This window comes from Hypomesus nipponensis, chromosome 7 (assembly GCF_054491055.1).
Source record: "Hypomesus nipponensis isolate SF chromosome 7, ASM5449105v1, whole genome shotgun sequence".
NCBI classification, from domain to species: Eukaryota; Metazoa; Chordata; class Actinopteri; order Osmeriformes; family Osmeridae; genus Hypomesus; species Hypomesus nipponensis.
The window spans coordinates 10,624,013-10,750,000 of NC_140367.1; the positions used below are offsets into that span (position 1 = coordinate 10,624,013).

A 125,988-nucleotide genomic window follows, 5' to 3' on the forward strand; every position below is an offset into this window, starting at 1 on the left:
TGAGACAATAAATCACTTCAGAGCAGTTATAACACCTCTCGTTGGTCGGTCAACAATTTTGGTTCAGAGATTAGAGGGATTATATTGGTCGGATTATTGCAAAAACGTAAACATTTAATTAAAAATGAGACGGATAAAGGATGATTACATATGGGACCAACCACACACAGCCTGACACCAGCCAGATAAGGAATTTAGGCCAAAGAGGGGGGAAAAGGCATCAATTAAAATAAGAATAAGCTTAGAAGCAAACAAATGGTTTTATACAACATGAAATTAAATCTCAATAAATCTCAGTCATAAATCACGGGTGGCCATAATTCCCTCTCTCTCTCTCTCTCTCTCTCTCTCTCACACACACACACACACACACACACACACACACAATAATTGTGTTTAAAAAACGCCACTGTGTGACTGGTGACACAAGAAAACAGAATTTGAATACATTTCATAAAACTCTGAGGGGAAATTCTAACATTACTATGTAATGTCCTACATTAGTATTACCAAGACAATTCTGCCTTGGTAATTCTATTTGGTGTGTGTAAGGGTTTATTATTATTATTAAGGTTGTATGAACGTGTAAGAGAAAAATCTATCTATCTATCTATCTATCTATCTCTCTCTCTCTCTCTCTCTCTCTCTCTCTCTCTTTCTCTCTCTCTCTCTGTATGTGTTTAATACAGATGCAGCACAGCCAGCAGATCCCTGCTCGCTGGCCCTTTGCCACTTCCTTCTAATCAGGTTTCTGGGAAAGTCGTTTTCATTTGCAAGTTCTTTCTGGGGAACTGGCTGTGGCTAGGTAATCCTGCAGCAAAATTCCTCCCTTCATCTTTGAACCTCCTTCAGCAGAGTAAGAAGACACCCTGTCCTAGGCTAATCAACAAGGCAACCCACTGTGGGGTGTGTTTGTGTGTGTGTGCTCACACGCATGGGCGCGCGCGCGAGCTAGAGGGAACTCGGAAGGTGCCTGGTGGGTTAGCGCATGATGTCAGTATGGCGACCAGTGCATGTGCCCGTGTGTTTACACGTGGGGTCTAAGCATGTTTGCCACTTGATGACTGTTTTCATGCGAGCGTTTGTGTTTGAGGTCAAGTGTGTGTATGTGCGTGTGAATATGTAACAGAGGCACGCACAGAGCGGTACTGAGAAGGCAGATGCTCTTCTGGGAAACAAGGCTCACAGCGGTGTGGGAGCAGAAAACAAGCTTTGAAGGCTAAAGAGGAATTCATTTACATCCACTCTGCACTGTGACACATAAAGCAGTCTCCCTCTCCGATTATACACTTTGTCTCCACGTGACAGTCACCAATAGGCTGCGCCTTCAGGTTACATAAACAGATTTTGAACCGAAAAAAAAGAACCCAGGCTTGAACGTTAAACAGCCTGTCTAAAGTCATATCAATCTATCATATTAGTCACCTCAATTTGAATGTGTGTGTGGTGTGTCTGTGTGAGCAGTTATTTTGTGCTCACGCCAAACACTTAAGGAGATTTTAAGATGTATTACAAACTATTTCTGCAAACTGCTCCACCCCTCCCCTCCCAATTCCAAGAATTCAGCCCTGCTCCGTGTGGCTCCTTGTGTTCAAGATGTAAAAATAGCCCACTGCATTGGGCAGATTAGAATGAATATCAGTACTTGGGGCCCGCTGACAATCTATTGCTACAGTAAACTGCACCAATTCCAGGAAACCACTTTTTGAATTAGTGTTTTTTTTTTTTAACCACCATGGATAAACAAACAGAGACAGGAGGTTGGGGGGGAGGGGGGCATGCATTATGAAAGTATTATAAACAATACACCAACAGAACCGCAGCCCAATAGATTATAACATGGCTCAGGGCTTAAATCCTGTCGAGCGAGCATGATTTAGTGTATGATTTGTAGAAGGAATCACAGTGGGAGCAGCATTATAAGGGCATGATATACTTGATGTACTATAGTGGGAATAACACAGGCTGACCGAGGGTCACTGAGGGCCACGTGGCTCCTTGGAGAATGCGTGTGGTTTTGAAGATATGGTCCTGGGGAGGAGCTGCAGGAGGAGGGTGTGCAGGGAATACCACAGACACACTACTCAGAAAGGAAGACTTGCAGGGTGACAGCATTTGGGTGTTGGCAGTTGTGGGCAGTTCTCACCGTAATGATAGGGTGTGGCTCTTCTACCTTAACACACAAACAAACCCCCCCCCCCCCCCCCAAAAAAAAAGAGAAGAGCAATTTTATGGAACCGACCGAAGATGGCTTCAACGGTTCTCATGGGATCGCGTTCTCTCCGCGAGTGTCTCTCCCACGCAGGCCGCACACGCTCCCTGCAGCCCCTCTCACCCCCCCCCCTCTTTCTCCTTCAGCATGGGTCTCGTGTACCGCTAGTCTAGCGAACGTGCACGACAGTCTACTGTTCCCCGAGCGGGATCCACTGGGGTGGGGTCGTGTCGGATCTTCCACCGAATGTGTCCTGAAAGCGCACAGGCATTATGACATTTGACTCGATTTGCGGTATTTCCCCGAATGACCTACACTGCAGGTCAGGTATCACCGTGGCCTTGGCATCAGATGACCACAAAAGGGCTTACACCCCAGGTGTGTGAGCTAAATGGCAAGCACGGCTTTCCAAGGGCCTAAGTCATGGAGTTAAGTGCTGATGGATTTAACCTCACTTCACCCTACTTCACTCCCAAACAGGCAGAGAGTGTGAGTGTGCAAGAGAGGAAGAGGGGTAAATGAGTGAAAGGAAACCACTAAAACAATCTTCCTAAGCAAGCTTGCTTTGGGGTGACATGGAAGTGTTTTTACGAAGAAAAAGACAAATAGGCTATGACAAACACAGGTGAAGTATGGTTCACCGTTCCAGCTTCTCCCTACTTTCCAGCTTTTCCGTGTTTCTAGGCCAACTCTATGAGGTGATGAAAACTAGAGATCCTTCCCCTGTGGCAATTTGTGCGAATGTGCCCTGTTGTGTGTGTCTGTTGATGACACAACAGTGACCCAATATTCTCAGAAGTCTGGGAAATGCATCGTGATTGAACATCACAGCTTTCCAGGAATTTGTATAGGGTTGGAATATGACACCTATTGTGAATCTACCAGCTGTATGACTCAAGATACACGGCAGGAGTACAAACTTAGGTCAAAGTACAAAGTACTTCGTGAAGTTTCCAGAAGTTTTATTGGAATCATCAAAGTGTCAAACTCTCAAAATATAGGCATCACTTAAGATAAAAACAAATATGAAAGGAAGACAGTAGGTTCTCAGGTAAAACAAGCAACTGTGCGCAATTTTTGGAGCCACACTGAAAGCTTCAGGTGTGGTGTTTGAAAACATTACAAACGTACTCGGATTCCATGACTGACCACCTTAAAAGTGTTTGCCGTCAGAGACGTAGTGACAGCCAGACAAAAAAAACAAGGGGATTTTACCCAGCAGCACAGGTATGTTGGAATGCCAGAAAGAGAGAAAGAAAAAAAGGACACCACACAAATAAACTGTCTCTCACACACCTTTATTGAACATATCATGTTCTCACTTTTTTTTTTTTTTTACATTTACATTACAAATACGTGGTTTCCAAAAAAGCACCTTCTCTCCAGGGCTTCTCAGTCTGTAAAAAAATGACAGTATCATAAATTCACACCTATTGACCTAGTGCAAATACCTGCATGGTCTGGTTGTAATCTCCTTAGCCCTGCTGCCACTGTCGTGAACTCTGTCTCTGCAGCAAGCAGGGTGGGGGCACCAAGACCTTACAGGCTCAGGGCAGGTTCGGATGGCTGCAGTCTAGAAAGGGGAAAATAGAACAGACCCAATTTCTCCATGGGTGGGGAGAGGGCGAAACGTGACCCTCTGGTATCTATTACTTACAAGAAGGAGAAGACCCCTAGTTATCCAGTGGTATATCAGGCAAAGGTTGGAGGGTGAGGGCAGGGGAACCCTATGACCTGCTGCCCCTCACTGGAACACCTCCTCCAGGGCAGAGGGGTGGATGTCTGCTGCCTGAAGGCTCTGGAGCAGCCGGGCCACGGTGGCGCTCCGGCCCTGGGACTGTCTCCACCGGACCAGACCCGACAGGACCTGCTCCTGCACGCTCAAGGGGTGGTCGGCACGGCAACGGTACAGGGCTCCCTCAGACAGGTCCAGGTCCCGGAGGACAGACTCCCACTGCGGACCAAGCCGAGACGCCAGGCGGGACAGCTGTCTGTCGGATGGAACGTTCCGGAGAACCTCCTCCGGTAAGGTCCAGTCAGCTGGAGGAGGAGGAGGATGAAGGTGTCAAGAAGGAATACAAAACAAAAAATAACAGAAAGACAGAGGAAGGGAGGGCGATGAGGGAATGTTTACAAAAAACATTCCATGCTGAGACATTGGTCCGTTTTGTGTTACATTGTGAAACTCTAGAATTCAGTGGCGACAAATTGAGACAAAAAAATTAGACCCAAAAAAACACTCCCAGTTGTTGTCAACAGAGTAGGATGTTGCAATCCCTCTGTGATGACGTCACAGTTTGTTTACTTATAGGTCTATGTGATATTGAGAGAATCTGTGTGTGTGTCTGTGAGGGAGAGAAAATACGCATGCGTGTGTAGGAGTCTGTTTATGAGCGTCAAACAAAAGCTGAAGGTCCGCGAGTGACCCTGAAATCTGTCAATCTCCCCCAATTTGGCCTGTGTGTCTGTTTGCATGACCATGAAATGGAGTGTGGTGGGTTTTCAGTGTTGTTTTTGGTTGTTGTTTTGCTTCTACCTTACAGTTTCCCACTCAGGCCTGGATGTATAACTGCAGCCGGCCAAGTACACTCCTCACCTCTGTTCCAGGAAGTCATCTATATCAGGGGTTCCCCAATCCTGGTCCTGGGGCCTCCCTGCCCTGCATGTTTTAGATGTTTCCCTGCTCCAACACACCTGATTCCAATGAATGGGTCGTTATCTAGTTATGCAGAAACCTGCTAACGACCATTCATTTGAATCAGGTGTGTTGGAACAGGGAAACATCGAAAACATGCAGGGCAAGGAGGCCCGAGGACCAGGATTGGGAACCCCTGATCTATATCATAAAGCGCAAACGACTCAGTTACATCACATCCCCTTCATCAAGCACGAGTCCGAAGATGGAGGGCAGTCCTATTCTGCGAAAAATGAAAGTAAGCAAGTGAATGTACACTGCATTCGAGTGCAAGTGTTCCATTTCAGCGCCAGACCCCGTAACGGGTCATCGGTGTGGCCTTCAGGAGGACTGGGTCAGGAGGAGAAGAGGCGACCAGGTTTGTGCTGCTGTGACATGCAGCGTTTGAAAATCTCTGGTGTTTGGGGACAGTCAGTAGTATGCTGTGTGTGTGTGTGTGTGTATAGTGGCAGGGTGATGGGGTGGGGGGACAAAGTCCAGCTCTGTGACTGTGTTCAGCTGGCGTGGAGGACCCAAGGGATCGTTGAGGTTGTTATCATCAGAGCGAATGAGGGAGGTCAGGGGGTTTAGGGCGTCATGGAGGCTGGGTGGGCAGAGAATGTGTGTGTGTGTGGGGGGGGGTTACTAGCACTGACATTTCCTCTGGCCTAACACCCTCCCCCCCCCCACAGAATTGGCACGCTTGCGAGTCAATCTGCCAATTCACCCTGACAATAAATGTGGATATGTCCGGTTTGCTGGAAATCTGTAGCCAAAGTCAATTGGTAAAAAACATCCTAAAATGTACTCTGAATAAACACAATTGTGAAATGTTGTTTGAAGTGGAGTGGATTGAACAAGAGTGGTTTCAAGAGTGTTCTCCGCTCAGAGTTTAATCCAGTTTCAAATCTCTTAATGCAATTATTGCCCCCTGACTCAATTGTACAATTAAAAATTGTCAATGTTTAATCGGCCTTTGTGAATACGAAAGCATGTATGAAATCAAAACAAGTAACCGTGGAAATGAACATAAGGTGAGGGATGTTATTGTCTAATTAAAAACATTGACCTGTTATTTACTATTTAATTATCTGCACCTACCCTAACCCACTAATCCTTCTCTTAATACCACCCAGCGATTCTCATCACTTCCCCAGCCTCCAAGGACCATTCCTCTCCCGCTATTCTGATCCTTCAGACCAGAGCAGATTACAGGGTCAAAGCTGGATGAAAAGGTTCAGGGTGTTTTAACTCGACTGTACCTCAAAATGTGTTTTGTTGTTGTTGCGTTTTAACACAGTGGTGACGAACAAACACACGTCATGTGAGGGAGAAGGTGACATGCATTGCTAAGTCAGTCACAACCCAAGCTGAATCTTTTCCATGAAGGCTTAAAGGGGAAAAAAAGAGATAACCTTAATAATCGCCTAAACACTTGGACACTGGGGCAAGAAGATCATGTGAGGTCAATGTCTGAGTTGAGATTGTCCCAAACAAACAAGCAGAATCTTGTCACAGGGAACTCATACAGCAGCTTGGTCCTGGGATAGGATGTGTATTGTGTATCAGGAGGTTAGGTCTGGGTACAGCCGCCATTCTAAAGAACAGACCTTTATTATTCTCTCTCATTACTGCCACTTCATTTATTACTTCATATAAACTCTTCCTGGTACTGACAGGCATGCAACCAAGTACAGGAGTTTCATTGTCATGAACACTAACAGAGACCGAGGCAGAGGCCACTGAGTACTCTAGGACCATGCCAGAACCATGGAAATGTGTTTTCGATTAAAAGATTAAAACTTTTTAAACATAAATCAAGAAATGAGTGTGGGCTGGGTCTGGTCTCTGGTTCTCAAAGAGGAATGGCAACAACAACAAAAAATTAGCTTTTAGATTTAGTAGAAGGATGCATGTCTGACTTTGGCTACCATTGCATTCCCTTAGAAAATTTGCATTAGCGCCAGTTAACATTTTCTGCCTTGCTTGGGTACAAAACACCCCCACGCAAATGTAATATTCAAAGAGTTTACTTTAATTCTGTAGTTTTTGTACTGTATTAACCGTTAAAATCACACATTAAATGTATGATTTTATTTAAAAATCCATCCTAAGGGCAGTAAGATTCGAGCTAAAACAAGCACATCATATCATTTAACCCATATGCTTGGCAGGAAAGAATCTGAAGCTTGTGTATTTAGAAAAACAGTTTGGTGTTGTAGCTCTGATGAGTTTTGGGGGATGGTTATGCTATGCTATGCTATCTCTAACTTTGATTTTCCAATGTGGCTGGAGAGGAGAAACATCTGCAGAAACGAGCTACATATTGGAAAACCCCCCAAAAGTACGTTCCCAACTATAGGGACTTTGACCTTTTGCAGCCATTTTAACAAGAAGACACTCCTCCTGCCAAGCTTCCTGGAAAGCGCTAAACGGCGGTGAGACTAAGGAGGGAGCCACCCTTTGGCAACGGCCGCCAAGGAAAACAAGCACAAAGTCCTGTCTGCTCCTGTATAAATTTATGACAGATAATTGGCAGGGCACACCTCTTCTCCCGGCTGTGGCAGCAGGGGAAGCCACAGGCCAGGGTCCAGTCAAGACGCAAGCTTTCAACTCTGCAATGATAAGAGACAGACGGCAGTCACATGCTCTCCTGACTGAGGTCTTCCACAGAGGAGATAATGAGCCATCTTCAAAATATATGGCTGCTGATAATCATTAGGTCTATGTCACCATGGAAACAAGGTTTTTGTTACATGAGAACCATGGCTTAGGCTAATCGGTATAGCCTGGCTGTATAGCAAAGCCCAACTACTTTCTGTTAGTTGCTAGCCAGTTGCCAGCAAAGCCAAGAAGCCAGTGACCTTTGTGCAGTAGGATTCAAGCTAATCACTTGACCCACAGATGCTTGGTGGGAAAGAACTTATGGAGAAAAGAAAGAAAGAATGAGCTCCATCATTGTTGCCAAGACAACGTGTTCTCTTTTGCCATCATGGGATCATGAGGGATACAAGAAAGACACAGACACACATAATAGAATTTGCCTAATTATTCTAAGATGTTTTATGAAAGGCTTTCCTTCACAGGCTAAATTCTACTTTTAAGTGAATCAGTCTTTTATGTCTCCAATCCAACTTCCTTAATTCTAGGACATTTGAATGAGCCTTTTCTTTGCTTCTTTTCTGCCAAAAATCTCCGGGGAAAGAGCCAGCAAATGGTTTTCATTAAATTTTTCCTAGAAAGGAGGATGTTGTGAGTACATGTCTGACCTCAGCGCCTGTATTGAGAATGGATGCTAGTTTAATGGTAAGTGGGTCTGAAACACAGTCTCTGTCTCTCTCATTCTCTCTCTCAGTCTGTCTCTCTCAGTCTGTCTCTCTCAGTCTGTCTCTCTCAGTCTGTCCGTCTCTGTCCGTCTCTGTCCGTCTCTGTCCGTCTCTGTCCGTCTCTGTCCGTCTCTGTCCGTCTCTGTCCGTTTCTGTCCGCACGCACACAGCACACACATAGTATATGTCGTGAGCTGTAACTTGCAGTTTTTATTCAGCTCCATTGTCTTGAAGAAAACGTGTTAAAGGGGTCATTGTATAGGGTATTTCACACTGTTCCTTAAAGGAGTCATTGACTGCAAGTTTTTTGTAGAATAACGACAGTTTGGTGGGTAAAATGGACATACAGTGAACCTCCAAGTCCCATTGACACCTCTTTCCTATACAAATCTCAGAATAAAAAAAATGTAGCTGTAAAACGGTCTGTTTCCAAAAAGGCTTCACCTTTTTTGGCTCTGGTCTGTACTTTTGTCACGCCCCAAAATGTAGATATCAGACACTAGTTAAGCTGTGCGCTGCTCTGTGTACTTCCACGGGAATTACAAAGAAAGTTTGGATGGAAGGAAGGATTTTAACACAAGCCGCTGTTGCTGAAAAGATGTGCTGTTCCGACCGTATGCTTATCACAAACACAAGTTGCAAGTATGATTTTGTCGCTAACAGTTATTACCAATGCTAACGTCTCCTGTATCTAGCATAGGTACAAAGCTAAATACCAATACACATCAACATACCTTACTTAGCAAATTACTCTAGCTAGTCTAGCTGTTAGTTGGCATTAGAAGGGAAGCTTACAAAAAAAATTGACAGAAATCGAATAGCAGTCTAGCCTATTGCGAAGAGGAGAGAGGCAGGCTACAGTCTAGGTGTTTTTGCTATCTACCGGTTCTTACATTCCTGGCAAATCAGCATTAATAAAAAACAGATGAGATAGCTAGCTAGTCTAGCTAAATTGACTTTTACTCATTGCTTTATCAGTGATTTAGAAGACCATACTGTTCAAACTAGCCAAGAACATTAAATGTATCAAACGAGCAAGCTTGTCTAAAGACACATTAGTACGCTTGCGCAGCTAGCCTAGAATACCGTATTTCTTAGATTAAATGCCGCCCTCAAATAAACGCAGCACCAAAATTGAACATTGTGTAATAAACGCCGCAGCATTAAATCGAAGAAATACGTATATTAATATTTCATTTTCCTGACTGTTTCATTCAAGTAAATAACCAGTGTTGTCATGTACATCTACAATTCACGATAAATGTAAGGTATACAAGGAATAGTGTGAATACCCTTTAAAATCAGTCAATAACCAATTTAAGGTCTCCAAATCAGTATGTAACATTGGTTGGGCTGAAAATGGCCGGGGTGATGTTCTATGCGCCCTGATGCACCCTGTGAAAGAAGCCCAAGGACACATCATTTTGGCAACCTTCAGATTACTAGCCCGATTCCCTAACTGCTCAGCCACCTGACTAATATCTTAGGGTTGTGATGAGCATACGGTCGGAACAGCACCTTTCTTTAGCGACAGCAGATTGGCAAATCCTGCTTTAAATGGTCCAAGGTTTTCAAAACTGTCTTTGGTGAAAAGGTTTGAGCAAATTAATAATTGAATGTCGGACTTCACAGGGATCTTCTTATAGACAAACATCAGCCATGCCTGATAAGTGTTTAGTTCCTTGGGAAGACTGTGAAAAGTGTCAGCATTCCCTGTACAGCCTGGAACACTGCATTTATGATTGTGGTTCATTTTCAATATCCCTGAAAAACTTCCTAACTTTCTTCTTAGTAATTCCCGTGGAAATACACAAAGCAGCGCGCAGCTAAACTAGTGTCTGAGATCTAAATTTTGGGGCGTCACAAAGGTACAGACAAGAGCCAAAAAAGGCGGAGCCACCAAACTGACGTCGGTTTGTTGGCTTTTTCAAAACTGACTGTTTTACAGCTACAATTTTTTATTGTGAGATTTGCATAGGAAAGAGGTGTCAATGGACTTTGAGGTTCACTGTATGTCCATTTTACTCACTGAACTGTCATTATTCAACTTTGACAAGGTAAACTCGGTTTTGCAGTCAATGACCCCTTTAAACATATTAACTGAAATACCCAGGCTGATTAGACTTTCAGGCACTGCCCTGTTGCATGCAGACGAATACATTGACTAAAGAATATAAGCCTCACTTGTTAAACTTATCTCATGTGCATTTGTGTCCAGATCTTGGAGTAGTTTGTCTTTAATCCAGATGAACTCCTCCTCCAGAGACTGCAAAAAAGTGTCAAAAGCTCGCGGGCCTCGGGTGGGGAGGATATCCAACAGCAACAGTGTCTTCTTCTTGTTTGTTATTTGGGCCTGTATCTCTTCTACGTGATTCTCTGTTAAAATATTTTCTTGATAAAGAAAATGGACGATATTGTCGCCAATTAAAAGCTGATTCGACAAGTCTAGGCGATGTTTTCTCAGCACTTCTTTATGTGTCTGATCCATGTTTATGAATCAAAATACTGATGGTGTATGATATTGAAAGAACAGCTTACTTTTCAATAGCCTTTTATTTTTGTTCTTGACCTTAGGACGTGGACTATTAGCCAAACCATTACACAATATGTCGTGTGTAAGCTGTCAACTATCATTCTTCGGTACTCGTTCAAGTAGTAGTAAAGTCGCTGGGAATCGTTCTTGAGTTTGTTTGCCGACAGTAACCTACGATCGTTTTTACATTTCGCCAAGGGTCTGCTCAAGTAATGTCCGTCGAGAAACGTTACTCCCCGGAACCATTATTGGGAGAATTTATAATACTCTTTTACAGGTCGTCACGAAATGTGTACATGCATATATTAATGCAAATGTTGAAAAAATATTAAAAGAAACGAGTGCAACACCAAATTTGCAATACAATTGCAAATTGAGCTTTTAACAAACACAAAAATCCTGTCTCAGAACACTATTTTTCTTCGACGTCAACCAAATGTTGTCGATTTTAACTTTCGTTTTTCATTGTCGTATTTACAGACAAAATTATGTGTTTGGTTTCTGAGTGGTAGGCTCGCAGAAAAGTGTTTAGTTGGAGTTGGAAAAGTTGACCTGCATGTGATAAGCTAGCAACATTAACATGTTAACCCTCTAACAGACCTGTATGCTATCTGATCTACTACTATGTCCCCTAAGCTCAATAGACAAGAAAATATTATGTAAAGCTGATAGGTCTACCTAAAACTCATATTTTTGCTCTAATATCATAGCATTAGTTAGCTAAAAGTTTGTAGGCTACTTTAACATGAAAGCTTATTGATAGTTGATCCCAACGCTGAAACAAAGCCAAAGGATGTGACCATGCCTAGGGTCACTCCTACATATGCATCATCCCACAATATTCAGAGTGTCTGATAGATTAGATACAATCACGATAACTCTGCCTGGCTCAACCGTCCTTTTGTCCAGGATGTTCATAAAAGCCTATAGTGTTAGGATACTGTATTTGACTCTCAAATGGGGATGAGGGGAAAGTAAACCAGTTTGACAGGACACAGGAAAGGTTGGAAATTACTGGCAAACACCCCACCCCAACACCCCCCTAAAGCCTCTTACAATACAACACAGACATACACTTTACTGTGGAAGTATGTGATGATATAACTTTTGCACTCAACACTGATCTCCATTAGAAAAAAGTGATCAGTGCAGACATACACTTTATTGCCTAAAGTATTCACTCAGCTATCCAAATCATTGAATTCAGGTGCACAAAGCAAGGGCCATAAAAACATGGATGAGCGAGGCTGGTGTGGAAGAACTGGCCTGCACAGAGTCCTGACCTCAACCCGATAGAACACCTTTGGGATGAATTAGAGCGGAGTCTGCAAGCCAGGCCTTCCCGTCCAACATCTGTCTGACCTCACAAAGGTACACTCCTAAACCTTGTGGAAAGCCTTCCTAGAAGGGTTGAGGCTGTTATAGCTGCAAAGGGTGGGCCAACATCATATTAAATCCTGTGGTTTAAGAATGGGATTACATTTACATTTAGTCATTTAGCAGACGCTCTTATCCAGAGCAACTTACAGTAAGTACAGTGACATTCCCCCTGAGGCAAGTAGGGTGAAGTGCCTTGCCCAAGGACACAACGTCATTTGGCACGTCCGGGAATCCAACCAACAACCTTCTGATTAATAGTCCGACTCCCTTACCGCTCAGCCATCTGATCCCCTTTTTGTCACTCACGTTCATATTCGTGTAGGCAGACAAGCGAATACTTTTGGCAATATAGTGTATCTTGTTGCCAGTAATTGTTAAATGGATAACCTTGCTTAAATAACATATACAAGCTTGTAATGGCTTTGAAATAGCTTAAACTCAACAAGCAAATGTTACTTCTCTACAAACAGTATCAGATTACTGTCTACAAACTTTCACTAAGCACCGCATGCTTCACCCTGTGAGTATTTGGCATGGCTATCGGCCCAATGCATCATGAAGCATAATAGTGTAGTGAAATGCATTGTTTCTTAATTTTGAGGCCTGCTTGCACTGATTAGGAGGAGATTATGGATCAGTTTTAGAAAAGACTGGATACTAGATCAGCTTTCTTAACCCAACACATGTGGATTATAAAAATCCCTATGTAGTTCCTATGTAGTAGAATGTTCAATGGACAGAAATTACTTGTAGTTGTCTAACTTTAGTTAATTGTGTCCTAATATGTGAAAAAGGGTGATATTTCATACATATGCTTTTAATGATGACATCAGACATGGTGTCCCAACTCAATTTCTATACAGCAATTTAAGATAGCTAGCATTCCTATCTTTTGACAGCCAATATTAGAATTGTTGTCATTTTCAGTGTCTGCATGTGGACATCGATCTCTATTGACTGACGATCGTGGTGATTCTCCTTGTAGAGTCTAGAATGTTTGGTATCACTGTGACTTCCTGGTATCAGCTCCTGTTGTACCATCTCCACCAGAGCATGGGTCTGTAGAGCAGCCATACAGTCACAGAGAAATATATTCATCAGTCAAACAGTAAAGTAAAGGAGTAGGTGAAGGGCAGTAGACCTCCTCAACAAAGCAGTTGATTGAGGTGCAAACAAGCTGTACATACCGTATTTGTTTGAATCGTAAATGGTTTGGTGATTAAGCATGTCATGTACATATGAAGTATAGACCACGTACAATGACGATGAGAGGTACCACATCAAGACATGACTGTACTGGCAGCTATATTGTTTGGAACTTAAAACAGCCTTTCGGAAGCCCATCCAAAACGGGTTCTTATCAAAACCTATAATTAGCGGAAGCGGGATTCTCAAAAGAAGAGCCTGTAAACAGAGAGCTGCAGTAAAGCATCACTGTAGTCCACATGTCCATTTTGAGGCCTGGCCAGAACAGTCTGCTGGAATGGTATGTGAAAAATGGTCCCCATCAACGTGACCTGGGGGCCTGGATCCATTCTCCACTGTTTTATATAATTCCACTTTAGCGTGTGTTGCACAAATCCACTCCAATATAAGATGGACTGTTTCCGTCTTGGTACTGCTTTACCATACCCTTTGGTAAGTAGAAAACTAAATGAACAGAGAGATTTTGAGTACAGTCTGATCCAAACTAATAGGATTTATTTTGTTACTTTTTTTTTAATCCGCATAGTAAAAATACACTTGTGATTAAGCACCATCTGAAGGATTTAATAGCACAATAAGTTTGTTTGTTTGTTGTTGAAACTGTTAACAAACACTGGGGCTTACTGGCAAATGAGAAACAATTTGCAGCAGGGACAACAAAGAATTATATTCAATTAATCACCTGCCTGAGTAAATAGGAGACTGGACAATTAGGGTCTTTCATGCTTTTGAATATGTGGTTTTTGGAGGAAACACCATAGGATACAATCATAATTAAAATACCCTCATCCAACTAGGCTGAAATTGAATTCACGAATCTCAAATGTGGCCTGTTTCATCACAGCCATAAGGCAGATGGCGAGGCCAAGTTTGACAAACCAAGTGTAAAAAACAAGTCTAGGTATACTGTACTGTACATGCATGTTCTGTTGATCAAAGAATCTATTATTTTTTTCTTTTGGCAAGTGTGACAGAAAAATCTATACATTGCTTGCACTTTCTCATCACCATAAATGGGGAAAAATAAAAACATATTTTCTATGATTAAAGTACAAAAGAAATGACATAATAGATTTGGAAAATAATTCACAACCAATGTAGACAGACACACCGACAGTCAGCCAGACACCCATGTTTCAGACATTAAAAGGCAGAGTCTGCATGACTGAAGCCGAACAAAAGAAACTCAACACAGGTTTCCGAGTGAAACACTGCAGGGAAAACACTTCGGCTTAAAAACATTTGCTCCCCTTTCGGAGATGACAAACACGACCCCTGACCCCGAACAACATCGAGTTCCAACCCGGAGCCCCAGCTCTTACACGCTTATCTACTTCCCCTCTCTTATATCTGTAACAAACAAGAGGTAGGATATAACATGAGAGAACACCTAAAACAGCATTACTGACCCCCGCCCCCCCTGCTTGTAATGTGTATTCTACCACAAGATCCATTTAGACCTAGGCTGAATCTAAAGGATTGGGGCTGGAGATTGGAGTTAAGTCCTTTGGGTACCATGCACGCCACGTTGCTGAACTGCACTCTGGTCCACTCAGTTGGTTGAGTGTAGTCGGTAGACTGGTCCTATCTTTAGCAGTCTCATACATTGTAAGAGTAGTCTGTCAGGTAGTCCTTGAGCCTGTTGGGCAACGGCAGCCCCTGCACTTGCCTGGTGGCCTTGTTGATGGCGACCCTACAGAGGTGCTGTAACGAGGGTGTGGCGGTGTACACCGGTTTGGTAAGGAGCAGCTGGACTGTGCCATTGACTGGTGCCAAGGGCTGCGACAAGCCCTTGTTGCTAGTCCTGGACAAGTGCACATAGTGCTCCACTAGATGGACAACGCTGTCAAACTGCTTGAGCTTTGGTTTAATCAGAACCACAGAGTCCAGTTTGAACTTGCCCTCCTTGAACACAATGCGCAGGTTGGTGGGTCCGGCGGAGGTCATGGCTGAGATGGTGAACAGGTAGTCCCTCTGGGAGCTGTCCCGCACCAGGAATGTGCCCTCTGTAGCGTCCTGGAGGATCTCTTTGGCTTCGTTGGCGGTTAAGCTTCCCCAGTACCAGCCTGAATAAGGTAAACACACACACACACTGCATCAGCCTCATTTAATGGTTTGAAGTCCCCACACATGATTTCCATTCATCAAGGGAGGTTATTTTTGCAGCCTTTTATTTATGAAACCAGCATTCCCTTTGCCGACCAACCCCTGTATTTTGGGTAGAGGGCCAGAGCTCCGGTGCTAGTTAGGGAATATACTGTGATAAGGTAGGGATAAAAACTTTTATTTTTGCTTTCTTTGTTTAGGTCGTGCCCATCCCCCTTTTCCCTGCACGTTTATTTGAACACTTAATAAACTGTTAAACAAGTTGGCCTTCCCTTGTTTTGCACCATGACTCCGTATCTCACTCATCCGGTCCTAAGGTTCTTGCGCGGAGTGGGGCATTGCGTTCTCTCTTTCGGGAGCGGTGCGAAAAAGTACATATCCTTTGGAACGCAAGCCAGTAAAACAATGAATGGTAAATTGAAATGTGTGAGAGCGCTGGCTGCAGTTCTACTGCAGCAGCTGTAGTCTGGTACTCTTTCTCCCTTCTCCCTCATAGTGGCCCCTTCACACCCTCACCCCAAAATGGATGACGCTTAGACGTCTCCACCTTTAACAGGAGAGAAAAAGTAAATCCTAACCCTATAGATGTAGTGGGATGTAGACTCATCTCCAAGGACACAAACGTTTTAGAGTATTATCAATGAGAATGTAGGAAATACACCAATGCCATGTAATTAGTGAAGATGACAGTCTGATCTTTAGAAACTAATTAAGACACATTTTGCAACATGGTTGCTATCTGAATTAGTGCTTCTGATAGCCTAATTTGGTCATCTTAAATTCCCCACATGCAAATTCTACACCTCCACATACATGGGGTCTGATTCTGCATTCTGACATTCAGCTTCAGAATATAAAGAAACTTACATTCATTTGCACTGTTACTCAGAAACACAATTCACCTCTGGTATAAAATGTCATGTAATTTGTCAAATTGATGGAATAAAAAAAAAAATCTCAACGCATGACAAAAAAATATGCGTGTAGCCTACATGATTAATAAGCATCTTCAATCAATTTAGGCTCAACATCCGCGTACAACAATTCAATAGTCAACATGATATGCTATATTGCACGCATTATTACAATTCTCAGTCTCAAACTTACAACACCGTTGGTTAAACATTTACACTACTTTGTTAAGACTTTAACTTCCTTCTCTGTCATTAATTTAATATGCATGCCAACTTTTATATCTCATTAGACGACCATTCTGGTCCCGTTTACGTAGGCCTACAGCCTTTTCTGTGTCACATGTTCTATCACGTGCTGTGAAAGTGAAACAAATAAGTTAACAATAAATAACATCCATACCTGTGTTTCTAAGATCTTTCATAGCTGAAGCAATTCGACTTTCGTCAGATTCTACAACTCCAGACTCGTTGTCGGATCGTCTCTCATTTTCAAGGGTTTCCGTTGATTCTGATGACTGGCAGGTCATTGGAGAACCGCCTAGCTTAACGCCAAAGACATCCGACAAAGGTTGATTTAAGTCCTTGAAGGACAGACACAGCTGCTCCAGTTTTTCACTGCAATGGCCAGTTTCGGCCCCCTTCACATTAAGTAACTGACCTGTAATACAAAAATATAAAATAAATGATAGGCTATTACAATTATAGCCTATGTTTTTCGTTATCATGTTTGACATTTGCATTGACATGTAAAGTAACCGATTAATAGGATACACAGATGATGTAAACTAATGTAGGCTAATTATGTAAGTTTATTAGACTGGAATGGAAATGCCTTTTTCAAATGGCAATTCAATGTGCAAAGAGGCAATGCAATCCGGAATTCCAATGGCTAAATATTTGTCAAATGGCAATTTGGTGTGCAAATGACAATGAAATCCTCAATTCAGTTTGAATTATTTTGAATAACATTTTTTATGAAAGCCTAATACATTGCATTTCATACGTTTTTTTGGCTATAGTTTTTTTTAACTGTTTATTCAAATGGAAATTCAATGTGGCAGCAAGACAGCGCCCCCAGTCTATTGCATTAACATAGGCTATACTTGTCACCATGCTCTTTTTGGTGCAAAATTCTAATGGAAATGCAATGTCAGTGACTCTTCAAGGTGTGGCTTCAGTTCTGTGACTTGGATAATATTGAACAGTTGGCTGGATCTAATTTAAATATATTTATATAAACTTTTATTTCCCCTAGTGTTAATTTTGGCTAATTTAATGTATATTGATACATGTATACTCTTAATTTGAAGTTTGTTTATTTTGTTTACTGTGTTTCTTGTAAATTCAATTAGTAGCTATTGGACATTGTTGTAACTGCTAATTATTATATTTATTTATTTAAATAAAAAATTAAACAGTTGGCATTTCACCTCAGCCACGCCGATTTTGTTGATAAGTTTGTTCGACATCGGCTGCACCGATTTGCAAGAGTTAGCGCTTGCGGGGGGGGGGGGGGGGGACGTTTTCTGCTTTCCCGTGCTGCGTTTATCTCAATCATATGACTTTAGATCAAATGTCTTTCTTATATAAGGTATTTAAATGATTGTGCTTGAAATCAATTAATCACGTTAATTAGACTAATGTTTTTTGTATTGATATAATATGTATTGTTTTTTTAGGATGACATTTTAACAGTCTGTCAAGGGTCTACAGATGAAAAATAGCTAATACTGGTACATATACAGTCATGTTTATTAATGTGCACTGCCCCTGTAATAAAATAAAATTCTAATTCCTCATGGCTGATCAAGCGCTGTTTACTCACTTTATCGCTGACAAACTGCATGGTTGCGACTTGTTTTCGCACAGTGGCGGTTCTAGACAAATTTTACTGGGGGGGGGGCAGTGTTTAATCAGAGGGGCACATTTTATAACAGAAACAAATGAGTTTTAAACATGAAATACTTTAATTTTGCTTGACATTAAAAATCATACAAACAGCTCTGGTTCTCCCTCTTCCAGTTCCTCAGCTCTCTCAATACCTTGATATGTTTCTCTCACTTTTTTATTTACTGGGGCAAAAAAGGCTGAAAGTCCTTTCCTCATTTCATGATGACTACTAGAAGAAGAAAAACAATGTAAAATAAATAAAAATATATTATTCAGTCAGCTCCGGGGCCATAGGGGGGGCCAGGGACAATTTCCAGGGGCACTAGCCCCTGTAGGCCCCCGTGTAGAATCGCCCCTGTTTTTTCATTAGAACTTGCACGAATCAGTACACTGAAGTTGGTCATTTTATGTCTTGAGTTATGTTAAACTCTCTAAATCTGCAGATTGATAATACTAACTAAACTTCCGTTAGTGTAGAGGCGGCCTAAAACACTTAATTAAACGATAGTATTGCAGTAAGTCTACAAAGGAAAATATTGAATTCAACAGATTGCATTTCCATTTATTTTTTTTGTGCCCCAAAAAGAGCGTGGTGAGAAGTAAATGATACTGCAATAGACGGGGGGCGCTGTTTGGCTGCCCCACATTGAATACCCGTTTGACAAACGCTTTGTCATTTAAATAAAGAGTCAAAAAACCTTGTCAATATGAAATGTAATGTAATAAGCTTTCATTCATAATAATTAAAATAATTCAAACAGAATTGAGCATTGCATTGCCATTTTCATATTGAATTAGCTTTTGACAACTGCTTTTTCATTTGAATTGCAGATTGCATTGCCACTTTGCACATTGAATTACTATTTGAAAAAGTTAATTCCATTTTAATAGCCTATAGAGTCTAATAAAGAGTCTAATAAACTTCCATAGGCTAACATGCACTATATGTAACAGTTTTGGTCGTCAACTAGGGCAAGGATGTGAGCGCAAAACTTGAGCGCACCGGAGCGGTGCGTATGCCGTTCTGTATGCATAGTAAGACGCCATTACACAAGAATGATATAGGCTATATATTCTTGCATATTGAACACGATGGCAAAATATAGTTCGTACGTTTATTAGCAACAACAAAAAAGAAATCTAGGTCTACACAAAAAAAAAATACCATGACATTAGTATTCATTTTGTGCTATCCGACAATAGATCTGAACGTTCTCAATTTGGGACTTGTTGTATCATAGAATACAGAATAGACTGCACGGCTAAAATGACAGCTACCATAATAACCACGTGTCTACGTAGTTGGATTTTCATTGTCAAACAGCGACAAATTGTATCCAATAAATAGGCTACTCTATCTTTTTTAAAGAAATTGTAGAGTAAAAAGTAAATAGTATTTCTTACCCCGTAAATGGACCGACGGCCAAGCAACTGCTCCGGTTTGCGCTTCCCTGACACCGATTTCAATGTAAACTAGCTTAAATTAACCCTTTCGTAAAACCACCAAACGAGTGATGGCACAGACATAATAACAACTTTCCCATCAACAGCTAAAACACTCGCTAGACTGTCTAGATGCATCAACGCGAGTTAGACAGGGCTTTCCTACGGCTTGTAAACTAATCCACAGGGTAAACAGCGTCCTTGAGCTGACATGTGCAATAGTTAGCTTAACGTCAGCTAGCTAATTAGATGGACTCCTTCCAAAGACACGTTCGTTTCTTGTAGTGTGCAAGACGATAATAAAATCAGTGGTAGGACTATACAAATCTATTTAATTCCGATAGATATCTACATACTTTGGCGTCATTAGCAATGCCTAGCTGGTTATAAAAGGGCAAAACAACATTGACATAACGACTAACTAAGACCACGATCCATGAAAGTCATACATATTACTGAGTAGCCTAACATCACACAACCTGTTAAAAGTCCGATGACGATTTGTTTTTCTTGGAGACTTGTATACACTGATGTTGTATGTGTTCCTGTTAGCCCCATATACTTCACTATCAATACTTCACTATCAATGCCACAAACACACATCTCAACACAAAAGGCCGATTTCCAAGAACTTTCCAGGAATTGTATCACGTGGTGTGGAAGCCATTTAAGGTGGCACTAACTAGATGAGACATAGGTCTATTCCGCTTTCCGTCTCTCTGTCCCCTGTCACACACACTTGGGTACACTGTTTCCTCTTTGTGTGTGGCATAAATGATATAATAGCCAACTTGTGATAAGCAAAGCCGAGGGAATTAGATGTAAGCTATTTGTTATTGTATAGCTGCGAAAAGTGAGCACTCAATAGGCCTACTTTTGTGTTAACAAAATAGTTTTACACATCCTATTAAAAAAGAACAATATCAATTTTAAACTCAGTTTAGTTCGACCTAAATAATGTTAACATTTGACTTACAATGCGTTTGGATGATGGAAATCATTTTCTTAGAAATCTATCAGAACAGAAGGGGGTAGGCTATACAGCGAAACGTGCCGTTGCGTGCGCGCTAGCAGATAACCAACGATGCAGCATCGATTCAACAGTGCCAAATGTATCAGAAGCAACCCAGTGATATGTCTATTCCAACGATTAAACTTCCATGCAATATCATTTGTAGGCTATGTGAAGATACAAACCTGGCCTATTATTACATCAAATAGCCTAAATAATCATGTTGTTATCATTAGAATACTATGGACGCTTCATCGGTATTCTAGTCTCATTGAAAAATTTGCTAGAATTGCCTGTTGCCTACCATTTTTAGACTGCTCAGTTCTCGACTCATGTGGGAAGGGTCGGTTGGTCGTGGGCCGGTCTGCGTTTCAAAGTCCCACTGCAGTCCAGACCTGCATGCGGGTATGGTCTTGACATTAATAACAGGTTATTCGCTGAAGGCCTATAAAAACACACCTCTAATTCGTTTAATCAGCTTTTAATACAATTTATTTTGGGAGCAACGGGCATTTGTTCGGAACACCCAATTACCGTGTATAAATCCATGTATAATCCGTGTATAAATTTAAGACAGAATTCAGATTAAAGGATTAGACGATTGTTTCGGCCGTAAAATAATCTAAACTAGTGAAGCAAAACACTTGACTTTTATCATTATTGGTGATTGATATTATTTATATTATTGGTTTTGATATCTGCAGAACGCTATATTGCAAAATATGCTGTTGTTGCACTGTGCCTTGTTGCTAAATACAATTCCGTTCTTTGACACGAATCCCATGCCTACTGTTGGAACTGCACAAGACCTCACACTGCAACATCACACCTCCTGTTAAAACTAAATAGATGAGAGGCACACAAGTCTGTTTCTCTCAGTGTCCCCCTCTCCATAGACACACGCAAACACATTTGCTCCACACACATTCACACGTCTGCAATTACAAGTCAGTCCCCAGTCATAACAAGTTGACGGGCTCCATCATGCGATCAAATAGCAGAAGTGCATTGAGGGAGGACTTGAGGAGCTCACCAACAGATGGCAGTAAAATGTACAGCGAACTCCTACACTGCCTAGTCAAACAGGAAAAACGTCAAAGAAGAAGACCCAAGCGCGAAAACAAAACAGTGTCTAAGCGCGCTGCTTTTGAACGGACAACGTCCGTGACCTATCTCATGAGCTCCGACTGCTTACATTTAGTAAAACTATTGTATACAGTTCCATAAACCTTGATTTTTTTATTTCTAATTTAAAGAAAACACACATGGTAAGTGTTTCTCTGTTTTCGCATGTACTGTAACTTGAATTCTCAGGGTTTTCAATGTCTGAATCATCCCGACCTACTCAGCTAGCTAAATGTCTCTACAACTAAGTTTTAGCTGGAGTACTGTTGTACGTTGTGCTTAACCCTAATACACAAGCTATGCTTACCCCCTCTAATGCACAACATGGGTCTAAAATGACAATTTCTGTGTTTCTTTGTTACATATTTTTAAATTAGTTTCAATTTATTTCATAATTTAATATTCTAATTATTCATTAAGTACCTTGTTTTTGAGTACCACAAATCATTATTTAAACGTTTGTCTTTCTTACTTTCAGAGCAAAAACGTTTTTGTGGTATTACATCAAATTTACAGACATGGGTCTAAAATGACCCATATGGATTGACTATGGAATTTGATAGGAACTTTGGATATTTGGAAAATATTTACCGTGGATAACTGTTCACCTGCCACACATATTACAGCTCAACATGCCTGCTTTAGGTTGGGAGATGTTCATCAGTGGAGAAGCATCGACAATCAGAAATTCATGGCCTCTATCAGTTTGACCCTTCTTGTATGGGAGGACCCAAGCCTAAATGTGGCCTTGCAGGAGAGTTTTTGGATCTAATTGCAAAATTGTTTAAATGTTTAAAGCCACAATGGGGCTAAAGAGATTTGAGGATATCCTCGGCTTCATAAAGTTTGATGATAAGAGCTCTTTTTGTAGCTGGGTGGTAGTTGCATTTTGTTTTCCACCCCACATCTTTCCATCACCTCTTCAATATACTTTTGGAGCTGTGACTTGGCCTTCATGCGCCTTTAATGTGGTAAGACAAGGTCCTTGCCTGGCTCCTTGATGTACTGCCCCTGGGTCACACCACCCAGGTAATGAGGGTGTTGGTGTAGAAGTTAGTGTAGGCATTGAGGGTGGCAACATCCAGCACATTGTGCCAGACACCTCTGTGTTCTCCACTTACATGAGTAGTAGTAGTGCAAACTGTCTGGTCTATTGTGTCCACTCCTGCTTTTCCTTTCTTACAGTACTGGATCACAACATTGTCATCCACTGCTTTGTCATCATGCATGGTGCTCAGAAGGACAACAGCCGTTCCCTTCTTCAGCACATAGCTCACCATAGTCACGTTGCCATTGAATCCAACTTGAATGGCAACATGACCATGAAAACATTTGGAACTTGGCATGTCCCTTCATTTGGATGTCTTTGTGGCTCGTATGTTCAGCTTGTTTCCCGCAATGTTCAGGTTTTTCTCAATAAGCTTTCCAGTCAGAGGGACACTGGAAGGGGTGAGCACTCAGTCTACCACATATGGGACCCTCACATCGCACATCCAGAATAATTCCACATTTTTGCAGGCTTGCTGGGCATGTATTGCGAACACTGCTTATCTCCGGTGACTACGTTACTGGGAATGAACCGTCTTCTGCAATTAGCCTGGAAACAGTCACACACATACCTGAATGCTGCTATGTGATGTGTTTCTTGTTACAAAGCCCTCTTCCTCTTGGCATCAGAAATCAAGCTGGTGATATCATCATATCTCTTTAGCCCCATGGTGGCTTCATACATTGGATTTTGCAACGAGATACAAAACGCTCCAAAATGGGCACATCTAGGCTCTTGTCCTCCCCTGTAAGGAGGGTCAAACTGATAGAGGCCATGAATTCCTGTTTGATGCTTCTCCACTCTTTCCCTTTTGCTGCTGCAGTCTCAAAGTTGTTGTATTTCAGGACCTCATCAATGATGTCACTTGTGAACATCTCCCAGCCTAAAAGCAGTTGTGTTGAGTTGTGATAATGTGCGACAGGTGAATAGTTATCCACAGTAAATATGTTCCAAGTTGTAAAAATTAACTAATATCAAAAATTCCTATAAAACTCCATAGGAATACATGTGGGTGATTTTTGACCCATGTCTGTAAACTGATGGTAGTAACACAAAAACAATGGTTTATAAAGTAAGAAAATAAAAATAAGCATTTGTGGCAATCAAAAACAAGATATTGAATACATACTTGCAATATTAAAATATTAAATGAGTTTATGAAAATAATGAAGTCTTACTGCATTATTTTCAAACATCGTTTTGAAGACAACTATGGACTCAGCGGAGACTCGATTCGCTCATCTTTTGCAACCCATCCGGGAGCTCACGAAGAACTGGGATGTTGACGTTGCTTCGGAGTTGGCTGATTATTTGGAAGAGGTAATGCGGATGGCTGGATACCATTTAGGTTTAGTCGTTATCTCGATATGGGCATATTCTGGAGGTACACTATGTTATCATGTTTGTATCATCACTTCCTGGTTCTTTTAGTTGGACGAGATGTGCATCACTTTCGACGGAGGCAAAACCACGCTTAATTTTGCAGAGGCAGCTCTTTTGATACAAGGGTCAACGTGTATCTACAGCAAGAAGGTAATTCAGTTGACTTAAGTCGGTCATTCAAGTCAACAACTTTCAAACATCCAGAGCAAGTCTCCATTATGTGGCATCATGGTGGCGAGGGATGTTGTGGTGCTAACCATATCTCACGTTCCAGGTGGAGCACCTGTATAACCTGGTGTATCAAACTCTGGACTACATTTCTGCCAGGAACAAAAAGTGAGTGATGGCCCTGTCACAGTACACTGGTGAGCTCAGCCTGTCTGTACAACGCGCCCCCCCATTCTGCATTCTGTCCTCCTTTCATTTGACGCTTCTTGCAGGAGAGAAAAGCAGGCAGCGTCCGGGGAGGAGGGCGGAGAAACTGGGGGAGCAGATGGCGATGACATGGACAATGCTGGGGTAAGCATAAGGGTGTGTGTGTGTGTGTGCCCATGAAACAGGGAACTAGCATTGAAAGTTAAGTTCTAAAGAAGTTGTTCCATTCTAAAAGTATCATCATCCTTGTACCGGCCCCCCGAGGCTGGGAAAGGGATGTTGTTTGGAGCGCAAGCAACGATCGTTTTGGAGACGCTCTCCATGTCTTCCAGATGGAGTCTTTGGATCAGATCTCTTCCGAGACGTCTCAGAACGTAGAACTGAGGAACGAGTCAAATGCGGTGAGCAGCGTTTCAGAAATGCATCTTTTTGTGCCACAGTTGCCGCCTCTCCAGTCTACCAATCCGTTCATTGGGTTGGCCTAGGTCGTGTGTGTGCGTGTCTGGAACACATGTCATAGCTCTTCTGCGTGTGCGTTTGTGTTGTCAGAGTGTGGCTGTGGTGCCCCTCCCCCCCGACTCTCTGATTCCTCCAGAGCCTTTTGAGAAACAGAAGCTGCCTCTCATTAGGTAGGTCCTGAGCACCACAGAGCCCAGCCAGCCTCCTTCACCAGTCGAGGGCAGTCATGGAGCTGGCTGTGTGTGTGTGTGTTCCAGTCTGAAAGGCGAGGTGATGGGAAGCTGCAAAGACTTCCGCATGAACACGTTTACCCCTGACGCCCTGGGCATCATCCGCCTCATCCTGGACACCGCCCGCTCCAACTTCCTGGGGGAGGCCCTTGTGGATGCCCCCATGGCTCCCATCAGCCTGTTCCACCACCAGGGTAGGTGCTGGAGGGAGGGCACCCAAATACCCGACATCCCTATAAAGACACATGACCAACGCTCATCCTAACACTGCCTTTGTGGTGAATTCACGTGACGGAAAAAGACCTGAAAATATTGTGTGAAATCTAGACTCTTCAGCTTTTGACTACCCCTTTTATACGTGAGGGATACTTGTGTTGTGTTGTGTGTTTACTCTAATGAGTGCAGGGTATACTGAATGTGTCGCTGGCCTTTTCCAGATGATGCGGGACAGATGAGCGAGGATGCAGGGATGGGCGTCGCCGGGGGCGACCATGAAGACGGAGGAGAGCCGTTTCTTCCGTTGGAAGACGGGGCAGGGATGGAGCAGGAGCCAGAGGAGCACATCGAAAGACACCAGGTAAGACCTCCCTACATCCACCACCACCAACCATCCACCCATCACCAACCATCCACCCACCACCAACCATCCACCCACCACCAACCATCCACCCATCACCAACCATCCACCCATCACCAACCATCCACCCACCACCAACCATCCACCCATCACCAACCATCCACCCACCACCAACCATCCACCCACCACCAACCATCCACCCACCACCAACCATCCACCCACCACCAACCATCCACCCGTCACCAACCATCCACCCGTCACCAACCATCCACCCGTCACCAACCATCCACCCACCACCAACCATCCACCCACCACCAACCATCCACCCATCACCAACCATCCACCCATCACCAACCATCCACCCATCACCACCCCATAGTTGTCTTCACCACCCCAAAATAATGAAATGAATATATATATATAGATATATAGATATAGATATATAGATATGTAGATATAGATATATCTCTCTCTCTCTCTCTCTCTCTCTATATATATATATATATTTATATATATTTATATATAGATATTGATATATAGATATATAGATACATATATGATATATACACACACACACACAAGACCATTTGAATGTAAAAAAATCTTAGGTGCCTAAGACTTCTGCACAGGACTGTACAAGGTTGCACATGCATTCTTAAAACCACGACTCATGGGTCCCGGGTGTTTTGTCTGTCCCAGGCCCTCGGCGAGGGCAGGGTGCTGAGGGCAAGGCGCGGCGTCCAGTCTGCAGAGGAGGAGGAGCAGAGTGACAAGAGGATGGAGGAGCAGAGAGCCCAGGCGGTATGCTCCACCCAGACAGACAGACAGCCAGACCCCCGTACGGGACAGAACCCTCTCAATAGAGAATCTCTGATTGTAGTCATTTGTTTTGTCCCCAGGCCAACGCGTGGAGGTTACATGATCCGTACACGCCGTTCGGCGAGGACAAGCCCCTGAAAACAGGTGAGGGAACTTGGTTAGCCTGGTGTTCATACCAGAGTCGCACATGGGTCAGCCTGTGGCTCATTTCATGTGGCTCATTTCTGTGTGTGTGTGTTTCTCCGTCTCCTCTCAGGGAAGTGTTACAAGGTGCCTGCAGGCCTGGATGATTCCGGAAAGAGGAAAAGAAAAGGGCCCTCGGGGTTGCAGGACTTCTTGAGCTGGTACACTGGCACATGTAAGCTCCTGTGTGTGTGTGTGTGTGTGTGTGTGTGTGTGGGCAGTGTGTGTCTATATAAAGCCTTGCCTTTGAATTCAGTAGTCATGACTCATGAGGCAAAACTGTCTCTCTCGCAGACAATCCCCCTGAACTCAAACTGAAGAATGGACCCGCGTTCACAGGTAATGGCTCTTAGAAGCGACTGCCGATTCCCACGAATCAAATGAAAAGGAAGTTGTTGTGATGGGAGCGATTGTGCCTCTGTTCCAGACCTGAACTACATTTATCTCAGTCGAATGAAAGATAAGCTGAAGACCAAGAGAAGAATCCTGAGGAAAACGGTATGTACACGTGTGTGTGTGTGTGTGTGTGTGCTTGCATGTATGTGTGTGTGTGTGCGTCCGTGCTCAGCGGTCCTGTCTCCAGGGTGTGTTGGTGTGCGAGGAGGAACTGAGGAGGACCTACCTGGAGCCCGAGGAGAGGGGGGCCACGGACGAGGAGGGACGGCTGGAGGGACTCCGACACCCCGACCTGCAGGGTGAGACCCTTCACCCCTGACCCCCCACTGAACTCTCCTCTCACCGGCTCCTCCCTCCATCATCCTGCATGTGAAAGGAACCTGGGGGAACCCAGACCAACAGGTCCTCCAGCAGGATCGCCGGTCCTCATCCTCTCGTATTTCCACCAGGCCCCGATGACGACCTCTCGGACAACGACCACGAGCCCCTGGCTGACGACCCCGCCGACCACTTCGGGGGCGAACCCGACTTCATCGCGCCAGGTGACGCCGAGGAGTCCGTCTGGACTCGACACGTTTTATAAAGATGCCAGCAGGAGACGATGGGGTGGGACTGACTCAGATGTGCTTTCCTGTTCCCCGCCAGAGCCCATGATAGACGGGATGAGCTACGAAGACCTGGTCAAGAAGAGCGTGGTACGTACCGCATGCAGGCGGGCTGCTCTGGCTGTTGGATCCGATCTGACCTCGCTGTCCTGTCCGGCTGGCTCATGGCCCTCCTCTCCCCCTCTTCTCCCCTGCCCTCCTCCAGGAGCAGTTCCTGGTGAACTCCCAGGGCTACGCCCAGGAAACAGCCCTGTCCAGGAGGGTCAAGGACTGGGAAGACAAGATTAACCCGGAGCTTCGGCTCCAGGTAATGGAGCTCGGGCCATCTCGGACCTCGTCTGGTCTCGGGCTAAACCGTTTTTTGCCTTTTTTATTCTCTGAATAAGTAGGAAAACAAAGTGTGCGTCATGAAAGGTTTGATAAAGAATGACATCTAACACAAGAAATGTTTAGGATGTTGTCAGCTGTGTTTCAGTCTTTCATATGAATCCACCAATCCTCCCCCCCCCCCCCTCCCTCCAGGAGGAACGTCCAACCTTTGACATCCGGGACTACGGCGACCGGATCGTGTCCGCCCTGGCGGGCGTGGGCCACAGGAGGTCCTTGGCCTCCATCGTCCACGGCACGGACAACTTCGAGGCCTGCAAGTACCTGCTGGCCTCCCTCCAGCTGGTCAGTGTGCTCCCAGGAGAGCCCAAAGCCCTCGCCTGCATCTCCTCACGGGTGTCTCTCCCCTAAAGCCCCCTCTCTCCTCTCCGTCTCCCCCCGTCCCGCAGGCCAACGACTACACGGTGGAGATCGACTGCAGCGAGGGGCTGGAGGAGAGCGTCGACTCCATGGGGCTGACCCTGCTGAGCGAGCGCAGGGCCCACGAGCGCTTCAACAAGGTGCCCGCGGCCACGGCGCAGCCCATTTGAGCGCGGGCGGGAGCGAGTGGCACCCTGTCACGGGCTTGGTGGATGAACCTGGCTGAAACGACGAGGACTTTGTGGTCGACTCGCTTTGGACACAGCCGCACCCGAAGCTCTTGTTTACGCCAGGGTTTGGTCTGCCTGTGGCTGTCCCCTGTCCTGTTGGTGCTACCAGATATGAGTGAGGATAGGTTGAGTTGAATGCAGTATCTTTTTCGGGAACCGCACGTTGTATTCGACCTGGATGATTCATGGAGAAAATGCTATTTTTCTGTTTCAGCTCTTTTGAATAGAAGCCAACTGTTGTAACTATTAGGATTAAGACTCTCATGGCCACGACTAACTCTCAATTAGGCGCGATATTTGCAATATGAAAAATGTGCTTTATAAACCAAAACAAATATCAACTCTTATCTATAAAATGTATCTTGAGTAAAGAGACCATGTGCATTTTCTGAACATTTATACAGATGTATGAAGTGTACAGAGGCATTTAGCAATGACAATGAATCATTGGCGGTACAAAGACAAGAAGTCTGACGGACTGCTCTCCATTCTATCAGACATAAAGCAATTCTGTATCCACACATGAATCCACACTGCATCCAAACCATTCACTGCAGTCTTCTTCTTATAACCAGATGATGCCCTGTCTGGCACTCCATCCAAAGGTGTCATCATTTAATGTCAAAAGTACAAGTCTTAAATAGGAGGTGCAGAATTGAGCTCATCCTGGAATCCCCAGCTGTTCAGTCTTGACCTTTAGCAGGAGACCATTCAGTCAGGCAGTAACTTCACATATGCTTTCATGTGGTTCCTGATGCTGTCGGCGATCTGGCTGTCGCTCTTCATCCGGTTGTAGTAGTCCAGGAACAGGCCGTCGGGGTTCACCAGGTAGATGAGGATGGTGTGGTCCACTATGTAGTCCCCGTCCTCATCCTTGGGTCCCAGGCTGGCGTACACGCGGTAGTCCCTGCCCGCCTGCCTCACCTCCTCCGTGGTGCCCGTCAGGCCGATCACGCGCGGGTGGAAGTCCCCGACGTACCGAGCCAGCGCCGCCACGTCGTCCCTCTCGGGGTCCACGGTGACGAAGAGGGGCTGGACGGGCGGCAGGGCGGGGTCCTGGTCCAGGGCCGTGACCACGGCGCTCAGCTTGTCCAGCTCCTCGGGGCAGATGTCCGGGCAGTGGGTGAAGCCGAAGTACAGCAGCACCCAGCTCCCCAGGAAGTCTTTCTTGGTCCTCCGCTGCCCCCTGTGGTCCAGGAGGTGGAAGTCTCCGTGGCCCAGAGCCACCTGCCTCAGCTGCTCCATGCGTTGCGTCCGCCGTCTCTGCTCCTTCTCCGAGTGGACGTACCACCAGGTTCCCAGCAGCCCGCCGCCAAACAGCAGGGTCACCAGCAGACGGGTCCGGAGCTTGATGTTGGCGGCAGACTCGGAGGGGTTGGGTTTGGGGGCCTGGGAGAGGAGGACCCTGTGGGTCAGGAGTGGGAGGGTTGGGGGGCGGTGATGGGGACCGGCTTGTGTGGGCTGTGCGTGGATCCCATACAACCCTGCTGCTCTCTGGTCAAGGGAATGACAAGGGAGACGTCCACTGGGCTGAGGCTGTGACGAAAGCCATGCCCTTTGAAGAAGGAAGGAGTTAAAGGTGTGATGGGAATCAGGCTTCAAGGTGTACTTCAATAGCTTTCCAGTATGGAGCTCACAGGTTGCTAGCCCGAGTACCCTCCTCTCCAAGTAAAGCATCCTTCAATTCAGAAGTATATAATAATATGCTCTGTCAATTCCTAATCAAATGACGAGTATCCATAGCTGGAAAACAAGCACCGAAAGTCCAACTGTTACACCAGCTGCACTCTGGTAGCTAGATAGCTATGCAAATGTTTTCAATCTAAAAGCATAAATGACGATCCTTAAGTGAAGCAAACCCAAGCGTTACAGAACACGTATTCAACTTTGCAAAGATATCACGAGACAGTATAAATCTATTTTTTCCTAGAAATATACATCAACTTGCCGGCAAATCGACCTTCCAATGCAACCTACTCATGGAATCATGTGGTCTCGTTTTGCAACCGAAGAAACAGGACGGAGGTTTCAAAGTCGCGAATTCGACATTTACACCTAAATTGTACACACAGGTTCAAATAATAAAGACTCCCATTTCATAAAACTATATCAATATTTAGGATGTATACTTTTATTGAATTTCATGTAGGGTATCAAATCACATTTGATTTTATATTACCATTACATTCATGGGACTGCAATGAGCAGATTCGTGTAGAGACAAGTGAGTCCCATAGCAAAGAAGTACCACTAGATGGTGCTGATATATCTGACACTGATATAAAATGACTCTTGACATCATCAGAGTTCTAGGATCTTTACATCCTTTAAGCTACAATGGATACCGCCAGGTATCCACAAACCCTTTCACTTCAGGAGCCCTGCCCTCCTGAGGGCCTTGTCCACATTGGGGATCAGTTGTCTGTGGTAGTCCCATAATCTGGTATCCTGATGGAGTTCATTCTTTGTCAGTGCCTTTTGCAGGCCAAATCTGACATGGATGGTCCGACAAACGTCTGGGGGAACCTCCACCACATCCTTGAAGCTGTGCAGTACGCTGTGCACTGATGTCTGCACCACCGCTCTGGAGACACACAAGGAGGTGTAAGCACATCGATAGTGAATGAGTGATTACTAATGACTAATAGTCCATGGACCAAAAAAAATATTACACATTGGAAGTCAGACACCAGGAAGTTTGCTTTGCAGATTGGATGAACATTCTTGTATGATTTCATCCAATGTGTACATAAAATTACACTGGCCCCAAAACCTGCCTTGGCTGGACTACCATCTTGAATGGGTGTGATGCTTTTGATATTTGCTTCCAGTTTGGCTCCTCTCTGTAGATGTGCTCCAAAATGTTGACACCTGGCACCCCCTCCCAGTAGGGTACATGGTACCTTCCACTCGGATCAAACTGGGTTTTCGGGAATACATGGTTCTGGATCATGAAAACTCCTGCCTGTGCAAAGGGATGGGGGGAGACATTTTACAGACAATATTTTAAAAAAGACATTCCCACAAGCATTTTTACACACACTCACCTGAGGGTACTGTCTTTGCAGCATGTCGAAAGCAGACGTGAGGCTGGTGTGTTGATACGGTACTGTGATCTCGTCTATATCGTTAAGTAAGACGTAACGCGAGCGATACATGTATCTGTACACACAATCGTTGAGTGTTGCCAGCTGGCCGTAGTAATGTAATTCACCTCCATGTTCTGGTTTCCAGCCGGGGGATGGAGTGAGGTAAAGGTCAATGGGCCAGGGCAGCACCTCCACAAAGCCCTCCTGACTGTAGCTCTTCAGCAGCATGTCTAGCTCTGGTCCACAGCTAGTGTTATACACCACAACCCTGCCAACACCCAGCAATCTGGGAGACAAAGAGCATGGAGGTCCTGTATTGAGGGTACATTATGCTGCCGGACACTTGCAGACACACAGTGCTCTCATCGTCAGTGTAGACACTCACCTGTACATCTCTAGGCTCTGGGTAAATTGAAGCACATTGTTGTAGTTCCCAAAGAGGTTGGAGATGCAGACGGTGAAGTTAAACTGGTAGTCCTCCTCCTCTTTTTTCTGTCCACTCAGCAAGTTTTTGACGGGGAGGAAGGTCTGCTTCAGCGTACTATTGACATTGGCATGTGGCGTCAACGTGACATATGCCACAATGCTGCAGTAAGCAGGAATCTCACAGAGGATGTCGGTGGTAGCAAAGGGGAAGCCAAAGTGATCAGAGTGCATCAGCACCTGAGCGGGCGTGGTCAACATATTATCCATGCAGCAGAACACACAGAAGAGATCCTGGGCCGAGTCTCTCTTGATCACACTGATAATTCGCACCATGTTCTCCTCCAACCTGCGCTCCAAGTAGGCGGATACCAGTAGCGTTAGATGTCTGGTGCCAGTTAGAGGGGTGAGGGTCTCATGTGACACGTGAAGTGAAAGACAAAGATCTTCTGATTTGGTTGGAACAGCATAGAACTTCATACAAGTTATGAATCCAAATATGACCATACATGCAACTGCATATATGAGAATAACCTTCCATTGTAGTTTTATTTGTTGCATTTTTGGGTAGGATGAGATGGTCGAACCTGAGATCTAGGCTTAATAACAAAGGGGATACATCTTTGGGTACAGGTATGCACTTTCTATTACAAACATCCATGAGAGACAAGACTAGACAAACTACAATATCATGAGTTGATACGAATGAATTTGTACAGTTTAAGCTTGTTTCGAATTTACAAGAACTCACCTAATCACTAAATTATTCTTATAATTGTCTCGGTTTTACATTCAGTTGGATATCAGTGTAAAGGGATTTCCAAATCATCTAATTCGAAATTAATTTTGAGTTTAGTTGTGTCTAAGACAACAACCCAACTATTTAGCTAACTTTAAATCATTACGACCACTGCAGTTGGTCGCCTCCATAAAGTACACAACAAACTCTCAAACCAATTACATAAAGATGTTTTATGGCTAAACATACCAAAATTAATATACCTGTATGCCCAGTACACCCAGGTTCCCCCCCATTAAAGAGTCATTGAGAATTAATACAAAAATATAGATTTTATAATATATTATTATATATAATATAATATATTTTATTATATTTATTTTATTATAATATTTATTTTATTATATTAAGGCTCAGTTGTAGATAAAAAAGGCCTTTGACACGGTAAACCACAGTACTCTAATGAACAAGTTAAAACAGTTCAAAATGTCATCAGAACATTTGCAATACCTCTTGCCCACTAGTCTAAAACTAGAGACTAATAGCAACACTTTTAACAGAGAACTTAAACAACGGCTCAAATCAAATCAACAGTGCTCACACAAATAATTTACAACTGGTTTATTGTTTGATCATGCTGCCTTTGTTTTACTCTACGTAGCCTATATATATTTGACTCATTATATTGCTGCCCTGTACTCTATTGTATTCTGCATTTTTACTTTTAATTATCAGTTTTTTATCAGTATTTGATCTTGTTTCTGTTTTGTTTAGTTTATTTTGTTGTTTGTAAAAAGCCTCCTGTGGACAGGTGTTGTAAACTAGCATTTATGCTAACACACTGTAAACAATGCATCTGGTTCGTCCAATGACATTGTCATGTCCATGTCCAAATAAAATCTACTTACTTACTTAGATCGGGTATTTAACCAAAGCGTTTAACTGAAATGTAAATATAAATGTTTAATTCAAAATAAGACAAGGCAACAACACAGCACATAGCAACCATACATAATTAATATTTAAAATCACTACACACAAAGCCTACCCAAAACACAGAAAGCCAATAAGATGACACAATCAGCTTTCCCGACACTTGCTGTAATCAGCACCGGCTGCAAACAAACCCACGCACCAGTATTCAACATTTACTCGCGCAGTCCTGCATTTCATGACTAACATTCAAACATTCTTAAGACATGTTAAAAAGACTCGAACTTACATGACAAACAATGCTGCCAGCGTGCACCCCAGGTACGGATGTGATCCTACAAGCTCACACCCAGTTATATTGGCACAAGCCTTAGGTGTGGCCTTACCGTCAGCAGCCTCTGCAGCCACACCCATATCACAGTCACCCCCCTCTTAAATTATCGTCTCGATGATAAGACCAGACAGAAATTACCACACAAAACAAAAGTTCTATTCTATAATTAAACCTGACACTATCTCTTTTCATGCTATCACGCAAACAGTTAGTATGCGCAATACCCCCAGGTCCTCCTCCTCCCTCATCCTCAACCCCTGGTCCCTGCACTGCGGACTTCGGCAGACGAAATGGGTTTGTATGCCTCCCGGCCTACTGCCTCCGGGACCGCCGAGGTTGCGTCAGCCTGGGTATGGGTGATTCCTCTTCTGTTCGCTCCGATTCAGACACACCTGACGTTTCAGCGTTGGACGTCTCACTTTCCGCCACATCCAAGCCATCGTCCAGTGAATGATGACTCGAGGCAGGCAGGGTCACTGGGGGCCATCGCATCACCACCACTGCTTCCCCCTCTGAATGTTCCTGGGCTTCTTCTGTGACCGGTGTAGCAAGTTCCTGTAGGTCCAGATTTTCAGATTCCACTGGCCCACATGGTCGCCACTGTCACATCCCTAAACCTCTGTCATGGAGTCATATCAGTAACACTTTAGAATAATGGTCCGTTGTTAATGAGTAGCTACGCAGGAAGTAGGCTAATATGTAGTTCTACATTAACAATGAATTTGATACTATTAACTAATATGGAACCATGATTAACTAAGCAGTAGCCTAAGTAATAGCGAATTTAGTACAAAGGTAGTTCGTTGGTCGGCTACCTATTTGATTATTACTAAATAAATATATCCTCATTGAGAACTACTTGTGAACTATGACTAACTAAGAAAGAATAACCAATGAATTACTAATCACAAAAGTACGTTTACATTTATTCATTCAGCAGACGCGTTTATCCAAAGCGACTTCCAAGAGAGCTTTACAATGTGCATAGGTCACTGATAACAACAACAACAATCGTGTTGTTCTTATCAGTGACCTTTGCACATTGTAAAGCTATATAACCCCAAAGCATTGCAGGTAGCCAAAACAAGAAGCACACATTGTGAACAACCATAAAATAAGTGCCAAAGGGAAAAACCATAACAGCATGTAGTTAAGCAAGTTACAATTTGAACAACATGAATCTATAAGTGCAAGTGTACCTAAAAGTAATGTCTAAAAAGTGAACAAATGTGTTTTTTTACTTAACTTTTTTACATAACATTTCAAAAGCTTGTGCATGAAATTAGTTCTTTGTGGAAACCCTGTAGGCTATATTGAACCATGAATATTCACGTTATAACACGCCTCTGTATTATTATGGGACACGTCCCCCCAATATTTGATCATACTGTATGATAATGCGGGCAATTTCAATGTGTCAGCTATGAGGTCTTTCTGCAGCTCAGAAAATATCAAATCACTGTCAGTCCATTTTCCAAATCCAGTCGACTTGGCTTACCGAAACCAAGGCTATTTGTCCTGAATCCAGGTCATGTTTTCCCTACACCTATACTGGTTCAACGTCAATGAGTGAGTTAGGAGCGCGACATCATTTGGCAGTGGCACATTTTTATGGATGGTAAATATCCAGTGGGCTATTTGGCTAACATACGACAACAAGACGAGGTGAATTTCACTAGAATTTCGAATTGTAGAATTAGTGCAAATTTTGAATTGTAGAATTAGTGCAAATTTTGAATTGTAGAATTAGTGCAAATTTCGAATTGTAGAATTAGTGCGAATTTCCATTGCAAGACTATACAGTTTTTATGAGGGACTTTTTACAATGTAGCGGACAGCTTGGCTGTAAAGCCTGGCTTTACAGCTAGCAACAACTGTGGGCCATGTTCCTGTTCTCAGAATTGGGATATCTGGCAAGTAATTTTACAGGCATGCCATTTGTTCGTTCTTCCTTCGTCATTTGTATTCATTTGGAATTGCGTTGCTGTTGTATTTCGCAGTAGTGGCCAATGCTAGACTCGTGAGTAGTAAATAGGCCTATAGTTGATATGGTTTAGGGTCTGCCATGTAGGCCTACTTAACGCTACTTATTACGTAAATAGCCATTATGTTTGACTCAGTTTATCATCACAGTTTGTTGTGTGTTGAATGTTTCATTCCAAAATACAGATTTTTTGTTTAAATGCTAGGTTTCATGATTGTTTCAAACAAAGAATGTTTAATTCAGACATATTTTACAAAATACTTTATTCTTGCATGCCCATGTGCATTTTGGCATAGGATTTTCTTTTACGATTTCATGGAAATCTTCCAGTGCATATAATTTTAAAAAAATGTATCCATCACTGCAGTTGTTTTATGTTGTATATATTGTGAGGTGACATGTTAGTGAGGTGTTAACATGTTTTTCTCTTTGAAATAATGGTCCAGATTACAGTTACTGCGGGATGACAAGGTAACTCTTGAGTAATTAGTGAGGAGTTAACATGTTTGTCACTTTAAAATAATGGTCCACATCACAAGTAGTTCCTGCAGGATGACAATGTAACACTTGAGTAATTAGTGAGGAGTTAATATGTCTGTCACTTTAAAATAATGGTCCACATCACAAGTAGTTCCTGCAGGATGACAATGTAATACTTTAGTAATTAGTGAGGAGTTAACATGTTTGTCACTTTAAAATAAGGGTCCACATCACAAGTTGTTCCTGCAGGATGACAATGTAATACTTTAGTAATTAGTGAGGAGTTAACATGTTTGTCACTTTAAAATAATGGTCCACATCACAAGTAGTTCCTGCAGGATGACAAGGTAACGCTTGAGTAATTAGTGAGGAGTTAACATGTTTTTCACTTTGAAATAATGGTCCACATCACAAGTAGTTCCTGCAGGATGACAAGGTAACGCTTGAGTAATTAGTGAGGAGTTATACTGGTTTTCACAAGTAAAAGGCCTATAACAATCATTTCTGTGAGGCACTAGTGATATTCTAACAAACATTGTAATCTGGAAGATGTGGTTTTGCGCTTATCGCAACAAAAATGCAAGATGCAAATAGTTTTTGACAAGAGACCATCAATGTTTATATTCATATCCTAAAGAGAAGTCTTCCTCAGGCGGCTACTGTAACATAAAGGTAGGTCTTTGGAGTCTGAGACATTGAACTTGACACTCAAGAGTTCATAATAGTAAACTAATCCAAACATGTGAGTGTCAGCATCACTTCTTAATTATAAAAAATGTTAAACAAACTATCATTATTTGTATTATACTATGTTCAAGTTTGAAATAAACAGAGAACATACGTCCATCCTTTGGTAAGAGTAGTCAAAATCTCAACCTGTAGTTAACGTATTTGGGGGGATATAATATTTATAAACTGGTTTCCACAAAGAACCCATTTGTGGCACAAGCTTCTGAAAAGTTATGACCATGTTAAGAGTAAAACAACCAAATTATTCACTTTTTAGACATGTTACTTTTGTGATTAGTAATTAATTGGGTATGCTTTCTTAATTGGTCATAGTTCACAAGTAGTTCTCAAGAGGATACATGTATTTAGTAATAACCAAATACCTACCAAGGAACTACCTTTGTTGTAGATTAGCTATTACTTACTGCTTAGTTAATCTTGGTTCCATATTAGTTAATAGTTAATGTAGAACTACCTATTACTTCCTGCATAGCTACTTGTTAACAATGGACCATTATTCTAGTGTTACCATCATATCTGCAAGGGATGGATTGTCATATAAAGCCATTAAACCAGTCCTTTTGACAGTAAGAAACCTCCAGCACAGAGTACAGAGGTGAGAGTATTGTATTGCAAAGATGCAAACTTTGGAGAGAGTGCAAGTGCCAGTGGCTCTCTGTTGGTCTTCCCTGTGTAGGGAGTTCTGTACCTGCTGTGCAGAATGTCAAAATGTATCCCCAAACGTGTCTGAAGAACCTCCGACTTGCCAAGCGTGACCACTACCAGCTACTACGCCATAAAAAAGCTAGCTCTTCGTTGACGAAGGGTGGCCTTTTACCAGGACTTAGGGCGGTGGAGGCCCCTGGGCTTGGGTCAATTTTGGGCCCTACCAACTATAGGCCTACATGACTTTGAATAGAACAAAATTATACACAATCTTTATGTATTTAGAGCTGCACGATTCTGGATAAATTAAGAATAAAATATCACGAACAAACTAAACAAAATAACATAATTAATGTTAATTGCTGAAGTCTATTTAAAATGTTTAATTAATCTGAATTATACCATGGCCGGTTGGAAACTCTGCCCCTCTGATCATCACTCCTGTCACACACTGAAAAACAAAGATATGGATTTTGTGTGGTTACAAAACATTCATTAAAAAAAATATTGTATCAAATATTTTCTAGTAATAAATTCCACTTATTGTTTTAAAGAATATTTCTATCAGGCATTCAGTAACTGTACAGTGAATGGTATGACAAATAAACAAAGAAATAAATTCTAACTTGTGAGATGTGAACCATATTTTATTAACTTATTAAATTAGCAGATCCATAACTTATTAACTTTAAATTAAACAAATACTTTGATACTCAAAAAGGTATATTGGAGAAAATATATATAGTGCAGGAGACTTGCAAAGGATCGTCCATGAACATCATGAACATGATAACGTCAGTGGACCAGAAGTAGTAGTATGTGTGTATGTGGGGGGCCATTCTTTCAAATCGACTCTCCGCCAAGAGACCCGCCCTCCTCTGACTCTGATTGGCCATGAACTCGGTCATACCGACGCAGCATGTGTAGCGAGTTAAATAGCAAATGGATGTGAGATGATCGCATCAAAGTTGACATATTATCCAAACAGTCATTATAATTTGACAGTATGTTTAACATCAAGACTAGCCAGCTATCAAGCCATGTCATTGTCCCTCAATAATTTAGAACGGTTAACAGTTTTGCTGGAACTACTTGGCAGGGGTGTCCGAGTATTCACCCCGACCATGGACAAATCAGCCAAGTAGTTGATGTTAACAATGACAACAATGAATCATTGGCGGTACAAAGACAAGAAGTCTGACGGACTGCTCTCCATTCTATCAGACATAAAGCAATTCTGTATCCACACATGAATCCACACTGTGCATCCAAATCATTCACCGCGGTCTTCTTCTTGTAACCAGATGATGCCCTGTCTGGCACTCCATCCAAAGGTGTCATCATTTAATGTCAAAAGTACAAGTCTTAAATAGGAGGTGCAGAATTGAGCTCATCCTGGAATCCCCAGCTGTTCAGTCTTGACCTTTAGCAGGAGACCATTCAGTCAGGCAGTAACTTCACATATGCTTTCATGTGGTTCCTGATGCTGTCGGCGATCTGGCTGTCGCTCTTCATCCGGTTGTAGTAGTCCAGGAACAGGCCGTCGGGGTTCACCAGGTAGATGAGGATGGTGTGGTCCACGATGTAGTCCCCGTCCTCGTCCTTGGGCCCCAGGCTGGCGTACACGCGGTAGTCCCTGCCCGCCTGCCTCACCTCCTCCGTGGTGCCCGTCAGGCCGATCACGCGCGGGTGGAAGTCCCCGACGTACCGAGCCAGCGCCGCCACGTCGTCCCTCTCGGGGTCCACGGTGACGAAGAGGGGCTGGACGGGCGGCAGGGCGGGGTCCTGGTCCAGGGCCGTGACCACGGCGCTCAGCTTGTCCAGCTCCTCGGGGCAGATGTCCGGGCAGTGGGTGAAGCCGAAGTACAGCAGCACCCAGCTCCCCAGGAAGTCTTTCTTGGTCCTCCGCTGCCCCCTGTGGTCCAGGAGGTGGAAGTCTCCGTGGCCCAGAGCCACCTGCCTCAGCTGCTCCATGCGTTGCGTCCGCCGTCTCTGCTCCTTCTCCGAGTGGACGTACCACCAGGTTCCCAGCAGCCCGCCGCCAAACAGCAGGGTCACCAGCAGACGGGTCCGCAGCTTGATGTTGGCGGCAGACTCGGAGGGGTTGGGTTTGGGGGCCTGGGAGAGGAGGACCCTGTGGGTCAGGAGTGGGAGGGTTGGGGGGCGGTGATGGGGACCGGCTTGTGTGGGCTGTGCGTGGATCCCATACAACCCTGCTGCTCTCTGGTCAAGGGAATGACAAGGGAGACGTCCACTGGGCTGAGGCTGTGACGAAAGCCATGCCCTTTGAAGAAGGAAGGAGTTAAAGGTGTGATGGGAATCAGGCTTCAAGGTGTACTTCAATAGCTTTCCAGTATGGAGCTCACAGGTTGCTAGCCCGAGTACCCTCCTCTCCAAGTAAAGCATCCTTCCAATTCAGAATCTGTAAATGGTATAAACCGGTGAATACGTATATAATAATATGCTCTGTCAATTCCTAATCAAATGACGAGTATCCATAGCTGGAAAACAAGCAAAAAAGAAGGTCCAACTGTTACACCAGCTGCACTCTGGTAGCTAGATAGCTATGCTAATATGTTTTCAATCTAAAAGCATAAATGACGATCCTTAAGTGAAGCAAACCCAAGCGTTACAGATAACACGTATTCAACTTTGCAAAGATATCACGAGACAGTATAAATCTATTTTTTTTCTAGAAATATACAGCAACTTGCCGGCAAATCGACCTTCCAATGCAACCTACTGATGGAATCATGTGGTCTCGTTTTGCAACCGAAGAAACAGGACGGAGGTTTCAAAGTCGCGAATTCGACATTTACACCTAAGTTGTACACACAGGTTCAAATAATAGAAACTCCCATTTTATAAAACAATATCCGTATTTAGGATGTATACTTTTATTGAATTTCATGTAGGGTATACATTTGATTTTATATTACCATTACATTCATGGGACTGCAATCAGCAGATTCGTGTGGAGACAAGTGAGTCCCATAGCAAAGAAGTACCACTAGATGGTGCTGATATATCTGACACTGATATAAAATGACTCTTGACATCATCAGAGTTCTAGGGTCTTTACATCCTTTAAGCTACAATGGATACCTCCAGGTATCCACAAACCCTTTCACTTCAGGAGCCCTGCCCTCCTGAGGGCCTTGTCCACATTGGGAATCAGTTGTCTGTGGTAGTCCCATAATCTGGTATCCTGATGGAGTTCATTCTTTGTCAGTGCCTTTTGCAGGCCAACTCTGACATGGATGATCCGACAAACGTCTGGGGGAACCTCCACCACATCCTTGAAGCTGTGCAGTACGCTGTGCACTGATGTCTGCACCACCGCTCTGGAGACACACAAGGAGGTGTAAGGACATCGATAGTGAATGAGTGATTACTAATGACTGCTATAGTCCATGGAGGAAACAAATAATTACACTTTGGAAGTCAGACACCAGGAAGTTTGCTTTGCAGATTGGATGAACATCCTTGTATGATTTCATCCAATATGTACATCAAATTACACTGGCCCACATAAAGTACTGTACCACGCCCAGAGAATGCTCTGGTATGCCTTATTACATTTACCTTAAAACGGGAGCGTTCCATATTAGTGCGCACTCAAAATAACTAAAATGTTGCCGAAGAAAAAGACTGTCTACAAGTACTGGTGTGCAGCAATTTATTGGTTAGCAAGCTAGACTAGCAACATTCGGTTAATTTTTGAGCAATAATATTGCACTGTCCCGTGCTATCAGTGCTAACTATCTGGTCTAACTACTGAAACGTTGGACGGAAGCTCAGGTCTAGGTATTAGTTGTTAACTAGACATCCACTTTTAATTTGAGCTTCGTAGCCACGCCATTACATGGCCTGGTCTTAGCTTCTTTAAACAACGTTTTCCACGGATGCACAATTATTGGAGATATCCAAATCAACATAAGCTAACCTTAACAACAGCCTAATGTTCGTCTATCGAGTCCCAAGTCAATAGTAACTTGTTTACAGCATATGTAGGCTAGCTAGCTACCATATACCCAGTGCCTACGAAACATTAATGATTGATTTAGAATGTTTAGGCCTACTGTTTAAATGAAATATTATTTTATTGAAAGTGTCCCATTGTCATTGTTATTTTAAAGGCAGCTTTTATAAAATGAGCATTGAATGAATGAGATGGTGCAAGATCTAGCTAGGCTAACAAATGTGGAGTTCACAGTGCTGTTTGTCAGTTGCATGGCAACAGCCACTGTTTACAGGGACTGTTTTCTCGGCTACTGAAATGCGATACACAATGTTTGTTGTCTATAACTATTTTGTGCTGAAAGGCAGCTTACTATTTATTTACTATTTATAATTTCGCTGGCAACCGTATTATAAAAGCAATAAGGTACTCGAGGCAGTACTTCATCGCCAATAAAGTAGGCCCTACGTGTTCCAGGGTTTGCCGGCCCGACGCGCCTTGAACACGTACTTTATTGGCGATTAAGTACTGCCTCTCGTACCTTATTGCTTAATAAAAATACTTATTAGGGAATGCGAAAGGGTTTTGTCGGTATCTAAATGTTCTGGCTCTTCTGAGCTCACCTCTCACTATTCGCGCACCAAACTCCACAAGATCTTCCATGAACAGTGACATTATCGTAAAGAATGAGTTAGTAGGACTTTTATACAGGTTGATCTCTGATCTCAAACTTTACCTGCGCCCGATCAGGTTAGCCGTTCAGCATGTGTTACCATGGCGATCAACCCCGGTAACAAATGATCCACCGTCTTGGTACAGAAAACCCTGGGTTGAACCTGAAGTTACCTCGCTAACGCCAAATCTCGATTCGTAGTACAGGCTCCAGGTCTCATATCAACTCTTTCACAAGCTGCACCTTCACTGAGAAACTATCCACTTCAATCCCTGTCTGAATTAAAGAGGGAAACACTCTGTACCTCTGATCATCACTTCACACACTGAAAAACAAATATGTGGAAATGCTGGAGTTCCACAGAAAATGTGATGACAAATTGTTAATCTGAACAACACAGTTGTGGGTCTGCTGGAGTCATTTAGATTTTCAAAAATCTGTAAATAGGTGTAGTGCTCCCCTGGTGGCTCACTGGGGAGTGTCACAGACTAAGGTCTTGACTCATGGACTGGGGTTCAAGTTAAGTAGTAGCTCATTTCATAGCAGCTGAATATGGAATGCCAAGCAGCTACATTGTCAGAGCAAGAAAATGTTTATACATATAAGTTTGACTAGTTGCCAATCTCCCTTCTTACATAGCCCATTTCTTTCAGATTCTCTTTGTGGAGGTAAATCACAATGGTTTGATGAATAATTATAGAAGAGAAAACATTTCACATTTAAATTAGTCTAGTGTTCAGTCGAGTCTCGGTTGGTTGACCAAATAATCTTAGTCGGGGACATCGCTGTCCTCAGGGACCCCCTGTCCTGCTTGTTTTAGATGTTTCCCCTGTTCCAACACACCTGTTTCAAATGCATGTTCGTTACCAGGCTCCTACAGAGCTAGATAACGACCCTTTTATTGGAATCAGGTGTGTTGGAGCAGGGAAACATCTAAAACAAGGACAGGGGGTCCCAGAGAACAAGGTTGAGAACCACTGCCTTAACACATGCATCATTATCAACATGAGCACAATGCCTCTCAACAAGTCAAGTTCCTGAGATGAGAAATTCCAAGGAGCTAAAAGGCAAAGGACAAGCCCCTTAGTGTGAAGTCAGAGTGATGAATTGTATAGCGATTAGAGAAGTCTTTCAAGTTGGCCTTTTAACATCCAGTTTGAGGGTTTCACATCACATCCAAATGGAGATTTTCCAAACTTCTACATTGATAAAATATCAGACATGCACTAAATGGTCAACTGGGCCAGCAGTGAATGCTGTGCTCAGCAAAGCCTTTAATTTCTTCTCCATGACCCACATGAAATCCTGACAACCACTTCTGTTGGCAGAGTGCTGCGTGTTAAGCCCAGTGCCACACCCACATCTTGACCCCTCCTGCTCAAAACAAGTTAATATGCATCAACCGTAGAGCTGGACTACACAAGTGAGGTTTAAACCCAAATCTGAAGGCACATCTAAACAGAAAGGGGGAAAGGACAAACAAATGATGTAACAAATGTCAAGTGACTCAATACTTTATTAAAACATCAAACCACACAGATGCCAATCTTTGAATGGGATTGGCTTCAAGACATGTTGGCTGGAATAGTTCCCCAAGCACCTGTAGATTTGATACATTTGAATGAGTAAGGAATGACCAAAAAGGTTCAGTAGCTAAGAGTTGGCATAAATGTGAGAAACTTCATAAGCTTGTTGCCCCTTGAAACAGCAAGCCAGTCATTGAGGAACTGCATTACATCCAGGGGCAGTGCTCTGGGATCACTGCGTAAAGGGCCAGCAGCGGAATAGCCTGACTGACCCCCTTTGAATGTGATCCACATTTTCAATAGCAACAAGGGGCCCGCTCACCTTTCTAAAGTTGCCCCCAGTCTGCATGCGCACCACCTGAAAAGAGAAAGTTCACATTTAACAAAAGTTCTTGGAAAGCTTTTGCTTGTAGCAGAGGAGGTAACGGGAACAAATGTTCCCAGAAGATCACCTCAGCATGGCTGCTGACGAGACCAACTGGGATGAGATTTACTTTATGGTCAATTCCACAGCAAGTCAGGAACTGGGTCTCCTAAAAGCCTTGGTATATGACCAAATCAGCACTGACAAACATCCAAGGGGGAAAACAGCTGGACCATCCTACCCTTGATGGGGCTTCAGTTCATCTTGAAACCGTTCTTGGTACATACAACTTCCATTACAGGCACACCTGCAAGTGGAGGACAAAAATAAAATCTGTAACAGACATGTAGCAGAGCCCTGTGACATCACCAGCTCTGCACGTGGCTGAAAGGGTTGGGAATGCTGGACACTTCCAACTCTGGGGCAACTAGAGATCAGTTCTGTGTAAAGCAGATATGAGAATAGGCATGTCTCTGCACAAATACCAGGGATCCAACCACAAGATGGCACAGATCCCAACGATGCCAGATACAGAGTTACTATTGCACCGTTTAATGAACAGACCAGCCTGTGGTGAGGGCTGACTGCAGATACCATACAGTGCTTCACAATTGGGTCCATTTTTGATCACTTGGCACTTACTTGGCATCAAGCAGCATCACATCCTATGCACGTCTATGGTCATTGGCTGCAAAGGTGGAGATTTAGATTTTGGAATTGTGACAAGGTAAAAAAGAATAATACATGACAAATAATATATATGACAAATATACCAGGACTCCAAGCACAGCGCATGGAGACCAACGATGCGTGATGTCAAATTGTTCTTGCACCAAGTTATGAACAGACCAGAGGGAGAAGCCACTGGCTGCAGATACCATAGTGCTACTGTCAAATGGACATCTACCACAACACTAATATCAGCTAGCGTCAAGGAGGATTACTCAGATAATGTGAAAGCTTTACTCACCATCAGGTAGACTGTGCTGGAGCGCCATCTGGTGCTCATTTACAGACCTACACCGGGGCAAAGAAAAGGGCTATATGAAACAAGTGAGACGGCCACAATAACAGCTGTTGTAGGAGTATTTTGAACTTGTTCTGCAGTAATATCCCACACAGCTAATGGCAGTAGCCATGAGGGTAAAGCGAAACCACAGGTATATTCTATGAGGCATTTCCAACGACAAGGCCCAACCGAGAAAGGTCTGTCGGGATAGGCCTCAAAACACTGGACTGTTGATGTTGTCGAGAATGACTCACGGTTAGATCAATTTACACCATGCAACAAACTGTAGCATGTGAATTCATCAAAGAGTTTGCCCATCATTTATGTTTAGTCTTGTAGCAGGTGCTCTTATCCAGAGCGACTTACAGCAAGTACAGGGACATTCTTCCTGAGGCAAGTAGGGTGAAGTGCCTTGCCCAAGGACACATCATCTGGCACGCCCAGGGATCGAAGCCCGACTCAGCCATCTACCACATCAGCCAAACAGATCTGTAAAAGGAAAATAATTTGTATCACACACACACACAATTCATTTGGGATAAAACTCATCTGCCAAGCTCTGTGTTCAGAAAGGCACGTATCATTCACAGCTCAGAGCAGTTGAACATTTTAGCCAATCATCATTACACAAGTAAAAAGATACACATTATCAAGTTGCTTACCTGGCAGTGTTTTGCCACATCTGCACCCATAGTCAGCCTTGAAAAACAAATACAAATGGTCAACCCCTTGAGGCCGTTCTCATTTAACAGTGCAAGTGCATGTTCAGTCTCATAAGTAACACTGCTGCTGAAAGCACAGCAGTGGGTTGCAAGAGAATGGATTGCTCTGAGCACTGCTCCAGCACTCTGGTCCACTGTTAGTCAAGACCGGCGCTGGCGCTGTGCTTACAAAGGCTACTGAAAAGAGCCAAAGCTTAGCATTTTGCTATTCAATGTGGATTCACATTCGCCACGACTTGGTTAATATACATTACACAGTAGGCAAATGGACTTAAAAAATGGAGGCGGAACAGCCAACCACGAGTCACATGTCCCATTTTCTTACCTCATGGTTAAGTGTCAAGGTTTCCTGTAGTGCGTGCGTTGCAAAAAAGTCACAAGGCCCGTCTGCAATTGCCTGCAAAGTTAAGACAGGTCAAATTAAGACCGCTGACATAGGCGCAACCGAATACAATACCACTCGTGAAAACAAATATTACTATACACTGGCAGTTAGCAAAACATGTAATTGTACTTTCATTTAACAACAAGCGTTGCAATTTTTGCATTCAGCGAACAATGGCTGTTTAAGCTCCAGCAGAAACGTATGAAATGTTTCGGGCCTCATTGTCATCCAACTGCAACTAACCCTGCAGAGATGAAAGCAAAACCCGAGCGTCATTTAGCCATGTCACTTGCAGAATTTGCCCAGTAGTTCAGGCAAACTCATCTCGTGGTTGATGGCTAGGGCTAACTAGCTTCTAGCAGTACTGTGCTAGTTACATACAATTGCTAGCTAACATACCACGTGGCCAACACTTTCTGCCTTGACAGTGCTTTTACAAAAATAGCAGACTGGTTTTAAACCACGAATATAAATACATAAATATAAATGACTATAAATTACGGCGCTTACACAATGTTTCAGCAAGTTTTACCGCAACTGGCTAGGTGCTATGCGTTACAACCCTTGCTTTGGATCTTCTGGAGAAATAGGCTGAACTAACGCTGGCAGGGCGTTTATATCTCTCACGCGAAAGAAAACGCTTTACGGCATATCGATTTATCCAATCACAGTGCGATATATTTTACCACCAAAATTGACTAAAATTAAGGATATATTTTCAATTACTAAATCATTAAACGTCTTAAAATCTGTTGCACTCATATATTGTTTACACACTAGCAAAACATTGCAAAAATAAAATACGGAAAGACAGGGGCGATTCTAGGATCAGACCTTTAGGGGTGCTCAGCCCCTAATGAGAATGTGACATGCAGTGACTTGCAAAAGTGCTAAACCCCCTTGCTAATGTAAATCCCTAATTTCACTGGATAACTATCAATACATTTATGTATTATTATGCAAACTATTGAATGAATGAAAAAACGGATGTCCCTTTAGTTCATGAATTACCAGCATCAAATGATGATAATATATATATTTTTTAATTTTACTATTATTATTTTTATGGGTGCTGAGATGCGCTTAGCTTGAAGTCAGCCATTAGGTGTTGGGCTAAAGCTCAAAATTGTGCATTTGAACGATCCCTGGCGATGGAGGGATGGATTTTTCTGTATCGCTTTAAAACTTTTCTACAACCCTTTTCAAATGGGTTGGCATTGAGGAACAAAAATGTAGTTTCTTTATCAACACAGGCATGTTTTCCGGACAACTATGGTCCGCATCCAATCAGAGCTCATATACATGACACTTTCATAAAATCCACCAATCGTGTACCCCGATATTCAAGGCGAGTCAAGTCGGAACAAAACATTCACGTTTATTTTGGTTAGACCAGAGAATGTCTAAGAACAGGGGTTAGTGTTAGGAGGCTTCTGGGACCAGCGCTAGATGCAGAGCAGGAGGTTGGGACCAGGACTGGATGCAGATCAGGTGAAAGAGCAAGCCCCCCCCCCCAAAAAAGTCTTGGGACTATAAGATCTGACACACCCCAACATTACTTTGGTGGCTCCTCATGCCCTTTAAAGTGTGCCATAAAAAGCTTTTGATACTAATTGCAAAAATGTAAAAGTTTTTTTTTTGGCAACACTGTTTTTCATACCTGCCGAAATCCCCCCCCCCCCCCCATATTTTGGAACTATAAGAGCTGACACACCCCAACTATGCGGGGATGTGGACAATCTGGATGGCGACACTAACTGGGTAATAGCTTGTAAACTGCTATTGAATACAATACTGTTTTTACTACTAGACACATTTATAATGAAGCGTTGGTATTTCTTTGTATAAGAGGTAATGTTATTGGCCGGGTTTCCCAGATTCATTAAGAAGCTCTTAACGCTAAGAGCTTCTTAGGAACATTCTAAGAGCGTTTTAGAGCGCTCTTAGAACGTTCTTAAGAAGCTCTTAAGCTCTTAGCGTTAAGAGCTTCTGAACGAATCTGGGAAACCCGGCCATTATAGGTGATAGTGACAGTTTTTGCCATTCCTAATGTTGGATCATTCATTATCATTCCACAAATTAATCTTAATGTTTATCCAAAATCTCAGGTTGGCTGTGACAGCTGCCTCAGATGGTTCCATCAGGGTTGTGCTCGGATCCAACTGACAGAGGAATACATCTGTGCTGCCTGCCGTAAACAGCCCTGACCTTCTTTCATGATCAAGCCTCAAACTTGTTTAAACTCTTATTTAAAATGATCACTCAATTTCTTTTTTTCTATCTTTTGTTAAATATGATTGATTATAGTTTTTGGTTTAAAATACATTTGATGGTAGCAATCCAAATGTCATCATTTATTAGATGTTTTTCACTAGCCAGTCACAAAGGGAAGGTCCAGGCTTGGCTCATCAGGGACAAGAACCAAGCACTGTACATTGCAAGTTAGAAGATACCAACAAGGCTGTGAGAAGCAGGATCTATAAAATGGATATGATCATAAACACAAAACAGTTGTGTGGCAAGTAGTTTACTGAGAGGGAAATAGTTGAATTATAAAGTTAATTTCTGGTAGGACTGACCTCTGGCTTGAGCAGGGGCCTTTTTATATAAATGTGTAAAATAATGTAGCTAGCTGGCTGCACCAGACGCGGCAAGTGTTGATCACAAACTTCCAGTAGTGTTATACACAGATTTCAAACGAATTTCGCTGCTAAGGGAGTTTAGTTAAAACTGTAGACATGCATGGAGTCCATTCAAGGCTTGTCAGAGAAATGAGGGACTGGTGGGCAAATCAGCAATGTAACGTTAGTGTAGCATTTTTTGTAGGATTTTTAAAGATGTTTCAATTAAGAACATGGTTGCATATGTACAGGACTGTGTAGAGCACAAAACAAGACTATCGTAATTTTAAAATCAATTATTTAAACCTATAATATTATATTTATTGGACTTTGGATGATCTGGCCACCATTGTTGCCGGTTGTGCAGTATTCACATACCCCTTGGTTTCAAGTAAGCTCCCGAACACACTCGGTTTTAAGGAATATGTACCCCTTAGGCTTACCTCTTTGTTCCTCAAATAAACTCCCTCGCCTTTCTCCTGCCCATGTGGTGACACTAATCACAGGGCTTCTCTCCCACTAATGACCATCCAAGACCACTGTGGTCACGGAGATAGAAGCATGCTATCACCTTCCCCTCCTGCCTCCTGTCTTCCTTCTGTTCACACCTGAGTCACCTCTTCTCTCTTTCTTTCCTTCTGTTTCTCTTTTTCCTGACACCTCTTGATAGCCCAATCTCAGCATCTACTTCTTCGGGTTCTTTCTTCATCTGTTTCTCTTTTTCTTCTTCATTTGTCTGTTTTCCTCTCAGTCTCTCTCAATCTCTCGCAGTCTCTCTCTTTTTCCTCCTGGCTCTCTGACTCACTGTAAGACACTGATAAGTTTATTTCTCTTTGGTAAGCTCACCATATTTAATTTAATAGCTGAGTTGGCAACAGGGAAGTAATATCCAGGTCATCGCATAGCATCAGTGTCTTACTCTTTACACAAGCAAAACACAGACACACTGCGGATGTTTGGGTATTTTCAAATGCTTATATACCACCATGGCATCATTCCATCTTGTCGTCACATAAAGGTACATTTGTGCATTCAAATAGAGAGTCCGCTGTCCAGAGAGGTGTTCCTTTAAGCTTTACAACACAGCCCAGGTTTGTCCAATAAGGTCACAATGTGTTTCCAGCAGAGTGCTTGTCTTGTGCTCAGGGCAATCCTCCATCTGGCAGAAGGCAGTTTCCCTCGCTCCCATGCTAACTGGGGCACCTGAGTGGAAACTGGGGCCCGTGTTTGGAGATGAAACTTGTCAGTCGTCTGTCCCCATAGCCAGTTGGAGTCAGGAAAAAGACCCAGAACAACTGGAAAAAGGAAATTGTATTTTGGGGGGGTTGGAATCCACCTGTTAGGGACCTTTCTGTCAATGACACTGACTATCAGTTGTGCGCCTGGGATTTCCTGTTTTGATGACATGGTCCACCTTTGAAATACTTGACGTCGACCATCCGGGCCAGTGTGTGTGTGAGATAGAGAGAGGGAGAAAGAGTGTGTGTCTGTGCCTGCCTGAGGGGTGACATGGTGACAGGATCTACACCCCCCGCTGAGAAACCCACAATGGCACTGGTCTCCTCCGTGGTGAAGCACATGAGGGCGGACCACACCTATGTGGTTCCCTTATGCAATTGTCTTTATGTAATCTGTCCTAAGCGCAGTCATAGTGCCTCCCCAATACACTCTCCCTCTCTCCAAGTCCCTGGCCCTGTGACGCCTTATATAACTTATGCTGCAGTGTAGCAAGGGAATACAGAGGCATAGATCTAGACTCAAAAAGCACAACAGACAGTCATGAGACTGAACAGATGTTTCTGAACAGAAACAGACACAGACACAAAAACAGACCCCCCCCCCCAACACACACACACGTACACAAGTCCTATGTTAAACTTTGACCTTTAAAACACGACCTGGAACTGCCAAGGATCTGCCAATGAGCCCACTCCTTCACCACACTGCAAAGAACAGCCCACCACCAACGCAGCCCACCAACGCAGCCCACCAACGCAGCCCACCCACAGTACGACTTTAGCATACAAGGCCTGAGGCGCTCTTGTTTAAAAACGTTTGTGTGCAAATGTCCAAATTCCCTTTTCAGTTGAAGTTGCGTGCTGCGTCTATCTGAGGTGAGCCTGTGGATTCTGGTTGCCTAGCAACCCCTCCTTGGTGAAGGGTGTGATGCTGGGAGTTTGCGGCAGTTCCATTTTGAACACAAGAGGCCCGGGAGTGAAACGTAGTGTTACCTGAAGTGTTAATCACTCTGTTTCTTCATCATAAACCAGCAGTCACAGTGACAACAACCCCCCACAACAAAAAAGGTCTGTTCGTTATTATTTTGAGTTATTCTGTCAGTCGGTGGATGAAATGTTGTCTTTCCTGTATCTTATTCTGCGTTAATCTCTTAAATAAACGCATGTTTATCTCACGCCAAACCATTTTCAAATGCCCGTGAGATTTCCCTTTCATAGACACGGCAGAGTGGTACCCGTCCTCTGGCTGAGCAAGAGTTAACAAATCACGTCACTGGAGTTCATTGTATATTCATGACATTCTCCCTCCCTCCCTCTCTCCCTCTCCCTCTCCCTCTCCCTTCCCCTCTCCCTCTCTTCCTCAGGGTCGATGTGGTCGGCTCATACCAGCTCTGTGTGCACAGACCACTACTGACTGACCCAGTTGCAGGTAAGGGAAGGGTTAACACTTGTTTGGCCTGGAGAGGAAGGGAGGGATGGGGGGTATAGTGGGGTAGTCGGGGGGGGGGGGGAGGAAAGAAGGGTAAGAATGATCAACAGATCATTTAGCAGTAGAGAGATCCCTCACTAATGAGGTCTTCGTAGGTAATACAGGGGGAGAAAACTGTGTGTGTGTAGAGCCAGAGAGAGAGAGAGAGAGAAAGAGAGAGAGAGAGAGGGGGGGGGGGGGAGGAAGGAGGTGGGGATTGAGGGGAAATGAATCGCGAGCTGCAAGAGCATTAGCTGTCAGTGTCCTAAGCTGCCCGGTCGAGATCTCATTGAAGGTATTTACAGTGTGTGTGTCAGCGTGTGTGTGTGCATATGCATATGCGTATGCGCTCTTGTCGAGCGTTAGTGTACGTTCCCGTGGTTTCTGTGTACTTTAATCGACTGGAATTATATTGTGGGAGTGTTGTCGGTCATAAGTGTGGAATGCACCGTGGTTCATTGGGGGGACTACTGAAGGACAGGTAGCAGAGGATGGGTGAGAGAGAGAGAGAGAGAGAGAGAGGGAGAGAGAGGGAGGGAGAGAGAGAGAGAGAGAGAGAGAGAGAGAGAGAGAGAGAGAGAGAGAGAGAGAGAGAGAGAGAGAGAAAGGAGGATGAGAGGAGGGAAAATCGGGAGGACAAGCGACTGAAAACAAGCTTGCAATCAGAGAGAGGGAGAGGTCGAGAGAGAGTGACACAACAGGAGGAGGATTACAGAGGACAAACCCAAACAAAAGGTCAGGAGGAGACGTGACTGCGTGGTGACGAGTGACACCGCCAGACAGACAGAGAGAGAAAGAGAGAGAGATAGAGAGAGAGAGAGAGAGAGAGAGAGTGAGAGAGAGAGAGAGAGAGAAAGACAGAGAGAGAGTGAGAGAGAGAGAGAGAGAGTGAGAGAGAGAGATAGAGAGAGAGAGTGAGAGAGAGAGAGAGAGAGAGAGAGAGAGAGAGAGAGAGAGAGAGAGAGAGAGAGAGAGAGAGTGAAGGAGTAGAGAGACAGAGAGGACTGCACTTGTCTCGGTTTCTCCCTCACTCATGTCCGTTTGTATCTCCTGTCTCTGCCATCCCCCCACTCAGCGCTGTGTTGGTGCTACTCTCTGAGCCCCAGGATGAAGGGGCTGCAGCGGCAAAGTCTACCCGGAGCTTGAGCTGCCTTCTTGGGCATCCGTCTGCCTCATCCTCCCCACCCCCCACCCCCCTCCCCCCTTCCAACGTCTCTCTTTCTTCCGGTCCCCCAGCCAGCCAGCCAGCCCTCGTTCTCCCCTCTGCGGTGCAAGTGGACACCAGACTCACGGCGTAGCTGCCCCTGCTCTCGCACCCAACCCCCCCCACCGCACCCTACGCTTGTGATTCGCCGCGGCAACCATGGACGGACTGCGCCTGCCACCGGTGATCGAGGAGGTCATGGATCCTTCTGGTTAGTGCGCTCGTTTGACTGTGTGTGTGTGTTTGTTTGTTTGTGTGGGAGGCAGGCAGGCAAAAGGATTTGTTGTCACTTCTGCACCCTCAAGTGCGCACCTGCGTGGGTTAGCCTGCCAGGTAGCCTAAAAATAGGCAGTGGGTGCGTGTGTGTCTATGGATGAGCCAGACACCCTGTCCTGTCAGATAGATTAGCAGAGACCCAGAGAGACTCGGACTGATGGGGGGGTGGGGGGGGGGAGGGAGGGAGGGGGGGGGGGTGTCAGACAGATCGAAAGAGAGAGACAAAGTGAGAGAAGGAAAGAGAGAAAGAAAGAGAGAGACAGACCTAGAAAGACAGAGAGAGACACGGAGCGGGAGTGAGAGAGAGAGACAAAGAGAGAGAAAGAGAGAGAGAGAGAGAGAGAGAGAGAGAGAGAGAGAGAGAGAGAGAGAGAGAGAGAGAGAGAGAGAGAGAGAGAGAGGGAGGGAGGGAGGGAGGTAGGGAGGGAGAGCAAGAGAAAGAGAAAGAGAAAGAGAAAGAGGGAGAGCAAGAGAAAGATGAAGAGAGAGAGAGACATTCAGCGAGACAATGACACACAGAGAGAGAGTGACAGCAACAGCATGCGGTCGTGACGCCTTTGGGGCGAAACCTTCCAGGTTCCAGGAGATTGTAAATAGCCTCTGGCTCCATCAGACCAGACAGTGAATTCAACAATCCTTCTTGTCAACGTCATGAGGTATTCAATCATGAGTAGAGTCTGGCAGTGTAGCACTGTGTGTGGTGAATGTGTGTGTTGACAAGACTTTCATAAATATGTCAGACATGTTCATTTGATCCCAATTCCCCTGTGACATTTCCCTTTTTTGTTGTTGAATAGAAACAAGCTTAGATTTCGAGGGGTTGGTTAGCGCTAGCTCTCTATTTGCTGCGCACTCTGTAGTTAGCTTAGCTCAGGAGGGTTAGCTTTGTTGTTATGTAGTAGTTCACTGCAGAGACAAACTCTCTGGGTATCCCAGGAGTCCCTCCCTCCCTCCCTCCCTCCCTCCCTCCCTCCCTCCCTCCCTCCCTCCCTCCCTCCCTCCCTCCCTCCCTCCCTCCCTCCCTCCCTCCCTCCCTCCCTCCCTCCCTCCCTCCCTCCCTCCCTCCCTCCCTCCCTCCCTCCCTCCCTCCCTCCCTCCCTCCCTCCCTCCCTATCTCCCTTTCCCCCTCTCTCGATGTAAAATGCTGTTTCTGATCAAAGCCAAAGTCACTTGTGATCTTCAAAGCTGCTTTGTGCTGGCTCAGAATGAGTGAATGTGTGTGGCTGTGTGTGTGTGCTTGTGTGGCTGAGTGTGTTGACGGCCCAGTTCATGTGTTGCGTTCCACAAACGCACGCACACACTTACAAACACAGCTCAGCTCTTTACCTGATTTGACTGGCAAAACACCCACACATGGGACGGCCTGAATAACCTAAGGACATGGGCAGGCAAAGTAGCAGAGGAACAAGAGAGAGCGAGGGAGAGAGATAGAGAGAGACAGGGAGATAGAGAGAGAGAGAACGATAGAGGAGTGCCAGAGAAGAGGAGAGGGACAGGAAGACTCACCCACTGAGATTCACCCACCGAATCTCAGTCTCCTTTCATGTGCCGTGCATTCTAGAACAGTCCGTTGTGCTCCAGAGCCCCCTGACGGACTCCCCTGATGTTTCTGCCCATCTGTGTATACGCACACATCATATGCACGCATACTCACATGCACACTCAAACACTCTCTATTTCTCTCTCACACACACACATACGCACGCACACACACACAGTCAAACACTCTCTATTTCTCTCTCACACACACACACACACATACGCACACACACATACACACTCAAACACTCTCTATTTCTCTCTCACACACACACATACGCACACACACACACTCAAACACTCTCTATTTCTCTCTCACACACACACATACGCACACACACACACTCAAACACTCTCTATTTCTCTCTCACACACATACCTCCACACACACAAACAACCGGCAGTTCCAGCCTGTGTAGACCGGTCCTCCCCCGTCAGCTCCTCCCCCGAACACATGGAGGCTCTGCCAGCCTCACCCCCTCTCCTCACCAAGCACACCCCTCCATTGCCCAGCAACTGCAGTACTCTAGTGCAGCGCGGCAGGCCAACCCTGTTACGTAGTCGTGTACAGTGCAGCTAACCCTATTAGACACACACACACACATACGCACCCACAAGCGTCCTTTCTGTCTTCCGTGTCTGAACTCTCTCCTCTCTGCCCTCCATCAGGACAGTGTGTGTAGTTCTGAAGTCTCTCCTCTCCTCTCTGCCCTCCATCAGGACAGTGTGTGTAGTTCTGAAGTCTCTCCTCTCCTCTCTGCCCTCCATCAGGACAGTGTGTGTAGTTCTGAAGTCTCTCCTCTCCTCTGCCCACCATCAGGACAGTGTGTGTAGTTCTGAACTCTCTCCTCTCTGCCCACCATCAGGACAGTGTGTGTAGTTCTGAACTCTCTCCTTTCTGCCCTCCATCAGGACAGTGTGTGTAGTTCTGAACTCTCCCCTCTCTGCCCTCCATCAGGACAGTGTGTGTAGTTCTGAACTCTCTTCTCTCCTCTGCCCTCCATCAAGACAGTGTGTGTAGTTCTGAAGTCTCTCCTCTCCTCTGCCCACCATCAGGACAGTGTGTGTAGTTCTGAAGTCTCTCCTCTCCTCTGCCCTCCATCAGGACAGTGTGTGTAGTTCTGAAGTCTCTCCTCTCCTCTGCCCACCATCAGGACAGTGTGTGTAGTTCTGAAGTCTCTCCTCTGCCCACCATCAGGACAGTGTGTGTAGTTCTGAGGGAGGGCCTCATAGTCTGGTCTAGTAGGTCACCAAGATCTGCTCTCTTTTTCCTGCTCTCCCTTTTCTCTCCTCCACATACATCTCTGCTGAACCACAAGCACCGTGCGTGCGTGTGCGTGTGCGTGCATGCGTGCAGGCATGAGTGACTCAGTTTGTTTTTGGGCTCTCATTCTCCCTCTCAATCTCTCTCCCTGTGTGTGTGTGTGTGTGTGGAGGGTGGGTGGGTGGCTGATCTACAATGTCTGGTAAGTGAACTACATTCAAACAGAATCAAACAGTCACTTTCCAAAGACACAGTAACACCTACGCTGACTGTGTCAGAGCCATCCGAAGGTCAATTAGTGTCACAACAACCACTCTGTCTTCAGACTCTCACACAGTCTCAAGACATCTGATATTGTATAGCCTGCCTCTTCACCTTGGGATATCATTGGTGGGTATTTGGTGTTTGCGGTGGTCATTCAAGCCATTGATCGGGGGGATAGATGTGTGTGTGTGTGCGTGTGTGCGTGTGTGTGTGTGCGTCCTCTGAGGAGGTGGGTGTACGCGTGGGCTGATGTTCCATCACGGCTTCCTTGCGGTTCCCTGGGAATGTGCGGTCTATGGTGTCCTTCTGCATCTATGCTGGGGGGGGGGGGTCGTTTGTAGTAAGAGACCAGTGAATGTACGTGTGTTATGAGTACAGTACTTGTGTATGTGTGTGTGTGCTTTATGAGACACGTGTGTGTGAGTGTGTGTGTATACTTGTGTATGTGTGTGTGTTATAAGTAAGGTGAGGGAGAGAATAGGAGAAAGGGGAAAAGGAGGGAAGGAGTGGGAGTTGGAGCGGGGCAGGATGAGAAACAGTGGGGGGGGGGGGAGAAGGTGACAGAGAGAGGGAAGCTCACATCCTGTCAAGCAGTAGAAACCTCTTGTAAAAATGTTATTTTATATATTATAGTATATTACATTATTTAAGTTAAGTTATAAGACGTAAGTTATTACGTCTTATATGGCTCAAGCATATGACTTTGGCAACAAGGATCACTCATTCATGCTAATAAAGAATCATTGAATGGAATTGAATTGAGAGATAGAGAGAAAGAGCGAGAGAGGAAGGGAGAGAGAGAAATCAGTAGTATCCTATCCCCTCCTCTTCCATCTTCATCATTCCATCATACCCGCACTGCTCTGGGGAAGTGTGTAGAGCCAGCTTAGTCATGGAGATGGATTTGTATAAGCTCACAAAGTGTGTGTGTGTGTGTACTTTCATAAGCTCCCAGTAAATCACCCTGACTGGAACGGGCTACTGGGGATGCTGTTCCGTGCGATCGATCATTTTGAAAGGCCCAGGAAAACACATCGATCGGGGCTTATGATCAGCTAAACATGGACTCAGCTGATTAGGACCTGCCCTGTCCAGGATGGGATTCAGTGGACAATCATTGGTCCCCACCTCCCTCTCTCTCTCTCTCTCTCTCTCTCTCTCTCTCTTTTCATCCCCTCGCTGCCCTTCCTCATCCTTCCAAATCCCTCTTGTTTAATCTCTCCACCTTGTTTCATTCGACCTGCGTCCACATGACTGGAGCTCTCTTCCACAGCCCTCCCTCCTCATCCCTTCTTTCCACCCGTCTTTTATTGTGCCCTTATTAGAGCTTTATCAAACATTGATGAGGTGTAGCATTCTGCAGCAGGGTGAGAGGGAGAGAAAGAGAGAGATAAAGAGAGAGAGAGAAAGAGAGAGAGCGAGAGAGAGGAGAGGGGGAGAGAGAGAGAGGGTGAGGAGAGGATGCCGAGGTCTGCGAAATGGAGGAGGAGGGCAGAGATAAGGGAGATGAGGGGAAGACGGAGAAGGAGTGATGGAAAAACGGAGGAGGGGGAGGAGGGAGGAGCGCACAGAGACAGAAATTGAACGGAAGGGGATAGGACACACACTCTCACACACAGACAGGCGCACACGCACACACACACATACACACACACACACATACACACATACACAGGCTCGTCTTGGTTCTAGTGGCCGTGCTGTTCTGTGCTGATGTGGGTCTATTGATATTCTAGCACCACTTTCCTCTGTTGCACTCTGAGAAACGCTGCCTGCTCTTATCAAGGCCACATCCTGTGTGTGTGTGTGTGTGTGTATTTGTTTGTCTGTCTGTGTGTGTCTGTCTCTCTGTGTGTGTGGGTCTCCAATGGAAATAGATTAGAATGATGTTCAGTTGACAACGGATTGTCTCCCAGAGGGAAAGCTGGGTGAAGAGGGATGGATGGATGATGGATGGAAGACGAAGGAGGAAGAGACATGGGGAGGAGGGGCGGAGTGGTGGTAATTGGGTCAGCATTGCACATGCGTCGCCAACGTCACCCGGTGCCTCTCGAGCCAATCTTGTGTCAGAAATTGGAGCGTGCATTTGCGTCCGCACGTGTGCACGCACGCGGGTACGCTTGTGCATGTGTGTGTGTGCGTGTGACTGAGAGAGAGATGAAGGTCATCGACCATCTCGCCCGTAGCCTTGAGAGCAGCACAGCATCAAACCTCCACTGCAGCCGCTAAGCTGTGGAATGGTTAGCGGTCAGTCCAGACATCAACCCTAACCCAATCCTCCCATGCTTACACTAATTACACAACCACAAAAAAACAACCAAATCAACATCGAGTGGGCAAGAGAGGGAGAGAGAGAGAGAGAGAGAGAGAGAGAGAGAGAGAGAGAGAGAGAGAGAGAGAGAGAGAGAGAGAGAGAGAGGAGGGCGAAAGAGATTAAAAAAAAGGGAATGAACGTCCAGTTCATGTGAGTGACACATGGATGAATGCAGAGAGACGAGTCATGCAGCCTGGAGGTCGCTTTCCCCCCCCACAAATATTCCATATCTCAGTCTATTTTAACCAGGCCTGTCACTGTTTATTTACTGACAGGCAGGCAACGGACACCCCCCACTCCGATTGACTCACACAGGCGGGGTCCTCTGTATCTTGAAGGGGGGGACGACGACAGATATGCATAGCCATAACTGAGTACCCACAAACGCATTGTCCCTTACTCCCTTTTCCGAGGAGAATTCGGAGAAAACATCTGGGATTTTCCAAAGTGAGGAAACGAACGGATGTATTTCTATATTCCATTGACCTTCTTCTAGATTCAAGTCCACCGACTCCTCCCCTTCTAATATGATCTGATGGGTTCAAATGGGAACCGTTCCAAAAGTCGAATTCAATTGATTGGATGGAGCCGGCGTTCTGGCCTTCGTTTGAATCAAGACGACCCACTTGAGATGCTGTTAGAGTGTGTGTGTGTGTGTGTGTGAGGGAGGGGGGGGGGGGGTAGGTGGTGGTGGGGGAGGGGGGGGGGTGCAGAAGGACAGCTGGTGGAGTCTGCCATGCTGAAAATGAGTTATTTAGATGTCAGGTCTCTCTCTTTCTTCTGGTTGTGGAGGATTTAGGCTGGAACCACAGTCCTGTGACAGAAGGCTTTGTGAAATGTGCTGTTCGAAACAAAAGCTCCACTCTCCTGCACAGGGCTGTGACATCATGCACCTGCACATGTGTGTGTGTGGGGATGTGTGTCTGTGATTTGCCTCCATTTTTGCTTGAGGTTCAAGTCTCGAGAACCATAGGCGTTTCAAATCTCCCTTTCTCCGAATATCCACTTCACATTTCCATCTTTTTTTCTTCGTGTCAGTCTGCTCCCGGCGTGACAACCCAAACACAATCACCCTCTCTGTTTGAACGAGGCATCCTGTTGCTCTGCCGACAAAATCTGCAGAGATCACGGCTCTCACCTCCCTGTCTCCCTCTACTTCGTGCTGTGAGTGTGTGTGTGTGCGTGTGTGTGTGAATTCATGAATATTCATGACAAATGAATAAAATGTAATTGTGTTCTTGCATGCACACATGGGGGGTCTTGTTTGTTGCATGCATTTGTGTGTGTGTGTATTTGTGTGTGTGTGTGTGTGTGTGTGTTTGAGTGGCATTTTTACTCCTAGCTGTTGAAATAGATCATCTTGAAATCTTATAAAGATCATTCTTTTCAGCTGCCTAACCTACAATCGCACTATTTGAGCCTTGTCACCTGAAACGATTTAAAAAGGATCATGAACAAGACTGATGAAAATCAGTGTGCTGGAAAATCCCGTCACGTTAAGTATCATGTTAGGTCTTCCATCCGTTCTCTGTTAGCAGGAGCCGACAACATATTTCTGCTCCTCATAGTTATTATACTGCCAACAGCCGGTGTTTCGTCTGTCAACAGGTGTGTACCGTGTGTGGACCTGCATGCGAGTGTGTTTGCGTGTGACAGTGTGGCCGTGAGGTGGTTACCAAGGTGCTGCTTCCTGACGCAGTGTCGAGCAGTGACTCATCCTGCCTCCGTAGCCCCTCCCCCCCCGGAGGAGACCCCGCGGTTGGACCGCTTGCCGTGACATGCAGCGCGGACGCGGTGCTGATGTCTGGGAAATGATCGACGGGGGGGTAGGGAGGGGACAAACCAAATGTCCAACCCCCGTATAGCACCGTGTGTGTCAGGGGTCTGTGAAAGAGAGAGAAATGGAGGGAGAGAAAAATGATGATGGAGGGAGAGGGGAAAGAGGAGCGCCAAAAAAACGGGGGAAAAGAGAAGAGAGGATCGAATCAAATGTGTATTTGTGTTTATTTATGCAAGCAGTGTCACAGACAAAGTCTTCAAATATGCCCATATAACTGGCCTTCAGCCGACATAAACCCACAGGGACGACAAAGAAAAACCTACCGGAAAACTCGATGAAACATGTTTTGAAACCTTGGGAGGAGCAGTTCAGTGAGGGATCCCTTCCTCCAGAGATGGTTGATGACAGAGAGACGTGCAGACTGAATGCCATTGTACAGCAAGAGTTGAGATAAAAAATGACAAATGAGCAAATGGTTGGTGAAACACAGACATCCAGCGTTCCGAATCAGTAGAGGATAGGACAGATCATAAACCAACACAGGAGAAAAGGATGGACAGATGGAGAGAGAGAGAGAGGGAGAGAGGGAGAGAGAAAGAGAGAAAGAGAGAAAGAGAGAAAGAGAGAGAGAGAGAGTAATGGGGGGTAGGGAGCAACAGAGATGATGATGGTGAGTTTATTGAATGGCCGCTGTGACGATGATGCTGTTGTAAAGCTGAAGCGCCATTGGCTGGCTGCCAGGGGCCAGAGCCAATTGTTGTGTCCCGAGGCGGACCCTGAAGGATGAAGCATGGTTACCTGAATGAGGTTGGGCCCGAGAGAGGCTGGTTTGAGAGAGAAAGACGGGAGGGAGGGAGGGAGGGAGAGAGGGAACGAGAGAGGGAGGAACAGATAGAGAGAAGCTTGTGGATGACAGAACATAGTTTCAGTTATATTTTCCCCCATTGAGGGTTATTTTGAGGGTTGTTTCCATTGACGCCAAATAAAAACAGAAATGACAGGAATACACAGAGACAACCAATGTAACCTACCTAGAACCTTCCAGAACATATTTATACACTCGTCTGATTTTTACGGCAATATGTGACTGAGTCTATGTACATGTCCGAGATCCTTTAAACAGCTGCAGCTACGTGTGTGTGTGTGTTTACACTGTCGTAGGCCCTCGAGGCAGGTACAATCCCCGCCTCTGTTTCTGCCTCTGTTTCTGCTTTTGTGCGTCTCCTTCTCTGGGCGCTCGTTGCCTCCAAACAGCACATCTAGCCCCCAGCCTTCTCCTTCTCACTGCTGAGGCCACAGCTTATGGATGGATTCCAAATAGATTAGAAATAGATCGACTTCAAAGTTTCCCTGTGCAAATTGGGAACAAACGATGTCCTCCAGTTATTCCTCTGTAATTGAAGTGTGGTGATAATTGTAACGGCGGGGGCTTTTTAATAAGGATGTCATGCTTGCAGGCTAGCATTAGGGAAGTGTGTCAGGCTCCCAGGTCAGGTTTTGGCTGAGGGGAAACTTCCATCCAAATGCCATTCCCTGTTGCTTTGTTTGCCTTTCATTGGCCTAAACATCGCTGCACACATGCGCACACACTTTCAGACAAACGTGCACATGCACGTGCACACACAGATTGTACGCACACAGCACACAATCTTTCGGAAACAGGAAATCCCTGGCTATTTGAAATGTGCTATGAGGCTCCTGTCCGAGCAGTGCTTTCAAAACCAAAGGAGACGGGCTGGAGCTGTTGAGACCAGGCTCAAACAGAACCAGGCTCAAACAGAACCAGGTTCAAACAGAACCAGGCTCAAACAGAGCCAGGCCAGAGACACACTGTCCCCCAGACGGACAGCCTGTGCAGCCTCTGTCCTCTGAATCCAGGTGGTTGAATGTTGAGTTCACCAAAAGGAGAGGGTTGCCTGGTCCTACGTGTCTCTTTGATCAGTGTTACTGCCTGTAGCCAGGAAGGTAGGTCTGGGAGCAGGGAATGGGTTAGATGTTAGGGTAGTGCCTCAAAGAGTGTTTAAAAAAATATATTTGTGAGTAATGTCTGCCTTTTGTGTGTGTGTGTTGCATGTGATTCATTCAAAGTGAGTCACTCGTCACCACATGTGCAATGCATATGGGGCACTGTGTGTGTGTGTGTGTGTGAGAGAGAGGCTACCCTGTTAATGAGTGTTTGTCTTCCATAAATTACAGGAAGAAAACATCTGCCGCTGTACTTCCCCTCTGCCTCACACACACATGCAAATAATCACACACACACACACACGCACGCACACACGCATGCAAACACACACAGCGGACAAGCAAGCACTGTAATGTCAGTAGTTGATCTCAAAGGATCATAGAGGTGAATTGTCCAGTCAGGTCTGAAGTGAGATCAATGAGTTCAGAGAAAGCTTTCTGCTATTTCCAGCACTATGCCTTTAGAGAGGGAACTTGATGCATGAAGTCCACCACTCACTCACTCTCACACACACACACACACACACGCACGCACGCACACACACACACAGACACACACACAGACACACACACATCAAGAGTCAAATAGCGAATGGTGCGATATGTAATCCCTCAGAAGCAAAAGTATTCAGTTTCATCTCTCCCCATCACCCTCTCTCTCTCTCTCTCTCTCTCTCTCTCTCTCTCCCTCTTTTACTCTGTCAATCACTCTCTCACTCTCTTTCCTTAATTCTCCCCCCTTTCTCTCTCTCTCTCTCTCTCTCTCTCTCTCTCTCTCTCTCTCTCTCTCTCTCTCTCTCTCTCTCCCCCCTCTCTCTCGCTGCACAGTGACGTAGTTAGGAGACTGCAGCAGCCACAGGCGCATCACTTCCTCCTAACTGTCAGACTCGTCCTGCATGTTAACAAGGGGCTCTGCAACAGCAGGACTTTCCCAGAGAAACTAGGATTTGGTGCACAAAGGACAGATAGAGGAGAGAGAGAGACTTCAAGAGAGAGGGGGGGAAAAGATCAGCTAATCAGCAATTGGCTGATGAATGAGGCCGTAAATGGAGGGGGGGTTGGTGGGGAACAGATAGACAGAGAAAGGGAAGACGGGAGAGGCAGGTGAGGATGGAGGGAGAGGGGGAGAGGTGACTCAAAGAAAACAAGAGAACGAAAAGGAGGAAGGGGTGAGAAGTCGAGGCGGGAAAACGTAGACGAGGAGAAAAAAAGACACGGACGGGTGAAGGGAAGGGAGAGGAGGGGTGGGGGGAGTGGGGGCGGCGCCCGAGTGGAGGGAGAGAGGTGAAGGGTAGAGGGGAGGGTGGGGGTGAAGAGGGGGAGGGGAGAAAGGAAGCCAAGTGGTGGACAGGAGAAGAGAGTGCCGCTATTTTGGGCCGGGCTGTCTGCGGTCCAGCTGGGGCCACCGGAGACAACAGACAGGAGGAAAAGGCGACAGGAGGAGCGACAGGCTCTCCCTCTCTCTCTCTCTCTCTCTCTCTCTCTCCACCCCTCCCCATCCCTCCCTTCCCATCCTTTCTCCTCTCTTGTCTTATCTCTCTATCTGCCCTTCTCTCGTCTCCACGCGTCTTTGTCTCTCGCCGTCTCCCTTTCATCTGCATGTTTCTCCTCCTCTGCCCTCCGCACGTCCGTGGGTCTGCCACTGTTCCCACACTCTCTTTCATTCCCTCAGTATCCCTCCCTCTCTTTTTCTCACCCTCTCCATCCTCCTCTGCCTCGGTCCGTCTCGACCCATCAGGTCTCAATCCACCGTCATCCAATCTCACAAGCCTAAACCTGATTTTCATGCATCCCCTTTTCACAAAGAAGATGAGAGAGGACTTGAATCCCTCACAAAATGTGACAACAGTTTCAGTGTTCAGGCACAAGGGATGGATTTTTTCACTCCGGCGGCTAAGGGGGTCTTGACGGGGGATGCTCAGAAAAGAGTAAATGAGATGAGATGGATCAGTTCTATTCTTGCTTTTTCAGTCAAAGCAGATTGGCACACAAGAGTCTCTTTGATCGTAGTGAAATGGGAGTGCTCCAGCACATACCCCAAACCCCCCCCCCCACACACACACACACACACACACACACGCACACACACACACATCATACGGTACACGTGCAGCACAAGCGCGCAGGGATCAGATTGAGAACAGAGCGGACGGTTCTCAACTTGTTTTGTTCTCAACTTGTTCCGTTCTTAACTTGTTCGACCCTTAACTTGACTTATTTCTTTATTTGAAAACAAAGACAAACACTATGCTTGAGGGGGTCTAACTGGGGCTACGCATGTTCATGACGTGGCTAATAGCGCCCCCTAGCCCCCGTGTCGCTCCGTTCCTGTCAGCGTCAGAGACGGCGACCAGACAAACGCGGTCGCTGCTCTTTCTGTCCACTAGAGGTCAGTATGATACACAAACGAACCAGACTCAAGCTTTTCTTTTCTTTCTTTTTCCCAGTCCAATGGCACCGCCAGACCAATGGAGGGAGGGGTGGGTGTGCGGGGGGTCTTTGAATGCCAAGTGACTCTCGTGTGAGGGGGAGGGGGCAGCATGTGGAGGTGGGGGTATTTGCTGAATGATTGGTGGTGGTGGGGGGGGGTGGAGGGATGGGGGGAGGCAACAGCTGTACTGGCAAGCGTCCCATGACCAAATTTATGAGGTGAATGGGTTTGATACTATAAACACTAATGCCCCATTTATCCCTCCCTCTCTCCTCCCCTCACCCCCCGCCTCACCCCCCAGGTGACGTCTGCGACCTGAAGGTGGAGAGGCCGGGGATGGAGGGAGGCCTGACGGCCAAAGAGAGGGAGTCCCTGGAGGAGAACGAGGAGAAGGAGGTGGTGGTGGGACCGGGGGAGAAGGGCCAGCAGGAGGAGGCGGGCGATGAGAAGGAGGTGAAGGCGGAGGAGGAGGCGGGGGGGGCCCTGGGAGACACGGACGAGGAGGAGGAGGAGCTGGAGGAGCTGAGGTCCCAAGTGCTTCAGCTGCTGTTGGAGCTGGACGACACCAGAGAAATCTCCCAGAGACATGAGGAGAGCTTCGTGGAGCTGCAGGGTAAGTGTGTGTGTGTGTGTGTGTGCGCCTGTGTGTGTTTGAGACAGTGTATCAGCTGTACCCATGAGTGAAGGCCAGGTGCTCATTTCACAGACTTCACAGCTGACAGAACCAGCAGGGTGTGTGTGTGTGTGTGTGTGTGTGTGTGTGTGCGTTAATGTCCAATTGTCCATGATCAGCTGTCTTAAACTCAGTGTCAGCTGCCTTCCTCTTTCCCAGGCTCCATTCTGCCGAGTCAGGAATTCTCCCTCATATCCTCCCATCCGGCCTGCCATCACTCACACTTGAAGCGTTCCTAATCATCCTGAACGTATCTCCTCCTTTCTTTTCTCTCTCTCTCTCTCTCTCTCTCTCTCTCTCTCTCTCTCTCTCTCTCTCTCTCTCTCTCTCTCTCTCTCTCTCTCTCTCTCTCTCTCTCTCTCTCTCTCTCTCTCTCTCTCTCTCTCTCTCTCTCTCTCTCTCTCTCTCTCTCTCTCTCTCTCTCTCTCTCTGTCTCTCTCTCTCTCTCTCTCTCTCTCTCTCTCTCTCTCTCTCTCTCTCTCTCTCTCTCTCTCTCTCTCTGTCTCTCTCTCTCCTCCTCTCTCCTCCTCCCAGGTCTTCTGGAGGATGAGCGTTTGGCCAGTGCGCACCAGGCTGAGAGCTTCACCCGACAGATCCAGAATCTCCAAGGTAACACACCAAACACACCAACAGCACACACATGCTAAGACCACCCTGCTTTTTCGGTCTTCGATTTTCCCCGCTGTCTCTTGACATGGGTCTGTTGTTGTAGAAAAGTCAGGTGTTTCCTTCAATAGATAAACAAGCTTGACTCTCACATCTCAATATCATGCCACTAGACACCTTGGGACTTCAGAGATCAATGGCAAGAATACTTGTCTTTCATGGTGTACTTTCTATCTTTTTCCCTCAGTTTTTGTGTTCTTTTGCTCTCTCTTTTTCTATCTTTCTTTCTCTCCTCTTTTTCTTTCTCCCCTCTTTCTCTCTGACTCACTCTCTCCGACTTTCTCTTTCTCCTTGCTCTCTCTCTCCTTGGCAAAACCTCTCCTTGGAGTGTTGGAGTTGAATATCCTAATATATATCGCAGTTGTAAATGAGAACATGTTCTCAACTAGCCTACCTGGCTAAATAAAGGTGAAAAAAAAAAAATATATATATATATATATACTTTGAAATGCATGTGTCCTTGTTGTAGACTCCCTCGGGAGTTTGCGCGTGTGAGGCTGGTCAGGAGCATTCCAGGCAGGCAGAGTACCCACCTGAGTCAAGTCCTGTATGGTCCAGCCCCATCTGGATAATGACCCTGGCATTAGTCCTCTCTCTCTCTCTCTCTCTCTCTCTCTCTCTCTCTCTCTCTCTCTCTCTCTCTCTCTCTCTCTCTCTCTCTCTCTCTCTCTCTCTCTCTCTCTCTCTCTCTCTCTCTCTCTCTCTCTCTCTCTCTCTCTCTCTCTCTCTCACTGTCTCACTATTTAACTCTACCCCCCTCCTCCCTTACAGTCCCGTAACAAAGCCCCCGTGTCTTCCCACCGGTAGACAGCCGTGGTCCTCCCCTCCCTTCATCCACTGTCATGACCAAGCACCACAGGCCTAGCGTTGGATAACCTCTGGAGATAATCAGCTAGCTGTTCTAAAGGGCTGCAACGGCTCATTACCGGATCAGAGCGCCACGGTGCCCGGATGACGTACGAGGAACGTTTAGGAAGCTGAATCCTGGGGGAGTCACGGCACCCCCTGTGATGTCAGAGGCGAGCAGACGGCTAGACGTGGTGGCCGGTAGATGGATGAGAGGGAGGATGGGAGGGGGGGAGGGGGCGCCGGCGCCAGACCGTGTTACAGCGCTTTTGTCTTGATGTCACTTCCTTTCGGATAAGAGTCTCCATTCACCCCCCCCCCCTCCCCATGCGAATGAACGTACAGGGATGCCATGGGTGCGTGTGAATGCGCACGCACACACCTCCCTTTACCAACTCTTGCCCCCTCACCCCCTATCTCACTGACATTGTCCACATGGCTTTGCTGGAATGCAAAGCATGGGTGAGGGGAGTAGTTACAGAGGGAGGGTTGGGAATCAGTCCATTTGTCTCTATAAGGTTCAATTATACAAACAAAAGTGTCCAGGATGTGTGTCTGTGTGTATGCGAGTGTGTGTTCGTGTGTGTGTGGAGGATGGGAGTCACCGTAGACACAGAAGACGGCCTCATGTCACACTAAGCACCACGCCGTGAAGAGAAGCCGTCCGATTGGCCGAGCCACTGTACACACACATGTCGACGAGCGATCCTCTCGGGAAGTCTGGTTGTCTGGAGGAGAGACCATGGATGGCGTGGTGAACGTGTGGGAGGGGACAAAGAGAGGAAGAGAGAACAAGAGACCGAGAGAAAGAGAGAACATCTGAAAGAGTCCTTAGCTACTAAAGTTAGGCCTGAGCACCCACTCAGTTTCATAGAGTGTGTTTACAGTGAGTCTAGATGTGAGTCCTGGAGGTCCCAGTGGAGGTCAGTTTATGTGTTTACAGAGCTGTTCCGCAGACCTCTCGATCCCTGGCCGTGTGTGTGTGTGTGTGTGTGTGTAAACAAATCCGTTCCTCTCCACGGTGTGTGTTTGTGTGATTAATGACAGGATTAGGCTTGGTGCCAGGGGGGGTCCTTCTCCAGAGAGTCATGGCCTGACCGGAGCCACTGCTCTCCTTCAAACACACACACACACACACACACACATGCAGATACATCACTGACAGAGGAAAAAGTCAACTGTTTGTTTGTGTTTTTACCTCCCATCCTCTCCTCGACCCCCACTCGGCTCTCCTCCTCCCCTCCCCCTCCCCCTCCACTCCCCAGCCCAGCTGCGCTCCGTGCAGGAGGAGATGGACAGCCTGGAGGAGGAGAAGGAGAGCGAGCTGGCCGAGGCCCAGGAGGAGCTGCGCTCGGCCCGGGAGGAGGTGCTGCTGCTGCAGCAGGCGGCGGAGGAGGCGGCGGGCGAGCGGGAGAACGACATCGCCTCGCTGCAGGAGGAGCTGTGCCGCATGAGGGCGGAGCTGCAGCGGCTCCGCGGCACCGCCCAGGAGTACGAGCTGGAGATCACCTCGCTGCGGGCCGAGATCGGCATGAAGAGCCAGCGACGGGACGAGCACGGGGACGGTAGCTACTGTTGGACTACAAAGTCCACGCTCCCACAGACTACAAAGTCCACGCTCCTGTAGGGATCTAGTCGTAGGCCCAACAGTCAGGCCTACTGTCGACACACACTCCCTTGAGTTTAGTATGAAGCTCTGGTGACATAGCAGTCCTATGCACTACATCCGAGGTACGATGCTTTAAACAAAACAAAGCAATATGTGATAACAAAAATGATCAAAATTGATCACAAATTGTGATCAATTGATCACAAATTGTGATCAATTAGATATGATAACAGCTAATTGCATAAAGTATACCAGTAGTGGTATACTAAGCCTTTAATACATCTATTCCCCACACACACGCACCATCGTGGGTGAAGTGGAAAGAGAGACCTCTAGAGACCAGTAGACCCATTCACCAGCTAGGCTGAAGATTACAAGTCATAATACTGCAACATTAACATTAACAACCAGCACCTAGACTTCATCACAGTCATAGCAACAGTAACATGAGGAATGTTTTCTTGGAATCCTGAACTCTAATCAAAGCTTTGGGAAAAACCACAGTCATGGGACCCTAAAACCGAACACCAGAACATCGACCAATTAGCGGACAGCGCTGCAAGCTGTGTCCAATAGCGACAGGAGAAAACACCCCGGGCGAGCGGGAACTATTGGCAGCCAGGGCATCTTAGCAGGAGAGTATTGTGCGTAAATATGAGAGAACGGGGACTCGTCTTGTGACTACGGGGTTGCCAGGTTCGAAAATACTCCCCCTGTTTGAGCAAAGACCTTTGAGACAAGATGCCAAAGCACATTATAAGGCAGTTTGATGTTGTCGTGACGAGGATTCAGTTATTGTTAAAGTCCCATGTAGTCCATAAGGGGTGAAGTCATGCGTGTTCATAGCATCCCAATTATACTGATCAGAGAATCTCAAGAGTTAACTTTTTTACGATAGTATACTCCATGGCTTGGCTCTGTTGACTCAGTACTTTGTTTGCTCAAATAGGTCAAGGTCTGTTTCATTTGTAAGTGCCTCTTGGCATTTATTCTCGTCAGGAGAGATGTGTCAGAAAGACCTAGCCAGGCTCTGTCATTGTGAATGTATCGGGGCTTGTTTAATCATCATGTTATTTCAGCGCTGTGAGGAAGAGCCTGTTAGTCCTTGTTACCAAACAACAATCTCAGAAGCGGTGCAGGAGCAGCACGCAGTCACAAGATCGATACAATCTAATATACTTTATTGTACCCTTGGGGGATTCTTTTCTCAGCCTCAGTGTCGCTGTATTTAATGATATTATACATGTCACATAAAGAGAATAGGCATATGACACAGTCAGCCACAAACTAGTATCCGTGTAAATACGTTTAAGATCCTACATTCAGAGTTAGTGTGACACAAGAGAGAGACAGGGTGGCAGAGCGAGAGAGAGACGTGAAGACAGAGAGAGAAGGAGGAGGACGCAGGAGAGAGAGCCAGACAGTCTCTTCTGGGTGAAGGATGGCTCTCATTTCCAGCCAGAGGAGAGAGCAGCATCTTAAGGTGGAAAGTGAAGATAAGCATCGGCCTTGGGCCCAGCCAGGATACCGCAGAGTGAAAAGCGATACCTCACTCAAAGCTCTCGGCTCTCCGAAAAGGGCAAGGAGGCTTTGAGTTTTTTTTTCAGCGGCCTCCTTTCCCCATCCTCTCGTCTGTACCGGCATCTACCTAATTCGATTCGAGCCGAACAACAAATCTGGCCTATTTTTCAGCACTTGAACCCAAAAACACAGCAGTTTTTTTTCTCCAGTTATTTGTTTGTGTTGAAGGCAGCCTCTTCATGTTTTGAGGGAATGAAGCCTTGGCTAAACACAGACACACAGACGCTGCATAAATGCATTCCACTTTTGTATGTGTGTCCTGTATTGTGTGGGCAGGGAAGTCTGGTTAGTGTGTGCTTGTGCTTGCTCATTGAAAGGGCATGACTTGCATTATATACAGACAAGACGACCCACAGAGGCCTCACTAAAGCCTTTACTGTACGCAGAACTGTAACTCACCTCTGTACACACACTGTCACGATGAAGTCTTATTCTCTCTTGCGCAGTAAGTACTCGTACAGGAAGGTCAGTCACATGATGACGGGTTTCTTAGTCCTGTAGCTATGCTGTTCATCCTCGTTGGTTTTTCCAACCTTTTGGAGACCAGCTTGCCTCTGACCAAAGTATTTTTTCCAAGGCTGTAATCATAATATTTATGTATTGGGGGGGACACATCCCCCCCCCCCTCAAATGTCCCCCCCCCAATATATTGATATAAAAATATAAATGTGCTATGCTATGACAGGCAACCACGCACGCTGTCCGAAATTATCATTACAAATTTAAATTCTCCGCCCCAATGTTGACTCCATGACTACGGCCTTGATTTTTTCAGTTTGTTTTACTGTATTCTTCTTGTTTCGGGAACTTTCCCTTTACTGTAAACTGGTTTGCCATGACTTTGTTTTGTTCCAAGTTTGCGGTGCTTTGAAGCCCACACACGAGAAAACCACCAATCTTTCACACGTGCAAACACACGTGCACAGACACAAGCTACCCCATGTGACCCTGTGTGTTGTGGTGATTGGCAGAGGAGGTGAGCCAACTGAAGAAGGAGTCATGTGACCCTGTGTGTTGTGGTGATTGGCAGATGAGGTGAGCCAACTGAAGAAGGAGTGTCGCTCCCTGACGGACGAGTGTCGGACCCTGAAGGACGACAACCAGCAGCTGAGCCACCACCTGGAGCAGAGAGCCGGGTGAGTGGCCGAGCCACCTGTCAATCAATTGAACCCCACCAATCGCTCTTCCAGAAGTTAGAGATCAGTCACTCCAGGCTCTGCCTACATTTACATTTATGCATTTATGCATTTAGCAGACGCTTTTATCCAAAGCGACTTCCAAAAGAGAGCTTTACAAAAGTGCGTAGGTCACTGATCATAACAACCAGATAGCCCCAAACATTGCGGGTAACCAAAACATGAAGCATACATTGTAAAAACGAAATAAGTCCCAAAGGGAAGAACCATAAGAGCATGTAGTTAAACAAGATACAATTAAACAACATGAACCTCGTAAAAGGGCAAGGGTGTACCTGCGGAAAAAAGCAAGCAACACAAATATATATTACACAGAAAGTACAGTAGTTTTAAGTCAGTTACAAATAACCAACAAGAGCAACAAGTCTCTCAATAAGAGTTGCCTAAGGTTGTGGTTGGCTATGGATGAGATTCTGTCTAAGCCTGAGCATGCCAATGGGAATCAGTTATCATGGACAATCATCCCATTTACTTGAGCATCTGTGTCCATCTGTCAGCTCCAGGGATGCCTACCTGGCCCTGAGGGAAGACAAGGAGGCAGGGGGGGTCCAGACCACCCTGGGGGGCCGGCCCCCTGACTCAGTGAAGGCCAGGGGGGGCTACCTGACCCTGTCCCAGGCCCTGCCGGACCCCCAGGGGCCCCACCTGGTGGATGCCTCCATCCAGAAGAACATGTCCTTCGATGGGAAGCCTGTGGGCCCTGGGAGCTGGACCGGGGGCCCGGCGGAGCTGACGTCCCTGAAGGACCAGCTCTCCCAAGCCGAGGAGAGGGTCTCGCGCGTCCAGACAGAGGTACAGTATCGACGCGCGCGCGCACACACACAAGCGCTCGCGGCCCCTCGACACGCACGTTCGGAGGCGTCGCCCGCAAAGGACACACACCTTCTCGATGTTTTTCGACGGTTTGCTCTCCTCACTTTTGGCTCTCCACCCCCTCCCCCCCTCTTCCTCCTCTGTTGTCGTCCCTCTCCCCTCCCCACCCCTCTCTCCAGTGTGAGGGTCTGAGGGGGGAGCTGCACGAGCTCCAGAGCCTCTATGACCTCAGCCAGCAGGAGAGGGCGGAGCTCGAGCAGGAGCTGCATCGCTGCAAGAGGGAGCTGGAGAAGCTGGTGGACAGGAAGGCCCAGGTTGGTGGTCTCGGGGCGTGACGTCAGAGGGGACCCCCCCCCCCAAAAAAAGACGACCGATTCCAAAGCGACGGGTGGGAGTGCGTCAGAGAGGTGGGGGGTGGGGGGGCGTGGGTTAAGACGTAACCTGCTTTGAAGAACGTGCACACGCACACACGCATGCCAAGCCAAACAAACACACTGACACGTCTGCATAACTGTGCGCCGACTCATCCTCTTGGGTCGTGGAGTCTTCCTGTTTGTGCCGTGTGCATGCGGGTCAGTCACATGGTGCGCTCCGGTCTCGTGTCCTCTTTACCTGTCAGTGCTTGTGGCTGACGTGCCTTCCGAGGCGCCCGGCCCAGCCGTGTGTCCCTGTTTCTGAGCCTGGCTTCTTTCTTTCACTACGTCTCCCAACATGCATTGTGACCGGCCCCGAGTGTCCGTGCGTCCTGTCGAGTCGTTCTCTATCTGTCCTGTCTCTACTCGACGAACCCGCTCGCCGTTCTCCACCCTCTCTTCCTGTCTAACGGCACCACAGCAGGAAGTGCTGTGTCCAAAGCTTTATTTAAAACCGTGTGTTACAGTAAAGACATAAGACCGCCTGCTCACTCCGACTAGCCTATCTCATGTCACTCATCAGTCCTCCATAATTGTAGTTTACCTTGTGACTAAACCCCACTTCTCCCACACTGAGGTGCTGCCTACAACTCCCAGGGTTCCCCCAGCCTGGGGGGACTTTGGTTGCAAAAGCAGCATGTCTCGGTGTAGGCAGAGATCTTTAAATGACAAGATGCTATCTTTTGACATGGAGCCGTGAGATGGGTCCTCTGTGAAAAAGGCGGCCATCTTGTCTTTAATCATCTTTGATGTGTTCTCTAATTGCTTGCTCTTCTGTTTCTCCCCTTCCTCCATCCATGGTCATGTTCCGTTGCTATCTAACTCCAATCATTCTTTTTGTGATTTTTTTATTGAACTCACCTGACTACACACAACCCAATATCAAATTCTCAACAAATTTGATGCTTTTCTTGAAGAACACTCTTATCCTATCTTTCTACTCTTTTGCCTGACCTTCTTTTCACCTTTATGTTTCTGTTGATCTGTCATGTTTTATGTATCTACCATCTATCTGTTTTTCCATACTTTCTCTTTCTTCTCTTTCCTTCTTTCCTTCTTTCTTTCCTTCTTTCCTTCTTTCCTTCTTTCCTTCTTTCCTTCTTTCCTTCTTTCCTTCTTTCCTTCTTTCCTTCCTTCCTTCCTTCCTTCCTTCCTTCCTTCCTTCCTTCCTTCCTTCCTTCCTTCCTTCCTTTCTTCCTTCCTTCCTTCCTTCTTTCCTTCCTTCCTTCCTTCCTTCCTTCCTTCCTTCCTTCCTTCCTTCATTCTTTCCTTCATTCCTTCACTCCTTCACTCCTTCCTTCTTTCTTTCTTTCTTTCTCATTGTTTTCTCTGACTCTCGATGTTGATTTCTCTCACCCCCACCCCCCACCCCCCACCCCCACCCCATCCCTTGTTCTCTCCCCAGAACTGCCCTCCTCCGTCAGAGCCCCCTGTCCTCTCCATCCCCTTCATAGGAATGATTGTAATAGTGGCCTTGATTTGGTGCTGGTGGGAGGAGCTGGCGTCCTAGAGGGGAGCAGGTACGGGCATGCCCTTCTTTCTCCCCCCCCCCCTCCCCCCTCCCCCGTGTCTCTCTCTCGCTCTCCGAAAGAAAAACAGATCACCCGGTTTGTCTTGTCCTCCAGTGCTCTGCCTCAGCAGGCCCTCTAGCCCGCGTGCGCACGTCAACTGAGGGCACAGCACGGCTGTCTCCGCTCAGAGACGCCGGGAGAGAGCGCAGGGTCGGCAAGGTTGTCGGTTGGTGAGAAGGTGTTGGCGTTTACATGTCCACACACATCGACTGATGCATGTCGGGATGCGTTCTGCCAAGGTTGAGATGACAAAACTTGGGTAAATCTGGGACAAAACGGCTGCAGGGGTCTTGCATAGCATGTGTTACAGTCAGGCTTCAGATCTACACGATATGCCGACTCATGCATCCAGTCATACGAGTGCAAGCGGTCGATGTCAGCAGTTTCCCAGCGCGTCACCCCGATGCGTTGACGGTGACTAGGCAGAGAATAATGGCCTGTCAAGGATTTACAGCAGGACGCGGAGCGATCAGACCCCAGTCTCATCTCCCCAGTGACAGAACGAAAGGAGATGAAAGACTTTTTTCGTTGCTCCAATGTTCCCGCGTGGGCAGCTTTTGCTTCGTACGTCTGTCTCGCCCCCCCCCCCCCCCCCTGTGAATCACAGCAAAACGCAGCTCCGGTGGGACTAGCAGAGATCAACGCTTGAGCCTCGACGACTAAACAGCTAGTCGACAGCTAAGCTCCGGAGACCGGACGGCAGACAGGGACTCGGCCGGCCAGTCGACCCAGCCAATGGGCCCCGGAACTTGGGCTTAGACACCCCGTCTGACCCTAAACTTCCACTTTGCATGGAAGGGCGTACAGTCAGAGCGCCGTGTCGTGGTGTAGGCTGTAGTCTCTCTAGCCCTCTCTCTCCTCTGAACGGAGGCAGATTTAGTTTGACCTGACAGGAGGCCAGCCTGACAACAAACGATGACAGACGCTGGCGTTGTCAGCCCCTGCCATTCATCATGTGGAATGTGGTCTGAGTTTAGGTGTTTGTCTCACACTGCAACGCTAATAGAAGTGTGAAGCCTCACCCGGCAACGTGCGCTTGTGTGGGCGTGTGTGTATTTGTGTTGGTGTGTGTGTGTGTGACTAAGGGATAAGAAGCTGTCAGCCCACTACATACACAAGGGGGATCCGTTGACCGGGCGAGCAGGGAAATGACGTCCACGCTAAATGCGGATCGCACAGAATATGCTGTAGTGTTCTCTGAGAAGTGTGCGTGCGTGCGAGTGTGTGTGTGTGTGCGGGACACACACACACACTTTGAAACACAGAAGATTTCTTTGTCCATTATGTCTGACGCGTTGAGAATGTTCCTAAGCAACAATACAAGGGTTTGCGCCCATGAGCAAACTTGTTGAGCTGGTGTTTGTTCTCACTGCCGTTATACTTGTTTTGGAAGGACTTACCGTCCTCTCATTCCCCTCCCTTTGACCTCTAACCTTGATGACCTTTGAACCCTACCCACTGATTTCTCCTCTCCAGGGTGACGAGGAGGGCTGGAACTTGGTCGCAGTGGTTGCCGTGGCAGCCCTTGTCGTTCTGATAGTCCCCAGCCTGACCAGAATGCTCACCTGAGGACTACGAAGGAAGGAGCAGCACAGGAAGCTCCTTGGCCTGTTTGCTTTCCCTCCTCCAGGGATCTTCATTTCGCTTGTGGAAGAAGGGCCCAGCGTCACATACTGATTTTCATCTGTTTCCACAAGTAGGAAGACAATCAGGGGCAATGTTCAAACGCGCAAACACACACACACACGCACAAACACACACTGCTCCAATGAAAGACGTTGGTCGCACATGAGGATATTAGAGAGATGCGGTTCCTGCTCACTGAGGTTCTCTCCAGCCCGCCTGTCTGAACAGCAGATCATTTGTCATGTTTTTAGGCCAGTCTTTTCTTTCTCTTCTCCTCCTCCGCCTCCTCTTCCTCCTCCTCCTTTACGAGTTCAGAGGAAAGAGAGGGTGAGGGGGAGTTCCAGGCTTGTAAAACGTTGCTGTTTTTCACCAGAGAGGATCCCTGTGAAGCGTGGCATGCTCGTCTCTTGAATTTGGGGTTGGTTTTATTCACTGGTTTACTGACAGCCTGAGTGGAGGTTGACTCGAAAAAAGCCTTATTGTTGTCCCTCTCAGGACAGAGGACCATTTTGCGCACACACACACACACACACACTTTCACTGTATTTAGAAAGTGTAGTAAAACAGTGAAGTATATCAATATGCAGGAAGGTAACAGTTTGTTTTGGCCTTTCAGAATCAGTGGAACACTAACAGCAGCATCACCATGTTACCTTGTTCCCAGAATTCCCCATTTTTATCTCTGCTACCGTATGCCTGTTTATATCTCTGACAACTCATCTACGTCAAGGCATGCTCTCCTTTAATTCAATTAAAAGAGCAGATTACAGGAAGAAAATGTAATCAATTGTGAAATTCTTGTAGAGGTGATGTTTAGAAAGTGATTGTAATATCATATATATAAGTTACAAAAAAAGATTGCTGACTGATTTCACTGTGTCTGATTAAGAGTTTGGTCCTAGCAAACTGGAGAGGTTAACTGCTTGAAACTGAAAGATATTTTTGTACATGGACGTTGCATCTTATTTTTCAAAGGATATTTTACTTTTAGAGGTAATATGAGAGATGATATTGATGGACTTAATCAAACACAATCATGACAGTGAACCAAATGTAATGAAAGGACTTGTGTCTGAGAAGCATCTGTTACTTCTTCAGGTGTTGTTTGTCCAACAGTGATGCTCATCATTGATTGGTTTGCCATGAGGCATTACAAACATAGCTAGATTACTTATTTATTGAGATTGTAACTCGCCTGCCTCAATCACTGATAACGCATGTAACCTTTATCAATACAACATGCAGACACTTTCCAAGAGTCATTCCAAGGGGTGTTTTAGACAACTTCAGCACGAAGACACTATTGACACTATTTTGATGATATTATCTTGACAGCACTCGCAGAGGTGCAATTGATTTTAAAGCATTGATTGTTTACCCTAGGCATGGGTCCACCACAGCATCCGAGCCTTACACAAGAATTTAAACATTTGTGTACCTGACAATTGTAAGTGTTTAAAAATTCTTTGTAAGAAGTTAGAAAATGTGTTTTGTTTCAGACTTGTGGGAAGGGGGTGGGGCTTGAGGGTGTTGATGCAAGTTTACCGCTATGACATCAGCACACGTTGCATAGTCATCGGAATGCAACGGAAGTGCTTTCTGTCTCTGGCGCAGAGTTAATGAGGATGGTGTTCATTTGTATGCTGAGTTATGCTGTGCGTGAACGTCTATGGCGGCCCGTTTTGTTTATAAACAATTTCCCATGTGCACGGCTTTTTCTTGTCCGTTGAAGTCGACAACTCTATTTACAGTATTTGCTGCATTCACAATGGCCTCTGCAGTCTCCGGAACATTGGTAGCGCTTTGCATGATTGAGCAATTTAGCACCCCGTTTCTCTTATTGTCGTAGAGATGGGTAACAGACGTGACGAGCAATCCAATATTTATAGTTAAGCCTCTTAAATCCAATGAGTCGCTTTATAGAGGCGATTGTTTAAACACAGGACCGCCTGTTTGTCAGAATCCTTTAGGCTGTTGTCTCCATTCTGTGGATGTCTGAAGTTGTACAATGTGTAGTCCTATGGTAGTCCTTAACAATTAAAGGCTTTAGCACTCTGGAGTTGTTTGAAGTGTAAATAAAAACTATCCGATTTTTTGGAGCACATTTTCAACAGTGCACTGACTGATTGGCTTATATAAGCTACTTGTAGTTCTACATGTTACACTGTAAAATTATAATGGCCAATTATACTCAAAGCTAGCTAAGAAACACTCCATTTTGTCTTACTTTTTTTTGTGACGCAGTAAAAAATAAAGCCTCATTAGTGGGTCAGCGCATGCTTCAGTTTCTGTTCAAATAACTGGATTTGCATATTTTTGTACCCACTGTGGTATTTGTACTGTATTGTAAATAGGATAGATTTGAACAAAGCTGAATCATTTATTTACTTTCCAAAAGTATTTTTGAAATCATGAACAGTTCATCAAATGGCTCTCTTTCCAGTGCAGTGTATAGGCTATACTGAGTCAGTCCATAATGCCCTTTAGATTATCACCACAAACAGATATTAGTGCTTGCATGTTAGATTTTGTTGATAATGTATGTGTGTGTTGTATGTGGATAGATATATTTAGTAGATTAGGTTCCTGTGGTAGCTGCTGTTTCAGCCAGTGCAGGGACATGGGTGCATGACTAAACCATCTCTTCCATGACCTTAATTAAGAATGTCAACCTGTATTTCTTTGTTTCACTTAACTTTTGCACTCACTTGTTGAAAATGTTTATTTGATTGTATATTCTATGCTAATCTATTTGATCGTATTCCCTCCTCATCACAATGAGTTATACTCTCTAATGACTTCTCTGTTGTGCTTGTACGCTGTGCTCTATTCCTATGCTGCGCTTCAAACCATCCTTATAGTCCAGTAACACAGACGAAGAGTTGCATCGCCAGAACTGTCTGGAAGTGTCCCAGGAACATGGCTGCCATTGTACATGTGCTGTGGTGCTGATTTTTGCTGCCTGTTCAATGTGTCTCTGGCTGTCTCTAGTGTTTCTGTGTGACTAGGCTGTCTGTGGAGCAGGGATCTTCCTGAATGCCATGTTGACGCTTGTCTGTACTGGCTGTAGGTCTGGATAGTTCCATTCGAATCGTGTGAATTTTAGTTTGACAAGTCTGTACATTTTTTTTGTAAAGAAACCGATAAATAAAGTATTTGCTTTTTCCAATCTCTGTGTGTCTGTGCATGTGTATATGTGTGTGTGCAGAAGACAGGATTGCTGGTTGGACAATGGAACAGCGAGACCATACCATCTAGACTGAGGCCAGAGCAGGCAGATCCTCACTGAGTGGAGGTGACCTGTTGACCTTTGTTGGGGGCCTGAGATACTAAAATGCCGGCGCAAGGGGAAGGAGAGATGAGCTGAGTGTATATCTCTCTCTCTCTCCACATCTCTCTCCACCTCCTCCAGGGGCTTTATATATAGATCCAATATTCAGTGTCAAGGCCTCTCACACAGATCCATTACGGGAAGGGACCACACACAATGAACACACACACACACCTGCACCACACACAACCACAAACACTTCCATTCACAATATCTCTAATTCCCTTTCCATTGACAATATATAATCTGACACAAGAATACACTATGGGGATTATAGATATAGCACCCTGCACATCCTGCAAACACCCCACAACGCTCCACAAAGCAATCATCTTGGCACCACAGGATACACCCCATTGAAACTTGTAAACCGCCTCTTCGCACAATGTACGAATGAAACATAATTGATAGTCTAAACAACCCCCCCCCTCCCCCCACTCGTAACTACAGCCTGATGCCATTGTTGCGGTACAGTATGTCATTAAGTTGTCATCAATGGTGTGCTGAGGCAGATTGCAGTCAATTCATAACGATTCTGTAGGTTTCAGACTGTCATGTTCGATGACATGTTGTGGTTCTCCACTTGATGACAGAAGCGTGAGCTCACTGAAGGGATGCGTTGGGGATATTTCGGGCCTGATGCATGCGTGTGTGTGTGTGTTTCTGGATTAGAGTGGTGTTCCCTTCCCCTTGTGCCCTGTCTGGGGACTGAGCTCACACTCCTTATTGAGGGCAAGCAAGTCAACACGAGCCATTACACACACACACACACACACCACACACACACATCACATCACATCACACACTCAACACACTGCTATCCTCTCCTCAAGATCCACCTTCACTCTAAAGCTGGAACGAGAGAAGCCGTTTTAACTAGGAAAAGCAATTCCTTCTGACGCGATCAGAGAAAAACTGACATCATAGGTCACGAGTTAAACCTGACCACATATCTAGCTACCCATGCCACTTCCCAGAAGACACTCTGAAAATGTAGTCTCCACATAGTGGTGACAAGTTTAACTGCAATTTCAAAATACCTGACACATTTGAATACAATTATCCCTTTGTAGTTCGGTGGGGTTAGGTTCTATGATGACCACACTAGGTTGTGTCTGTCTCTCACTGAAGCACAATCAGCAAATATATTCTTTCTTGCATTAAGGTGCTGCGTTTCTAAATGGCCACTTTTATTGATCTTATGTATATATAATTCATTAATACTCTCCCCCCCCCCCCCTTCCCCCACACACACACACAGACACACCCACTCTCTCTCTCAACAGTATAACACAATCTATGATCTCACCATTTCTAATTTCGCAACCAGGGGAGGATATATTCTATTAATAAAAGACCATGTCATGTCAGTTTATTTATTGTGTTAAGAAATATCTATAGCCAACAGCATGCACGAATGGATAACGGATATGTTGATTGGTTCCACTGACATGCTGTCATCTGTGTCGTTTCATAGGCCAATTGTTAACGGCGCGCAGGCCCCGGTTACCGTTCACTTAACAACAGTCGATAGCTCCATCCCCCCTCGCCCAATTTGGAGTGTCTAAAAATAAAGACAAGTATCACAACTGTTACGGCGCCCCAGGGCCAGGCCAATCGCCGGCCCCCTTCTCTTGTGTTACCCAATAGTGTCCCGTCTCGCTATCTCCGTCGGATTAGAGAATACCCATCCTGCAGTTGTATATGGTCATGACAGGGGCATTCCTGAGAATCCAGGGGACTGACGCGAGTGCGAGGGGCGCCGATCTTTTTAAACCCTTCTCTTGCCGAGTGCTTCATTTAGCCACTCAAGTCTAACAGACCCGCACCAAGCTGCGCGCCCACCGATCACGTAGGCGCAATTTACCGTCCCGTCCTACTAAGGACAAGTTGAACTCTTCTGAAGAATTGGCTCTTCGTCATTACTCTTGCCAAAGTGTCTGTGGCGAGGCACATACCAAGGCCATACCATAGTGTCAATTATAAAGCCGAGGACTTTCCGCTTTGGAGCAGACAAACGGATTCTTTCATTCATCGGCCTATTGACAGGAGAGCCTGATTACTTCACCCCCGTCGCAAGTATAACGGCTCGCCTACTCTTTTTTCCCCACTTTCTTTCAACTATTAACTTTTTTTCACGCTCTACGCACGCTTGGCACTGCCCCTCTATAAGTTTTTTTTTTATTCTTTCCGCGCTCCCCTGCGTGCCGTAACTTTCACACACTGGCCCCACTGATTGCGGTATAAAAAAGGGGCACGGGAAACCGACAACATGATGAGCAATAATACGTACTACGAGCAGCAGCTGCCGCCGCAGTACTACCAGGGCACCGACAACGGTGAAGAGGAAGAGGAGATGCCGGCCACGGAGAAGGACCTCGCCGAGGACGCACCATGGAAGAAGATCCAACAGAACACCTTCACCAGGTGGTGCAACGAGCACCTCAAGTGCATCAACAAGAGAATCAATGATCTGCAGAAAGACCTGAGCGACGGGCTGAAACTTATCGGTCTGCTGGAAGTTTTGAGCCAGAAGAAAATGTACAGAAAGTACCACGCCAGACCTAACTTCAGGCAGATGAAACTGGAAAACGTGTCCGTCGCGCTGGAATTCCTGGAGAGAGAACACATAAAACTGGTGTCCATAGGTAAGTTGCGCGTTGGGATTTGGGCAGACACGCATAATTACGCAGTGGTTTCTCGGAACATGTAAGCGAGAGAAAGTTGGTATTTGTCTGGAGTTACCGCTATGGACTAAACTAGTGGTTAGGGGGCGTTTGTGAGTCAAGTGCGAAACTGAGATTGAGTTATTTCTGAAATGAATGAAACATAACTTTCCTGTAGATCCGTGCTGTGATATTGAGGGAATTTTTTAAACGAACTTTGAATATATAAAGACATGACTGCAATTCAAAAGTGAATGGATAAAGTTAGTACTGTTCAGATTGTGTGCCATTTCTGTAATGATTACTGTGTACCATTATCGAGACAGATTACGCACGTATATCTTTCAGATGACTCCTGGAAAGCTGAAGATGATGATGACATGGGCGCTGCAGGAAGCATGTCTTGTTATTACTGCGGGGCTCATAGAATCGATCCTGCCAATAAGGACTCATTAGAATATCAGGTTTAACCAACTTGGCTTCGATCCGTTACTAATGTAATCGAATACAAGCACGAGTACTTTGGAGACGTTTCAAGGAAAGGCAAGCGTCCAGTTCGTTCTGTCGTGCACATTTGCCTCTGCAGTTCAATGACACGCTGTGTTGTCTAATTTTGTGAGGAACAGTGGATGCTTGTCGAGAATGGTTTAACTAAAGGTTTCTGGCTGACGTCCAGTCTAAAGTCTCCCAAACACAGTTTAGCCGTTGGCTCATGTGATTTAGAAGATGCCTGAATCAATTGATAGCCAAATTGTACTACTTACTTTCGGATTGATAAGAAACGAACTGACCATCTCTGCATAGACTCTCAGGTCCAGTTTCACAGACATGGATTAAGCCTAGTCCCAGACTAAACACGTTTTTAATGGAGATCTTCATGTAGTTCTTCTCTTACTTTCGGACTAGGCATATAATCCCTGTCTGGGAAACTGTGCCATAGTGTTTAAAAAGCTTGGGATAACCTATCCAGCGTCCTGTTTTCATTGGGTCGGATGATGATGATGCAGGGTAGGCACTAGTTCTGCGAAGACAGTAAAGACGAATATCTACAGTGAGAGGCTGCTGTGTCTGGAGTCTATTCAGTTGCTGTGCCTTTCATGACAAAATCCTATCTTTTCATGTGATTTCAATATAAACTGTCAGCATATCGAATCTACTTAGTACTGGATGATAAATAACATGGCACAGCATTTCGGGGCACCTGTTTACCCTTGGGCAATGTTGCTGTTGTTGGGCAAGCCGATGTCAGATCATGTCAACCCATGCACGGGGTGTGTGTGTATGTGTGTGTGTGTGTGGGGGGGGGGGGGGTGGGGGGTGGGGGGAGGGGTGGGTGTTGGCAAAGGTGGCACGAGGTGGTTCAGACTGCAGTTGTTGACCTGAGGATGGACGCACATACAGACCAAAGACCTGAGGCAATGGTGTGTGTGTGTGTTAATGAGAGACTCAATCACATGCTCTCTTAAAGTTTCTCTGTGCAGAGGGAAGTCTTGGCTCAGAATGCGGGCACACACACACACACACACACACACAAACACACACACACACACACGCACACACACACACACAGTCCCACTGTCACATGCTGTCTCGTCTGGCATAGCTACAGGTATGACATGATGGTTGACACTTCCACCCATGACACACACACACACACACTCACACACATACACACTTCAGTCTAAGCACTGACCTCTGATCAGATTTCACTACTTCTAGTCCAACTGACTTTGGACCAGTCTTCTGGCGTCAGTCAGTAGGGGAAGGTGGGGGTCCTACCCAGGATGCATTGTGAGGGTAAAGTGGGTCAGCCGACACGCTGGTGGGAGGCGGGGCCAGTGTCTATGAGTGACAGGGGAGGATACGAGAGATCCTTCTAGAAGGGCACCTGCCAACCATAGCCCTCCCCCTGTGGAGGGGAGAGGTGTGTTGGGTAACACACACACACACACACACACACACACGGAGAGACACTAACAAGCGGGGTGCCACTCGTCAGCGGGCAGGAAAGGAAGATTCCAGAGAGCGTGAGTGAGTGAGTGAGTGAGCGGGGACTTGGAAGTGGGTGTCACATGGGCACTTCCTTTAACACAGGAACGTTTCTGCAAGCTCCTCATGTTACGTACCAATGTATCCTCCCCCCCCCCCCCCCCCCACACACACACACACCAACTCGCACACTTTTCTTTTTAGGTTATCTGGCAGGGTAGCTCTGTGTTTTGGTGTTGTGGCTACAGACTGACCTGGAGGTCCTGGGGGGGGGGGTGCTGTGAGAGGCCAGCCTAGCCCAGGCACAGTGAGGGGGTCTGGGGTACTAGGAGGCCAGATTGATGGGCAGACAGCTGGGCTCTGGGCTCCCTCCACAAACAGGTGCCCAAAATAGCCGCAGTGGAAGAGAGAGAAAGGGAGTGTGTGTTGGGTGGCTGGAGGGAGGGGGGGGGGGGGCAAGGAGAGGGGGGAACGAAAGACTGTAAGAAGGGAGAAGAGACTTGAGAGAATAAGTTGTGAAGAGAGAGAGAGAGAGAGAGAGAGAGAGAGAGAGAGGGAGAGAGAGAGAGAGAGAGAGAGGGAAAGACAGCTAGAGAGAGAAAGAGATATACGGCCAGGGGAGAACAGAGAGCCAGGAGAGAGGGACGGCGAGGATATGACACGGCAAGAACGACACAAGAAAGGTCACAGGTCTCAGACATGTGGGTGTGTGTGTGTGTATGTGTGTGTCATTACCGTAAGTATGACGCGATACCCAGCTACCCACTAGCAGGTACATTAGGTGACTCAGTCCCAGAATCACTGCCACTTATTCTCTAAATGAGTTTCTCTCTCCCCATTTCTCTCCCTTGAGGTATGGGCCCGTCACTGTGTTTATGCTGGTGGAATAATATGATTCTTGGCCCGCGTGGAGAACTAACCTGAAGGAGAGGGTGTCAGGAGTATGACAGACAGATTATGATGATGTATAATAATAATAGATTTTATTTTGAGGCAACTTTCAAAACACTCAGGGATGTCTTTCAGAAAAAATCATTCATCTCTCTCTCTCTCTCTCTCTCTCTCTCTCTCTCTCTCTCTCTCTCTCTCTCTCTCTCTGTCTCTCTCTCTCTCTCTCTCTCTCTCTCTCTTTCCCTTTGTCACTCTGTCTCTCTCTCTCTGTCTCTCTCTCTCTCTCTCTCTCTCTCTCTCTCTCTCTCTCTCTCTCTCTCTCTCTCGTCCGGTCTTTGTGAGGACTCGGTGATGATGAGGGAAACAGTGCTGCACAGTGCGGACGTTTGATTGGCTGGCTGGAATTTATTTTACGGCAGGACGTTTGGCCACATTGTGGGTTCATGTCGTTGTTGCGAATTTAACAGGGGAAAGTTGAGGTATCTCCTACAAGTCACGCTCTGGCGGTCATGTGTGTGTGTCTGTTGTGTGTGTAGATTTTCCTGGATCACTACCCAAGGCTAAATGTTGTGGTCCTGTAATGGATCCCTGTGATGACTCTGCAATGGGGACAGAGAAAGAGAGAGACAGAAAGAATGACACAGGGAGAGAGGGAAAGAGAGAGACAGAAACAGTGACACAGGGAGAGAGGGAGAGAGAGAGACAGAAACAGTGACACGGGGAAGAGAGAGAGAGAGAGACACAGGGAAAGAGAGAGAGAGACAGAGAGAGTGACACAGGGAGAGAGAGACCGAAACAGTGACACAGGGAGAGAGAGAGAGAGAGAGACACAGGGAGAGAGAGAGAGAGTGACACAGGAAGAGAGAGAGAGACAGAGTGACACAGGGAAAGAGAGAGAGAGACAGAGAGAGTGACACAGGGAAAGACAGAGAGACAGAGAGAGTGACACAGGGAGAGAGAGAGAGAGAGAGTGACACAGGGAGAGAGAGAAAGAGAGAGACAGAAACAGTGACACAGGGAGAGAGGGAGCAAAGTAGAGGGAGAGATGTGGCACAGATTGAGGGGAAAACTAGACAGAACCCATTTTCTAAAACTAGCGTTTATTATTATGCTTGCGATAGCTATTACTGTTGTCAATTCTAATATACCGAACAATTCACCGGAACATGCCGGAAGCTACGTGTTCAGCCACCCTAGTCAGAGACTGTGGGTCAGTGTTCAGGAGCGTTCATCTGCTTCTCTCCTCTCAGGAATAACAAGCAACAGCTCCCTGGATCGCACTCACACTGCTGGAGCCCACTTTACTAGAGGTCTCCCTCCCTCTCCCCCCCTCCCCGTCTTTTTCCCTCCCTCCCTCCCCCTCCCCCCCCCCCTCTCTCTCTCTCTCTCTCTCTCTCTCTCTCTACAACAGTGTCTCTAATTGTTACCATGTGTCAGAGGCAGTCAGCTCAGAAGAATGTTCGAGCAACGCCAGGACCCCCACTCCACACACACACACGCGCACACACACACACGCATGCACACACACGCAAAATCACACACGCACACAGACGCGCACACAAATCACACACACACGCACACAAATGGACATGCATGCTCACACATATACACACACCTCAGACCCACACAAACTCTCCAGCCATCATGGATCCATTTATGACTTGCTAGCCAAGAGGGAGAATAGGAATTACTGCAACTCCCTCCTCCCACACACACACACACACACACTGCCCTCACAACACCTCTCCATCTTTGATATCCTCCTTCGCGATATCATCTAACGATTAGATATCCTTCAATTCTAGCTGTCTTCTTACTCCTCACTTGAGATTCCGGTAAACCAAAGCTTCCAACAGCCAGTTGTGGTGTATAGAAATGTCACATTACCGCTGGATGAAAACCGCATTAAAGTGGACATGTTCTAGCTCCTGTTTACGCAAATTTGTGTCGTTTATTGTTCATAAATTGGAGAAAACCAGATAGGAAAACCTGAACTTGTCAATAAGTTGTTCAAATTCAATCTTTTACGATTGTGTGTGTCTGCCACTTCATCCAGAGTGAATTAGGTGTTGAGGGCACACCACTCTGCATTGGCAACTCGGTTCCGGAGGGTTCCAGCCAGTCTCAAACCTTGTTCCATGTAAGGGGCTTTCATTCCTTATGCTGGCTACCTATGGTCTGTAATGGACTCAGCCCCCAAAGAACCAGATCCAAGGGCCTTTCTGGTGTGTAGGAGCCAGAAGTTAGCTACTGTAGCTATTGAAAGAGGAAAGTCAATTCTAAACAATCAGGTGCTCTGGTATTGTACCCGTCAGACTTGAGAAGCATGCAGGTGTGTTGTCTCATGGTGTCATTATCCGGGAGGTCAGGGAGACCTCTTTCCTCTGTCTCCTCAGTCTGGCTCTTGCTCCCTCTGGGGCTCTGACTCACCACTTCCCCGATTGTTCTCTTTCTCACTATCTTTTTTTTCCCCTCTCGCCGCCTCTCCTTCTCTCTCTCTCTCTCTCTCTCTCTCTCTCTCTCTCTCTCGCTCTCAATTTCTTCAAGCCTCCTTTGTTTTTATCTTCAGCTCTCTCTCTCTCTTTCTCCCTCTCTCATCTCCCTCTCTTCGTCTGTCTCGTAAAGGGTAAGGGACTGTAGAGAGCAGCGAGAACCGGCCTGTCTGCATGTTAAATGTTCCAGAAGGCTCTCCTCGTAAAAGCTTTATCACCAGCACCACAAGCAGGGTCAGGCAAGGACCAGGACCCACTTTTCCACCGGGGCGAAAGGGAGCGAGGAAGAGAGAGAGAGAGAGATAGAGCGAGATGAAGATAAAAAACGAGGAGGCATGGCGAGATTGAGAGAGGGACGGAGAAAGAGAGAAATAACACAGATCAACAGGAAGAGTGGAAAAAAAGGGAGAGGGAGGAGTGGAGTGGAAGACAGAGAGCGGTGGTTTGACCTCAATGTGTCTCATTTGGAGACAAGCGTTTCAAACAACCAGAAATGTTGTTCCAGTACATCTGGTTTGGACGTTCGTCCTAACATGTTCTTGTTTTGGTTATGCGGGAGTTGACTCTGGAGCACGTTTGTCACTCTCTCCCTGGATCATTACTGTTATTAGTGTCGGGCATCTCCCAGGCAACAGCAAGGTTGCCAGGTTCAATTTACCCTCCCCCCGAGTACTTCATCTTGTGACAGGATGACATCACATCAGAGGAAGCCCATCTGGAAAGCACGATCGCAGACTGGTTATTAACTTGGAGGGGGGGGGGGGGGCGTCGTCCATGTGTATGCGCGCGTGTGTGTGCGGAGCGCACGTATGTGCTTGCGTGTCTGTCTTTGTGTGGGCGGATGGCATGCATCCAGCGAGTGCACATCTGTGCCCTTTCCGGTGTGTGTACGTTGTGTAAATGAATTCCAGGTGACTCGATCCGTCTGGCCCTCTCTCCGTCTCCCTCTCTCATCTCACTCCGTCTCCGGAGCGGTGGAGCCCAGTGTCACAGCTCTTCAAGGTCATCTAAGGTTGTCGCCCATCCCAACAGGAGAGATGGGGGGGGAGGGGGGGGCAGACTGTGTGTCTGATTGTTTAGGAGACAGGTGTTTGAGGGGGGTGGGGGTCAAGAGGGCGAGACAGGTGAGGCTTGAGAGTACGGGGATGGGGAGGGGGAGAGAGATGAAGGGGGAGACAGGTGGGTTGTCACCGTGGCGGGGTCTGGTGGAGAGTGTGGCGGGGGGTTGGGGGGTTAGGGGCGTGGGGGGTTAGGGGTGAGAGGTCAACTGGGTTCATGTTCACGGCGGCTCCTCGGTGAGGCGGAAAATGGAGACAGGATTGGGTCAGACTGAAGACGGATGTCTGGCTGTGTGTGTGTGTGCTTGCGTGTGTCTGTGCATAACTGTGTGTGTGTGTGTTTGTGTATCTGAGTCACACACATCTGGACCGTCTGAAAGCTGAACCTGGGTGTCACTCATCTCGCATCATCGACACAGGACACCATGTGAACCAAGTCATCTTTCTCCATGACTCCCTCATCCACTCTCCTTTCCGAATCGGCCAGCTAATCCCGTGAAGCTATAGGGTTACTCTCTATCTCTGCTCTGCATCTGGCTCCAATGTGTGTCATCCAAACCTTGGTCAGTTCAGCATCACTCCATGGTCCACTGGAGAAGGTTTCCTCCGTTGTGTTTGTTGGGGCTGTCCACATGGCTAATAGTCATTCTGGAACGGCTGGTATCCGGAACAGCTGTTGTCAGCGGTCAACAACAGCCTGAACCTTGTTGCCTGATTCTATCTTCATCGCTACAGTGGTGCTTTTCCACTGAATGACACCGACTTGACCCAACTCTCCTTTGTTGGTTTTCCATTATGCAAATGTGGTACCTAGTAGCCTTCTTGGCACTTTTACATTTGGTCTTATGCAGAGCGACTTACAGTAAATACAGGGACATCCTCCCCGAGGCAAGTAGGGTGAAGTGCCTTGCTCAAGGACACAACGTCATTTTGGCACGGCCGGGAATCGAACCAACAACCCTCTGATTAACAGCCCGACTCCCTAACCGCTCAGCCATCTGACTTTTCTTGGAACCTTTACCATGCAATGGAAAAGCTTAGGGTGAATATTCCACACGGGGCTGCCAAAGAGAGAGCAGGTTGCTACTGTGTCCTTACATGTTCGGTATGTTTCATAAACTTGTCACAACATAGTTTTTCTAGGATGTTATATGGTACCTGGGGGTAAGATCAAATCAAATGTAGAACCCCAAAACAAGACTCCAAGTTCCTTCCAAATCCAGACATTGATCACAACGTGCCACCTGCGCTACCCCCCATCCCCCCACCTGGCCGGCCCTGCCAGGTTCTTGTGTCCTTGTTACACACACACACACACACACACACACACACACTGATCAGATAGTAGCCGGCTAGTTATTGCACCCTTCCTGGATCCACTCGGTCGATGAAAAAATCGAAACAACAGCTGTTTGTATTTTTTTTGTCGTCTGTGAAATGGAAGATGTTGATGTCAGCCCCCCCGTCTCTCTCCGTCTGTCTCCCGTGTCGAAGGGCGCCACGCCTATGTGTAGGCACGGCCCACAGGTTCCCTTTGATTTTCCAATACGTGTTTTTCTTTTTCTTCCCTGTGAATGACTTTGTGTGACCCGCCGGGGACGTGAAGGAGAGCCCGAGAACTCTGTCGGTCACCGCTCGTTTCGTTTGGAGGCGTTTGAAAAGAACCCCCGTAAAAGCCTCGCGCTCGCATGTGCGATAACAAGCACACCCACACACACACACACGCGCGCACACACACACCCAGCGATTCAGGGCAGAGGCCATGTGTTTCCCGCTCTCTCTGGTGTTTAATGATCCCTTCTCTCCACTTTGATGAGCAACTCACACACACACACACACACATGCAGAGAGCACACACATGGAGCCTATCTGGCTGATAGACACCTCATCCGTCCACACACAAACAGAAGAACAGATGGTTTGGTGTTCGTAAAACCTCTTTGTCCCTCTCTTTGTTTCTGTGTGCGATACCAACTAGGTTCGCTGTTGTTGTTGTGTTTGTAAATGTGCACGCACTCTTGTTGTGGACTCTGGGTGTGTGTGCGTGCAGTATTTTTGTTTCTCTCTCTCTCTCTCTCTCTCTCTCTCTCTCTCTCTCTCTCTCTCTCTCTCTCTCTCTCTCTCTCTCTCTCTCTCTCTCTCTCTCTCTCTCTCTCTCTCTCTCTCTCTCTCTCTCTCTCTCTCTCTCTCTCTCTCTCTCTCTCTCTCTCTCTCTCTCTCTCTCTCTCTCCTCAATCTCCTGACAGTCACATTGCTGAGCCTCCCTCCCTCACCGAGACATATCTCCGGCATCAGTACCGTGTGTGTGTGCCTGTGAGAGAGACTGTGTCAAACTGTCAGACTGAGTACAACACGTGTGTTCAGTGTGTAGGTGTGTGTGTGAGACTGTGTTGGTGAGGGTGAATGTGTGAGTACAAAACCTGTTTATGTGTGTGTGCAGGACTGAGTTTCACATGTGTGGAAAGCATATACTGTTGATGGTTTGTTGATCAGTCAGTTGTTGTCCCCACCAGAAGTACTTGGTACGGATCCCTCAGGCCTGCTGTGTGTGTGTGTGTCGGGGGGGATCGTGGCGGACAATGCCGTCTGTGTGTGTATGTGTGTGTGTGTGTAGAAGTCACGGGTGGGGGAAGGGGGAATTATTCAAGTGGAGAGGGTGTGCTGCGTTGTGTGTGTGTGTACGAGCGAGCGAGTTCCGTCGGCCCCTCCAGCTGTTGGCTGGGGGACGTCTGGGAGCAACTGGGAGAGCAGCTGACACTGCAAGGAGAGTCTTAGCACAGAGACCAAAAAACTGCCTTGTCATCTTCCACACACTCTCCGCTGCACACGGTTCAAAACCCCCCACACCCCATAGCTGGAAACATCCTACTGGGGTGTTATCGAAAGCTGCACCCCACCGTTGACCGCCTGACTTTCCGGTAAATGTTTGCTAAACAAAGGCCTTTTGAGTCCGCTGTGTTTCAGCGCTTGATTCACTCCAGAACGTTCTTGGCTGAAACCTGCCAGTAACTGAAAAGAGAGAGGGAGGGAGAAAAAGAGAAATAAGTCTCTTTTTCCTTTCTCTCCTGTTTTATGTGAGTAACCAAGGTACTTGGAGACGTAGCTCTGTTTTTTTCTCCAAAGCCTTGATGTTTGGGGAGAGAGTGAGAGAGAGACAGAGAGAGAAATAGAGAGAGAGAGAGAGAGAGAGAGAGAGAGAGAGAGAGAGAGAGAGAGAGAGAAAGAGAGAGACAGAGAGAGAGAGAGAGAGAGAGAGACAGAGAGAGAGAGAGAGAGAGAGAGAGAGAGAGAGAGAGAGAGAGAGAGAGAGAGAGAGAGAGAGAGAGAGAGAAACTAGTATGTTCCTGTAACCTAATGAGTGGGACAGAATAACTGGCAGGCGTTTTATTGGGTTTACTTTGGACTTCCAACACAAAACTCTCCGTAGTGCCGACAATGGAGCAGAGCATTCCTCAAAACTCCTTCTGCCGTCTATTTAGTCAGCAGCCCCACTCCAAAATTTGTGTGTGTAGAAGTGAGGTTGTCTGATATTGTCTGTGTGTGTGTGTGTCTTGTCGTACAGCATTGAGCAGTATGCTCTTATAGAGGCCTTGAAAAATGTGACCCTTTCATGTGTGTGTGTGTGTGTGTGTGTGAGAGAGAGAGAGACAGAAAGTGCGCGTGGCAAGGTGTGTGATGAATGCCACGTGCGCGTTACATGCTCTCTCAAACTGCATTGGTCACGTCTCGTGAACGGAGTCTCTCTCGACAGTCTTTTATAAGCCACAGATGATGTGCGCGTGTGTGTGTGTTTTCCCGGGGTCTTTAAATAGCTGTAGATCTTTGTAAACCTCTCCTGTTGGGGCTGTCAAAGATACATCACACTCAGCATTTATTCAGCTGCTGCATTTGCCTCTATTGTGTTTGCCTGAGATATGCTGCAGGTCATCAGCTGTGTGCGCGTGTGTGTGTGTGTGTGTGCGTGTGTGTACTGAATATCTACCTGCGTTTCTTTTACATGGAGACAAGGGACATTTCCATTTGACTCTTCATTGTGTGATTGTAAAACTACGATGTGTTTGGGTGTCCAGTTGTGTGTGTGTGTGTGTGTGTGTCACACACGGGCCAGGTGTGTTGTTGGACTTTGTTGGGGCTCATAGGAAGAAGCAGGACTCTTGCCCTTCTTCGGGCGTCGCAGCACCTACCACCTGTTTATTTACACCAGCATCTGTTCCGTGTGTGTGTGTGGGTGTATGGATGGGTGTGCTCGTAATGTGTGTGTCCACCGTGGATCGAGGATGTCTGCACATGGATTCTTCCGAAGCCTCCCGAAAGCACCGCTCTGCGAGTCGGCCACAGTATTTGTAGGTATATGTCACGCTGTTTCCACCCTCGCACATTGTAGTCTGTTCACACATTCGCAACCATGAATCAGTGTGTTGACATTCACTGAGGGTTCACTGAGTTGTTCTAGAACATGTTTGCATTCCTTTAATTGACCATCCTGAACGGGAATGGTTGCGTCACTGTTCACAGCAGATTCATATATCAAACTATGAAAGAGTGTGTCAGCATGTGTGTGTGTGTGTGTGTGCGTGTGTGTGTACATGAGTACCTCAGGGGGACCTCCTTGGACATGTTTTCGTTGTCTTTGGGAAATCCTGTGGAAAATGTGAGCGAGGGCGGTACTCTTCCACGACGGTCGTTTTTCTTCCTCTCGGCCTTTCCCATTGGATAGATAAGATCACGGAACCACAGTTTTCCTCTCGGCTCTCGCTTACTTCAGCGTTCACGCGCGTGCACAAACGCACGCAGCGTGCACACACCCACACACACGCGCGCGGGAACACACACGGGAACACACACGCTCGGACGTTATCTGCACTGCAAGAACGCCTTGAGCGGAAGCAGCAGCGTGGAGACAGGAAGTGGCAGGCGACCAGAGAGGGGGAGCGGTGCGTCAGGCTAACCCTTCCCCAGGAGAAAGTGAACCCGGTCAACAGGAAACAGGAGCTGTTCTGTGGGCTGTCCTCGTGGAAGGATTTTCCACACACACGCGCGCGCACACACACACACATATACATCTGTTCCATGTGTGTAGGTGTGTAGGGGTGTGTTTGCAATATGAGTGTCCATTTTGAATCAAGCATTTCTGTACATGGATTCTTCCAGTCCTCCAAACGTTTAAGCACCTCTATAAAAGACAACTTGGTTCGGCTGCTTGAACCCGAGTTCTGCTTTGGGCCTGGGAGCGATCGAGAGAAAGAGACAGAGACAGATAGATGGACACCTTGAACATAATTAGCGCCAAGCCAACACTAAGTGAAATCCCATCTCCTAGCACAGGGACTTCCCAGGTTCCGAGGCTGGTCCCGTCTCTCTCTGCGAGCGCCCCAGGAGAGGAACGTTCTGCTGTTTGCTGTTTGTTCTGGCTCACAGAGACGGCACCACACACGCTGCCAGGCTAATGTTTGCCGGAGGTTTGACGTGCGTGTTTGTGTGTGTGTCGCTGTGGTATGGGTCCGCCGTTTTTATCAGTGAAGACTGGAAAAGACTGGAGAGAGCTTTTAAAAGCGTTGGGTTCAGAGGTCGCGTGCTCGTCCCGTTTACGGGATCGGTCTGCACTGCGCATCCTGAGAAACAGAGAGGGGAGAGAGAGGGGACGGGCGAGAGAGATTGGCGGGGAAGAGTGAATGGGAGCTTGTCTTGTCTCAAACACCTTCCTATAGCAACGACCGTGGGCTTATAGGAACACAGCAATGTGAACAGACTGCGTTCGACCACTTTCGCACCATCCCCGTCGGCTACTGTACAGTGAGCGACAGCCGATGTCGGGGGTTGCCCGGGGTTACCAAACAAACAAGCCGAGACTCGGTCGAAACAATGGCTTCTGGGTAGAAAGGGCACACTGTCTCTTGACGCACGCACGCCCCCCCCCCCCTCCGCTACACCCCTCCCTCTAACCTTTTCCCCTCTCCACAGTCCGACTGGAGAGAATGTGTAACGCGACGAGGTCTGACATCAGGAGCTTTGTGTGACTGAATGTTGACAAAAAGAGAGAGAGCGAGAAGGAGAGCGAGAGACAACAGAGAAAAAGAGAGAGAGAAAAAAGCAGAGCGAGAGACAACAGAGAAAAAAAAGAGAGAGAGGGTTGACGAGGGTGTGATCAAGGGCGTGAGGATGTGAGGCTGAAAGAGGGATTGAAAATACTGAACTAAAACGGGATTCCAGAGCTAGTGATTCCATATTGGAGCCAGTGAAATGTTCCTTGCTATGTGTCTATCTTTGCTGGGGGAGAGTGACGGGCAGTACAGCATGGTGCATGGTGCAGGATGGTTGAGGTCATTGTTGGGAGTTGTAGTTCAGTGGTCCTTATCTCCTGAACAATAAGGGGAGAGGTCTTTTTAGGCTTGGACAAGAGCCACAGGCTTCAAAGAGAGAGAAAGAGGGAGGTGGATGCCTTACGTCTCACTCTGGTAGTCTGGCTCCAAGTCTCCCAGTTTGCTACAATTCTCTCATTCATCACCGCTAGTCTGTCTGTCAAGCCCCTCCCTCCCTCCCTCCCTCCCTCCCTCCCTCCCTCCCTCCCTCCCTCCCTCCCTCCCTCCCTCCCTCCCTCCCTCCCTCCCTCCCTCCCTCCCTCCCTCCCTCCCTCCCTCCCTCCCTCCCTCCCTCCCTCCCTCCCTCCCTCCCTCCCTCCCTCCCTCCCTCCCTCCCCTCTGTCTTTGCTCTGTCTCTCTCTCTCTCTCTCTCTCTCTCTCTCTCTCTCTCTCTCTCTCTCTCTCTCTCTCTCTCTTCTCTCTCTCTGAGCTCCATTTTTCTGTCTTCTCAACTCTTTCAGTCAGTGTTTGTTGTATTCTCCCGTGGCGCTCTGTCTTTTGCCTTTGCCAATGCTGTGGTCAACCATGGTCGACCGTTTTGGTGCTCTTTAAACTCCGAGGGGAAAAGGGTGATTCAGTTCGGCAACTGGGCCGGTTCTGAAGAAAACGACGCAAGTTTGAATCGGTTGTGGAGTGTTGATAGGGTGACAGGCCGGCTGACAGAGCGAGCCACTGAACCAGGGAGCCTGGATACTGTCCACCACCACTGAGGTCACCTACACAGCACGAGGACACACACACACTCACTCATTCTCTAACAGGGGGGACTGCCCCCACAAACACACACAACACAGCCAGTGTTGACCCCTACGCAGACAGACAGACATGGTCAGACTCACTGCTGTCAGACGGACACACACACACACACACACAGGACTGACCACTACAATGTTGCAACTCTATCGGAATTTGAGTTGCCAGCCAGCCAGGCCGCTCTCTGCCTCACTCTCTGCCTCACTCTCTGCCTCACTCTCTGCCTCACTCTCTGCCTCACCCCTGCCTCACTCTCTGCCTCACTCTCTGCCTCACTCTCTGCCTCACTCTCTGCCTCACTCTCTGCCTCACTCTCTGCCTCACCCCTGCCTCACTCTCTGCCTCACTCTCTGCCTCACTCTCTGCCTCACTCTCTGCCTCACTCTCTGCCTCACTCTCTGCCTCACTCTCTGCCTCACCCCTGCCTCACTCTCTGCCTCACTCTCTGCTTCACTCTCTGCCTCACTCTCTGCCTCACTCTCTGCCTCACTCTCTGCCTCACTCTCTGCCTCACTCTCTGCCTCACTCTCTGCCTCACCCCCTGCCTCACTCTCTGCCTCACTCTCTGCCTCACTCTCTGCCTCACTCTCTGCCTCACTCTCTGCCTCGTCTCCAGGTTGTGTCAGGCCTTAACACCCAGACTGGGATCATACAGCTTTCACATGCTGGGCTGGACACGGGTCAAAAGTGCTCTCTCTTATCCTGTGTGTGTGCGTGTGTGATATACTGTCTGAGGAGTGCTGAAAGAGAAGCGTGAGAGAAGGAACGTGTGGGTGTGTGAACTGTTTTAGCTCAGGCGTGTTTTGAACAGGCACAGCAAAAGGGAGTCTGCAGGGGTCCTGTTAGCTGACACACTCCAAGCACCCTGCCGTCTGAATGAGGGTCTGAAACATGACCCCCCCGCCGCCTCCACACACACACACACACGCACACGCATGCACACACACACGTACACCGAGCCAAAATGGAGGACGTTTAGCAAACATCAATCTGTCTCGTCTTCTCCTTCATCCTCCTCTCCTTTCCCAGTAACCCCTTACAAAGACCAAACAACTAGCAACCTCCCATGACCTGACCCCCCCCACCTCACTTTTTCAGCTTACCCAATAGTTTGGCACACATAATCACCGAACCTCGCGAACCTTGCAGAGCCAACAATACACCCCCGTAAACACACACGGCACACGCACACCTATCTTGGCCTGTCTGTGGCCTGTTGAGAATGTGCACCTGAACTGGTCTCTGGGGCCTGCCGTGTTAGAAACAGGATATCCCTTACACGGGCCTTCAGAGGAAAACAGGAGGTTTTGTGAGAGAACATGTTGTGAGTGCTAACGTCAAGGAGCGTAGCCGTCGCACAGGGTGGAATCAACCAGACCTGGAACCTCAGAGAAGAGAGGGGAGGGGGGGGGAGAGAGAGAGGAGGAGAGCAAGAGAGGCGCAGAGAGGAATAAGGGGAGAGAGGAAGGGAGAGGGAGAGGTAGACATTGGGAGAAGGGAGGGAGAGGAATATCCTGTAGAGGCAGAGGAAGAGAGGGGGAGGGAGAGGAGAGGGGGTGAGAGCAAGCGAGGGAAGGAGAGCAAGACAGAGGGAGAGAGGAAGAGAGAGGAAGATGGAGGGAGAGGAAGAGGGAAGAAAGAGGGGGAGAGGAGGGAGGGATGGATAGAGGAAGAGAGTTCTTGCAGTCTCTTGTGTGGAGTCATGTTGCGCAGTTTGGCTAAAGATTTGAGGGGAAACGGGGTCCCCTCTGTGTGTGTGTGTGTGTGTGTGTGTCTGTGTGCTTAAAGCAGTAGCAGTCAAGCATAGTTGAGTTTAGTCAGCTACAGTTGGGGTGCTCGTGTATAAATGCAGGGAGGATAACGGTGTCTGCGTTTGATACAAACTGCCCTCGTTCTGGGGCTGGGGTTGAATAACACCATCCAGCGCAAGCAATCCTGCTCCGGTCAGGATCAGTCACCCAAACACACGTCGAAACGGTATCCCTGCAAACGCACCCAGGACTACGTCACCGTGTGTTCACGTAGACAAACAGCATGTGTCGTGCGCAAGTCTGTGCCCCTGTGAATGTGCCTCAAATGGAGAGCAACAGGAAGCCAGGAGGTAAACAAACAGTGGCGATAAGACACAGGTTTAGTGACCTAGCGATAGCCACGGCTGGCGGCGGTCTGTACCGCTGGTTCCACTTCCCTAATCCTCCCTCCGACGGCGTGTCGCTCCCCCCTTCTCCATGTGTACGTCCTGGCTAGTGAAGGGATCAGTGTGTGGCCTGACTGCAGCAAGAGCAGAGTAAACACAGATGCTGTTGTTGACGTTGTTGTTGTGCCAGGAGAGCTGACGGCTAACAGACCCAGTGCTCTGGTCATGTTCTAAATCACCACTCCAGCCCTTACGCTGGCCTACTTCAGTGTGTGCGAGTGTGTGTGTGTGTGTGGGGGTATGTGTGTGCCTGTGGATGTGAGTAAAGCATATGTGTACAGTAGCCACAATATGTTTTGACTGAATGTGTGTGTGTGTCTGTCTGGATCTATGTAGGCCCTCGAGAGGTGTGAGGTTCTATGAAATGGCTCGACCACGACTTAGTGTACAATGCCTTTGTACAGAGCCCACCTCATCGAGTCCACAACCATTCAGGCTTCCGACCCTCAACCCCGTCCAGACCTCCGGTCTCTAACCTCCCCTCCCTCCCTCCTTCCCTCTGCCCCCAGACAGCAAGGCCATTGTGGACGGGAACCTGAAGCTGATCCTGGGCCTCATCTGGACCCTCATCCTCCACTACTCCATCTCCATGCCCATGTGGGAGGACGAGGACGACGAGGACGCCAAGAAGCTGACCCCCAAGCAGCGTCTGCTGGGCTGGATCCAGAACAAGGTGCCCCAGCTGCCCATCAACAACTTCCACCGCGACTGGAGGGACGGCAAGGCTCTGGGGGCCCTGGTGGACAACTGTGCCCCGGGTAAGGCTCGATCCACAGCCCGTGCACCGTCGCATGACCTGCGCGGTGGGAGTCTGTGTGCCGTTTCAAACGGGGCGTCACAATGACGGAGATGAAAAGGGTTGTTCTTCGAAAAGGTTTTGTGCGCGGATCGGGGATAAAGTTCTGGTCCGTGTTTTCGGTCTTTCGCGAGAAGGTTGAGACTTTCGAACGGAAAGCATCGTCCACTGAGTTCTTCCTCTGGGATCTGATCCAGAACGTGCTTCTCAGGCACCACGTTGGGGACCGTGTGGTTCATGGTGTGTTCTCTAAATCTGATGTGAGATCCGGGAACCCTGTTCAGCTCCAGAATACAGAAGGAGGCTGTTCAAATCATCACCTCAGTCCAGTCTAGTGCTAGACTCCCTGAAGCAAAACAACGCTGCTGGCAGATAACCATCATCTGGGGTCAGGGGTCAGGTGTCAGGGATTAGAAAAGGTGAGAATTACCTCACTTCCTGGTTGCCTTGCCTGAGGACGATAGGGGAATGTTTGTTTTATTTACTGTGCAGGCCGTCTGGTTGGTCAGGTTAGGGTGTGGGGTTAAGGTGATAAGTGGTGTGAGAGGTGTGTGTGTGTGTATGTAGGCGATATCTACCATAGCAGATTACATCACTCAGGATATCCTACTTAAATTGGTCTAGAGGAGAGGGTGGGTTAAAGGGGGGTGGGGTTAGGGTTAAGGTTAGGGAGAGAGTGTGGTGGGGGTGGTGAGAGAACCTACGAAGGTCCGACATCAAAGATGCGTCAAAACCGTACCTGTCCACCAGATAGGTACCCAATCATTTGAATGCAGTGCCCTGTCCAGAACATACCGGATCAGACTGGATGAAACTGGATCAGACCGGGTCAGGCCACATCAGAGAGACAGGCTGAGGGAGCAGAGAATGGGACTTGTGTCCTCCCTCTGTCTCTCTGACCACAAAACCAGAGCTCTTAATCCTTCACAGATTATCCTTAATGAGAAAACAAAGAGATGAGGCAGGAACGAGGGGGAAGACAGAGCGAGGAGGAGAGGAGAGGGAGGAGAGGGAGGAGAGGGAGGAGAAGGTTGGTGGGGAGGGGGGCGACAAATGAACACCGGCATACACCAAACCACAAAGAGAAAGCCCTGCCTGTAAGATAGAAGCCTCAGGGTCATCGGGGCCTGGCCCGCGGGACACTTGTCCGACAGCTGCCCCGGATAGTGTGAACCCAGCTGGGGGAAGTGTCATAACTTTAGCCCCAGGCTTCTCCGGAAAGGCTCTCTTAATTTGAATGGGATGCTTGCAGAGAGTTCAGTAGGGCTCCGAAGTCAAGAGGGAATACAGTGTGACCCTGAGTTAATGGAAACAGGCCTGAATCAACACAACCACACACACAGGTTCTGAGGCCTGCTTCAGCAACAGCTATGCCTGGCTTGTAACTGGTAGGCCCCAGACTGATTTCCCAATGGAGGAATGAACGGAGTGTCTAAGATGGTCTTTGTTTATGGTTGTTTACCGAGTGGAAGAGTGTGTGCGTTTGTTAGTCCTGTTAGAGTGCCTTTTACTTTTCCTGCTCTTAAGGTTTCTAAGTGGGGGTCGCCCGGGGGTCAATCTGGGAGTGTAGGTGTGGTTCATTTGTGCGCTTTCATCGGTTCGCACGCTTATGAGTGTGTGTTTACATGTATGTGTGTGTGTGTCAGAGTGTGTTTGCTCTGGAAGGAAGTGCAGAAGTGTGCTGGAGAGAGGCTGAGGTGGCGGAACAAATATACTCACAACGACTCAATTCTCCCCCACTGAGAGACTTCAATTCACTAAGCCAGCCACGCTTAGACTGCACAGGGGGTGTGAGTGCGTGTTTGAGTGTTTGTGTATGTGTGTGTGTGTGTGCAACCTGGTATCACACTTTTTTGTGCTCATAGACACCATGAAAAATGTATTGATTTTATCTTATATCGGAGCACAATTGTCAGACTTTTGTTGTACCACAGATAACTCAATTATAACTCTGGCATTTGAAATTGTAGCATTTCTCTGGCTTCTTTGTGCTGGGTTAGGATTACAGTTAGGGTTAACTAATCGTCCTTACCCTAATCCTACCCCATGGGTTCAATTTTTTGTCAGTCTTGTTAAAAAAAAATCAGGTGATTTTTTAAAATAGTTTCTGTGTTGTACATAAAAGTTGCTCTGGAACACAATTCAATGGATCATTTCTTTTTCATGCCAATTGAAAAGTTTGATACCGGGCTTGGTGTGTGTGTGTTTATCGTAGGCATACACTGATGCATGTTTTTGTCCTTATACAGTATGTGTTCACACATACCATATCTGTGTGCTTCACTTGAGGTGACAGTATTTAGAGTGTTAATACACAAGTCTCTAAGTTAACACTACACAGCTCAGTGCTGCTGGGTGTGGACATGGGTCTTGACCATACAGGGCTGTACACTGGTCCACCCTGTCTCTGTCTGCCCACAAACACACACACACACACACACGCACACACACACACACACACACACATAATCTCTTTCTACACACGTACATAGCACAAACAGCACTGAGGGCTACTGTCGGCGCAGATTCTTCCAGCATTCGTCCCCTAGCAACAACCAAGCTATGCAGCTGCACCGTATGCAACCATTAGCTGTTGAACACGGCCACAGTTGAACGCAACACCAACCGCCCTCGGACCTGTTTGGCTCTACCTGCTTCTAATTGGCCCTGACACCCTGAGGCCCCTGGGCAGAGCCAATCGCAGTGCGCCAGGGCGGGGTGTGTGGGGGCGTGGTGCAGACTGCCGACCTCTCCCGGAGCGCTGGGCTGAGTGTTGGAGGAGAGAACCCAGCGAGGACGGCCTGAGTGGAAACACATGGCCTCGCTACGCACTCTGCATTTCCTGCCAAACACATTTTATTGTGTGTGTACGTGTGTGTGTGTGTGTCTGTACTGTGCCAAAGAGCAACAGGCCTCGAAAAGTTCTTGGTTTGTTTTATTCATGAGGTTGCTGTCTGAAGAAGTGAGCGATTCTCGGTTCACTAGTGGCACAAGTCCATGGCTGGAGCTTCAGTGTGTTTATACCAGATGAGAACAGCACACACATGCCCTGTATGTACCCCTCTAACTCCACTAACGCTCCAAGGAGTACTAAATCCTACCTCAGCCCTACAGAGTCACATTAAAAAGGTACACGTTAGTTTAAAAAGCTGCCATGGGCTCATTAAAGATATCAATCTCTTTTTTTGTGTCCATGTGTGTACTTGGTTGTCCGTGTGTATGTGTCTGTGTGTCTGTGTGTGTCTGTGTGTGTGTGTATGTTTACTTCAGGGTGACGGTCAGTAACGACGTTGTTGTGGAAATTATGATTTCTTAAACAGGGGTAATGATACTTCTCCTCCTTTCCTCTCTTTCCCTTCCTCTCCCGCCTCTCCCGCCTCTCCCACCTCCCCCACCTCTCCCACCTCCCCCACCTCTCCCACCTCCACCCCTCTCCCACCTCCCCCACCTCTCCCACCTCCCCCACCTCTCCCACCTCCACCCCTCTCCCACCTCCACCCCTCTCCCACCTCCCCCCCTCTCCCACCTCCACCCTCTCCCACCTCCCCCCCTCTCCCACCTCCACCCCTCTCCCACCTCCACCCCTCTCCCACCTCCACCCCCTTGTGTTTTGCTAGTATCCCTTTGCCTTGCACCTCTGTTTTCCCATGGTTCCTGGCACGGGGCACATTTTCTTTAGGAAGCCTCCCCGTGCAGGGGGGGAACATTCTAGAACAGCGCCAGAAACAGCCAACATGGCCCGCCCCGTGCCGAGGAATGACGAATGATTTTGGAATAGAGATGCGAGGAATGTATGAAGAAGGAAACCAGAGTGGAGCCAAGGATCATAATGAAGTAGATTGCATGTACTGTCACACAATGTGGGATTTATTGAAAAACTTAGATTCATGTATAACAGTAGAGACGGCATCAGGGTTGGCCAGGGACTGGATATAATAGATAAACACAATTTGTCCATATTGTTCAGCTTTTTATTACTGTCAGGGATTCTACTACTCCTCTCTCTCTCTCTCTCTCTCTCTCTCTCTCTCTCTCTCTCTCTCTCTCTCTCTCTCTCTCTCTCTCTCTCTCTCCTTCTCTGTATCTGTCTCTGTTTCTTCTCTCTGCTAATCTGCCATAGACACAGCTGCTATTTGTTGTCAGTGGTCTTCATTAGACTGTCATAGCACATCCCCTCCTCCTCACACTGCTAATCCTATTTTAAGGTATTATTACCTGTGTGTGTGTGTCTGTGTGTTGTGCGTATGACCATGTTGTCTCAGACAAACCACAGTAGGTAGTCACAGTAGAAACACAACTGGTCGTCCTCCACCGGTTCACCATCTAATCACTGCTCCTCTGTTTGTGGAGACACGGCATTCTGGGGAATGGAGTTCCGATGTCTTCATTGACACTACACGTGACAGAGGGAAAATGATCGAGATGTAGTGCAAGGAGCTGTTGCCCTAACCCTAAACCTAATGCTGTGTTTACCGATGTTGATCGTGTTTCTCTTCTCCTCTCCCTCCGTCCTCCAGGTTTGTGTCCTGACTGGGAGACCTGGGACCCTAGCCAGCCTGTGGAGAATGCCAGAGAGGCCATGCAGCAGGCTGACGATTGGCTTGGCGTGCCCCAGGTACACAAACACACAATACACACACACATGTTCACACACCTATACACACAGGTTGACTTAAACCAGACTCCTAGCCACAAACCAACCACAGAACTACAAACCCGGTGCGCCTGGTTTACATCTAATGGACCGTGGCCGTGTGGCTTCCAACAGTCTATGGAGTCAGCAGGGTGGGACCGCGCTGATCTGTCACTACCTCACCGTGGTTACACTAGGGGGCGTGTCCTCGGTGGCATTCCAGAGGCCTGCCCCCTCTGGTGCAGGTGTTGTGAGGAGCAGCTAATGACAGGCTGTGACTGGCTGGTGAACCGGATGTGGAGGCGTGTCTTTTGTGGTCTGAACATCATACTTAAATTTGGGATTCTGTCAGTGGGCTGGAAGGGGCCTGTTGACATGACTGTTGGATGGTTTGTTCTAGAACATTCTTGGTTTATTTCAACATGTCACACGGTGGTTTGGAGGTTATATGTTGTGGGTTCCATAGAGATCCTATGGGATTACTATGCTACGCTAAAGGTTAGCATTAACCTGGAGATACAGTAGAGTTCTCAAACTTTTTGGGGCCAGGGACCTCTTACAGGGGTGAACATTGTTAATAAAACCTATTCAGCATACCCTTTGTGCTCTTAAATGGACACAATATGCTTGTTTTATTGGTGCAAATGGTCCCCATCTGTAGATTATAATATATCTTTTCACTTTTTAATGATGAACTTATTTTGCGGACCCCTTGGCTATGGTTCGCCGATCCCTAGGGGGTCCGTGCTGTAGAGGCGCTCTGGCCTGCTTTATTGGACTGGACCTTGGTGAGGCTCTGCAGTTTGGCCCAGGTTGCCACAGGGGGACGCTTGGTTTAACAAAGGGGACGTCCCCAACCAGCGGAACATGTGAAACAGCAAGTAACTCTACTGTCACTCGCAACTTAAGATGGAAAACATGAACAGTACGGTGCTTGTGTTTGTGTGTGAGTATGTGTGGTACACACATTCACGCTGTGGTTTCCTCCGTCTAGAACGCTAAATTTGTAATTTCATAAGATGGAGTTGATAATTGGCTGAATCCTCCATTAGTGAGAATGGACGTTTTTTTTGTGCCAGCCACAAACACCCTGCTAGCTGAAATGAAGGGAGCCTGCTTCCTATTAGCAGAGAGGAGGAGCGAGAGAAAACTGGGGAGGAAAAGAGTGGAAGAGACAGAGAGGAGAGAGAGATATACAAGAGACAAAAAGAAAAGAAAGGAATAAGAAGGCTTGTCAGGCCTGTGACAGGTTCTGCTGTTTTCTCAGGTGTTTTTGATTACGTTTCCCGCATGTGCGTTCGGAAGAAATGGGTGTTGTTCTATTCTCAAGAGGCTGTTGCCTATGTGTGTATGTGAGAGAGAGAGACAGCGCAGCTTTAGTGGCTAACCTGTGCTAAATACCGGTAAGAGTTATTTTCAGGCTGGCCCCCCTAGTCCTGCAGCCAGATGTAAATATAGCCGACCCAGGATACTGTCTAACAGCCTGGTGGATCAGTAAGCAGGAATGAAAAGAGAGAGATTGTAAAAGACAGAGAAAAGACAGCTTTTTCCGCTTAGAGTTTCAATCCAATTCAATGTAGACAACAGAGTTTGGTTGCAGGCCAAAGTAGCCTCTCCTTTTGGGTTGTTTACAAACTCCTCATGATGACTTCTGGGGATGGATCTTTGTTTAATGGTACCTTCTGGAGGGAAGGTAATTGTTAGCAGATCAATGAACCCCTATCATTGGCACACACCTTGGCATTAGTGTAGATAGCAGAGCTTGTTCCTCATAAAAAGACACCCCTTTGGCTGTGTAAATCATGTGGGTTTAGTAGTGGCTGTGTGCGTGTGTGTGTGTGTGTGTATGTGTGTGTGAGAGAGAGATGCAGAAACAAAGAGCAGGTGGCATTACCCTGGCAGTAGATAATGAGGGACAGGGCTCCATTACCTGGAGAGCTCTTTAACAAAAGTCCTTTCATGTCTTTGCCAGCACTCACTCTCTCTCTCTCTCTCTCTCTCTCTCTCTCTCTCTCTCTCTCTCTCTCTCTCTCTCTCTATCTCTCTCTCCCTGCTCTCTCTGTTTCTCCTTCAATCTATTCCTCTCTTCCTCTTTCTCACTCTCTCTCGCTCTGTCTCTTTTTCACTCCTATTCTGTAGGTCACTGTGACCTTTTAGCATAGAGAGGAATTGTACTGGACTCAAAGACATTTCTCTTTTGTACTCTGCTCTCTGCCCATTTCCCAGCCATAGACAGAAAACAGACTGTGATTTGGAACACAACACAATTAGTCCCTAATTTCATCCAAGCTGCTCTGGGTTTTTCTCCCAGGCTCTCTGGGGTCATTTCCTCAGTCTTTCAGTTGATCAAATTCCTCAAGCATATGTTCTTATTAGTCGCCATGGCTGCTTAATATCTCTCTTTCATGTAGGTTTTAGCGACTTGAGTTAACAGGGCATCTTTAATCTACTTTAGGAAACCACCAATGATGGATAGTTATTTAAGAGAGATGGTTGTAACGGGGTTATAAAAATGCTGTTTTTATAATACTGTTTTTGATCTCATTTCCTTGTCTTTTGCGTTCTCCTCCTCCTCCTCCTCTTCCTCCTCCTCTTCTCCCTCCCAGGTGATCGCTCCAGAGGAGATTGTGGATCCCAACGTGGATGAGCACTCGGTCATGACCTACCTGTCCCAGTTCCCCAAGGCCAAGCTCAAACCTGGCGCCCCGCTGCGCTCCAAGACCCTGCACCCCAAGAAGGCCCGGGCCTACGGACCAGGTGACACCGAGACACAGGGACACGCCCATAGACCAGGCCCTAATCTCTCTCTCTCTCTCTCTCTCTCTCTCTCTCTCTCTCTCTCTCTCTCTCTTTTTCTCGGTCTCTTTCTCTCGCCCTCTCTGTGTTTTACTGTCTTTGAATTGTGTTTTGTGGTTGTGTTTGTTTCGGATCCCTTGTGGTGCTCTGGGGGTCACGATGACTTTTATTATTTTTATGGAGCATGGTATAATGTCCAGCCTTAAGTGCTCCATAAAGGTGTGTTCAAACTCCCTCTTCCCCCACCTCCAGGCATCGAGCCCAGGGGTAACATTGTGCTGAAGCCAGCCGAGTTCATCGTGGAGACGGTGGAGGCCGGGCTGGGGGAGGTGCTGGTGTACGTGGAGGATCCTGAGGGACACACTGAGGAGGTGGGCTTCCAGAACTCGCCCCGACACCGTCGCAACTGCAGCCTATCCTGCTGTCCTTCTGTCCTACCGCTAGACCACCTCGAGAAAGGTTTTTTTCCGTAACTCACATGACCAACCTCGACCAATCTCTTTTCTTCTCTGCCTCGTTCCCCTCCACCGACCAGGCCAGAGTCATCCCCAACAACGATAAGAACAGGACCTACTCTGTGCTCTACCTGCCCAAAGTAGAGGGTCTTCACAAGGTAACTCGCAAACAGGACACGCGCTCTGACACACACAGCCGCGCACAAACACACGTGCAAATACCTGCAAATCGCACACGGCGTCCGTTGCATTCGCTCTCCAGCAGTGTGTCAGGGCTCTGTGTGGGTTGCGCTCCCCAGGTAAAGGTGCTGTTCGCTGGGCAGGACATCGACAGGAGCCCCTTCATGGTGAACGTGTCCAAGGCCATGGGAGACCCCAACAAAGTCCAGGCCAGAGGACCAGGGCTGGAGCCTGTGGGAAACGTGGCCAACAAGCCCACCTACTTTGACATCTACACAGCCGGTAACATCCACGCACATACCAAAATACCCCGTTCATGTATATAGTTACGTCTTTTCTTTATAGGAATTAATTAGCGCTTAGGCTAACATTTTCAGCATCGTTCACCACCCAAACAGGGCTAGCGTACGCCTGCTACTCTACACTCTCCTCAGAAAGTCAATTGAGTTGCAAGACCTCAAGCTGTGTTTTCACGTCCCCAGGCGCGGGTGCGGGAGATGTGGGGGTGATCATCGTGGACTCCCAGGGCCGCAGGGACACGGTGGAGGTCATCCTGGAGAACAAGGGGGACAGTGTTTTCCGCTGCACCTATGGCCCCGTGCTGGAAGGGCCCCACACCATCTACGTGACCTTCGCCGGCCAGCAGATACCCAGAAGCCCTTTCACCGTTCACATCTCAGAGGGTGTGTGTGACATCGTCACGCCCGCACACACCCACACACACACACACACAAAACCAGACATCACCTGTCAGCCATTTTTTCCCTCCCCTTCCTCCTCCTGAGTTCTAATGAAGTTCGAGTTCCCAGACTGACTGACTTTAACCAAAGAACTAAATGTTTCTCATCTCCATAACAGTGTGTACTGTAGGTGTTGAACTGAAGCACATCTGCTGTGGTCTGGTCTGATCAACAGCCTTGGCTCGGGGTTCAGAACAGGTCTTACAGTCTTCTCTGGACCCGTCAGAGTGCTCGGGGTTCAAAGTGGTTCTGATGGTCTTGTGGTGGTGGAATTTCAAGGTGTGGAGGGTGTGGATGCTGGAGTTTGCTTGACCCAGACGTGCGTGTGTGTGTGTGTCGTTTCCAGCTCCACAGAGCGCCCTGCCCCCAGGGTCTCCGGTGCAGATAGTTCCCCAGTCCATACGCACCCCGCCCACAGACAAGACCAAGAGACCCCCCCCAACGCCGCCCAAACCCAGGCGACCAAGTTAGTACAGGCCGCGGGAGTGCAACTGGAGCCTGCCTACGCTAGCCTGCCCCCCACCCCCTCCCCCCTCGCCCCTTCCGGAAACCTCCAGTTCACCCCCACCCCCTCGATGCTGCGGGGGGGGGGGGGGCCTCGGCTTCATGGCATGTGCTGGCGCTTAGCCCTAGGAGGCATCATCACACCCTCTAGGGAGAGAGAGAGAGATAGAGAGAGAAAGAGAGAGAGTACGATTGATAGGATTAACTGAGACATGGTGTGAGAATGGAAAAGAAGGCGTGTATGGACAAGAGAGAGAGTGTGTGTGTGAGAGAGAGATAGTGTGAGAGAGAGAATGAGAGAGATAGAAAGTGTGTGTGTGTGTGTTAAAGAGAGAACGAGAGAGAGAGAGCGTGTGTGAGAGAGAATGAGAGAGATAGAGAGTGTGTCTGTGTGTGTGTTAAAGAGAGAACGAGAGAGAGAGAGCGTGTGAGAGAGAGAATGAGAGAGATAGAGAGTGTGTCTGTGTGTGTGTTAAAGAGAGAATGAGAGAGAGACAGCGTGTGAGAGAGATAATGAGAGGGATAGAGAGTGTGTGTGTGTGTTAAAGAGAGAATGAGAGAGCGAGAGAGAGAGAGCTCCCTTACGCCCACTCATCCTAACCTGCGGACGTCAGGAAGCATCAGGCAAGGTTGGCTGGCTGGGACGGTCACCTTTACAGGCGCTCTCCGCACACACAGTCCTGTGTTTACATCCACCACTTCCAAACAGGAGCCTTAGGGCTTCCAGACACACTTTCAATAATACACGCACTCTTCAAAATACTTCATTCTCCTAGAAGAACATGCAAAAAGCTTCTTACATGCGTGACTTGCAATCTTAACATTTTTAAAAACTAATGAGTGACATTACCAACTTGTGTAACCTTTTAACGGACGAGAAATGTTGAAGAAAAAACACAAATAAAACCAAATAACCTTATGACGATGCACTTTTGATATCACTGCAATGACGTCAAATGCAAAGCACCGTGGTTGGTCAGCTTAACAAGGACCCGCCCCCGTCTTTCATTTGACGAGAGCAAACGTCAGCGTGACCGTCCAGTCGGTGTGTGAGTCTGACGCCCCTCCCCCTCGGGCCTTCCTCATCTGCCTGTCTGCTCCTCGTCATCCTCCCCCCCAGACAAAAGCAACCGCTCCACGTTCCATCCCATCCATCCTCTGACACTAACTCTGACCACCATGCTCCACTGTTTTAACCTGTTTTCATCCCCCCCCCCCCCCGCCCCCCCCTGAGCTACTCCATAACATGAACATAACACCGTCAAGTCTCCCTAACAACCTGTTTGATTAACTGCCACTCCACACAAGGCTTTGCACAGCCAGAGTGGGCTGGTTCCCAACAAGTGCCTTCATTTTCAGTTCAATCGGTGGACTTTTCTCCCTCGTTCTCTCTCATCCCCGTGAGCCTCTGTGTCGTTCGTCCGGCCCTTCTCTGAGGCGATAACCCGCCTTCTGATCTCTGTCCCGACGTCCATCTTTCCCGCTTCTCCTCCCTGGCCGTCAGGGCAGATTGTGCTTCTTCATGTAGCACCGTTCCAGCGACTAACAAGCCAAACCTCCTCGGCGGCGAATGCGTGTGTGAAAGAGAGAGAGAGAGAGCGAAGCCCCGTCTGTCCTCTTGTCTGACATCTCCCTCCCCTGTCCCCCTTCCTTCCCCCCCCCATGGGGCGGCCTCTTCCAGCCTGCAACCCCAACACGTGCCGGGCCTCAGGGAGGGGCCTCCAGCCCAAGGGGGTCCGGGTCAAGGAGGTGGCTGACTTCAAGGTCCACACCAAGGGGGCCGGCAGCGGAGAGCTGAAGGTCACCGTCAAGGGTCCGAGTGAGTATCGTCAAGCTCTGCACAGCTGCAGGGTGTGTCGTTGTTCATGGGGTTACGGCTTTGTTTGTTCACCAGAGTCCCACGGGGCAAATTCGACGACATCAACAATTCGACCCAGCCCTTCGGTCAAACTTTTTGACCTTGACGTTGTTTGACCCCTGACCTCTGTGTGTGCCCCTCAGAGGGTTTGGAGGAGCCGGTGACGGTCCGTGCGGAAGGAGAAGGCCTGTTTGAGTGTGACTACTATCCCATCACGAGCGGCAACTACGTCATCAGCATCACCTGGGGAGGGCACAGCATCCCCCGCAGGTCTCCCCTCTATCGCTCCTACCGCTCTTACCTGGATACACACCTCCTGCAGTGTAGCCTGGATACACACCTCTACTCCTACTTGATACCATTAAACACACAGCTAAACTCCTACAGTATACCCTTTTAAACACACCGCTATACCCTTACATTTACATACTCCTGCCGTAAACCCTCATATTTACCCATATACTGCTGCTGTTTGGACTTAAATGTAACATAAATGTAGTCCTTTAATCCTACATATGAGCACATACCCATTTCCCAAAGGATTTACAATATGTATGAATACATAAACGGCTTCCTGTTCTGTAGTGTGCATATTTACTACATGTTCTCCTCCATACCGCCTGCACATTCCAATCCTGGGGAATTCTTCAGTCCACTTAGTGGAATCCTTGAGCGGTGGACACAGTGTGGGACTGAGAACACCACACAGAGCCAGAGCTCGCTGACATTAGCAAACTCCCCTGACGTCACTCAACACACAGACGTTTCTCTCAGTCTGCAGTGTGTTGACACACTATGTGTGTGTGTGTGTGTGTGTGTGCTGCAGCCCGTTTGAGGTGCAGGTCAGTGAGGACGCCGGGTCCCAGAAGGTGCGGGCGTGGGGTCCTGGCTTGGAGACCGGCATGGTGGGCAAGTCAGCTGACTTTGTGGTGGAGGCCATCGGCACAGAGGTGGGAACTCTGGGTAAGTGTCTGGTCGGCCCACACAGGAACCTCGGCTCGTTGGTCCGCGGGCCAGAGAGTCCTGAGGGCTTTCCACTGGTACAGTTCCAAGCAGCCTACACACAGATTCTTATGAAGTCTTCTCATAGACACACACAGACACACACACACACAGACACACACACACAGACACACACACATACAGGCTGCAGGGTTGGGGTTGGTAATTATTAGCAGATGCAGAGATTACATTCCACATGTTTGGGGTCAGTTGTCACGGAAACAAGCACAGTGCTCGAGAGTTTCCTGTGTCATGATCAGCTGACTGGGAGACGAGGAAAGGCCGTGACCTCCACTAATGCGCTTTTCAATTACGATTCGCCTCGAACAAATGATGCTTTCAATTAGCCCTGTACAAGGAAATTCCCCCAAACGCTCGAGAGCCAACCACAGTTTGTAGAACGCATGCGTGATCCATGTCTCCACGGCGACCGGTAGGATTCTCCATCGAGGGTCCGTCGCAGGCCAAGATCGAGTGCGATGACAAGGGCGACGGGTCATGTGACGTGCGCTACTGGCCCACGGAGCCGGGCGACTACGCCGTGCACGTCATCTGTGATGACGAGGACATCAAGGACAGCCCCTTCATGGCCCACATCCTCCCCGCAGCCAACGACGTGTTCCCTGAGAAGGTACGCCAACTCCCCTGGGTGCTCTGTCATATGTCACCACAAACGCTGACCAAACAGAATCTCACTGCACTTGCAAAATGCCAGTAGACAGATTTGAACAGATTTGAATATTCCCAACGAAAAAACAAATCCTACATGCAAAAATCCCATTGGAGCTGTGTGGCTTAGGCTGGAATTCCCAAAATCAATGATAGGTCAATTCGAACACAATAAAATACTCACGGTTACCTGGTACCACGTGACGTCACATTGGTACCGTACGAGTGCAGTATCAACCGGTGTGGTTCCCTAGGTGAGGTGCTTCGGCCCGGGTCTGGAACCCACGGGCTGCATCGTCAACAAGCCGGCTGAGTTCACCATCGACACCAGCAGCGCGGGCCGGGGAGAGCTGAAGATCTACGCCCAGGACGCAGAGGGCTTCCCCATCGACATCCAGATCACCGCAAACGGAGACAGCACCTACTTCTGCGTGTACATTCCCAACAAGCCCATTAAACACACCATCATCATCACGTGGGGCGAGGTCAACGTGCCCAACAGTCCCTTCAGGGTGAGAGGGGGAGGGAGGGTGGGAGAGAGGGAGGGAGGCGGGGAGGGAGGGTGAGAGACAGGGAGGCGGGGAGGGAGGGTGAGAGAGAGGGAGGCGGGGAAGGAGGGTGAGAGAGAGGGAGGGAGGCGGGGAAGGAGGGTGAGAGAGATGGAGGCGGGGAAGGAGGGTGAGAGAAAGAGAGGGAGGTGGGGAAGGAGAGTGAGAGAGAGGGAGGAGGGAGGCGAGGAAGGAGGGTGAGAGAAAGGGAGGGAGGCGGGGAGAGAAGGTGAGAGAGAGGGAGGGAGGGAGTGAAAGACTGAGGCAGGATGGGTGGAGAGGGAGGGAGCTAGAGGTTGAGAAAAATTGTTTTATTTGTATGTTTCTGATATGTGTGTGCTTCTGTGTGTGTCAGGTGACCATTGGAGAGGGCAGCCACCCGGAGAATGTAAAGGTCTACGGCCCAGGGGTTGAGAAGGCGGGGCTAAAAGCCAACGAGCCCACCTACTTCACAGTGGACTGCACCGATGCGGGGCAAGGTGAGACACGCCCACAGAAATGAAAACAACACCTAGCGTTTAACCAACTTTATAAGTTCATTTCTAAATGATATACCTTCTATACTTCTCCATTCCTTCCTTCCCTCCTTCTTTCCTTCCTTCCTTCCTTCCTTCCTTCCTTCCTTCCTTCCTTCCTTCATTCCTTCCTTCCTTACTCCTTCCTTCCTTCCTTCTTTCTTTATTTTTCCTTCCTTCCTTCCTTCCTTCCTTCCTTCCTTCCTTCCTTCCTTCCTTCCTTCCTTCCTTCCTTCCTTCCTTCCGTCCTTCCTTCCTTCCTTCCTTCCTTCCTTCCTTCCTTCCTTCCTTCCTTCCTTCCTTCCTTCCTTCCTCCCTCCCTCCCTCCCTCCCTCCCTCCCTCCCTCCCTCCCTCCCTCCCTCCCTCCCTCCCTCCCTCCCTCCCTCCTTCCTTCCTTCCTTCCTTCCTTCCATTCCTCCTTGTCTTCCTCTCCCTCTCCTCCCGCCAGGGGACGTCAGCATTGGGATCAAGTGTGCCCCGGGCGTGGTGGGCCCTGCCGAGGCAGACATCGACTTTGACATCATCAAGAATGACAACGACACGTTCACCGTCAAGTACACGCCCCCAGGCCCTGGGCGCTATACCATCATGGTGCTGTTTGCCGACCAGGTGAGCTCAAACACAATCAGCAAATACATTTGGATACACTTGATTCGTCTCAACAAGGTCATTTAAATCATTGGAGGTCAATAGCAAAAATGCTCACTGACCTAAATAAAACACACCCTGGTGGAGCTTGAGTTATGTACTGGACCCGGGCCTGCTGATAATAGGGTATCAGATGCAGGGATAATATTACATTAAAATTGACCTTTCAACTCTGACCTCCAATGCAGGAAATACCCATCAGCCCCTTCAGGATCAAGGTGGAGCCCTCCCATGATGCAGCCAAGGTGAAGGCTGAGGGCCCCGGACTCAACAAGACAGGTGTGACGACAACCAATAGATGAAGCACTGTGTGTGTGTGTGGGTACACGTGTGGGTGTATGGGTTTTAGAATCCATGCTCAATATTCCGGAGCTGCTTTGCATTGTGTGTGTCGAGTGTGAGTATGCTTGTGTGTGGGTGTGCATTTGTGGATGAAAAAGCAATCTGGGTGTAAGCAGTCTCATCGACCTGCTAGCATCGACCTGCTGGCATCGATCTGCTGGCATCGACCTGCTAGCATCGACCTGCTAGCATCGAAACTGCTAGCATCGAAACTGCTGCTAGCATCGACGGTCCTTCTGATGTGGTTGTTTGTGTTCAGGTGTGGAGGTGGGCAAACCCACTCACTTCAACATCTACACCAAGGGAGCGGGCAAGGCCAAGCCAGAGGTGCACTTCACCGGCGCGGCCAAAGGGGATGCCGTGCGCGACTTTGAGATTATCGACAACCACGACTACTCCTACACCGTGCGCTACACGGCCGTGCAACAGGTAGACTCCCCTCGGGGGGGGGTGGGATGAGTTGGGTCCAGCTGGCGTCCGTCTAGATGTCTGCTCTCGAAGGGGGATTGGATGAGGGAGTGGATGACTCCCCATTCTCGTGGGGAGTTCGAGAATGCGTTTTGCTCGTGTTTCTGTCTCTCTCTCTCATGCTCCCTTCCTCCCACTCCCTCTCCCTTCCTATCTCCTGTTGCCCTCCCTTTTCCCTCCCTCCCTCCCTCCCTCCCTCCCTCCCTCCCTCCCTCCCTCCCTCCCTCCCTCCCTCCCTCCCTCCCTCCCTCCCTCCCTCCCTCCCTCCCTCCCTCCCTCCCTCCCTCCCTCCCTCCCTCCCTCCCTCCCTCTTCCCCTTCCCAGGGAAACATGTCCATCACCGTCTGCCACGGGGGCGACCCCATTCCCAAGAGCCCCTTCAACATCTCCGTGGCCCCGCCCCTCGACCTCAACAAGGTCAAAGTTCAAGGGTTGAACAGCAGTGAGTACCCTTCGGCACGTAGCGCATCCCAGAGGCTGCCACTTAGAAGGCAGCCACCGAGAAGACAGGCCTCCGTTTATCACATGGAAGAGATTGACCCCGTGACCCGCTAAGCCATTTATCTTCCCCCGAACACACAGACGTGGAGAATACTCAGCCTTCGTCAGCTGACAGTTACTTCCTAGAAGATGTTATATAAACTGGCCCTCATGTTAGGAACTACTGCCAACAAATGACTTGGCTGGTATTCCCCTGCAGTATTTCATCCCTGCCTGGGTTTGGGATATAGGACAGAATGTATTAATTTTTTAGTCAATTTTATGTGGTTGATTTTTTGACTGAAGGTCCTCTGTTAATTTTGATAGCCCTGCAGACGATTTCAATTACTAAGTGCGTGTGTGTGTGTATCGCGTGTGTGTGTCACAGAAGTGGACGTCGGAAAGGATCAGGAGTTCACCGTGAACACGCGTGGCGCTGGTGGGCAGGGCAAACTGGACGTGAAAATCACCTCCCCCTCTCGCCGGCCAATCCCCTGCAAGCTGGAATCCGGCACGGCCAATGAGGTGCACACGGTGAAGTACATTCCCCCGGAGGAGGGGTCTTACAAAGTGGATGTCAGCTACGACGGGAACCCTGTGCCTGGGAGCCCCTTCACAGTGGAGGGGGTCATGCCCCCTGACCCCTCCAAGGTACCACCTGCTTGAAACACACCCATGCATGCACCCGATGAGGTCATAGATCAGATGATTGTATCAAAGTAAAACCCTCGTAACCTTTAACTAGCAAATACAGTCGTTTCATGTTACATGGTCTTAGTTCACGCTCTACGGGGTCCGGTCTCTTCTAGGCCAACCTGTGTGAGTCTCGGGCTGCTCTGAACTGCTTTGTACTGGTTTGAGGCCGTTTGGGTCTGGTTTTCACTGGTTTTAGGCTGTCCCGTCTGTGTTGGTGGTCCAGTGAGGCTCTAGGGGTTCAACTGACGAGTCGGGACGTCCATTTCTCATTAGTGTGAGGAAGGCCGGCCTCCTCTGGTGATGACATACACACATAATTGCCTCCAGTTTCCATTGAACACCTGTCAGAAACGCTTTGGTTCAAATCCCAGCGCGCCGCGCATTCTCTCCTCCTCTCCCCAACTCCATCTATCCCTCCCCCCTTTATCTCTCTCTCTCTCTTTACCTGCCTCTTTTCCCTCCCCTCTGGTTCTCCTTTTCCCCTCACGCTCTTTCTTTTCCCTCTCAATCCCCACCACCCTCTCTCTCTCTCTCTCTCTCTCTCTCTCTCTCTCTCTCTCTCTCTCTCTCTCTCTCTCTCTCTCTCTCCACTCTTTCTCTGTCACTCTCTCTCTCCCTCTCTTTCTCTCTCTCTCTCTCTCTCTCTCTCTCTCTCTCTCTCTCTCTCTATCTCACACTCTCTCTCTCTCTCTCTCTCTCTCTCTCTCTCTCTCTCTCTCTCTCTCTCTCTCTCTCTCTCTCTCTCTCTCTCCCCAGTCTCAGAGTTCAGGCATATCCTTGGACCAGATGTAGTGGCCTTTCTATGGTTTCTCCATGCCCTCCCCCTGAGCCAAGCAGGAACAGAGGCTGCTCCTACCGCTTGATGAAGTGTCTCATCACAGTGATCACCTGGGAGCCTGTTTGGCTTGGCCCCACACTTTAGAAACAGTCTCATTCAGCAGACAGGATGGGAGGAATGAGCGTGTGAGGCGTGTGCGCGATATGTGCGTCGGTATGTAAAACGTTACCATAGAGCCGAAAAGAGATAAAGGGCGTGTGTGTATGTGTGTGTGTGGGGGGGGGAGCCCATGTGCCTGTGTGTGTGTGCAGCATGTGTGTGTGAGTTATTATTACTCCTGGACACGGTGAGATGACCCAGTTGGTGAGGTCACTGCTGTCCCGTGTGTGACTTTGAGTTTTTGGCCTTAGCCCACCTGACCCCCCCCCCCCCCCTCAAACCCACCCACCCCCATTCTCCAGATGTTCCTCTGCGTCACCCCTCCACATCTTCCTCAAACAGGGGCAAGACATCAGTCACTGGGCTGAGCTGTCTGGGTTTAATGACTGTCTAAAACCATCCCGAGAGAGACGGGGGAGAGAGAGGTAGAGAGCGGTAAAGAGAGAGAGAGGGAAAGAGAGAGAGAGGGAAAGAGAGAGGTAGAGAGATAGAGATAGGCTGAGAGAGAGAGACTGGGTAGTGGACAGTTCAGGTTACAGCACCAGAGAGGCACCGTGACCACACACTTTAGACGTGTCTACCAGATGTCATGTCTCAATTAAATCATGGATCATTCAGGTAGTCGTCCTATTCATCAAGCTCTCTCCAACCACAGTTGTTTTTAAAAGCGCTTTAATAAAAAATATAGAAAAAACGGGTTACGTCAGAATACAAACCAATGTATACCACATTTACATTTGAAATTTTAGTCATTTAGCAGATGCTCTCATCCAGAGCGACATACTGTAAGTATAGGGACATTTCCCCTGAGGAACTAGGGTGAAGTGCTTTGCCCAAGACCACAACGTCATTTGGCACAGCCGGGAATCGACCGGCGACCTTCTGATTAATAGCCCGCCTCCCTGACCGCTCAGCCATCTGACCCCCACAGTCCTGTGAGTGTGCCTGTCTGAAAGACGAGTGGTTTACAGTGGCTCTGCTGCGTCTCTCCTGTGTGTCCCAGGTTCGAGCCTATGGCCCCGGCCTCCAGGGCGGCGTGGTGGGCAAACCGGCGCCGTTCGCCATCGACACCAAGGGCGCCGGCACGGGCGGGCTGGGCCTGACCGTGGAAGGGCCGTGCGAGGCCAAGATCGAGTGCCAGGACAACGGCGACGGCTCGTGCTCCGTCTCCTACCTGCCCACCGAGCCCGGCGAGTACGCCATCAACATCCTGTTCGCCGAGCAACACATCCCCGGCTCGCCGTTCAAGGCCATGGTCCAGTCGGTGTTCGACCCCAGCAAGGTGACGGCCAGCGGGCCGGGGCTGGAGAGGGGCAAGGTGGACGAGGCGGGCTCCTTCGTGGTGGACTGCTCCAAGGCCGGCGAGGCGGAGCTCACCATCGAGATCATCTCGGACGCCGGCTCCAAGGCGGAGGTGCACGTCCAGAACAACAGCGACGGGACCTACTCCATCACGTATATACCCCGCTTCCACGGAAGCTACACCATCACCATCAAGTACGGAGGCCACGCCGTGCCCAAGTTCCCCTCCCGCCTGCAGGTGGACCCGGCTGTGGACACCAGCGGGGTCAAGGTGTACGGGCCAGGGGTGGAGCCCAGAGGTAAGGGCATCCACGGTTATCTCCACAGAACCCCCAGTCTCAGCTGTTGGAGAATGGGGCTTTTCACACCGGATTGAAACGTTTTGTTGAGCTGAATTGAAGTTCTTTAATATCATGAATGACCGTAAGATGTCATCTTTCGGGGGAACGGTGTGACTCCTAATATTAACAACATTCTTCTGAGGTAATTGATTCGTAACGTGCCGAATGCAATAGAGCTGACAGACAGAGGCAGGCTTGTGGAGGGGGGAGAGGTCACAGGTTACAGGGCCCATGCTGTTCTGGAGGCTCAGTGTTATGGTAACCTGGAACCTACCTTCTCTCTCTCTCTCTCTCTCTCTCTCTCTCTCTCTCTCTCTCTCTCTCTCTCTTCTCTGCCTCTCTCTTTTCCCTGCTAGTTAAACCCCTCGCTAGGCTTAGGCCAACCATACCGTCAAACGCAAGACCGGACAGACCCAAACCAGACCAACAGAATCAGGCCCACACTTGGCCTCCCCTCCTCTACCCCCTCTCTCTCTCTCTCTCTCTCTCTCTCTCTCTCTCTCTCTCTCTCTCTCTCTCTCAGATCAAGGCTTGTTTAACAAAGAAACCTCTTGTCAAATTCCTCTGTTGTCAAGACTTTTATCGCTCCCCTGGCTTGCACTACGTGTCTGTCTCTCTCCACATCTCTCTCTTTTTCTCCCTCTCTCTCTCTCGCTCTCTCTCTCTCTCTCTCTCTCTCTCTCTCTCTCCGTCCCCACTCTTTCGCTTTCCGTCTGGGGAGGAAGGAAAATAAACTGTCGATTAGCCACAGGCCCTCACCGCAGCTTGACTGACGTGACTGCCCTGGCCGGGCCCCCGTCTGGCTTTGATTAGAAGCGGCTGATCCTGATTGGCCGTGTCAGGCTTTCAGGAGGTTGTCGCCGCCATGTGATTGGCCTGTATGGCTGTTGATTGGCAGTGATTGGGTATGATTTCACCGCCGGTGGGAGTGATACCACGGAGACGGACGAGTTGTTGACAGTGGTGCTTTATGTGGATTCTGATTAGACTCACCTCAGAGAGAGAGAGAGAGAGAGAGAGAGAGAGAGAGAGAGAGAGACAGAGAGAGAGAGAGAGAGAGAGAGAGAGAGAGAGAGAGAGAGACAGCGGGGATCAATCAAACAACACCTGCTCCACCCGACCCACCCAACACACATACCAACACACCTGACCGGGCCGTGCGTCCGTGTGTCCGCAGGGGTCCTCCGCGAGGTGACCACCCACTTTACGGTGGACGCCCGCGCCCAGTGCAAGAGCGGCGGCAGCCAGGTGAAGGCCCGCGTGGTCAACCCCTCCGGCGCCAGCACCGACACCTACGTCACCGACAAGGGAGACGGCACCTACAGGGTGGAGTACACCGCGTACGAAGACGGTAAGCACCGGGACATCGTGTTGTCACCCCCTCCCTTGTTCGTCCGTACGAAACACCGTCGCGCACAGCAAATCAGGCACCGTTGTTTTCCGGGACAACAACATCTGATCTTGTAGCATTGGAGGACTTTTACGAGTGGAATATCAGATTGGGTTGTGCCGGCGCTCTGCCCAGCCAAGCCAATAAGAGCCGGTGGGGTGAGGAATGATCGCTTGGGACTGGTTGAGCTGCTCGGTGCGCTCCAGAGAGAGAATTAGGCTGACTGAGAGGGCTGTCTCTCTCTCTCTCTCTCTCCCCCTGGTTTTATGAATGTTTTTCCAGTGCGGCACGTCGTAATTTAAAAACAAAAACCCTTGTGGCCTTCATAAAACAGGACTGTTTTCTCTCCCCCGTAGGCAGGGGGAGGGAAAGAGCCGACCTCGGCGTTTGTGGCTTTCATGACTTTAGCAGACTCCGAAGGGTCCCACCCACCCTGAGCTACTGGGAGTTAGCCCTGATCCAACAAACTGAGTGGGGAGAGGGGGAGAGGGGGGAGGGGGGAGGGGGAGGGGGGAAGGGGGGAGGGGGGAAGAGGGGGGGAGGGGGGAGGGGGAGGGGGGAGGGGGGAGGGGGGAGGGGGGGAGGGGGAGAGGGGGAGAGGGGGGAGGGGGAGGGGGGAAGGGGGGGAGGGGGGAAGAGGGGGGGAGGGGGGAGGGGGAGGGGGGGAGGGGGGAGGGGGAGAGGGGGAGGGGGGGAGGGGGGAGAGGGGGGAGGGGGAGGGGGGAGGGGGGAGGGGGGGGAGAGGGGGAGAGGGGGAGGGGGGGAGGGGGGGAGAGGGGGAGATGGGAAGGAGGGGGAAGGAGGTAGAAAGAGCGGCGGGGAGGGGGGGGTTTAAGGGAGGGATGGATGGAGAAGTGTATATGAGCCCGACTGTGAATACTGTGAGTGTGTCTGTGTGGGACAGAGAAAGATGGGGAGGACATTAGGAACAAGGGGGGCATTTATCGATCCAAGATAACCACTACAACGTGCTCCTTGTTCAGACGCCATTATCCAAAGTGAAGAACCATGCAGGGGCAAAATAAACGTGCAGCCTCTTGATTTGCAGTCAAGTGCTCTAGCCACCGAGCTAAACCTTCCATGTAGAAGGAGAGAAAGAGGGAGAGAGGGAAGGAAGGAAGGAAGGAGGGAAGGAAGGAAGGAAGGAGGGAAGGAAGGCAGGAATGGAAAGGCCAAACTAATTAACTAAATGGATGAAAGCAACTTCCACCGCTCCCAGTGTAAGAGGGAGATGGAGAGAGAGAGGGAGGGAGTGGGTGAAAGAGAGAGGTAGGGTGTCGGGGGTGCGTGGTGTGGGGTGCTGAGGTATTAATAGCTGGTGCCTGCTCTGTCTGTTCAGGGCAGATGGTTTCCCTCTGATAAGGATGCATGTCATGTTCAGCCCCCGTGCATCGTGGGACAGCCACGCGCACACCTTGCGGCAGCTTCTGTTCTGGAATTGTTCGAGACACGCCTCCTCTCTGTCTCTGTCTCTCTCTCTTTCTCTCGTCTCGTCGCTTTCTCTTGGGCGCACGGTGTGCATACACACTCTTTCCCGCTCTCTTTCTGTCCCTCTTGCCCTATCAACACACACCGAGATGCACCGTTTCAAATTCATAGCTTTCCCTGTACTGTATCCCTCTGTATACGCATTCGAACGGGTACATTTACTTTTTGGGTTGTTTGTGTATGTCTCCCAAAATGCAATTTTTCATCCTGTTGTATGTGTGTGTATGTGTGTGTGTGTGTCCAGGCATGCATCTGATCGAGGTGCTGTACGGTGACGTGGCGGTGCCCAAGAGTCCCCTGAGAGTGGCGGTCACCGAGGGCTGTGACCCCAGCCGCGTGCGAGCCTACGGGCCCGGCCTGGAGGAGGGGCTGGTCAACAAGCCCAACCGCTTCACCGTGGAAACCAGGTACTGTACGCGGGAGGATCCTGATGAAAAGATACCGATACTGATTGTTTTGGAAGGACACGGTGCATTTGTGGTTGAAGTCGAGGTTTTGTCTTTTCATCTCTCTCTCTTTCTCTCTCTCTCTTTCTCTCTCTCTCTCTCTCTCTCTCTCTCTGTCTCTCTCTCTCTCTCTCTCTCTCTCTCTCTGTCTCTCTGTCTCTCTGTCTCTCTCTCTCTCTCTCTCTCTCTCTCTCTCTCTCTCTCTCTCCTCTGTCCCTTTCCTGTTTCCCTGACCCACCATCCAATCCCTCCCTCTCTCCCTCCCTCAGGGGTGCTGGTACCGGGGGTCTGGGCCTGGCCATCGAGGGCCCATCGGAGGCCAAGATGTCCTGCAAGGACAACAAAGATGGCAGCTGCAGCGTGGAGTACATCCCCTTCACTCCCGGGGACTACGACGTCAACATCACCTTTGGAGGACTGCCCATCCCAGGTCTGATGTCACTTCCTCTGATCCAAACCTCTTCCTGCTTGAATAAATACTGTATATTGTTGTCATTAATATGTAGGTGCACTCTAAAATATAAATGAAATGTTTTCTTCACGGCTTCCTGTTACGTCTGTGTGTGTCTGTGTGTGTGTCTGTCTGTGTGTGTGTGTGTGTGTTGCAGGCAGTCCGTTCCGTGTGCCAGTGCGGGAGTTGGTTGACCCCAGTAAGGTGAGGTGTTCTGGTCCAGGGCTGGGGAGCGGGGTGAGAGCCCATGTCCCTCAGACCTTCACTGTGGACTGCAGCAAGGCTGGGATGGCCCCCCTGGAGGTGGTGCTGTATGGACCTACTGGTGAGGACACACACACGCCTCACTCACTCACACCCATCCACACACACACACACACACACTCTTTTTGTGAGGATGTGCAAAAACATGTTTCTAAAAAGGGACTGTTCGGTTCAGATCATTGAGTGTCCCTCCCCCTAGGCGTGGCCGAACCAATCAGCATCTCAGACAACGGGGACGGCATCCACACCGTCACCTACACGCCGGCCAAGGACGGGCCCTACACGGTGTGTGTGAAGTACGCCGACCAGGAAGTCCCTCGCAGGTCCGTACCTCCACCAGTCCAGACCACGACCTCCCTCGAATGTCCGTCTGTGCCATCTTGCTCTGCCTCTCTAGATCTGTCTTCATTTCTCTCTCTCTCTCTCTCTCTCTCTCTCTCTCTCTCTCTCTCTCTCTCTCTCTCTCTCTCTCTCTCTCTCTCTCTCTCTCTCTCTCATATTTATCCCTCTCTATTCATCTCTCACTCTCCCCCTCTCCCCTCTCTCCAGTCCCTTTAAGATCAAGACCTTACCCGCCCACGATGCCAGTAAGGTGCGTGCCAGCGGACCGGGTCTCAACGCCCAGGGTGTACCCGCCAGTCTGCCCGTGGAGTTCACCATCGATGCCAGGGACGCGGGCGAGGGCCTGCTCACCGTGCAGATACTGGTACGTCGCCACCGCCGCCACTTCCTGTCCAAACAGGAAGCACCTCCGTAGATGTAGGGTGCGACACTCCAAGGTCCTCATAACACGTGAGAAGTGATATTATAAGATTTCTTATAATATTATAATGTGATCATTAGCCATAATGCTGCACAATTTTCATTTCGTTTGCATAGACATTTTTTCATTCACCTCATTTAGACATGATTAGAAATATCCTTTCTTCAGTCTTGCCGGTTGGCTTAATGCTTATTGCAGATTTTTTTCCCAAACTAGTTTTGTCTGAAATTGTATCCTACCATAACCCCCCGCTGTTGACATCACTTCCTGTGAGGGTCAGGGGGTGGGGTGTGTTGCTGTGACATGTCTGCCTGTCGCTGCAGGATCCAGATGGGTGCGGCCACGAGGCTTCTGTGTTTGTGGAGGACTGGGGCAGGAGGGTGTGGGAGAGACATATAGTCAAGGGAACCATCCCCTTCCATATTCTTAAGAAAGGCTGTGTAAGGCCTCTTTCTCTCTTTTCTCCGGCCTCCTCTTTCACCTCCACCCCCCCCCCCCACCCCCCCATTCACACTGTCTGGCGTCACCCCTTGTTCCCTCCCTACCTCCTTTTCCCCACACCCAACCTGGGCTCTGAGGCACTGCCTACGGATATCGTAGGGCTCCCCAAAATGGTGGACAGTGGAAACCTCAAGTTTTTTTTCGCGGTGGGGACATTTCGAGATTTCCTTTACTTTCTGCACTCTCTCTGTGGAATGAAGACGCTGTCTCCGCAGTCCGTATGTTCCAGAACAAGGGTTTGAAGTCCAGGTGTTGTCGTGTAGGGTGACACCAGGGCTGAAACTTCACTGATGGCGGTGGGGACGGTTGGCACGTTCAAAACCCTGGTGGAGGTGGAACCCAGGAGAACCGGTGGGGGGGCTTGTTTTTGGATGTGGAAGTGCAAGTTTCTCCTGAGCGAAGTGAGAGTGAGGCCGGCCCGTAGCGCAAAACACAGATTATGGTGTCACTTGCCGGTATTCCACCCCTTGCTCCCCACCCCTCTCCCCACACCCTCCCAGTATCCCTCTCTACCTCCCGGTCTTTGTGGACTGACCACCATTGGGTTTGGCTAATAGGCTAACGTGGTGTTCCTGTGTAGACCACTAACCAGGCTGCTCACGTAGCTTAGCAGCTCCATTCATTCTCAATGTTAATGAATCCCATCGTTGTCTGCATCGTATATACAGCTATGTGGAATGTCATGTTGAGGAGATGACACGACATAGACCCTGTATACTGGTAGTGTTGCGTGCGAGTACACACAAACACACACACACGCACAAATACCCTCAGACCAACAGACCATGCACACAGGCATAGGTGCTCGCACTCACCCCCATGGACACACACACACACACAAAAGCACACACACATACAAAAGGAACACTCACCCCTACAAACATGCACGCGCGCGCACTCATTCCAAACCCCTGTGCCTTTAGGACCCAGAGGGCAAGCCCAAGAAGGCCAACATCCGCGACAACAGAGACGGAACGTACACCGTGTCCTACGTGCCGGACATGACGGGTCGCTACACCATCACCATCAAGTACGGCGGGGACGAGATCCCATACTCCCCCTACCGCATCCACGCCCTGCCCAGCGGGGACGCCAGCAAGTGTCTGGTCACAGGTCGGTGCTCGCACACACACACACACGTTGATTTTGCCATGTTAAGCTTTTACGGTGTAGAACGTCCAAGGCTTATTGTTTGGTTCTTTTAATCAACAGTATCAATCGGAGGGCACGGATTGGGTGAGTGTCCTTCTTTACAGGCGGGCAACGACCCCCGATTTCTTTATTGACATCTTTGTTCATCGATCGATCGCATGCGGACTTGAGCTGGCCGTCTGCCGCGTCCGTCTGTCGTCCGTCTGTCGTCCGTCTGTCGTCCGTCTGTCGTCCGTCTGTCGTCCGTCTGTCGTCCGTCTCCTCATGTGTCCGGTCCTCCTCGCCAGGTGTAGGTCTCGGCCCGACCATCCAGATCGGGGAGGAGACGGTCATTACCGTGGACGCCAAGGCGGCCGGGAAGGGGAAGGTCACCTGCAAGGTGTCCACGCCGGACGGGGCGGAGCTCGACGTCGACGTGGTGGAGAACGCCGACGGGACGTTCGACATCTACTACACGGCGCCCGAGCCGGGGAAATACGTCATCACCATCCGCTTCGGAGGGGAGCACATTCCCAACAGCCCCTTCCATGTGGTGGTGAGCCGCTTCCCGGACTGTTGAATCCTGGGAAATGTCGTTTTTTGGGGGGGGTGGAGGGGTGGAAGTGTGCACGTTTTAACGTACTGTTGACGTGTGAGTTTTACACAACATACTGTAATGTACTGTGGTTTGTTATCTAACTGATAATGAATGATACCAGTTGCATGGTGTGACTTAATAAGTAACAAGGAATCATCCCCTCAGTAGGACTGGTGTTAGTGGACGGTACATGGTGTGTGTCGGATCCCTAAACGTGTGACTTACCTCCCTGCTAGGCCAGTGACACCACCCCTATCATAGAGGAACCATGTGACAAGCTGCAGCTCCAGCAGCCTTACGCACCCTACGTGGGCTACCCCCCTCACTGGGTACACACCTGACCCCCTCCCAACTATTCATCCCACCCCCTGACAACTCCAACTAAGCCCCCGTCCACATCCACACACACCTCCTCCCATCCCTCCAGCCTGCTTACTGTACGAGTCCTCCTACCTTCCTGCTGCGACCCCCCCCTCCCCCTCTCTCTCCCCTACGCCTCGCAACCCCCATCCCCTCCTCTCTCTGCCCTACGCCTCGCAACCCCCATCCCCTCCTCTCTCTCCCCTACGCCTCCCAACCCCCATCCCCTCCTCTCTCTCCCCTACGCCTCCCAACCCCCATCCCCTCCTCTCTCTCCCCTACGCCTCCCAACCCCCATCCCCTCCTCTCTCTCCCCTACGCCTCCCAACCCCCATCCCCTCCTCTCTCTCCCCTATGCCTCCCAACCCCCATCCCCTCCTCTCTCTCCCCTACGCCTCCCAACCCCCATCCCCCTCCTCTCTCTGCCCTACGCCTCGCAACCCCCATCCCCTCCTCTCTCTGCCCTACGCCTCCCAACCCCCATCCCCTCCTCTCTCTCCCCTACGCCTCCCAACCCCCATCCCCTCCTCTCTCTCCCCACGCCTCCCAACCCCCATCCCCTCCTCTCTCTGCCCAGACTCATGCTGGCCCTGTTGTGGGTTCTGTTCAAGCTCAGAGTATGCTCAGATGCGTCTTTCTGCTTGTGCTGTGTTGTGAGTGTATTGTGGTGCTGTGGGTGTGGTGCATGACTCTCTCTAGGG

General features: G+C 48.0%; 8 protein-coding genes, 2 long non-coding RNA genes and 3 other non-coding genes across 25 annotated transcripts in view; 3 read left to right on the forward strand and 10 right to left on the reverse strand.

The window, feature by feature from the left end:
* Positions 1–3,491: 3,491 nt before the first annotated feature.
* Positions 3,492–10,744, reverse strand: cradd (CARD and death domain containing adaptor protein). The gene is made up of 3 exons (XM_084701200.1): positions 10,397–10,744; positions 3,870–4,252; positions 3,492–3,785 (listed from the first exon to the last, which is right to left on the reverse strand). Exons 1-2 carry the CDS (start codon positions 10,698–10,700, stop codon positions 3,957–3,959), a joined length of 600 nt encoding a protein of 199 aa, XP_084557326.1. The 5' UTR covers positions 10,701–10,744; the 3' UTR covers positions 3,492–3,785; positions 3,870–3,956.
* A 2,177-nt stretch (positions 10,745–12,921) lies between these two features.
* Positions 12,922–20,298, reverse strand: socs2 (suppressor of cytokine signaling 2). Of its 4 annotated transcripts, XM_084701197.1 has the most exons (4): positions 20,164–20,298; positions 16,752–17,009; positions 15,001–15,397; positions 12,922–13,184 (listed from the first exon to the last, which is right to left on the reverse strand). In XM_084701197.1, the coding sequence occupies exons 1-4, from the start codon at positions 20,285–20,287 to the stop codon at positions 13,148–13,150; spliced, it is 816 nt and encodes a 271-aa protein (XP_084557323.1). In that variant the 5' UTR covers positions 20,288–20,298; the 3' UTR covers positions 12,922–13,147. The 4 variants fall into 4 exon arrangements, with proteins under 4 accessions (XP_084557323.1, XP_084557322.1, XP_084557324.1 ...); XM_084701196.1 differs by lacking the exon at positions 12,922–13,184 and having other exon boundaries at positions 13,807–15,397; positions 20,164–20,297; XM_084701198.1 differs by lacking the exon at positions 12,922–13,184 and having other exon boundaries at positions 13,807–15,397; positions 19,646–20,294.
* Positions 20,299–21,707: 1,409 nt separating this feature from the next.
* ncaph2 (non-SMC condensin II complex, subunit H2) lies at positions 21,708–29,244 on the forward strand. The gene is made up of 20 exons (XM_084701853.1): positions 21,708–21,964; positions 24,076–24,189; positions 24,301–24,402; positions 24,527–24,588; positions 24,693–24,771; positions 24,960–25,028; positions 25,177–25,256; positions 25,344–25,510; positions 25,754–25,893; positions 26,593–26,694; positions 26,793–26,856; positions 26,969–27,070; positions 27,190–27,234; positions 27,323–27,393; positions 27,479–27,590; positions 27,741–27,833; positions 27,937–27,986; positions 28,102–28,203; positions 28,419–28,568; positions 28,673–29,244. Exons 1-20 carry the CDS (start codon positions 21,962–21,964, stop codon positions 28,811–28,813), a joined length of 1,848 nt encoding a protein of 615 aa, XP_084557979.1. The 5' UTR covers positions 21,708–21,961; the 3' UTR covers positions 28,814–29,244.
* A 28-nt stretch (positions 29,245–29,272) lies between these two features.
* sco2 (synthesis of cytochrome C oxidase 2) lies at positions 29,273–30,875 on the reverse strand. Its single transcript, XM_084701854.1, has one exon. The coding sequence runs from the start codon at positions 30,548–30,550 to the stop codon at positions 29,585–29,587; it is 966 nt and encodes a 321-aa protein (XP_084557980.1). The 5' UTR covers positions 30,551–30,875; the 3' UTR covers positions 29,273–29,584.
* A 365-nt stretch (positions 30,876–31,240) lies between these two features.
* On the reverse strand, positions 31,241–32,946 carry LOC146276736 (uncharacterized). Its single transcript, XM_084701855.1, has 4 exons — positions 32,348–32,946; positions 31,921–32,248; positions 31,651–31,838; positions 31,241–31,457 (listed from the first exon to the last, which is right to left on the reverse strand). The coding sequence occupies exons 1-4, from the start codon at positions 32,944–32,946 to the stop codon at positions 31,241–31,243; spliced, it is 1,332 nt and encodes a 443-aa protein (XP_084557981.1).
* A 5,918-nt stretch (positions 32,947–38,864) lies between these two features.
* Positions 38,865–41,002, reverse strand: LOC146276737 (cytochrome c oxidase assembly factor SCO2-like). The gene has a single exon (XM_084701599.1). The coding sequence runs from the start codon at positions 40,654–40,656 to the stop codon at positions 39,691–39,693; it is 966 nt and encodes a 321-aa protein (XP_084557725.1). The 5' UTR covers positions 40,657–41,002; the 3' UTR covers positions 38,865–39,690.
* A 311-nt stretch (positions 41,003–41,313) lies between these two features.
* On the reverse strand, positions 41,314–42,969 carry LOC146276738 (uncharacterized). Its single transcript, XR_014762482.1, has 2 exons — positions 42,835–42,969; positions 41,314–41,594 (listed from the first exon to the last, which is right to left on the reverse strand). It is a non-coding gene; the product is annotated as an uncharacterized LOC146276738 (long non-coding RNA).
* Positions 42,970–44,382: 1,413 nt separating this feature from the next.
* On the reverse strand, positions 44,383–47,552 carry LOC146276739 (uncharacterized). Its single transcript, XR_014762408.1, has 9 exons — positions 47,401–47,552; positions 46,831–46,902; positions 46,446–46,482; positions 46,150–46,272; positions 45,745–45,791; positions 45,417–45,462; positions 45,016–45,081; positions 44,733–44,768; positions 44,383–44,484 (listed from the first exon to the last, which is right to left on the reverse strand). It is a non-coding gene; the product is annotated as an uncharacterized LOC146276739 (long non-coding RNA).
* LOC146276740 (small nucleolar RNA SNORA8) lies at positions 45,240–45,379 on the reverse strand. Its single transcript, XR_014766174.1, has one exon. It is a non-coding gene; the product is annotated as a small nucleolar RNA SNORA8 (small nucleolar RNA).
* LOC146276741 (small nucleolar RNA SNORA18) lies at positions 45,869–46,002 on the reverse strand. Its single transcript, XR_014766173.1, has one exon. It is a non-coding gene; the product is annotated as a small nucleolar RNA SNORA18 (small nucleolar RNA).
* Positions 46,343–46,414, reverse strand: LOC146276742 (small nucleolar RNA Z40). Its single transcript, XR_014766172.1, has one exon. It is a non-coding gene; the product is annotated as a small nucleolar RNA Z40 (small nucleolar RNA).
* Positions 47,553–53,580: 6,028 nt separating the features above from the next.
* Positions 53,581–74,561, forward strand: ccdc136b (coiled-coil domain containing 136b). Its single transcript, XM_084702024.1, is given in 9 exon segments — positions 53,581–53,632; positions 65,159–65,212; positions 65,556–65,867; positions 66,462–66,536; positions 68,705–69,004; positions 71,660–71,769; positions 72,303–72,617; positions 72,818–72,952; positions 74,457–74,561. Coding segments are annotated over 9 exon segments (1,458 nt in total).
* Positions 74,562–81,382: 6,821 nt separating this feature from the next.
* The window catches only part of flncb (filamin C, gamma b (actin binding protein 280)), a 55,304-nt gene continuing 10,698 nt past the window's right edge, over positions 81,383–125,988 (forward strand). The window contains exons 1-31 of one of the 10 annotated variants that reach the window (XM_084701692.1): positions 81,383–82,227; positions 98,494–98,742; positions 103,298–103,395; positions 106,020–106,170; positions 106,462–106,580; positions 106,745–106,822; positions 106,964–107,126; positions 107,327–107,527; positions 107,931–108,050; positions 109,770–109,907; positions 110,090–110,216; positions 110,773–110,909; positions 111,386–111,579; positions 111,872–112,129; positions 112,521–112,644; positions 113,130–113,290; positions 113,518–113,608; positions 113,931–114,100; positions 114,464–114,581; positions 115,008–115,270; positions 117,256–117,853; positions 119,073–119,246; positions 121,018–121,180; positions 121,489–121,649; positions 121,828–121,995; positions 122,134–122,257; positions 122,484–122,640; positions 124,122–124,311; positions 124,411–124,434; positions 124,638–124,885; positions 125,164–125,256. In XM_084701692.1, the coding sequence (XP_084557818.1) occupies positions 81,852–82,227; positions 98,494–98,742; positions 103,298–103,395; positions 106,020–106,170; positions 106,462–106,580; positions 106,745–106,822; positions 106,964–107,126; positions 107,327–107,527; positions 107,931–108,050; positions 109,770–109,907; positions 110,090–110,216; positions 110,773–110,909; positions 111,386–111,579; positions 111,872–112,129; positions 112,521–112,644; positions 113,130–113,290; positions 113,518–113,608; positions 113,931–114,100; positions 114,464–114,581; positions 115,008–115,270; positions 117,256–117,853; positions 119,073–119,246; positions 121,018–121,180; positions 121,489–121,649; positions 121,828–121,995; positions 122,134–122,257; positions 122,484–122,640; positions 124,122–124,311; positions 124,411–124,434; positions 124,638–124,885; positions 125,164–125,256 (5,436 nt within the window). In that variant the 5' untranslated portion in view covers positions 81,383–81,851. The remainder of the gene's footprint in view (positions 82,228–98,493; positions 98,743–103,297; positions 103,396–106,019; positions 106,171–106,461; positions 106,581–106,744; positions 106,823–106,963; positions 107,127–107,326; positions 107,528–107,930; positions 108,051–109,769; positions 109,908–110,089; positions 110,217–110,772; positions 110,910–111,385; positions 111,580–111,871; positions 112,130–112,520; positions 112,645–113,129; positions 113,291–113,517; positions 113,609–113,930; positions 114,101–114,463; positions 114,582–115,007; positions 115,271–117,255; positions 117,854–119,072; positions 119,247–121,017; positions 121,181–121,488; positions 121,650–121,827; positions 121,996–122,133; positions 122,258–122,483; positions 122,641–124,121; positions 124,312–124,410; positions 124,435–124,637; positions 124,886–125,163; positions 125,257–125,988) is intronic. The other 9 variants (XM_084701687.1, XM_084701688.1, XM_084701693.1 and 6 more) reach the window with 9 other exon arrangements.

What these genes read in the sequence shown, in the direction of transcription:
- LOC146276737 (XM_084701599.1), bottom strand. Translation starts at nt 40,656, where the DNA reads ATGCTTTACTTGGAGAGGAGGGTACTCGGGCTAGCAACCTGTGAGCTC.
- ncaph2 (XM_084701853.1), top strand. An exon ending in GAAGAATCCTGAGGAAAACG is followed by an intron (nt 27,394 to 27,478) that starts GTATGTACACGT and finishes TCCTGTCTCCAG; the next exon opens with GGTGTGTTGGTGTGCGAGGA. An exon ending in ACCCGGAGCTTCGGCTCCAG is followed by an intron (nt 28,204 to 28,418) that starts GTAATGGAGCTC and finishes CCCTCCCTCCAG; the next exon opens with GAGGAACGTCCAACCTTTGA.
- LOC146276736 (XM_084701855.1), bottom strand. Translation starts at nt 32,946, where the DNA reads ATGCAACAAATAAAACTACAATGGAAGGTTATTCTCATATATGCAGTT. An exon ending in CAGAGCCTAGAGATGTACAG is followed by an intron (nt 32,249 to 32,347) that starts GTGAGTGTCTAC and finishes TTTGTCTCCCAG; the next exon opens with ATTGCTGGGTGTTGGCAGGG. An exon ending in TGCAAAGACAGTACCCTCAG is followed by an intron (nt 31,839 to 31,920) that starts GTGAGTGTGTGT and finishes CCCTTTGCACAG; the next exon opens with GCAGGAGTTTTCATGATCCA.
- socs2 (XM_084701196.1), bottom strand. Translation starts at nt 20,287, where the DNA reads ATGTGTGTTTGTGGCATTGATAGTGAAGTATTGATAGTGAAGTATATG. An exon ending in CGTCATCGGACTTTTAACAG is followed by an intron (nt 17,010 to 20,163) that starts GTTGTGTGATGT and finishes TTTGTATTACAG; the next exon opens with GTCAGTTACTTAATGTGAAG. An exon ending in GAAAGATCTTAGAAACACAG is followed by an intron (nt 15,398 to 16,751) that starts GTATGGATGTTA and finishes TACCTTATTCAG; the next exon opens with GCTGGTACTGGGGAAGCTTA.
- sco2 (XM_084701854.1), bottom strand. Translation starts at nt 30,550, where the DNA reads ATGCTTTACTTGGAGAGGAGGGTACTCGGGCTAGCAACCTGTGAGCTC.
- cradd (XM_084701200.1), bottom strand. Translation starts at nt 10,700, where the DNA reads ATGGATCAGACACATAAAGAAGTGCTGAGAAAACATCGCCTAGACTTG. An exon ending in ACATGAGATAAGTTTAACAA is followed by an intron (nt 4,253 to 10,396) that starts GTGAGGCTTATA and finishes CTCCTCCTCCAG; the next exon opens with CTGACTGGACCTTACCGGAG.